This window comes from Pongo abelii, chromosome 21 (assembly GCF_028885655.2).
Source record: "Pongo abelii isolate AG06213 chromosome 21, NHGRI_mPonAbe1-v2.0_pri, whole genome shotgun sequence".
NCBI classification, from domain to species: Eukaryota; Metazoa; Chordata; class Mammalia; order Primates; family Hominidae; genus Pongo; species Pongo abelii.
This window is the reverse complement of record NC_072006.2, coordinates 30,199,891-30,342,624: the sequence shown is the minus strand read 5'-3', so window position 1 is coordinate 30,342,624 and position 142,734 is coordinate 30,199,891. Positions and strand designations below refer to the sequence as shown.

Sequence of the window (142,734 nt, the reverse complement as noted above, 5' to 3'; positions counted from 1 at the left end):
GTATTTGCATCCAATTGAGTCTTGTGCTAACTGTAGCACGAACCAATATCTAACAACAATCACCTGAGAGATCCCACATGAAAACTGCTGAGCTGAGCCCAGTGAACTCGCAGAACCATAAGACACAAAAATCGATTGTCCAGTGATGAAGTGTTGGGGCCATTTGTAATGCAGAAATAGACACCCGGAAGAGTGACTAAGCCAGGAAGAGAACCCGGAAGAAGTTGTCTTGATCACCAAGGAGTCTTACTGGTGAGAAAGCACTGCCCAGCTTACCTACTCTGCCATATTGCTGATCCAGATGAGCTAAGGGCTGTGGCAGGTGACAGGTGGCCTCCTTTCACCACAATGTTTCCACTAATTCAAGTGTAAGTGAAAGCAGTATTTAATTATTGAGAGGGTGAAGACCTAACAAATATTTGCATAAAAGAATTTTTGTTTACCCTTTGCAAATAACCTGGCAGATTTTGTTTGTTGGTTGGTTCTTTATTTTCCTTTTGAGACAAGATCTCACTGTTGCTCAGGCTGGAGTACAGTGTGCGATTAAGGCTCACTATAGCCTCAACCTGCTGGGCTCAAGCGATCCTCTCACCTCAGCCTCCCAAATAGCACAGCACCACTCCTGACTAACTTTTTTTTTTTTTTGGTTGCTCTGAAACAAATGTGGCAGAATAAAAGAAATAGGCTTCCCAGAAGATATATAGAATCTTCTGTTTATTTGTTCGTTTCTCCTTATTTTCTAGGAGCAAACAATGACCCATTTCCAGGTGAATGGCAATGGAGTAGTTGTCCGAGGGTACTCAACACTCAAGAGTCAGCTGATCATGTCCTTAGATGCACCAGAAATGATGGTAAAGCTTGGGAGTGGGGATACCTTTGATTCTAGTTATTAGCGAATGCCTCAGCTCAGCATCACTGGGCTATATGGGGCCTAAAGCAGGGCAGAGCCAATCAAGAGCACACAAAGACAGACAGATGCAGAACTGGGCATGGACGTGTAGGGACGGGAAGCCGGAGAAAGATGAGAGCATGAATATGCATGTAAGTGTACATAGATTTGGCCGGGCACGGTGGCTCACACCTGTAATCCCAGCACTTTGGGAGGCCGAGGCAGGCGGAGCACCACAGGTCAGGATTTGAGACCAGCCTGACCAACATGGAGAAACCCCATCTCTACTAAAAATACAAAATTAATCAGGCGTGGTGGCGCATACCTGTAATCCCAGCTACTTGAGAGGCTGAGGCAGGAGAATCACTTGAACCCGGGAGGCGGAGGTTGCAGTGAGCCAAGATCGCGCCATTGCACTCCAGCCTGGGCAACAAGAGCGAAACTCCGTCTCAAAAAAAAAAACAAAAACAAAAAAGGGAACACAGATTTATAGTTATAGTGATACATATATAGCAAGGTGAATACAGACATTAATATGTGCATTTAGAGAAAGATATACAGGAAGTAGAAAAATGTCTTTTTTTATTTTTTGAGACAGAGTCTCACTCTGTCACCCAGGCTGCAGTGTAGTGGCGTGATCTCAGCTCACTGCAACCTCTGCCTCCTGGGTTCAAGTGATTCTCAAGCCTCAGCTTCCAAGTAGCTGTGACTACAGGTGTGTGCCACCACGCTGCCACCACACCCGGCTAATTTTTGTATTTTTAGTAGAGATGGGGTTTCACCATGTTGGTCAAGCTGGTCTTGAATGCCTGGCCTCAAGTGATCCACCTGCCTCAGCCTCCCAAAGTGCTGAGATTACAGGTGTGAGCCACTGCACCCAGCCTTTTTTGAGTTTTTGTTGGAGATAGGGTCTCACTCTGTCGCCCAGGCTGGAGTGCAGTGGCACCATCATGGCTCACTGTAGCCTTGACCTCCTGGGTTCAAGTGATCCTCCCACCTCAGCCAGCTGAGTAGCCAGGACTATAGGCATGCACCACCATGCCTGGCTAATTTTTGTATTTTTTTGTAGAAATGGGGCCTCACTGTGTGGTCCAGGCTAGTGTTGAACTCCTGGCCTCAAGCGATCTTCCCACCTCAGCCTCCACATTAGCTGGGATTACAAACAAACATGAGCCTCCATACTCAGCCCCTTTCGAATCATATAGTTCTTGGCGAGTTTGCAGGACCATAGTTCCCTGTCCGTGGCGATGGTTCCAGGGAAGGATAGCCACCCATGTTGGCCAAGAAGAACTCTCCCCAGCATTTTTCTACCTGGAGCTGGTAGGAAAGAGTGTTTTTTTTCCTTTTTGGCCGTGAGACTATAAGAACATGAACTTGAAGTTTCCTGATGATCTAGTTCCAGCTGGGCGTGGTGGCTCACGCCTGTAATCCCAGCACTTTGGGAGGCTGAGGCGGGCGGATCACCTGAGGTCGGGAGTTCGAGACCAGCCTGACCAATATGGTGAAACCCCGTCTCTACTAAAAATACAAAAATTAGCCTTGCGTGGTGGCCGGCACGTGTAGTCCCAGCTACATGGGAGGCTGAGGCAGGAGAATTGCTTGAACCTGGGAGGCGGAGGTTGCAGTGAGCCGAGATCGTGCCACTGCACTTCAGCCTGGAAGACAGAGCGAGACTCCATCTCAAAAAAAAAAAAACAAAAAAACACAAAAGATCAGTTCCAACTTCTTTGTGGAGACTGATGACTTGAGAAACAGAAGCCAAACAGCACAGTAACTTAGTCTGGATTCCCCAGGAATAGACTCTGAAGTGAGGATTCATGTGCAAGAGATTATGAAGGAGGTGCTTCCAGGGGAAACAGTAAGGGAATGAAGGAAGCAGGTCAGGGAAAAGGAGAAAACTGAGCTAGGGTGGCATTTCATGTGAAGTTCCAGTCTCAGCCTTGTCCCTTGGGAAGCTGTGGGGTGTCAATTACACCTCAGGGTTATCCTTCTTCAAGGCAAGAGATCTGGACTTTCTTCCTCCCACACTATCACCCTGGTAAATATAAAATCCCAGTGCTTACACAGCAGCTCAAAAAACTCCAGAAAGACTCTACTGAATGTCACAGGTGTGGGAAAGAACCAGGAAGGTTCTGAAGGTGGGGCGCCAAAGACAATGAGAGAGAATGTGGACACAGGGAGCCCTAGTTGAAGTGGCCTGGAGGTTCTGCATTTTTCCTGCCCTGGGGCTTGGCTTTGGTGGCTCACACGGAGGGAACTTCACTGTGTATCCTGGCTTGGTGCCACTGGCTGGGACTCCAGGGTGTGGTCAGAGCTGTTGGAGGGCAGGACCGGAGCCAGGGCCTGGCTGAGGCCTGGCACCAGGGACTGTACTGGTGAGGCTGCTTGGGCCCTGGATAAAGAGCAGTGATGTGAGGTGCCAGCTCAGAGGCCAGAGATAGGAAAGCCCAAGGGCTAGCCTAAGGCTTGGGTAGTGGGAGTTGATGCAACAAAGTGGGGGAGACTGAAACAGCTTCCTCTCTCTTCCTTTCACTCTTAGACTGTCCTCCTTGAAGGGAATCAGAATATGCCACCCCAACATATGCCACATTGGCACAAGAATTATTTTGAGCTGAAGCCAATTAAGAAATAGCAGACACCGGAAGAACTCTCTGCCTGTGTTACTGTGTTTGCGGGAATACCTGAAGCTGGGAATTTATAAAGAATAGAGGTGTATTTGGCTCACAGTTCTGCAGGATGTACAGGAAGCATGGCACCAGCCAGGGCTCAGCTTCTGGTGAGGACTCAGGGAGCTGCCACTCATGGTGGAAGGTGAAGCAGGAGCAGGCATGTCACATGGTGGGAACAAGCAAGGCAGGGGAGGGGCCACACATTTGCACCACCAGATCTTGCCTGAACTCAGAGCAAGAGCTCACTCATTACCATGAGATGGCACCAAGCCATTCATGGGGGATCTGCCCCCATGACCTGAACACCTCCCACCAAGCCCCTCCTCCAACACTGGGGATCACACTTCAACATGAGATTTGAAGGGGGCACACATCCAAACCATATCACTGCCCCTCCCATTTCTGCCTAAAAGCAGAACATAAATTTTCATTTGTAAGGTTGTCTTTCTCTCCCTACCAGGAAGAGTAGAATAACTCTTAATCACCATTATCACTGGAGATGGTACCAAGATGAATCTGCGTAAACAAACCTTACTAGATAACCCTTATCTAACCTATTTATAGTTTCCCCCTTATATTTACTTTCCCACAGTTTACAACCCCTAGAAGCCCAAACCCATTTTTCTTTGTCTAGTTACCTCTCCACAATTTGTCACCCTTTGTTAAAACGATATAAAGTTTCAGGCCTAAACACTGCTTTAGGTTTTCACTTCTTTTCTGTGAAGTCCCTGTGTAAACACAAAATAAAACTTTCCTCCTGTTAATCTGTCTTTTGACAGTTTAACTCTCAGGCCCAGCTATAGAATATAAGAGTAGAGGAGACCAGGCATGGTGGTACATGCTTGTAATCCCTGCACTTTGGGAGGCCAAGGCAGGCGAATCACTTGAGCTAAGGAGTTTGAGACCAGCCTGGGCAACATAGTGAGATCCTGTCTCTATAGAAAAATAAAAATAATGAAAACATTTTATTGCCTTTTTAAAAAAATTTTATTTTTATTATTTTTTAAAATAAAGACAGGCCTTGCTGTGCTGCCCAGGTTTGTCTTGAACTCCTGGCCTCAAGCGATTCTTTCGCCTTGGCCTCCCAAAGTGCTGGGATTATAGGCATGAGCCACCACACCTAGACATAAATTTAATGTTATATGTTTTTTACCACAATAAAAAAGGCATACAGAATGTAGGTATATACATTTATCTAAGTGCATCGACCTGTATAGTTAAAATGGTACTTTTTTTTTTTTTTGAGACAAAATTTTACTCTTGTTGCCCAGGCTGGAGTGCAATGGCACGATCTCGGCTCACTGCAACCTCTACCTCCCGGGTTCAAGTGATTCTCCTGCCTCAGCCTCCTAAGTAGCTGGAATTACAGGCATGCGCCACCACACCTGGCTAATTTTGTATTTTTAGTAGAGATGGGGTTTCTCCATGTTGATCAGGCTGGTCTCGAACTCCCGACCTTAGGTGATCCACCCGCCTCGGCCTCCCAAAGTGCTGGGATTACAGGCGTAAGCCACCGCGCCTGGCCTAAAATGGTACATTTTATGGAACACAGATAGTACTGCAGTAAAGCTGATTTAAAAGAATAAAATAAAACTAAAAAGAGGCCAGGCACGGTGGCTCATGCCTATAATCCCAGCACTTTGGGAGGCTGAGGGTGGATGGATCACCTGAAGTCAGGAGTTCGAGACCAGCCTGGCCAACATGGTTAAACCCCATCTCTACTAAAATACAAAAATTAGCTTGGTGGCACATGCCTATAATCCCAGCTACTTGGGAGGATGAGGCAGGAGAATCTCTTGAACCCATGAGGCAGAAGCTGCAGTGAGCTGAGATCACGCCACTTCACTCTAGCCTGGGCGAAAGAGAGGAACTTCGCCTCAAAAATAATAATAATAATAAATAAATAAAAAGAAATAAAAAGAATCTTTTTCCTATAGGGGCCCAACCTCATAACATCCTATGAAATCATGTTTTGCAATTGCTGTCAAGGTTTCTAACAATGAGACCAGGTTTAGTGGCTTACACCTGGAGGCCGAGGCAGGCAGATCACTTGAGTCCAGGAGTTTGAGACCAGCCTGGGCCACATAGCAAAACACTGTCTCTACAAAAATATATATACAAAAATTAGCTGGGCGTGGTGGTGCACACCTGTGGTACTAGCTACTTGTGGGGCTGAGGTGGGAGGGTCGCTTGAGCTTGGGAGGCAGAGGTTGCAGTGAATTGAGATAGTATCACTGCACTCCAACCTGGGCAACAGAGCAAGACCCTGTCTAAAAAAAAAAAAAATTGTAGCAATAGCTTAAGCACCCAAGTCCTTCACTGGACAGGAAGTGTCCTAAGGGTACTTTCTATGGTCTGGTGGTTATTGTGCCCCAGAGGATGACATGATGCAGTGACTTGAGAGGCAACCGTTAAATATTGTTGGCCAGGCACGGTAGCTCACGCCTGTAATCCAGCACTTTGGGAGGCCAAGGCGGGCGGATCACCTGAGTTCAGGAGTTTGAGACCATCCTGGCCAACATGGCGAAACCCCGTCTCTACTAAAAATACAAAAAATTACCCAGGCATGGTGGCGGGCGCCTGTAATCCCAGCTACTCGGGAGGCTGAGGCAGGACAATCACTTTCACCCATGAGATGGACGTTGCAGTGAGCTGAGAGCACGCCACTGCACTCCAGCCTGGCTGAAAGTGAGACTCCATCTCAAAAAAATAAATAAAATAAAATAAATAAATATCGTTGAATGGATGGACTCACCAATTCGTGTTTGTCTGTTATGTAACAGGCACCTATGTATATTCTCTGTGTATACTTTGCCTGTTTATATTCTTGGATTGATATTCTTTTTTTTTTGAGACAGAGTCTTGCTCTGTTGCCCAGGCTGGAGTGCAGTGGTACGGTCTCGGCTCACTGCAACCTCTGCTTCCTGGGTTCAAGCGATTCTCCTGCCTCAGCCTCCAGAGTAGTTGGGATTACAGGCAAGCGCCACTACACCTGGCTAATTTTTGTATTTTTAGTACAGACGGGGTTTTGCCATGTTGGCCAGGCTAGACTCGGTGATCCACCCACCTTGGCCTCCCAAAGTGCTGGGATTACAGGCGTGAGCCACCATGCCCAGTCAATTGATATTCTTTAAATTCATTCATACATTCTTTCAACAAATATTGGCAGAGCGCCGTGGCTCACACCTGTAATCCCAGCACTTTGAGAGGCCAAGGCGGGAGGATTGCTTGAGCCCAGGAGTTTGAGATCAGCCTGGGCAACATGGTGAGACCCCATCTCTACAAAAAACAAACAAAATTAGCTGAACATGGTGGCATGTGCCTGTAGTCCCAGCTACTCGGGAAATTGAGGTGGGAGGGTCGTTTGAGCTCAGGAAAGTAGAGGCTGCAGTGAGCTCAGATCATGCCACTGCACTCCAGCCTAGGCAACAGAGCAAGACCCTGTCTCAAAAACAAAACAAAACAAAACAAAAAACAAACATTTACTGAGTCCCAGCTATCTGACAGGCTATCCTAAATGTTGAGGTTACACAGTGACCGAAACAGAAAAACTTTGGTACTTGGCCTGGTGTGGTGGCTGATGCCTGTAATCCCAACATTTTGGGAGGTGGGTGGATCTCCTGAGGTCAGGAGTTTGAGACCAGCCTGGTCAACATGGCAAAATCCCGTCTCTACTAAAAATACAAAAATTAGCTGGGCATGGTGGTGCACACCTGTAATCCCAGCACTTTGGGGGGCTGAGGTGGGTGGATCACTTGAGGTCAGGAGTTCAAGACCAGCTTGACCAATATGGTGAAACTCCATCTCTACTGAAAATACAAAAATTAGCAGGGCGTGGTGGCAGGTGCCTGTAGTCCCAGCTACTTGGGTAGCTGAGGCAGGAGAATCACTTAAACCCGGGAGGCGGAGGTTGCAGTGAGCCGAGATTGTACCAGCGCACTCCAACCTGGGCAAGAAAGCGAGACTCAATTAAAAAAAAAAAAAATCTGTGCCCTTGTGGATTCCATCTTACTAGGGGAAATACTTGTAAGTAAGATAAATTTGTGAAATATATACTATGATGGTAGTGAGTATTAAGGAGAAAAATGAATCAGAATCAGAGATAAGTAGCATGGGGCTTGGGGGCTTAGCTTCACTGAGGTGATATTTGTATCAAGACTTCATGAATGACACACAGACATCAACCTCACTGCCCCGTGGAAGTATAATCTGAGGCAGAGCAGTAGAAACTGGCTCAGGAGAAAAGGGAGGATGCAGACATGTCAATTAGACACAGCCAAGGATGCTTCATGATTTCCTGGGTGTGTGACCTGTGTAGACGCACAGGGACCCATGCTTAGAGGGACTCTGTGCTTGATTTAATGCTCTGCTGTCACCCTCTTGAAGTTTTTAATCAGTTTTTAAACAAGGGACTGTGCATTTTCATTTTGCACTGGGCCCTACAAGTTATGTAGCCGGTCCTTCATTCTGTTGAATAAACAATGGCTTCTCCCTATCACCCTCTTTGGAAGCACAGATACTCCCAGCAAATGCTAATCATTCATGTTTCTAATTTACTGGGGTGACTTGTTTTTCCTCTAACAGGTGTGAAGTATGAGATAGAGACTGTATCATCCAGGGTAGGCTGGAGTATGCTGCATGACAGAAACACCCAAATCCAGTGGCTTAACACAACAAAGGTGTACTTCACTCTCGCACTTTGTGTTCATTATGGGTCAATGCGGGGCTCTGTTGTGCATCATGATCACTCTAGGACCGTGGCAGAGGGAAAGTGAAACAAGGGAAATTACGCACTGGCGGTTAGAGCCGCTACTCAGAAATGACACATATTGCTTGAATTCACATTTCCTCGGCAAGGCAAGTCACGTGGCAACACCCTCCTTTAAGAGATGAGGAAGTTCAATCCAAACATGAGCCCAGAGAACTGGGCCACTTGTCTTTTTTGTGTGTTTGTTTGAGACACGGACTCTTGCTCCGTTGTCCAGGCTGGACTGCAGTGGTGTGATCATAGTTCCCTGCAGCTTCAACCTCCTGGGCTCGAGCAATCCTCCTGCCTTAGCCTTCCAAGTAGCTGGGACTACAGGCATGCACCAATGGGCCCAGCCTACATTTGTTAATTAGTTATTCCAACACTATTTATTAAACAAGCTATCCTTTCTCTGGTGATTTTAATTGCCCATTTATCATATACAAAATTTTGCTGATATTTGTGACTCTTTTTGCATAGTGTTTCTGTTCCATTGATTTTTCTTTCAATGCCTATGCAGAATCACCCTGTTTTAATTTCTGTAGGTTTATAATGCCATTTTATTTTATTGTTTTAGAGAGAGGGTCTTGCCATGTTGCCCAGGCTGGCCTTGATCTCCTGGGTTCAAGGAATCCTCCTGCCTCAGCCTCCTGAGTAGCGGGACTACAGGCACAAGACACCATGCCTGATTTGTAATGTCATTTAATATCAAAGAGGTTAAGTATTCTCAAGATTCCCCTTTGACTTTTTCTTGGCTATTATATTAATCTTTTATTTCTAGATAGATTTCAGAATCACTTTGTTGAATCCCCCCACTCCTTCTATGTGATTTTGATTGGAATGGAATTGCATTTGTAGATGAATTTGCATTTCTTTATAATATTGAGACGTTAGGTTTTTGTTTTGTTTTTAGAGACAGCTTGCTCTGTCACCGAGGCTGGAGTGCAATGGCACAATCATAGATCACTACAGCCTCCAGCTCCTGAGCTCAAGTGATCTTCCCACCTCAGCTGGGACTACAGGTGCATGCCACTGCTTTTACTAGTGTAATGAAATAATCTTTCCATCCCCTGGGAGAATGGTCACTTATGACTGAAATTCACTGAAATTTTTAAAAAAGAAGAAAAAAAAATTGGAAAGCCTTATTTTCTCTCTCTCTTTTCTTTTTTGAGACAGGGTCTTGCTCTGTTGCCCAGGCTGGAGTGCAGCGGTGCGATCCCGGCTCACTGCAACCTCTGCCTCCCAGGCTGAGGTGATCCTCCTGCCTCAGCTTCCCAAGTAGCTGGGACTACAGGTATGCACCCCCATACCTGGCTAACTTTTGTATTTTTAGTTTAAAAAACTAACTGCATAGTTTTTGTTTGTTTGAAAAAAATCATTACATCTTACTGAGATACTTAAGAAGATTATTTTATAAAACTAGTAAAAGCCAGGTTACTATATTCAGTAACTTTCTATTAATTTGATCTTCAAGTATTTTGTTTTATAGTTCTTGTGAATGAGACAATGTTCCTAAATGTTATTCTAGTAGAGTAGAAGTTCTCTCAATTTTGATATTATTTGTAATCATCTATCCTGCTGCTGAACTCTCTTATTAGTGCAAACAGCTTTTTGAAAAAATCTCTGTGTTCTTAAAATGTAGAGGCCGGAAAATAAAGAAGAAAAATCCTCTTGGTTTTTGTAAGTTGCAATTAATGTGTTCACAAATTATGATTAGTCGCTCATTCTTTCTTTCTTTCCTTTTTCTTTTTGTACCAGTTTCATACTTCTCATTTCTACAGCAAGACTGAAAGTTGCTATGTTAACTGATACATTTTAATTTCTGCTGTCTTCTGTGACCCCATGACTGCTTCTCTCCAGCCTGGCAGCAGCTAGCGTGTTCAGTGCCTACTGGCTTAGGGAAGGAATGACACAGCAGAACGTAGAAAAAGGAAGTCAAGTTCTTGAAATTTTTAGTTTCTAAAGTCTTTCTCTCTTTTTTTTTTTGAAATGGAGTCTCAGTCTATTGCCCAAGCTGGAATGCAGTGGCACAATCTCGGCTCACCACAACCTCTGCCTCCCGGATTCAAGTGATTCTCCTGCCTCAGCCTCCTTAATAGCTGGGTCTACAGGCATGCGCCACCACACCAGGCTAATTTTCACCATGTTGCCCAGGCTGGTCTCGAACTCCTGGCCTCAGGTGATCCACTCACATTGGCCTCCCAAAGCTGGGATTATAGGCATGAGCCACTGCACCCAGCCATCTTTCTCGGACTTAAAATAGCAGATGAGGCGAGTGACACTCTATACCAGGTTACACACTGTGGCCCCTGGACCCCTGCTGATCCATGAACTGTCTGTTACTGTCCATGATGAGTTAAGTACAGATATTGAGAACAAACATTTAGCAGCTGTTATAGCAATATGATGTCACAATATCCAAGTGCATGACTGGCAGACTCATTTCATTCAATAGTGTACAGGCCAAAAAGATTAATTCATGACAATTAGAAGTAAAACAAAACTGGTCTTCCATCATAGATTGTTTGATAAGTGCTTCTTTAACTAGAAGTCTCTAGATGCAGAGAAAGAGGAGAATTAGAGAGAAGCATGTGGGTTTGAATCTGAGATGTGTCCCTGCATCTTGTCCCCTCCCCTAGAAGCCCAAAAAATTGCTGTAAGTGGGTGGTGGGGTATGGAAGGGGCGACCTGCCAGCAGGAGAACAAGAGATATCCTTGACGAACCAGAAAGCTGGAATCTGAAGGGACCCATGCCCTTTTTCTAAGTAGAGTCTGGGAAGTGGCAAGACAGTGAAAAGGCTATGGGCACAGCAGGGGAGCTGGGTCTGGCAGCCCACATGGTTCTCACGCACCCTGGCGGAGCAGCAGAACAATTTGATGTGTGTCCAGAAGGAGCCCAAAGGCAGCAAAGAACCTTGAACACTCCCACGAAGTCGGCACACATGCCACCTAAAGCTCCCACATGCCCAAATGGGGTGCAGAAGGAGCTAAGAGACACAGATCAGAAGAATGTTCATGGCTGAGAACAGGGAACAAAACCACAGCTACCTGTATCACCAGTACCCAAGGTTTAGACAAAACAAAATACATCTCAGCCAGTGTGGACACTCAAGAGTCAGATGCTCCTCCTTTCTGGAGGCCTTGACACTAAGTGACAGCCCTCCCTGCTTGCCGTCAGAAAGGGCAACACTCTCATTATGATGAGGAGTAAATTTCCATCACCTAGGAGAATGGTCACTCATGTTTGAAATTCACTGATTTTTTTTTTTTTTTTTTTTTTTAGACAGAGTCTTGCTGTGTCACCCAGGCTGGAGTGCAGTGGTGCAATCTCGGCTCACTACAACCTCTGCCTCTCGGGTTCAAGCAATTCTCCTGCCTCAGCCTCCCGGGTAGATGGGATTACAGGCACCCACCACCACCCACCACGCCCAGCTAATTTTTGTGTCTTTTTTTTTTAGCAGAGATGCGGTTTCACCAGGTTGGCCAGGCTGGTCTCAAATAGCTGACCTCAGGTGATCTACCTGCCTCGGCCTCCCAAAGTGCTGGGAGCCACCACGCCCAGCCATTCACTGAAATTTTTAAAAAAGAAGAAGAAAATGGGAAAGCCTTGTTTTTTTTTTTCTCTCTCTCTCTCTCTCTCTCTCTTTCGAGATAGGGTCTTGCTCTGTTGCCCAGGCTGGAGTGCAGAGGCATAATCCCGGCTCACTGCAACCTCTGCCTCCCAGGCTCAGGTGATCCTCCTGCCTCAGCCTCCCAAGTAGCTGGAAGTGCAGGTGCATGCCACCATGCCTGGCTAATTTTTGTATTTTTAGTTTTTTAAAAAATAACTACATAGTTTTTTTTTTGTTTTGAGACAGAGTCTTGCTCTGTTGCTCAGGCTGGAATGCAGTGGCGCGATCTAGGCTCACTGCAACCTCAACCTCAACCTCCTAGGCTCAAGCAATCCTCCCCACCTCAGCCTCCTGAGTAGCTGGGATTACAGGTGCCCAACACCACACCCGGCTAATTTTTGTACCATTAGTAGAGACAGGGTTTTACCATGTTGGCCAGAATGGTCTCGAACTCCTGACTCTCAAGTGATCCGCTCACCTTGGCTTCCCAAGGATTACTGGGATTTCAGTGCTGGGATTACAGACTTGAGCCACCATGCTCAGCCTTAAGGAAACCCTTATTTCTTGCAAGGCTGTCTGTATATTGACATTCATACGTCCTTTGGCTTTGTTCAATCAAAATGATAGATGTTAGTGGGCATTTTTACCTTGTTTCTGATTTTAATGGGAATGTATTTGGTATTTTATTATTAGTTATGGCATTTGTGATTAATTCTTCATATTCTGTTTTTTTTTTCTTTTTGAGATGGAGTTTTACTCTTGTCGCCCAGGCTGTAGTGCAATGGTGCGATCTCGGCTCATTGCAACCTCCACCTCCCGGGTTCAAGCGATTCTCCTGCCTCAGCCTCAAGAGTAGCTGGGATTACAGGCGTGCACCACCACACCTGGCTAATTTTTGTATTTTTAGTAGAGATGTGGTTTCACCACGTTGACCAGGCTGGTCTCGAACTGCTGACTTCATATGATCCGCCTGCCTCAGCTTCCCAAAGTGCTGGGATTACAGGCGTGAACTACCGCACCCGGCCTAATTCTTCATATACTTGATGATGTTAGGGCCCATCTTTTGGAAGTTGGTTAGGGAGTTTTTTTTTTTTTTAGAAGCGGAGGTTTAATAGAAGAAAGAGAAAGAAAAACAGCTCTCTCTCTCTATTGAGAGAGCGGGGACCTCTGAGAGGAAAGACCCAGCTAGGGAGTTTTAATATGCCTTTTTATTAAATCAGGAATAGATGTAGAATTTTATCTGATGGCTTTTTGGCTTCTATCAAGAAGAGAGTCATATGATTTTTTTCCTTCAACCTATTAGGGCAATCAAGTACACACAGATTTCCTTAATATACCTTTGACTTTGCCCATTCGTTTTAACCCATAGCTTGGTTTTATCTTACTATAATTTATTTACAATCTTAAAATCAATATTTATAAATGAAGTTGGCATGTACATTTCTTAACACATTCGTTTGGATGGGCTTTGATATAAGCGTTCTACTAGGCTTGTTAAATGGACAGTGATGCTTCTAAACTTTTCTCTTGCTTTGGATTCTAGAATGCAAAATTACCTACAGTCTTTCTTCAATGTTTAGTAGAAAATTTCCATAATATTGTTCAACTAGGTCTGAAAATTTGGAGGCATAAGATCTTTTTCTCTCTCTTTTATTTTAGGTTCAGGGAATACATGTGCAAATTTGTTACGTGGGTAAATTATGTATCGTGGGGGTTTGGTATACAGACTATTTTGTCACCCAGGTAATGAGCATAGTACCCGAAAGGTAGCTTTTTGATCCTCACCCTCCTCCCACTCTCCACCATCAAGTAAGCCTCTGTGTCAACTGTTCCCTTCTTTGTACCCAAGTGTGCTGAAGGTTTAGCTCCTGCTTATAATAAGTGAGAATGTGTGGTATTTGGTTTTCTGTTCCTGGGTTAATTCATTTAGGATAACGGCCTTCAGCTCCATCTGTGTTGTTGCAAAGAACACGATCTTATTCTTTTTATGGCTGCATAATATTCTATTTTAATTTTTTTTTTTTTTTTTTTTTTGAGACGGAGTCTCGCTCTGTCACCCAGGCTGGAGCATAGTGGCGCAATCTCGGCTCACTGCAACCTCCGCCTCTTGGGTTCAAGAGATTCTCCTGCCTCAGCCCCCTGAGTAACTGGGACTACAGGCGTGCGCGCCACCACGCCTGGCTAATTTTTGTATTTTTAGTAGAGACGGGGTTTCACCATATTGGTCAGGCTGGTCTTGAACTCCTGACCTCGTGATCCACCCACCTCAGCCTCCCAAAGTGCTGGGATTACAGGCATGAGCCACTGAGCCCGGCTTCTATTTTAATTTTTATTATTATTGTTTTTTGAGATGGAGTCTTGCTCTGTTGCCCAGGCTGGAGTGCAGTGGTGCAATCTCTGCTCACTGCAACCTCCACTTCCTGGGTTCAAGCGATTCTCTCCCTCAGCCTCCTGAGTAGCTGGAACTACAGGCGTGTGCTACCACAGCCAGCTAATTTTTGTATTTTTAGTAGAGATGGGGGTTCACCATGTTGGCCAGGCCGGTCTCAAACTCCTGACCTCAGGTAATCTGCCTGCCTCAGCCTCCCAAAGTGTTGGGATTACAGGCGTGAGCCACTGCGTCTGGCCCCATAATATTCCACGTTGTATATGTACCACGTTTTCTTTATCCAGTCCACTGTTGATGCAACATAAGATCTCTGGTGACTCTTTTCCTATCCTCCAGAGTTATTGGTTTATTCCAATTTTCTATTTCTTCCTGAGTCAATTTTAGTAATTTATATTTTATTTTTAAAATAGTCCATTTCATTTATTTTTTAAAAGTCCATTTCATTTCCATTTTTTAACTCACACACAAGGTTGTACCTAATATCCTGTTACCTGAATGTTTATCCCTGAATCCAGAATTTCATCTGAAAGCTGTATTCTTGGACTCCAGATTGCCACCTACAACAGCCTCTCTGATCTCACTGTAGGTACGAACCTTCTTTTTGTACAAGTTTCTCCTGTTGCTAGTAGCAACTCTCCTCTAATTCTCCTGTTCCATTTTTTTTTCATGCTCCTGAATCTTTTTTTCTTTTTCTTTTTTTCTTCCTTTTTTTTTTTTTGAGACAGAGCCTCACTCTGTCACCCAGGCTGGAGTGCAGTGGCACAATCTCAGCTCACTGCAACCTCTGCCTCCTGGATTCAAATAATTCTCATGCCTCAGCCTTCTGAGTAGCTGGAATTACAGGCATGAGCCACCATGCCATGCTAATTTTTCTATGTTTAGTAGAGACAGGGTTTCACCATGGTGGCCAGGCTGGTCTCAAACTTCTCATCTCAAGTGACCTGCTCGCCTCGGCCTCCCAAAGTGCTGAGATTACAGTGTGCCACTGCGCCTGGCTTCCTGAATCTTTTCATGAGCCAAGTTCCTCTTTACATCTTTACCCAAAGGAGCCTGTTTTTCTCTGGTGTCAGGAGTTGTGATATGGGTTTCCTGTTCTAATCTTGTAGTCCCAGACAAAAAAAAGCCATACTTTATTTGGGCTTATTTACCAGATTTAGATGATGAGCTGAGAGTGAAGAGAAGGGCTGGACCCCCAGCTAGGGTAGGGGACGGGAGGCCAGGCTCTTTTCCATGACATAAAGGACTCTCCAACATCTCACCTGCCTGCATCCTCTTCCAAGGCCCCTCATGTTACAACCCCTTAGCCATAAGAAAGCAGGTGGTTGTCAGGCCATACCTGCCGTGTCACCTCTCACAGGTGCTCCTCTCACAGGCTGCTCCATCAGTCCAGATGCCCACGTCATGCTTCTTGACTTGGGTAGTACATCCTTGAACTTCCACTTTTATAATTTAAGCTATACATTTAGGTTCATGTACTTTTCCATGTATGTATTATATTTCACAATGAAAAGGGTTAATATGCAGCTGGGTGTGGTGGCTCACGCCTGTAATCCCAGCACTTTGGGGGGCCAAGGTGGGAGGATCACTTGAGCTCAGGAGTTTGAGACCAGCCTGGGCAACATAGTGAGACCTCATTTCTATTTAAAAAAAAAAAAAGTATTGGACAGCACGGTGGCTCACGCCTGTAATCCCAGCACTTTGGGAGGCTGAGGCGGGTGGATCACTTGAGGTCAGGAGTTCAAAACCAGCCTGGCCAACATGGTGAAGCCCCGTCTCTACTAAAAACACAAAAATTAGTCAGGCGTGGTGGCAGGCACCTGTAGTCCCAGCTACTCGGAAGGCTGAGGCAGGAGAATTGCTTGAACTCAGGAGGTGGAGGTTGCAGTGATCAGAGATTGTACCACTGCACTCCAGCCTGGGGGGCAGACTGAGACTGCCTCAAAAAAAGAAAAAAAAGTGGCGGTGCGAGGTGGCTCACGCCTGTAATCCCAGCACTTTGGGAGGCCGAGGTGGGCAGATCACAAGGTGAGGAAATCGAGACCATCCTGGCTAACACAGTGAAACCCTGTCTCTACTAAAAATACAAAAAATTAGCCAGGTGTGGTGGCGTGCACCTGTAGTCCCAGCTGCTCGGGAGGCTGAAGCTGGAGGATGGCGTGAACCCGGGAGGCAGAGCTTGCAGTGAGCTGAGATTGCACCACTGCACTCCAGCCTGGGCAACAGAGCGAGACTCTGTCTCAAAAAAAAAAAAAAGAAGAAAAAGAAAAAAAAGTATCTGTATATATTTTTATATATGCTTTTTTTTCTGGAAGAATACAATGACAGATTGTTAATATGTAGGCTTTAATATTTTGCTTACTATAATTCCATACTTACATAAACAATTCTTTATATTTTTATCTTTTTTTTTGAGGTAGGGTCTTGCTCTGTTGCTCAAAGTGGAGTACAGTGGCACAATCACAGCTCACTGTAGCCTCAACCTTCTAGCCTCAAGCAATCCTCCCACCTCAGCCTCCCAAGTAGCTGGGACTACGGATGCACACCGCCACGCCTGGTTAATTTCTTATTTATTTGTTTAGTTATTTTTTTGACACAGAGTCTCACTCTGTCCCCCAGGCTGAGTGCAGTGGTGTGACCATGGCTCATTGCAGCCTCGACCTCCCAGGCTCAAGCAATCATCCTGCCTCAGCCTTCCAAGTAGCTGGGACTTCAGGCATGCACCATCATGCTCAGCTAATTTTTGATTTTTTTGTAGAGATGAGGTCTTGCTGTTTTGCCCAGGCTGGTCTCGAACTCACAGATGCAAGCAATCCTCCTGCCTCAGCCTCACAAAGTGCTGGGATTATAGGCATGAGCCGCCATGGCCGGCCAACAATTATTTTTCAAAGTCTGGAAGATGACATAGGAAAACCCAAGACTGACCCTAGAAGACAGAGACACCATCACAGTCTCAGCTGTGTCCAGATTTCAACACGTAGCTGTCTCCCTCCTAGACAATAGACAACCTTGCCTTCCAGCCTTCACTCCAGAGTATCAATTACTCACAGGGTTTTAAACTTTGGGACCTGATCATTGCTAGGTCTTTGCCAGGCTTTGTACACTCCAGGTGCTTTCCAGATTTAGATGATGAGCTGAGAGTGAAGAGAAGGGCTGGTCCCCCAGCTAAGGTAGAGGATGGGAGTAAGGAAGGAGTAAGAGGACATATTTTTTTTTTTGAGACAAAGTCTCATTCTGTCTCACAGGCTGGAATGCAGTGGTACAATCTACAACCTCTACCTCCTCTCCCCTGGCCTGGGTAGAGCCTGGCTTCCTGTCCCCTACCCTAGCTGGGGGTCCAGCCCTTCTCTTCACTCTCAGCTTATCACCTAAATCTGGTAAATAGGCCCAAAGAAAGTATGGCTTTTTTTTTTTTGTCTGAGACTAGAAGATTAGAATAGGAAATCCATATCACAACTCCTGACACCAGAGAAAAACAAGCTCCTTTGGGTAAAGATGAGAAGAAGTATTCGATGGAGTAGCTGGGATTACAGGCATGTACCACCACACCCGGCTAATTTTTATATTTGTAGTAGAGATGGGGTTTCACCATGTTGGCCAGGTGAGTCTCAAACTCCTGGCCTCAAGTGATCTGCCCGCAGTGGCCTCCCAAAGTGCTAGGATTACGGGCATGAGCCACCACACCCAGCCAGGATATACTTAAAAAAAAAAAAAAGAGTTTCAAGGCCAGGCACGGTGGCTTACGCCTGTAATCCCAGCACTTTGGGAGACCAAGGCAGGCGGATTGCCTGAGGTCAGGAGTTCGAAACCAGCCTGGCCAACATGGTGAAACCCCATCTCTACTAAAAATACAAAAACTAGCCTGGCGTGGTGGCGCATGCCTATAATCCCAGCTACTCTGGAGGCTGACACAGGAGAATTGCTTGAACCCGGGAGGCAGAGCTTGCAGTGAGCCGAGGTCGTGCCACTGCACTCCAGCCTGGGCAACAGAGGGAGACTCCGTCTCAAAAAAAAAAAAAAAAAAGGTTTCAAACACAATTAATTCAAACCAACCTCCCTTAAAAAGAAGGAAAAAAAGCCAGCATTTTCCACGGGAGACAGAGATTTGAAAAATGAAGCTGTGTTCGTGTCTCCTAACTCGGCTAGTTCAGCAGAAGGGTGGGCAATAGGGAAGCAATCAGGTGTTTTTTTTAATCCTCCTGCCTCAGCCTCACAAAGTGCTGGGATTATAGGCATGAGCCTACTGCACTCACCTGGCTAGAGGGCGGTAGCATGATCACAGCTGACTGCAGTCTCCACCTCCTGGGCTCAAGGATCCTCCCACCTTAGCTCCCTGAGTATCTGGGACCACTGGCACATGCCACCACGCCTGGCTTAATTACAATTTTTTTTTTGTAGATGGGGTCTCACTATGTTGCCCAGGCTGGTTTCAAACTCCCGGGCTCAAGAGATCTTCCCACCTCAGCCTCCCAAAGTGCTGATATTACAGGCGTGAGCCACCATGCCCAACCCAGAACCAGGTTTAATAACTGTAGAGGAGGCAACGGTGATAGGCGGTCTAAGCAGCAGGTGGAATGATACTGTTAAATGACATCAAGTTCATCTGAGTGTGGGTGGGAACTTAGTATAATAGATTTTAAAGGGATCACTCTGACTGCTGTGCTGATAAGTGACTATTTTATGTTGATAATATACTGAGATAAAAATGTTATGGTCACGAAATAAAAATTGATTGCTGTAAAATGTGAACAAGAGTCCTTGGACATTAAAACCATGATAGCAAGTAACAGAGCTGGGTGTGGTGGCTCACGCCTGTAATCCCAGCACTTTGCTGGGCCGAGGCAGGCAGATCACGAGGTCAGAAGATCAAGACCATCCTGGCTAACACGGTGAAACCCCATCTCTACTAAAAATACAAAAAATTAGCCGGGCGTGGTGGCACACACCTATAGTCCCAGCTACTCGGGAGGCTGAGGCAGGAGAATTGCTTGAACCTGGGAGGCGGGGGTTGCAGTGAGCCAAGATCACCCCACTGCATTCCAGCCTGGGCAACAGAGCGAGAATCTGTTCCAAAAAAAAAAGAAAAGAAAAAAATAGTAACAGAAGAGTTAGAAGGCTGGGTATAGTGGCTCATGCCTGTAATCCCAGCACTTTGGGAGGCCATAGTGGGCAGATCACTTTGAGGCCAGTAGTTTGAGACCAGCCTGATCAACATGGCGAAACCCCGTCTCCACTAAAAATACAAAAATTATCTGGGTGTGGTGGCACAGGCTTGTAATCCCAGCTACTTGGGAGGCTTAGGCAGGAGAATTGCTTGAGCCTGTGAGGCAAAGGCTGCAATGAGCTGAGATCGCCCCACTGCACTCCAGCCTGGGCAACAGAGTGAGACTCTGTCTCAAAAAAGGAAAAACAAAAACAAAAACAAAAACAAAAACAAAAAACAGTAGTAGAAAGTATAACAGAGGGCTGCATGGTGGCTCATGCCTGTAATCCAGCACTTTGGGAGGCCGAGACCTGTGGTCAGGAGTTCGAGACCAGCCTGGCCAACAGGGCAAAACCCCATCTCTAGTAAACAATACAAAAATTAGCCAGGCATGGTGGCATGTGCCTGTAATCCCAGCTACTTGGGAGGCTGAGGCAGAAGAATCGCTTGAACCTGGGGGGCGGAGGTTGCAGTGGGCTGAGATCATGCCACTGCACTCCACCCTGGGTGGCAGAAGACTCCATCTCAAAAAAAGAAAAGAAAAGAAAAGAAAATATGACAGAGGAGTTGAAGGAAAAAAACTGAGGAAATCTTCCACAAAGGAGACCAAAAAAACAAAATATGGAAAAGAGACAAAAACATGAAAAATAGAAAAGGACTGACATCTAATGAAAAAATTCCAGAAACAGGAAACCAAGGTATGAGTGAAATAAATTATCAAGTAAATTAATTTCAGAAAATTCCCTAGCATTAAAGGACATGAGTTTCCAGACTGAAAGAGCCAAGAGCACCTGGCACAATGGGTAATGGGTGCTGAATAGAAATAGGCCAACAGCAGGACATGCATTGTGAAATTTCAGAACACTGAAGACAATTCTACAAGCATCGAGAAAGAAAAATGACGACAAAGGAGGAACCAAGAATCAGAAGTCACGCGGGAAGCCAGAAGGCACTACAGTCACTTCCTCCCCTCAGAGGGACAATGGGCAGGAAGAGGACAGGGCAGCAGCCTCCTTAATGGAGAGAGTTCTTTCAGATGAAACGGATGGGAGACTAGGGGATATATACAAATGGGGTCAATTTGGGCTTAACTAGGGACAGATACATAGAAAATCATGCAAATAAACATGATTATTAACTCCAATGAGAAACTAAAAGTTGTGTCAGAAGGAAAAGAAGTCATACTAAGTGTTCTGGCTCAGCTATGAATAGCGTTTGTGTATCCTTAGCAATATCAACATTAATATTGATCCAACCAAAATGACACAATTATATGGACAAATGGAGGGACTGAAAGCACGTGTCTGTGATGAAGGATGACCAAAGAGCAGCCCAATCTGCACCACTAGATATAGTCAGTTGATAAGGCCTAATACTGAACAATTGTGAAATGGTAATAAAAATATTTCACATGGAGATGAAAGTTAATACTAAAATATTCATCTGGAAGAACTGAAGGTGGTTGTCTCTTGCAGAGAAATGAAAGAGGGGTTGCCAAGAACTACTGATTTTCATGATAAGCCTTGTTGAATTTTTTTTTTTAGGCAGGGTCTCGCTGTCACCCAGGCTGAAGTGCAGTGGCGAGATCATGGCTCACTGCCGCCTTGAACTGGTGGACTCAAGCAAACCTCCCACCTCAGCCTCCCGAGTAGCTGGGACTACAGGTATGGGTCACAGAGCCCAGCTAATTTTTTTATTCTTTGTAAGGATTTTTGTTGTTGTTGTTGTTTTTTCTGTTTTACTTTTTTTTTTGTTTGAGATGGAGCTTCGCTTTTGTTGCCCAGGCTGGAGGGCAATGGGCTCACGGCAACCTCTAACCTCCACCTCCCAGGTTCAAGCAATTCTTCTGCCTCGGCCTCCCAAGTAGCTGGGATTACAGGTATGCATCACTACACCTGGCTAATTTTTGTATTTTTAGTAGAGATGGGGTTTCACCACGTTGGTCAGACTCGTCTTGAACTCCTGACCTCAGGTGATCCACCCGCCTCGGCCTCCCAAAGTGCTGGGATTACAGGTGTGAGCCACCGCACCCAGCTGGTATTGCTATTTTTGTTGTTTTTTTCTCCCAAATATCTTTGATCTGCAGTTGGTTGAATCTACAGATGTGGAACCCAAGGATATGAAGGGCTGACTGCACTCATTTATTAATATTACTTATTATATTTGTTCAGTTATTTCAAATATGGATCTATTTCTACATAAGTATATTGCAAACTTCTGGAGGATGAGCATGGTGGATGATTCCCTTTTGATACCTACCAAAGCTATGTCCATAGTAGATGCCCCCAAAATAATTCATGGATAAACATAAAGGTCGAATTCAAGGTGACTTGATATGCAAAGTTAAGTCAAAGTCTGGAGATAAAAACCAAGGTTAGATTAAAGCTGACACTGTAAATAGTTAAGATATTTGGAGAACCTAAGTACATCAAGATAGAGCTGCATTCAAAGTTCTGTGGTCTACTTTTTTGGTTAATGTTTATTTGTTCTAATGAAGAGATACTTTTGTTCCCAAAGTACTCTCAAGTTTCAAGTTTTGGTGACCTGGGACTTGGTATATACACATGGGTTTACTCTGCCAACACCCTATGTGACTTTCCAGACTTTGTGCCTACCTCCTTTGTTTTCCTAGATTGCAGTCATAATCTCCACACACTGAGATACTGAACTTCTTTTATTGCTGGTCTGATACGATTCGCAGAGAGAGATTAGTTTCTTGCCCCTTGCTGGAGGTGGGGAGATGAAAACACCAGGGAGAAAAATACAGTGGAAGATCATCTTGAGTTGATGTTCAGAACGAGGAGTCCTCGATCCTGGGCCAGCATCAGTCCATGGCGCTTTTGGTCTCACTGTGGTTTCACTCCCCATTAAATGGGGAAAATACGTGACATTTTCTGACATTCCGGGTTCTACATATGCATATCAGCAAATGTAATACACACGGTAAGAGAATGAAAGGCAGGCCAGGCACGGTGGCTCACGCCTGTAATCCCAGCACTTTGGGAGGCCGACGCAGGCAGATCACCTGAGGTCAGGAGTTCATGACCAGCCTGCCCAACATGGAGAAACCCCGTCTCTACTAAAAATACAAAATTAGCCCGGGTGGTGGCGCATGCCTGTAATCCCAGCTACTTGGGAGGCTGAGGCAGGAGAATCGCTTGAACCCGGAGGCAGAGGTTGCAGTGAGCCGAGATTGCACCATTGTACTCCAGCCTGGGCAACAAGAGCAAAACTCTGTCTCAAACAACAACAACAACAAAAAAAAGACAATGAAAGGCAAAAATCATGATCATCTCAATAGATGCAGAAAAGCATTTGAGAAAATCTGACATCCTTTCATGGTAAAAACTCTCAACAAGTTAGGTATAGAAGGAATGTACTTTGATGTACCTTGGAATTTACCTTGTATGACAAATTCACAGTGAACATACTGAAAGCTCTTCCACTAACATCAGGAACAAGACAAGGATCCCCACTCTCACCACTTATATTCGACATAGTAATGGAAATCCTAGCCAGAGCATTAGGTGAGAAAAAGAAATGACAGGCCTCCAAACTGGAAATGAAGAAGTAAAACTGTCTCTATTTACAGATGGCATGATCTCCTATATAGAAAACCCTAAAGACACCACCAAAAACCTGTTAGAACTAAATAAAATTGTAGGATACAAAAGCAACATATAAAAATCAGTAGTGTTTCTATACATTAACAAAGAACTATTCAAAGAAAAAAAGAATAAGAAAAAATCCATTTTATTTCATATTTTATTTTATTTTAATTTTGTTATTTTGTAGAGAGAGGATCTATGTCACCCAGGCCAGAGTGCAGTGGTGCAGTTTTGGCTCACTGCAACCTCCACCTCCCGGGCCCAAGCTATCCTCCCATCTCAGCCTCCTGAGTAGCTGGGACTACAGGCACATGCCACCATACCTGGCTAATTTTTTTGTAGAGATGGGGTTTTGCCATGTTGCCCAGGCTGGTCTTGAACTCCTGGGCTCGCGCGATCTGCCTGCCTCAGCCTCCCAACGCGCTAGGGTTACAGGCATGAGCCACTGCGCCTGATTTATTTATTTATTTATTTAGAGATGAAGTCTTGCTCTGTCGCCCAGGCTGGAGTGCAGTGGCACCATCTTGGCTCACTGCAACCTCCACCTCCTGGGTTCAAGCGATTCTCATGCCTCAGCCACCCGACTAGCTGGGATTACAGGAGTACACCACCATGCCTGGCTGATTTTTGTATTTTTAGTAGAGACACAGGGTTTGCCATGTTGGCCAGGCTGGTCTTGAACTCCTAGCTTCAAGCGATGTGCCTGCCTTAGCCTCCCAAAGTGCTGGGATTACAGGCATGAGACACTGCACCCAGCCTAAAAGGTCCCATTTATCAAAGCTATATAAAATGTAAAATACTTAGAAATAACTCTGATATCCCAAAACACGAGAAACTTGGAGCTATCAACAAATCCGATCAAGTGAGCTTTTTTTCCTCCTTTTTCCTTTGTGAGATGGAGTCTCGCTCTGTCACCCAGGCTGGAGTGCAGTGGCACAATCTTGGCTTGGCTCACTGCAACCTCTGCCTCCCGGGTTCAAGCGATTCTCCTGCCTCAGCCTCCTGAGTAGCTGGGATTACAGGCGCGTGCCACCATACCTGGCTAATTTTTGTATTTTTAGTTGAGATGGGGTTTCACCATGGTGGTCAGGCTGGTCTCGAACTTTTGACCTCATGATCCGCCTGCCTCAGCCTCCCAAAGTGCTGGGATTACAGGCGTGAGCCACCACACCCGGCCTTTTTAAGTGACAAGGTCTCACTCTGTTGCTCAGGCTGGAGTCCAGTGGACCATCATAGGTCACTGCAGCTTCAAAGCCTGGGCTCAACTGATCTTACCTCAGCTTCCTGAGTAGCTAGGATTACAGACACACACCACCACACCTGGGTAATTTTTAAAAAAAAATTTTTGGCCAGCATGGTGGCTCACGCCTGTAATCCCAGCACTTTGGGAGGCTGAGGCAGGAGGATCACGAGGTCAGCAGTTTGAGACCAGCCTGGACAACATGGTGAAACCCCATCTCTACTAAAAATACAAAAATTAGTCAGGCATGGTGGCACGTGCCTGTAATCCCAACTACTCGGGAGGCTGAGGTAGGAGAATAGCTTGAACATGGGAGGCAGAGGTTGCAGTGAGCCGAGATCCCACCATGGCACTCCAGCCTGGGACGGATCTAGACTCCATCTCAAAAAAAAAAAAAAAAAAAAAAAAAAAAAAATTTTGTAGATCTGCTGCTCAGGCTGGTCTCGAACTCTTGGCCTCAAGGGATCCTCCTACCTTGGCCTCCTAAGTAGCTAGGACTTAGTAATGCCATCAGTAAGCTAAGTCTTACACTTTTCTGATCACAGCTACAGGGACAGCTGGTCTTACTGCCCAGGTTCCTCATGGTCACCTCCTATTTCCCAATGCAAATCATCTCCTCGCAACTACGGGCAAAGGGGCACTGCTTTTCTTCAACTCTACCAGGCCACAGACCCTCCCAGGATGTGCTGGCGATTTTGCTGCTGCCATTATTTCAGCTGTGGGGCAAAAGCAGCCCGGTGGATGGTGGTCTCAGGGCAAACTCTGTAGACATTAATTCTAGAGAAAACCCTCTCGAAGGATTGGCATCTTAGCCAAGAAACTTTAACCCTCAGGTTGGAGCATTTTCTAGTTGGCTCTTCTTGTGTTAGTGAGAGGAATGAAAGAATGGAGGCATTAGAGACCCACGGATGGAGGCAAGCCAGCACCTCCAGTGTTCGGAGTAAACTCCTGAGCCACCAGGCCTGCCTCCCACAGAAATGGAAAGAAAACCTATCCTGCCTCTCACTGGGTCATAAATTACACATCGTCCCCTTCCCTGAGCCTTCAGGGAACCGAAGCATGTTCCACTCCTGCCACCGACCTTCCTCATCTTTGGGACTCCTGTCTTGATTTCTCACTGATCACAAAAAATGATCTTCACAAAGTCTTCCTGCATTGTTTCTCTGCCATTTCTATGAAGCTTCTGCAGACTTTGGGAGTTACTGTCTTAGCTAGAGAATAATAGTGGATCAAAGAGGAGAGACTATACCTTCTAAGTGCCCCCACACCCAGGGCCACCCATTGGCACTGCCTGAGGAGGTCCAGTCTCAAGGTGAGGAGATGGACTAGGAGGGAAACTGGGCCCCCATCAGTCAGCGCTTCTCAGACACTGACATGGCAACTAACAGGTAGAGTTCTTGACATACAGGGCTCTTGCTACAATGCGGATACCGATTTAGGAGAGGAGCCCAAGATTCTGCATTTCAAATTTCCCAAGTGATGCTGATGCTGCCGGTCCACAGACCAGACTGCATTTGCGTAGCAAGGAGCAAGACTGAGGGGAGGTGAAAAAATAGAGGAAAAACAAGCTCCATGAGAGGCGATCTGGTGACGCTCCAGATCTAAAACCTCTTGTCTTCAAGGACTTCCCTGCAGGGCCTTTCACCTTTTCCAGAGGATTGGAGCACACAGCCTTCCAGGCCCAGCCGCATGCTGGTAAAGGGCCAGGGGCCTGAGACCTCCTCACACCCTCCGTCAGCAGCTGTCAGGGAGAGGAGCCCCGCCTGGGCTGGGCAATCAACCCTCGCCCCTGCCGCTGGCTCTGGGGTGGTTCTGCCATGGAACAGCAGGTTCAAGACGGCAACAGGGTAACAGATGGTCTCTCTTCCCTCCACCTCTGCCTCATCCCAGGCTCTGCTCCCTGAAGCCAAAGCAGTGATCCTCTTTACTTTCTCAAACAGCAGCTTACTTTGTGCCAGGCTGTGTGAACCACCATCTGGAACTGTTTTTATTTAATCCTCACAATCACCTTGTGAGGTAGGAATTGTTCTATCCCCACTTTAGAAGGAAACTGAGGCCCCATCACTGAACTACATACCTGTGAGGCCAGGAGCCTATGGGACTGAATCTAGGAGAGAAGCCTCAGGATAGGAATTTAATGAAAAATCAAGGCAACTAAGGTGCTTTGATTGGTATAGGACCCTTCAAAGGTAAGCAGAAAGCCAGTGCTGTTACTGTCCTTCTACCAGGTTCCCTTACCATACACCAGTGGCAGGAGGTTCTCCTGTGCCAGCTGGTACAGGTAGGTCATGAACTGGGCTCCTTGGCCTGGGCAGAGGGTGCCAGGCAGAGGCATGACTGACCAGGCAGCACCAACTGTGTGAAGAGTAGCTGGCCTGCTAGGCAGCTGGTGGAAGGCCATTTAGGAAAGTCTGAAGTAAATGTAGGTAGGTACTCGCCTACCTAACCATACCTCAAAGGAACAGTGTCCTGGGATGGAAATGCACACGATTCCAGCTCTTCATTTGATAAACCTGTGCCTACAAGCACTGTGCTAGGCTTTGTGGGAGGGTTTAAGACACAGTCTTTGCCCTTAGTGAGGAAAATTAGCATGCTGGATATAAAAGTAAGAGTGGTGGAAACTTTGGTGAACTGGAGAATGCTGCTCAGCTAAAACTTGTACTACCTTACTTTAGTTGGCTGGAGCCTCTCTGCAATGAAGGACTACCTGATTTTTCAAGTCCAAAATCAAGACCATGTGAACACTTCCCTTTTTAGAAACGAAAAGAACTTGGGGATAGGTGGTCAGAAAATAAAATGGAACAATTCAAAAAATCAATCCTCAAATGCAGGCCAACATGTGGCTGCTAGTTTGCAACCTGTGCTCCTCACTACCCAAGCCCTATATTTTCCTGTTGTACCTCCAGCACCTCACAATTCCTGGCAGAACAGAAGTGCCTCTGGTATGACCACATGAAGCTCAACCAAGAGACCCATCAGAGTGGCAACGGATCTGAAATTTCCATCATATGCAGAATAGCTGAAGCAACTGGAGAGGGTTTTTAGCCTTGGAAATGACTAACAGGAGGCCTAAGAGTTGTTGCAAATAAGAACACCCTTTAAAAAAGTTAGGATATATAGTCTGGCCAACACTTTGGAGTTGGGAGGAGGCTACTTTCAGGTAAAATATACATCTGACAACTGACCACGGTTCCCCAACTACTTCTACTGTCCATACACACCTCCCCCATTTCTTCACTGGCCCAGTACCTAAAAGCATTTGGCTGTCATATCTGGTAAAGGGAATTCAGGCTTTGCCATATTATTTTTTTTAGTTTTATTATTTTTTTGAGATGGAGTCTCACTCTGTCACCATCTGGAGTGCAGTGGTGTGATCTAGGCTCATTGCAACCTCCACCTCCCAGGTTCAAGTGATTCTCCCACCTCAGCCTCCTAAGCAGCTGGGATATAGGTGCCCGCCACCACACCCAGCTAATTTTTGTATTTTTAGGCCAGGCTGATCTCGAACTCCTGACCTCAAGTGATCCACCCACCTCGGCCTCCCAAAGTGCTGGGATTACAGGCGTGAACCACCATGCCAGGCCCAGGCTTTAATCTCAAATATCTCACCTACTTCCTACCTAAGAATCTTCTCTAACTCAGGATTTTTTTTTTTTTTTTGAGACAGAGTCTGGCTTTGTTGCCCAGGCTGGAGTGCAGCGGTGCGATCTTGGCTCACCGCAACCTTAGCATGCTGGGTTCAAGCGATTCTCCTGCCTTAGCCTCCCAAGTAGCTGGGATTACAGGCATGTGTCACCACACACAGCTAATTTTGTATTTTTAGTAGAGATGGGGTTTCTCCATGTTGGTCAGAATGGTTGAACTCCCAAACTCAGGTGATCCGCCCGCCTCGGGCTCCCAAAGTGCGGGGATTACAGGCATGAGCCACCGTGCCCAGCTAACTCAGGATTTTTCTAAGGATTAAAATGAGATATGTAACAAAAGTATTTGGCAGAATATCTGGCAAAGGGGTCAAGAAATGTTCAACATTATTATGGAGGTTTACATCTTTTCTCCCATCCGGGTGTTAACCAGGCCTGACCCGGCTTAGCTTCCAAGATCAGATGAGGTCGGGAGCATTCAGGGCAGTATGGCCGTACAGGTTTAGGTCTTTTCTATAAAACACCAAATAATACAACTATGGTCAAAACACAGAAGTTGCAGGGAGTCTGATTTTGGCTTCATAAATGATACTTCTGTAACAATGCCAGCTGGAATGAGATTACAAGTGTGAATGTTCAAACAGAGCAGCAAAGGTCATTCCTCAGGGAACTCTGGAGAGGAGATTCCTACCCCAGGTAGGAAGTTGGTTGGTTTCTGCTCTGATCCTATGACTACTAAATGCATAGTATGAAAAACTACACTTATAATGTGCATTAACAAGAATATGACTGATCTCCATGGATATGGAAAGATATACAAAATAGAACTGGGGGGGGGGGAATTATAGAACCATACAATGGGAGCCCAAGTTTTAAAAACCAAATATATATTTATGTGCTTAGAGCATTTCAGGAAGGGTATATTAAGAAATTTATTTGGAAAACCTTGAGAGGTAAGCTGGAGTGAATGTACACTCTCCACTCCATGCCAAAATGTTTACTTTTCACTTTATACCCTTCTGTTTATTTTTTTTGACCAGCAGCATCAACTTTTTAAAAAAGGACCGAATAGGCCAGGCTCAGTAGCTCATGCTTATAATCCCAACGCTTTGGGAGGCAAAGGTGGGAAGATCACTTGAGCCCAGGAATTCAAGGCTGCAGTGAGAAATGACTGTGCCACTGCACTCGAGCCTGGGCAGTAGAGCAAGACTCTATCTCAAAATAAATAAATAAATAAATAATAAATAAATAAACCAAATCATTTGGTTGGCCAAAACCTTCTGATCTGAGCTTTGCTTGGCAACCACTCTCCAAGATAAAGCTTTATGTGTCACCTCACATATTCACTGTCAAGGCTCAGGAACTCTAGACTACTGGACTCCCCAGTCAACATTCCCATTACCAAAAGTGCCTAATCTTGGAGGCTGCTTCAGGTCACCCTTCTCTTTGTCCCTCACTTCCTGAGTTTTTTTTTTCCCTCCAACTGCACTTACTCTACTGGTGATCTCAAACAGCCCTCTGGCTTTTAAGATACTGACTCCCAAATTTTTATTTCCATCCAAGACCCAGTCTTAAACTCTAGACACACACATGCATCGCAACTGCCTCCTCAACAGCTCCACTTGGATATTGAGTAGACATCTAAAACTTGCTCTTCCCACAGCCTTCCAACTCAGCTGATGGCATGTCCAGGCTTCCAGTTGCCCAAGTCCATAACTTCAGAGTTAGGGAAAGTCGAGTGTGACCCACAATGCCAGCTACCTAGAAACTAAGGTAGATCTGGGTACTGGGATTAAAGATATCATAAAATCATTAAAATGTTTCCTGATATGTTTGAAGTTAACTCATTTTATTTCTAGGATTTGGATTTCAACATTTTAATTTCTTTGGAATATAAGTCACTTTTTGCAAGCTAAAAAACAGAATCAAACTAAGGTGATCTAGTCCTCTAGGTATCCAGGCTGATCCTTGGAATCGAGCAGAATGATGCCATACTACAAGGTGCTAGCAAGAGGGCTATAAACTCTAAATAATAACCACTAATCTACATGTTTCATTAGGAAATAGCCAAAAGTCCAGCCATTAAAGGAATAATCTGCAGAACATCTTGATTTACAAGGGACAAAATGATGCAAATTATATGCTGTCCAACCTACTGGTGAACCGGATCAGAATGGGCCAAGGACTGTTAAACAGAGAAAGTATTTACATTTTGAAAACTTGCTCTGCAGGATAAAAAAATTCCTGGTTGCTGTCAATAAGAAAGCAAGTAAAAAAATATTACAGATGAACTCACTGATCTTTGATTTTACTAAGGTCTTCCACCGGAACATGAAGGTAGGGATAAGTGTAGAGGATAATATACTCAGATATTTTTAAAATAAATTACTTAATAATAAGAAATTAGCCATACTACATTCTTCCATTTGCTACAAGAACAAATTGGCAATGAAGACTATTTAAAAGAAATGCTCAGGTCTACAGAGGGTGGTGGCAGGCAACACTTTTCCATTACAGAATAACGTCTATTCTTCCATGATACATATTCCTGTGGAAAAACTTGTCAGGGCCAAGGGATGAAAAACAGAGCATGTCCTAATTAGCTAACTGTAGGTTCACTTAACATCTTTGGGAAGGACCCATAAAATCTGGCCATTATTTTCTTAAACATCTGCAAGCTGCAGAATTCCTTAGTCCTTAGCTATAGTTTCTGCTAGGTATCTTAAAGCTGGGACAGTTCCACTGTGACTCTTCTCCTCAGCTATGGGGTGGGTGCTAGTCATCAAAGTCTGGAATGTCATCATAGGAGTAACCACGGTAGCCTTTGGATGCGTAGTAAGCGATGCGCAGGTGGTAAAATCCGGGTAGGAACACCAGAATGCCAATGATCAGGACTGGAATGGCCCGGTCTGCCCCCTGGTGGCAGAAGGAGGCAAACACATTAGTACCATAAGAGTTACACATTTTAAAATAAAACGTCACAGACCTAATCCTTAGATTAGTATTTTATACTCTTCAAGTACATTTTCTTTGAGTTGTATACCACCGAGGGAAAAGGTTTCCTCCTGATTATAAATTGAATAAAAAATACAAAGTACTAACAATTATAAAGAAAAAAATGACCCATTCTCATCCAGATATTTTGGCTTCTTTTCCTTTTTTTAAAGCTCTTAGTTGTGAACACACCATACTCTGTGTCCTGTGGCCAATATTATTAAAACCTTTTCATACATTTAAATTGTAAGGATGTGTAACATTCCACCGAAACGGACATACCACAGTTTTACTTAATTGCCCCACATACAGCTGCTGGACACTTCGGTTGTTTTTCACCTTTTGTAATTGTACAGATACCACTACAATAAACTCTTGTGTTTTTCTCAGCCTTTCAGGTTTTCTTTTCTTTCTCTTTTTTCTTTTTTTTTTTGAGGTAAGAGTCTTGCTCTGTTGCTCGGGCTGGAGTACAGCGGTGTGATTACAGCTCACTGCAACCTCGACTTCCCGGGCTCAAGTGATCCTCCCACCTCAGCCTCCAAGTAGCTGGGGTTACAGGTGTGAGTCACCATACCCTGCTCATTTTGTACATTTGTTTGTTTGGTAGAGATGAGGTCTCGCTATGTTGCCCAGGCTGGTCTCGAACTCTGGGGCTCAAGCAATCCTCCTGCCTCAGCCTCCCAAAATGCTAGAATTATAAGCTTGAGCCACTGCACCTGGCTGGCTGTGTTCCCTGTTGTGTGTTAGTTATAGTCAGAATTGGTTCAGGACAACTTAGATACTGTGTATGTGGGGACAGCCCATGAGAAAGAACCACCAACTACTTCAGGTTTCTAAGGTTTCATACTGAAGCTCAACAGGAACTCCAACCAAACCTAATGTAAGAAGGAACTGACTTATGAGGCACAGTGACCCCACACATATAACAGAATTGCTATTTCTCTCCAAATACTGACAGTATGTCCATGGCACTGCACAGCTACAATGACAGCATGCTGCTCCAGCTACAGCCCTTTACCAATCAGGACTCCTGTATGCCAGGCTCAGCCATATTGTTCCAAACTATGACAGGGCAAACTGTCTAATATCTCAGGGGCCAAGTTTGCCTACCTGCCCACCACCTCCCTTATAGGAACTATGGAAGTTTACTGTTGCTCAAAGGAAGAAAAACATGTTTTTCCAACAGAGAACAAAATGTACAAGAAAATCTTTTTGTTTTTTCTTGTACCAGACATGAATATAAATCTGCTGTACCAGACATGAATATAAAAACAAAGATTGAACCATGAAAAAAAATCTAAAACATGAATAGACAAACAAAGAGTAATGAGATTGAGGCCATAATAAAAAGTCTCTTAGCAAAGAGAAGCCTGGGACTTGATGGTTTCGCTGCTGAATTATACCAGTTAAAGAATTAATACTTGGCTGGGCATGGTGGTTCACTCCTGTAATCCCAGCACTTTGGGAGGCCAAGGCAGGCAGATCGCTTGAGCTCAGGATTTCAAGACCAGCCTGGTCAATATGGTAAAACCCTGTCTTGACAAAAAATACAAAAATTAGACAGGCATGGTGGTATACGCCTGTGGTCCCAGTTGCTAGCGAGGCTGAGGTGGCAGGATCACGTAAGTCTGGGAGGCAAAGGTTGCAGTGAGCGGAGATCGCACCACTGCACTACGCCTGGGTGACAGAATGAGACCCTGTCTCAAAAAAAAAAAAAAAAGAATACTAATCCTACTGAAACTATTCTGAAACAGACATGGAGAGAATACTTCCAAACTCATTCTACTAGGCCAGTTTTACCCTGATACCAAAACTAGGCAAAGACACATCGAAAAAAGAAAAATAGGCCAATATCCCTGATGAACATTGATGCAAAAATCCTCAATAAGGAGGATAATACTAGCAAACCGAATTCAACAATACATTAAAAAGATCATTCATCAGGACCAAGTGGGATTTATCCCAGAGAGGCAGGGATGGTTCAACTTATACAAACCAATCAATGTGATAAAATCCTATCAGCAGAATGAAGGACAAAAACCATATGATTATTTCAAACAATGCTAGAAAAGCATTTGATAAAATTCTACATCCACCTGGTGCAGTGGCTCACGCCTATAATCCCAGTACTTTGGGAGGCTAGGGTGGGCCTCACACTGACCATAATTAACACACAACAGGGAACATAGTAAGAGGGGTGCAGTGGCTAAAGCCTGTAATCCCAGCACTTTGGGAGGCTGAGGCAGGAGGACTGCTTGAGCCTAGGAGTTTAAGACCAGCCTGGGCAACATAATGAGATCTCATCTCTACCAACAAAAAAATTAGTTGGGTATGGTGACTCACACCTGTAACTCCAGCTACTTGGGAAGCTGAGGTGGGAGGATCGACTGAGCCCTGAAGATCGAGGTTGCAGAGAGCTGTGATCACACCACTGTACTCCTGGACTGCTTGAGTCTAGGAGTTCGAGATCAGCCTGGGCAACACGGCAAAACCTCTTCTATACAAAAAATGAAAAAAAAATGAACCAAGTGTGGTGGCACATGCCTGTGGTCCCAGTTATTTGGGAGGCTGAGGTTGCAGTGAGCCGAGATGGTGCCACTGCACTCCAGCCTGGATGACACAGTGAGATTCTGTCTCAAAAAAACAAAACGAAACAAAACAAAACAAAACAAAAAACCATACACTGGGGAAAGAACCAGTCTTTCCAATAAATGGTATTAGGAAAACTGGATATCCATATGCCGAAGAATGAAACTAGACCTCTCAAATCTCTTGACATATACAAAAATCAAATGAGAATGGATTAAACACTTAAATGTAAGACCTAAAACTATGAAACTACTATAAGAAAACATGGTGGAAACTCTCCAGGATGCTGGACTGGGCAAAGATTTCTTGAGTAATGCCCCCAAAAGCACAAACAACCAAAGCAAAAACAGATAAATGAGATCACATCAGGTTAAAAAGCTTCTGTACAGCAAAGGAAACAATCAACAAAGTGAAGAGGCAACCCACAGAATGGGAAAAAATATATGCAAAGTATCCATCTGACAAGGAATTAATAACCAGAATATATAAGGAGCTCAAACTCTGTAGGAAAAAATCTAATAATCCAATAAAAAATGGGCATTTCTCAAAAGAAGACATACAAATGGCAAATAGGTATATGAAAAGGTGCTTAACATCATTGATCAAATAAATGCAAATCAAGACTACAATGAGATATCATCTCATCCTAGTTAAAATAGCTTTTTAAAAAATATAGACATGAGGTCTCACTATGTTGCCCAGGCTGGTCTCGGACTCCTGGGCTCAAGTGATCCTCCTGCCTCAGCCTCCAAAAGTGCTGGGACTACAGGCGTGAGTAACTGCACCCAGCCAAAATGGCTTTTATCCAAAAAAACGGCAATAACAAATGCTAGCGAGGATGTGGAGAAAAGGGAACCCTCGTACAATGTTGATGGGAATGTAAATTAGTATAGCCACTACGGAGAACAGTATGAAATAGAACTACCATATGATCCAGCAATCACAGCTAGGTATATACCCAAAAGAAAGGAAATCAGTCTGTCAAAGAGATATCTGCACTTCCATATTTATGACAGCACTATTCACAACAGCCAAGATCTGGAAGCAACCAAAGTATTCTTCAACAGACAAGTGAATAAAGAAAATACGGTACATATATGCAATGGAGTACTATTCAGCCACAAAAAAGAATAAGATCCTGTCACTTGCAACAACATGGATGAAACTGGAGGACGTTATGTTAAGTGAAATAAGCCAGGCACAAAAAAAAAACACTTTCCATGTTCTCACTCATTTGTGGGAACTAAAAATTAAAACAATTGAACTCATGGATATTGTAGAATGATGGTTACCAAAGGCTGGGAAAGGTGGGGGGAAATGGGGATGGTTAACGGGTACAAAATATAGTTACATAGAATGAATAAGCTCTAGTATTTGATAGCACAAAGTGACTAGAGAATAATTTATTGTACATTTAAAAATATAATAACTAAGGCTGGACGTGGTGGCTCACGCCTGTAATCCCAGCACTTTAGGAGGCCCAGGCGGGCAGACTGCTTGAGGTCAGGAGTTCATGACCAGCCTGGCCAACATGGCAAAAACCCATCTCTACTAAAAATACAAAAATAAGCCAGGCATGCTGGCTTGCCACTGTAGTCCCAGCTAACTCAGGAGGCTGAGGCAGGAGAATCACTTGAACCCAGGAGCCGGAGGATGCAGTGAGCTGAGATCGTGCCACTGCACTCCAGCCTGGGTGACAGAACAAGATATATATATATATATATATATATATGTATATATATATATATATATATATATATGTATATATATATATATATATATATGTATATATATATATATATATGTATGTATGTATGTATGTATGTGTGTATGTATATATATAACTAAAAGTAGGCCAGGCACAGTGGTTCATGCCTGTAATCCCAACACTTCGGGAGGCCAGCCTGGTCAACATGGCGAAACCCCATCTCTACTAAAAATACCAACATTAGCCGGGTGCGGTGGCGCACGTCTGTAATTCCAGCTACTCAGGAGGCTGAGGCACAAGAATAGCATGAACCTGGGAGACGGAGGTTGCAGTTAGCTGATATTATGCCACTGCACTCCAGCCTGACTCTGTCTCAAAATAAATAAATAAATAAAAGTATAATTGGAATGTAACACAAATGATGAATGCTTGAGGGGATGGATACCCCGTTTAGCCTGATGTGATTATTATGAATGCATGGCTGTATCAAAATATCTCATGTATCCCCTAAGTATATACACCTACTATGTATCCGTAAAAATTGGAAAAAAAATTGAAAAAAAAAAAAAAATTGGCCAGGGGCAATGATTCACACCTGCAATCCCAGCACTTTGGAAGGCTGAGGCAGGCAGATTGCTTGACCTCAGGAGTTAGAGATCAGCCTGGGCAACATAGTGAAACCCTGTCTCTACACAAAATAAAACAAACAAAAATAAATAAATAAAAAATAAAATTAGCTGGGTGTGGTGGCACACACGTGTAGTGGCACACACGTGTAGTCCCAGCTACTCAGGAGGGTGAGGTGGGAGGATCACTTGAGCCCAGGGAGGTAAAGGTTGTGCCACTGCACTCTAGCTTGGATGACAGAGCAAGACCTTGTCTCAAAAAAAATAGACCACTGGGAAACACACACACACACACACACACACACACACACGCGCGCGCGCGCGCACACACACACGCACACTAGAGCCCTGGCTGACATTTTAAAAATCTCACAGCTTATTCCCACATGCCCGTCAGCTTACCCCTTTGCTGATGTAGCCTGACAGCAGGAGGGAGCCTATAATAATGAGAAAGGCGCCAATCAAAAACAGCACAGTGGCAAGTGCGATGGCCTTATAAGGGATCTTAGGAGGGGTTTTCTTAAACTGGAAGAGAAACAGAGATGAAAAAGACAACGAAGAACATTATGCAAATACCTGGGTTCAAACATTTAATTAATTATTTGTAATTTTTATGTTTTTGTTTGTTTGTTTTGAGATGGAGTTTCATTCTTGTTGCCCAGGCTGGAGAGCAATGGCGCGATCTTGGCTCACTGCAACCTCTGCCTCCTGGATTCAAGTGATTCTCCTGTCTCAGCCTCCTGAGTAGCTGGGGTTACAGGTGCCCGCCACCACACCCGGCTAATTTTTTTGGTATTTTTAGTAGAGACAGGGTTTCACCTTGTTGACCTGGCTGGGCTCGAACTTCTGACCTCAGGTGATCTGCCTGCCTTGGCCTCCCAAAGTGCTGGGATTACAGGTATGAGCCACCGTGCCTGGCCTAATTTTTATGATTTTAGAGACTGAGTCTTGCTCTGTCACCCAGGCTGGAGTGCAGTGGTGCAATTACAGCTCATTGCAGCCTCGAATTCCTGGGCTCAAGCAATTCTCTTGCCTCATCCTCTCAAGTAGCTGGGACTACAAGTATACGCCACCATGCCCAGCTAATTTTTAAATTTTTTTTTGTAGAGACGAGGTCTTACTATGTTGCCCAGGGTGGTCTCCAACTCCTGGACTCAAGGGAATCCTTCCTCCTCTGCCTCCCAAAGTGCTGGGATTACAGGTATGAGCCATCAAGCCCAGTCTCAAACACTTTAAAACAGGGAGGAGAGCTCACACCTGTAATCCCAGCAATGTGGGAGGCTGAGGCAGGCGGATCACTTGAGCTCAGGAGTTTGAGACCAGCCTGAGCAATATGGTGAAACCTCGTCTCTACAAAAAATATAAAAATTAGCCGGGCGTGGTGGCATGCGCCTGCAGTCCCAGCTTCTTGGGAGGCTGAGATGGGAGGATGGCTTGAGCCCAGGAGATGAAGACGCAGCGAGCTGAGATTGCACCACTGCACTCCAGCCTGGGTGACAGAGCCAGAGCCTGTTTCAAATACAACAACAACAAAAACAGGAGGGTAATTAAGAACCAAACTAGATGCTTTATGTGTCTTAAGTATGTCCTACCACCCAGTGCAGCTCTGAGAAATAAAAGGGACTGGCAAGAGATGAAGCTCTAGTTATTGCTCTCACAGTTACTCAAAGGATTCTCAGAGGAATGTCATTCACTCTAGTTCGAATCTCATTCCATAAATCATTCATTGTATCATAAGAAACTTTTTTTTTTAAAACAAAAACAGAAATAACTTTACTGTCATTCATTTGTTATACATATATTTATTAACTGCCTGGCACATAGATGGCTGTACTAACTTATGGGGATTTAAGAGATCCTGTCTCTACAAAAAATTTTAAAATTAGCTGGGTGTGGTGGCACATGCCTGTGGTCCCAGCTATTCAGGAGGCTGAGGTGAGAAGACTGCTTGAGCCCAGAAGGTCAAGGTTACAGTGAGCCTTGATTGTGCCACTGTACCCAAGCCTGGGCAAAAGAGCAAAAGAGCAAGACCCTGTCTCAAAAAAAAAAAAAAAAAAAAAGAAAAAAAAAAAAAGGCTGGGTGAGGTGACTCACGCCTGTAATCCCAGCGCTTTGGGAGGCCGAAGTGGGTGAATCACTGGAGGTTAAGAGTTCGAGACCAGCCTGGCCAACATGGCGAAACCCCATCTATACTAAAAATATGAAAATTGGCCAGGCATGGTGGTGCACGCCTGTAATCCCCCAGCTACTAGGGCAGCTGAGGTACAAGAATCGCTTGAACCGGGAAGGGGAGGTTGCAGTGAGCCAGGATCGCACCACTGCACTCCAGCCTGGGCAACAGAGCAAGACTACATCTTAAAAACAAAACAAAACAAGAGGCTGGGCGAGGTGGCTCACGCCTATAATCCCAGCACTTTGGGGGGCCGAGGTAAGATGATCACCTGAGGTCAGGAGTTCAAGACCAGCCTGACCAACATGGAGAAACACTGTCTCTACTAAAAAATACAAAATTAGCTGGGCATGGTGGCGCATGCCTGTAATCCCAGCTACTTGGGAGGCTGAGGCAGGAGAATCACTTGAACCTGGGAGGCAGAGGTTGCAGTGAGCCAAGGTTGTACCATTGCACTTCAGCCTGGGCAACAAGATTAAAACTCCGTCTCCAAAAAAAAAAAAAGGAAAAGAAGGCAATTTCAGCTTATTCCAAATGATTAGTTGTTTGTTCCACATAGCAAGTAAACCTGCCTTATGAACAAATTCAATTCAAGGTTAAGATTCAGAGACAAATTTTCCAAGGTTTGGCTCATGGTTGTGTCTGACCTAAGTGGCTGGAAGCTTCCCAGATCTTTCCAGATCTATTTTTATCTCTCCTTCAAATGTGGGTCCAAAGAGTAATTTATTTATTTATAAAGGATGGGTTCCTGCTACTTCCTCGTTGGCCCTAGTTCCACCTAGAACATTCTATTGTAAGGGGAAGTGCGCAAAAGGAGATGCTGTAGTATTGACTAGTTTATAAATGGTTAGGGTAGGATACAAACTTAATAAATACTGTGTTTTACTTACTATTTATCACAAAGAATACCTTTAATAAATTGGATCTCATGACATCAGGAAAGAAGGAAGATTCCCACAATCTGCTGGCTTTAGTAGTAAGTTTCTCCCTTAAAAGGTGAACTGGCTTTGACTAAAGTGTAAATAAACAGTGATAAAAAAAATTCCACCTAACAAAAATTTTAAAGTTCCTTAAAAAAAAAATAACAAAAAACTCCACTTAACAAAACACAATCTGATTAGTTTCTGAATAAAGTAAATAAAACCTGTAACTACAAGGCTCTGGCATTACAACTAAAAATTTTTAGAAATGGACAATACTGGAATTGGTTTGAAACTACCCTGCCACCACCCTCTTCTGCGATTATGGCTGAAAGGGTCTCAGAGCTGAGTTTTCTTCTTGTTGCTCCCTCTAATCCCCAAGGATAGTTAGCAAAATCTCCATCTGGAAGGTCTTCCTGCTAACTCAACAGAAACACAGCCAGCCAGTCTTGTCAGTTCTCTTCCGCATTTACCTGAAGGTCAATGTAGCCATCATCTGTGCTGGAGAGCCTTGAATATTTCACTTTACTACTGGGGATTCCAGTAGCCAGGTTGGTACGGGACGGCATCATAACACGCTGACACAGCTACAGTTTAAAAACAAAAAACCCATTATTGTCTATAGGTGACAACGGTGCATTATAGCCAATGAGTTCAGGATTATTAGATGCTGTGCATTGGAGTTCTGGGTTGCCATGTCAGACTAGCAATGGGCAATTTACACTTCACTGCTAAATTTTCATTGTGTCAGAGGCATATGCATACGGAAAACCAGATATGCCTCTGACACAGTGAAAAGATTCTCACTATGTATTAAATATCTAGTCTGGTCTGTCCTTGTAGAATAACAGTGAAGACACTCACCAAGAATCACATTCCAGTTTATTTTGCCACCAAGATTCCCTGACTTTTAATTTTTCCAAAGTCACATAGAGACTAGGTAGAATAATGGGGACTTAAATCTAGGTCCACCTGACAGCACAACATTGCCTGTGCCCTGCTCCCGCTTTTAAGAAAAAGCAAGAGGAGCATATACTCAAATGATTCTCTTGTTTGACAGGGAGGGAGAAGAGGGCAGGGAATGGAATACACTCACATCAGCATTTTGCCTATTTCCCCTCCATAGAGATCAACCTTTTAATGCAAAAGATCTGTAAAGTTTCTTGCCGTAAATTTGTGTTTTTTTGTTGTTGTTTGTTTGTTTTGGAGACGGTGTTTTGCTTTGTCACCCAGGCTGGAGTGCAGTGGGTTGATCTCAGCTCACCACAACCACCGCCTCCCGGATTCAAGCGATTCTCCTGCCTCAGCCTCCCGAGTAGTTGGGATTATAGGCATGCACCACCACGCCTAGTTAATTTTTGTATTTTTTAAGTAACGACTGGTTTTCACCATGGTGGCCGGGCTGGTCTCGAACTCCATTTTTTTTTTTTTTTTTTTTTTAAGGATACTTTTTCTCTTTAATGTGCATGCCCATCTCTGAGGAGCTGCCCCCAACAGGTTTGGTCCGGATTTAGCCCACATGGGGGCTTCTTTCTCACTTTTGTTTTGGCTGTTCTGCTTCTTTTTTTTTTTTTTTTTTTTAAATGAAGTATTTATTGATCATTCTTGGGTGTTTCTTGGAGAGGGGGATATGGCAGGGTCATAGGAAAATAGTGGAGAGAAGGTCAGGAGATAAACACATGAACAAAGGTCTCTGGTTTTCCTAGGCAGAGGTCCCTGCGGCCTTCTGCAGTGTTTGTGCCCCTGGGTACTTGAGATTAGGGAGTGGTGATGACTCTTAAAAGAGCATGCTGCCTTCAAGCATCTGTTTAACAAAGCACATCTTGCACCGCGCTTAATCCATTTAACCCTGAGTTGACACAGCACATGTTTCAGAGAGCACGGGGCTGGGGGCAAGGCCATAGATCAACAGCATCCCAAGGCAGAAGAATTTCTCCTAGTCAGAACAAAATGGAGTCTCCTATGCCCACCTCTTTCTACACAGACACAGCGATAGTCTCACTTTGTTGTCCAGGCTGGAGCACAGGGCTGGGGGAAAGGCCATAGATCAACAGCATCCCAAGGCAGAAGAATTTCTCCTAGTCAGAACAAAATGGAGTCTCCTATGCCCACCTCTTTCTACACAGACACAGTGATAGTCTCACTTTGTTGTCCAGGCTGGAGTGCAGTGGCGCAATCTCTGTTCACTGCTGCCTCCGCCTCCTGGGTTCAAGCAATCCTCCTGCCTCAGCCTCCTGAGTAGCTGGGATTACAGGCGTGCGCCACCATGCCTGGCTAATTTTTGTATTTTTAGTAGAGATGGGGTTTTACCATGTTGGCCAGGCTGGTCTCGAACTTCTGACCTCAAGTGATCTGCCCAATTCAGCCTTCCAAAGTGCTAGGATTACAGGCCACTGCGCCGGGCCCCTTGTAAATTTGGATACAGGCCTGGCTATACTAGTGCCTCCAGAAGCGCCCACCTCTCTGTCCCATCCCAAGCACCGAAAGTAGTGATTTCATTTTCCTAATTACTTCTGTACCAACCTTAAGAAACGGAATATGGTACAATATCTTACAAAAAATTTTAAATAAAGAAAGAAAAAAAATGGAATAACAACCTGGTTTCTTGTTTAAAATATTCAAAGCAGACAGCGGTAATGAAATCATGGCTATTATGTCACTAGTTTAAGAGACAGTGGGTAAGTTTGAAAAATCATAACATTTAAATTAAGACAATTTGTATTAATAGGCTGGGCGTGGTAGCTCATGCCTGTAATCCCAGAACTTTGGGAGGCTGAGGTGGGTGGGTTACCTGAGGTCAGGAATTCCAGACCAGCTTGGCCAACATGGTGAAACCCCATTTCTACTAAAACTACAAAAATTAGCCGGGTGCAGTGGCACACACCTGTAATCCCAGCTATTCAGAAGGCTGAGGCACGAGAATCGCTTGAGCCTGAGAGACGGAGGTTACAGTGAGCCGGGACTGCACCACTGCACTCCAGCCTGGGCGACAGAATGAGACTGAGTCAAAAAAAAAAAAAAAAAAAAATTTTTTTTTTAATTTGTCCACTTATCCTCCATAAAGTAACAAAGCTACGTGATCAAAATGGGTAAATATATTTTAGTCAGGGTTTTTAAATTCTAAATTCAAAAACACATCTTTAAAAAAGAGAAAACTGGCCAGGCGCAGTGGCTCACACCTGTAATCCTAGCACTTTGGGAGGCCAAGGCAGATGGATCACGAGGTCAGGAGTTCCAGACCAGCCTGGCCAATATGGGGAAACCCTGTCTCTACTAAAAATACAAAAATTAGCTGGGCATGGTGGTGGGTGCCTGTAGTCCCAGCTACTTGGGAGGCTGAAGCAGAAGAATCGCTTGAAGCCGGGAGGCGGAGATTGCAGTAAGCTGAGATCGCACCACTGGGCTCCAGCCTGGGCGACAGAACTAGACTCCGTCAAAAAAAAAAAAAAAAAAAAAGAAAATTAAGTATTTCAATAAGGGCATAAGGGCAATATAAAAAAAGGACTAGTTTTTCTCTGGGATGGCATTTTGAAAATTCATCATTATTATCATCACAATAATGGTGGTTAGTACTTACCTAGTCTTTGTTAGATGCCAGCTGTTCTAAGTACTTTGTACATACCTAATTCCAAAAAATAACAAACTGTTTTTCTTTTTTTCTTGGTGTTTTCTTTTTTTTTGAGACGGAGTCTCGGAGTCTCGCTCTGTCACCCAGGCTAGAGTTTACTGACCCGATCTCGGCTCACTGCAACCTCCGCCTCCAGGGTTCAAACGATTCTCCTGCATCAGCCTCCCAAGTGGCTGGGACTACAGGCGCCTGCTACCACGCCGGGCTAATTTTTCTATTTTTAGTAGAGACGGGCTTTTTATTTTTAGTTGAGACCACCATATTGGCCAGGCTGGTCTCAAACTCCTGACCTTTTGATCCGTCCGCCTTGGCCTCCCAGAGTGCTGGGATTACAGGAGTGAGCCAGCGCGCCCGGCCTAACAAACTGTTTTACGTGGCTTGCAGTCAATGTAAAATAACTAACATAATTAAATAATTGGTGCTAAATATTAATGTCCCTTTTTATTGACTACATCCTGGTCTAGAAATCAAGTATTTAAAAATTAGCATAATGTTAATCTCTATACTTTTCAAAAAAGATTGGATCAAACTGCTTCAAATACTAGGTTTTTAGTGTTGTGATCCCGGCTGCATTTAATTCTATAAAACAAAGTTCAAACTACCAGTATGTGTGGTTTTTGAGGCAATTTAACCACATCTAACTTGCAGTTAGACTTTTTTTTAAAGTACGTCCCCTGACATTAACTGTTCATACATCCGCATCATAACAATACATCGCAAGGGCGTGAGGGAGAGGGGAGACGAATGTTTACTCTTGGCAAAGAGGATTCTAAAAGAGGGGAAAAATAAAAATGAGCATTTTCAAAGTATCAGTCTTCGTTCCCAACAGGCTTTTTACCAGCTCACCGCTACCCCCAAACTCCCTCAGCACCTGAATGTTACGAGACTTCTAAAAGCATTATAAAACGTTTGGCACAGTGCCTAGCATTACGCGCCTCTACATACGTTATTCTCCTGCCCGTCTTCAGACCTTACCAGGGAAAGAAATAAGAACCGACGCGAATTTAGACCTAAAACAAACAAAACGGGATTCTGGAAAGAGGCCAACTGTGGCAGGGAGGACGAATGCCCCACACGGATGACTCGGAGCTTGATTTCGGCGGGGAGCGCGGTCTCGGACACGCCCAGAGCCCGAGAGGACGGTTCTGTCCCCGCCCCGCCCCGCCGCACACACGCCTTACCGGAGCGCCGCGCCAGGCCGCCCGCACACCCAGAGCTCGCCCACGGTTGGCAGCGCCCGAGGTTGCATGGCATGGCCCGCTTAAGTGCCACTCAGCCCGCCCCAGCCGGGATCAGTGCGCCGGAAGTGGCGTCCCGGAAACAGGCGCGTCGGAAGTTGCGTCTCCGGCAGCGTTTGTCTCCTCACCCAGCTTCCCGGGCTAGACCTTACTGAGTGTCACCTGCAGGAGGCACCGGGACTCCGGGGCTGCACGGGCCTAATGCTTCTTCGTGGGTTTTGTTTAAGCAGCCGCGACCTGTGCCTGCCGCCGGCTACCTCCGCTGTGGCGGGCAAGCACCTAGGGTCCTCGCCTACCTGGGTCACAGGCCCAGGGCAAGCCGGCTACGTGGTTTCTTCCCTCCTCAGTACAGGGGCCAGGCTAGAGACCGCCGTGGCTTCCCAGGGAGGCAGAAGCCGAGTCCGTCGCAGCCTCAGGACCAGCAGTCAGAGCGGCCAGATATCCGCTGCAAGGCGCCAGCCTTCCATGGGCGCGCGCCGTCAACACCCCACTACCACACTTCCCTTGAATAGCACATTTGTCTGTGCTGTCAACACCCCACTATACTTCCCTTGAATAGCCCCACAAACTTGGGCTAATCTTTAGGCCTTGTCCAGGTAAAAGGCCTGCCCACAAGGGACATTTTGCGGCAAATGAAGCTTTTTAAAAAGTTAGGTTTATTAAGGTATTATTTACACACAAGTACAAATAGATGAGCTCTGAAAATACATAGGTCCTAGAACCATCACCAATCTAGATGGAAATATATCCATCACCCCAAAGTTCCATCGGGCTCTTTTGCAGCCTATTTCCTTCACTCACAGGCACACTGTAGGAAAATTAACTTACTACTGGATATGGTTAATTCTCATGTCCAGTAACTAGAACTCAGTCCAAGTAATTTAAGAAAGAAATCAGTCATTTAATCTACCAAACACAAAAATGCACTGGAAAAAAGGATTATGATAAAGCAATTTTTAAAAATGTTTTTTCTAAAGCCAAATTGAGCAACAGGGGTTGTATACCTACTTTAGTGATACTAATGTTAGTAAGTTCTGATAACCTACTACTATTAAACCAGCCAATAATTTTTTTTGAGATGGAGTCTCACTCTGTTGACCAGGTTGGAGTGCAGTGGCATGATTTCGGCTCACTGCAACCTCCACCTCCTGGGTTTAAGCGATTTTTCTGCCTCAGCCTCCCAAGTAGCTGGGACTACAGGCATGCACCACCATGCCTGGCTAATTTTTTTTTTGCATTTTTAGTAGAAATGGGGTTTCACCATGTTGACCAGGCTGGTCTCGAACTCCTGACTTTAGTTGATCCACCTACCTCCCAAAGTGCTGGGATTACAGGTGTGAGGCACCGTGCCTGGCAAAAAATTCTTAATACACAGCACACAGTGAACTTGTAGCTATTAATGGGAATGTTTTTAAGTCTTTCTTCACAACTTCAGGGCTTTTTCACTTTCTTGGTTGGATCCAACATCCATGGAATTTAAGACATCTTCATCCTTTGAGTGAAGTTGCAACGTGTACTTATACTAGAGAAATTTTGTACAACCATACTCCTTGGGCCCCATTACAGATCTACTGAAACATCCAAGACTCTTGTAAGATTCCCCAGGCTAAAAAGAAACACTCCATTAACATCTTATAAAGCCCACACGACTTTGGGTACATTAAGCTTCTGAAGAGTAGTAATTTTTGCCAAGTAAAATGAAATACACAGGATTTGTACTTCTCGCTTGTTCCTTGAGCTCAAATTGGAATAACAAGTTTGACAAGTGAATCCCCTAAAATATCTAGTAAACTACTGTATTTGAAATCCTTTTGATCTCCATCAGGCTGCTCTAAACTGAAAAACCATTTACACGAAAGGGTAGTTGTAGCTGGGAATTCAGTAGGATACTTCCAACAGTCCTGGTCAAAATGAAGACACTGCCCTGTGATGTTTGAAATTCAAGTAACTTTATTTAAATTCAAAAACAATTCTTAAAACTGCATTTAGAGTCAAGACCCTTTTGTATTATAAAAATCACAAGTATTTCTAAGAGACAAAAATACTGCTAGGTTAACTAGACCAGATCTGACTTTGGACTTTATTCTTTAAACAAATTGCAGAGAATAGAGAAAAAAATAGGTATTTACAGAAAACAATATCTACATATGTACTTAGAGGTACAAATTTGGTGACAGAAAAGACTTCAGTATATGCTGGCATCTTAGAAGCAGTTCTCAAAGAGCTTAGTTTTATTTTCTTGAATTTTAAGAATGCCTAAGATCCTTCTTCATCCTCGATCTTGGGAGCCAAGTAGTATTTTAAGTGTCCCATATCAGCAATTTTATACTCTACAACTGAAAGACAGGAGATGGTTAATTACTGAGGAGTATCACATATGACTACTTACAAAACAAGGTTCAAATTTATTATCTTACCAAGGGGTACATCTGCAGACATACTGAGTGTCACCGTTGAAGAGAGTGGAGTGGCTTTTGTAAAGAAGTTCAGGTACCTCAGTGCAAAAGTTAGTTGAACTGGTTCATTCATCTCTATGGTAACCTACAAAAGATTCATCATTGAAAAACATCAAAAAGTTGCAATCTATTAGCTCATTATATATTTATAAAAACCCACAAACACTTTTATTGGTCACTTTGGAGGGAGCTATGAAAATTTTGAAGACTGATACATAAAGCAAAAGATTCGATTATCTAGCTTGTCTTTCCTATAGCTATAATTTAGATAACCAAATTATATAATATGGGAAAGCTTTTCTTTATGGAAGTTTTTCTAATAAGCAGCCAATAAGTGAATAAAACGTATTAATTTCAGCTCTGCAAACTCTAATTAATGACTTAATGGATCTAGACAATGACTATTATAGCTGCTAACGTTGCAAAGACATCCAGACACCCTGTGCCTCCTACTAGAGGCACACACCACTACCTATAAAGTATTCTTGCTCTCACCCCCGAAACAAAACACCCTGAATATCAAGGCTCCAGGGCTATAGCTACCAGTCTGTAGGACACACAGGGTAGAGGAATTTATGTATACACAGGAATGCAATCAGCAAAATCCAAACTCTGGAAAACTTAACAAATGATCTAATTTCTTCAACAAATAGATTGTAATGGAAGGGGGAAAATGAAATTAGAGGAAACCAGGCTAGGTGTGTTGGCACACACCTGTAGTCCCAGCTACTTGGGAAACTGAGGCAGGAGGATCACTTAAGCCCTGGAGTTTGAGGCTGTAGTGAACCCTGATTGCACCACTGCACTCCAGCCTGGGTGGACAGAGCAAGACCCTGTCTCAAAAACAAAGAAAAACAGAAAAAGAAAAAAACGAGGTTGGCAGGAATGGAAATGTGATTCAGGAAACAGATAAAGAATCAGCTTTATTAATTTAAAAAAAACCTTTCAACTGAATTTTACCTTTATTTAAACTAAATGTTGACTACCCATTCAAGGAACAAGAGAGCAATATATAGTATTTATTGTAAGCTTATAATATGCCAGACACAGCATATGCTAAACTCTTTAATGCCACCATATTTAATCCTAACAAGCTTATGAGGTTAGGACCTTTGTCCTTGATTTACAAAGTTTTAATTTATGCCCAGGTTAGCGAGTTTTTTTTGTTTGTTTAAGATGGAATTTTGCTCTGTCACCCAGGCTGGAGGGGAGTGGCATGATCTGGGCTCACTCCAACCTCCACCTCCTCGGTTGAAGTCATTCTCCCGTCTCAGCATTCCAAGTAGCTGGGATTACAGGTGTGCGCCACCACGCCCGGCTAATTTTTTTATTTTTAGTAGAGATGGGGTTTTGCCATGTTCTTTCTATTTTGGTTAAACAAGGGCTCTCTAGGTACTCTCAAAGTTGCATGAAGTCTGCTTTCTAGCCTTAGTGAGAAGTCTCCTTCCTGTTTAACCTTTGATTCCTACAGCCTGTGACTTTGGCTAAATTGTCACTTAAGGTTGCTCAGCCTGCTTCTCCACCTTTAAAATGGGCTACCAATTGGACCCACAACATGTAAGCTAATATTAGGATTATATAAGCGCTCCTAACAGGTAGACTTTTACTCCTAACCATATCCTTCTATTGAGTTGCTGTCCTATGCTCAATTATTTGGTAATAGAGTAAATATCTCCAGAAAGCTAAAGGTTATACGCCTAACTTCCCAACCCTATCCTTAAGAGCTGGTGTGGGCTTGATCCATAAACCATTGTTCTGTGGTATGTACTTGTGCTGAATTTGTATTCCCTTCTTGTAAATATAATTCTAAATTGGATGACACTTATAAATCAGTTGCAGATTTCAACAGTATCTCAATTTTCAGAAATTACTTGGGATCCAATTCTGTCTACTTTTAATTTTAGCAATTAACCTAATAAGCAGTATTACAATTCTCTTCAAACTATTTTCTTTTTACTTAAAAACTACTTACAGCTTCCTCCTCTTTATCGACATTACTTGTCTGTGACAATTTAATGTTTCCATTTCCAAGTTCTCCACTTGCAGAAAATTTCACTCCGTCTTTTGCACAGGATATTACAACAGCATCTCCAATATGGCTGAGATCTCGGCATATACGTGCAAATTCACCAGAAGGCATCTTTACTACACAGCTGTACTCTTGTTCCTATTAAGAACAAAAATTTTCCAAAAGTTAATTGTTAGAAGTTTAATGATTTGGCACCCTCACTTTCTTAAAAGGCAACATCTAAACAACTCAGAATCAATATTTTCTGATTACTTTAAAATATGACTTGTGTAATTTAACAAACTCCACTCAAAAAAAAAATGGCTATTAAATGCACTATCCAGGGAACAAGAGCCTCCTCCTCCTCATCCTCCAGGGATAAAGTAAGAGAACATTAGAGTATGGCACAGAAATGATGATGGTGCAAGCAGGCCTAACTACTTTCTAAAAGAAAACAAGAGAATATGATATTAGGCATTTTCAACATTCAAACATTTCTTCTCTCCTTTGGTGTTTATAAACCTAACCTGGATAAATTTCTTCCAAGACAGCTTTAAAATCCACTTAATAAAAACCAAGCATTCTAGAAGGAAACAAATTTTAAAAGAGGTTCATGGACGTTAATGCAAATAGGCAACTGGCAGTTGTCTATTTAATAAATAGACAAATTTAACCTGTGAGTTTTAGACTTGTGGTAAACAACAACTATCCAAATACTAAAATCTCTCTTTGAAACATGCACCAGTAGATATATTTCTAGAAAAAGTTGTTATGAAGTAGGCTTAAATTATATTAACATATCTTGACGGAGGAGGATCACTTGAGGCCAGGAGTTCCCGACCAGCCTGGGCAAGACTGCCCCCACACCCACACACAAAAATGAAAAAATTAGCCAGGTGTGATGGGACAGGCCTGTAGTCCTTCCTAGCCACTTAGGAGACTAAGGCAGGAGGACTGCTTGAGCCCAGGAATCCCAGGTTAGAGAGAGCTATATGGCACTACTGCACTCCAGTCTGGGCAACAGAGCCAAGACCCTGTCTGTAAAAATAAACAAACATTCTATGACATAACTATCGTGCCTGTGTACAGCACTCTCTACAATGAGAAACTGATACTCACTGGAATTCCAAGTTGTTCAACATCTAAATCCATCAACTTCATTTCATAGTCTGAAACTTTTTCCTGGTCTACCAAAAGAAAGCAGATGTTGTTGAGAAATACTGACACAGAGTTTTGATTTTCTGTAGCTTCGTAACTCAGTAAAAAGGTACGACTTACTTGGTGCTTCAAATACTAGCGCCAAGGTATCCGCATTATCTTCGGCCCTTAGTGTAATGATATCTTCATTGCCGGCGCATTTTAGTATTTTGGACATACTAGAAGACAGGAGACACGTGGTTTAAAATCAACACCATCTGCTGAAGGTCTGTATTTCTAATGCAGTTAGAAGGGGTTATCACTCTCACCCATCAGGCCGTCTCAGAACTGGTGGAGGGTAAACGTACTGCTGGAGGATGCGAATATTAATGCAGACGTTTTGGGATGCATCTGGCAGTATTTATACTAAAATACCACCAGCAGTCTCCCTTCTGGATAGAAACAATCTCCTGCCACTAAGTAGGATGACAGGCTGACACACTTCTCGCAAGGGCATTATAAAGCATTTAAAGTCAACCGCGACTGAGCTGGGAGGATCGCTTGAGCCCAGAAGTTGGAGACCAGCCCGGGCAACACACCGAGACCGTCTCAGAAACAAGAAAGCCACAACTAAAGCGTCCATTCAAGGCCAACAGGATTTAGTGAACAAAGAGCCCTGGAGCAGTGTTCCTGGCATTGCGGAAAAACCCTTGATTTTCCCGCCACCACCCGCTTTGTGACTTTGGCGCGAAAAAGTAGGTTCGCGCAGCAGCCAGCGCGGGCTTTTCGGAACCGCGCGCTCAGCTGGCCCCCACCCCGCTGCGTGGCAGGCCAATGAGAAGGCGCGGATGGCCCACGCCAGCCAATGAGGGCTAGGCTCGAAATCGCTCCCGCCAAGTACCGGAGGTGCGGGTGGGCAGGAGCCGGCTTCCCGGCGCCGCGAGGCTCACCTGGTGAGGTTCACGCCCATGGCCAGGTTGCGGTCGCAGCGGTAGGTATCGAAGCCCTCAGACCGCAGGGTGAGCTGCACCAAAGAGACGTGGGACGAGTCCATGCTCTGCAGGTTTACGCCGCTGGAGCTAATGTCCCAGCAGGCCTCGTTGATGAGGTCCTTGAGTGCCTCCAACACCTTCTTCAGGATGGAGCCCTGGACCAGGCGCGCCTCGAACATGGTGGCGGAGTGGCAACAACGCAGCAACAGGCAGGCGGGAAGGAGGAAAGTCTAGCTGGTTTCGGCTTCAGGAGCCTCAGAGCCAGCGGGCGAACGTCGCGACGACAGACTGAGACCTAGAAAGACGACGACCACTCTGCTACGCCTGCAACCGTTTAATGCCGCCGCGTCCACAAGCGCGCGCTCTCACCCGGCGCCGCGTTGCGACGTCACCACGCTGTCCGGCCCACGGCCTGGGCGGGGAAGACTTTAGGGCCAATCGTGTCCATGCTCCCCGCGAGGCCCGCCCCCTAGAGCATACATTGGAGGAAGCGGGCGCAGGGCGCGGCAGTGTCCCGCAGGTCTCCCAGCCTCTTTGACTCCTGAACCCGGCCGCTGAACAAGTCCGGGCATATGTGGGGATCAGGCCCTGGCCCCGGTTCGTCAAGCCCCAGCTTTATGGTGCCTCCTCAGCCTCCCACTACGTGGGTAGAAAGTTTCCAGCCACGAAAGTGAAAGTGAAATGCAAATCAAGCCTACCGGGAAGAAAAGCCTCCTTGCAGCCTGAAGAGTACAGCTGCTGCAAATATGCACTTTATTTTTCAATTACAGAATTGATGCGCTCCTAAGTGTCACACGATAAAGAGGTGAATTGTTATGTTAAACTTAGCTCCCTATCATCCTCTTAACATTCCCCCGCCAGCTCTTATAATCACTCAATCGTTCATTGTATAAAGCTTTTAAAGCTTTTTTAAAAGTTCGAATACACCTTTTCAAAAATGCACTCATTCCGTAAACACTTGGAAAAGTACTTAATAAAGTACATTTAATTTTATGCCACGTACATCTTTTTTATATCAGTACTTCTTTAAAAGATAGCATCACATGTATATAACATAATTTATCAATCTCCTGTTGTTTAACTACAAACACCTTTGAGCACTTAGGCAATTTTGGTGCTATCAACTCCTTGAAGTAATACGGCTGAGTCAAAGAGCGTACACATTTAATATTTTTTTCTTTTCTTTTCTTTTTTTTTCTTTTTGAGATGGAGTCCTGCTCTGTCATCCAGGCTGCAGTGCAGTGACGTGATCTCGGCTCACTGGAAACTCCGCCTCCCAGGTTCAAGTGATTCTCCTGCCTCAGCCTCCCGAGTATCTGGGATTACAGGTGCCCACCACCACGCCTAGCTAATTTTTGTATTATTATTATTATTATTTTTTTTAGTAGAGACGGGGTTTCACCATGTTGGCCAGGCTGGTCTTGAACACCTGACCTGAGGTGATCCACCTGCCTCGGCCTCTTAAAGTGCTGGGATTACAGGCGTGAGCCACCACGCCCAACCAGAAATTTTCAATTGTTACAGGATGGACAGGATTTGTTGTTTCTCTCTTGCTTTCTTTACACCACTTCTCTTTAGTTACTTTTAATATCTTGGTCAGCAGAATTCTTTAGTTTTTCTACCATGTGTCTAGGTATGGATTTAGTTTTATTTGTCTTGTTGAGGGAACTGAAGATTCATTTCAAGTCTGACATATTCTCAATCATTATGGCTTCAAATATCTCCTCTCCTTAGTCTATTCTTTATCTATGGAATGCCTTTCTTTCCTTTTTTTTTTTTTTCTAGTTCAGCTGTGACTCCATACAAGGTTCTAAGATGAGTTTCACAGTCTCTTCCCTGGATTTTGTGGAGACTTAACTTTACCCTTCTGTATCAGCCTCTTAAAGCACTGGGTCAGCCTTAAAAGGGAACAGGAAAGGACATTTCTATTATAAGATGCCTTCAGTTGTAATATGTACTATTATTTTATGTAGCACAAGCAAGAACACTGTCAAACTATTTTTTTAATTATTTTTTAGAGAGGGGGTCTCCCTCTGACACCCAGGCTGGAGTGCAGTGGCAAGATGACTGCTCACAGCCACCTCCAACTTCTAGGCTCCAGGGATCCTCTTGCCACCTCCCAAATAGCTGGGACTACAGGGGTGCACCACTGTACCTGGCTAATTTTTAAATGTTTTTGTAGAGAGAAGGTCCCACTATGTCGCTCTGGCTGGTCTCCAACTCCTGGGCTCAAGCAATCTTCCCAATCGGCCTCCCAAAGTGTGAGATTACAGGCATGAGCCACTGTGCCCAGCCTCAAACTGTTACACAATGCTTTATCACTTAGAATTTCTTTTTTTTCTTTTTCTTTTTTTTTTTTTTTTTTTGAGACAGAGTCTCACTCTATCGCCCAGGCTGGAGTGCAGTGGTGCGATCTTGGCTAACTGCAATCTCCGCCTTCTGGGTTCAAGCAATTCTCATGCCTCAGCCTCCTGAATAGCTAGGATTACAGGCATGCGCCATCGCACCTAGCTAATTTTTGTATTTTTAGTAGAGACGGGGTTTCGCCATGTTGGCCAGGTTGGTCTTGAACCCCTGACCTCATGTGATCTGCCTGCCTTGGCCTCCCAAAGTGCTGGGATTACAGGCGTGAGCCACCGCACCCGGGTCTATTTTGTTTTAAAAGAACTTTTAGACTTTAAAAACATTCTTATTATATATTACTCTTGTGCAAACATGAAAAAATTTAAGCTACATTGGTTAAGGCATTCCTACTGTTTCTCCACTCAGTTAGTTGCTGATACTGCTGTTTTTCTGTATAATATCCTACTCTGTGTTGTCAAGGGTATTGATGATGCAGTATTTTTCAATAGTGCTATTCTATTGTCTCTCGAATTTCTTGCAAGCCTCTGCTACTCATTTGTAAGTTTTGATGTTGGCACTTTCTTGCTTTATGTGTGATGGACTACCCATTTGCATACATCTCAATATCAAAGCATAATACAGCATCATCTGTTTGTGGTTATTTTCCTTTCTTGGGTCCGTTAAAATCTCAGTTCCTTTGCAAAATGCGGAATGTGTTCATTCCTCCAGTAAGGAACATTTGCTTCACTAAAAACAAATGCATATGCTCCACTACTCTGTTTCAGTTCTGTCTGCTTACATAATAACATTTTGGTTTAATGCCAAATTACATGTAATAGATTTGAAGACATTTTAAATGTCAATTAAACTCTATCCATGTGGGACCCACCATGTACATGAATCTGTTTATTTCTGCTATTACAGAAGTGATGTGCTCCTAAAAGTGTCAAATGATAAAGAGGTGTACAGTTATGTAAATTTTATGTTAAACTGAAATGAGGACGTAAACATGCCTATGACTGTGGTCAGAGAAGGCCTCTCTGAGGAGGTAGCATCTTATCAGAGAAGACAGCTGTTTGGAGAGTTGGAAAAAAGCATTCTAGGCTGAGAGAATAGCATGATTATAAAAGTCAGCATACTTGGAATATATTCAGACAAGTTTGATGTAGAACTCAGACTGATGTGTCTGAAGCAAGAGTGGTGCAAGGTGAGGTTGCAGACAGGCTGGGGTGAGCTCTTGCAGGACTTTGTAGGCTCTCTAAAAGTGCAAGGGAATGTGGTCAACAGCAGATCTTTGATGTGATCCAATTTACATTTTAAGTGGCTACTCTAACATCTAGTAAAGGTACTATTGGATCAGTAGAAGAAAGAATGAAATAAATTTTGATCAGATAATTGGTTAAACTATTAGAAAAGAATAAAAGCTGTAGACTTTTCTGGATGGGCGCAGTGGCTCATGCCTGTAATCCCAGAACTTTGGGAGGCTGAGGTAGGTGGATCATCTGAGGTCAGGAGTTCGAGACCAGCCAGGCCAACATGGCGAAACCCCGTCTCTACTAAAAATACAAAAATTAGCTGGGCGTGTAATTCCAGATACTAGGGAGGCTGATGCAGGAGAATTGCTTGAACCCGGGAGGCAGAGGTTGCAGTGAACCAAGATTGTGCCACTGTACTCCAGCCTGGGTGACACAGCAAACCTCCATCGCAAAAAAAAAAGACTTTTCCTAATAATTATTCACTAAATTCTAGATAAATAATTCAAATTCAAATCTTGACCCAATAAGAAATGGAAAAATATTTTGGTAAATATTTATGAGATCTTCCTATGGGCTTCTAAACTAAGAAAAAAACCCATAAAACATAATGAATGACCATATAAGTTTTAAGACTTCAGTATGCCTCAAAGGATTATATTGGTTAGTATAGATTAGGTTTCAGTGACAGAGAACTCAACTTGAATGGATTAAGAGAAATAGAAAATTTATTCATCTAAACAAAAAGCCAGAGGTATCTGGCCTCCACTGTCCAGTCCTAGTCTTAGTAAATATGTGAAGTTTGTCAGCCACATTAATAAGCAAAGAAATGTAAATTCAATGGAGACAGAATTTTAACCTACCAAATTAATAAAAATCATGTTAACACCTGGCGTGTTAGGAAGGATTCAAGGAAGTAGGCACTTAAATACATTGCAAGTGGGAGTATACATTGGTATAATTTTTCTGGTGGAAACTTGGAAATGTGTATCAAAAGCCTTAGAATTTTACTTATTCTTTGACACAGAAATTCGATCTCTAGAGTTTTTTCCTACAGAATAAATCAGGGGAATTTACCAAGATCAAGCATGCTTAAGAATGTTTTCTTGAGCCAGGTGCGGTGGCTGACGTCTGTAATCCCAGCACTTTGGGAGGCCCAGGTGGGCGGATCACCTGAGGTCAAGAGTTCAAAACCAGCCTGACCTAAAACCCCTGTCTCTACTAAAAATACAAAAATTAGCCGGCTGTGGTGGCGGGTCCTGTAGTCCCAGCTACTCGGGAGGCTGAGACAGGAGAATTGCTTGAACCTGGGAGGCGGAGGTTGCAGTGAGCCGAGATCACACCATTGTACTCCAGCCTGACCAACAAGAGGGAAACTCTGTCTAAAAAAAAAAAAAAAAAACAAACCAAAAAACCAAAAAACGAGAGAGAGAGAAAGGCCCTAAAGCTGGCCTAAAGCCCTATTAGCATGACTTCCACGAGACCCCTGTTCGTCATACAGTACTGACTTCAGGAATATACTTGATCTGAGTTCCATTAACCTGAGAGGGCTGAGTGTAATGGATGAGAAGTTTGGTCAGACCACATTTTAGGATGTTATCCATCCTAGTAATCATACTGTGCATTCTATAATTCTGACTTATGTGTATTGGTTCTCCAAGCCTCCTTTTATTAGGCTGGATTTGAAAAGGAACAGCTGAGTTTCTAGAAGGACTGACATGACACTCACTTAGATATGACCTTTCATAACTATGTGCCCCTAAAAGTGAAGTTCTAGACACTAACATCTCCACCTGTCTTAGAAGATCATCTTGCTTGAGTGCTGTGGCTCATGCCTGTAATCCCAGAACTCTAGGAGGCCTATGTGGGAGGACTGCTTGCGCCCAGGAGTTTAAGACCAGCCTGAGCAATAAAGTGAGACTTCATCGCTACACAAAAATTTAAAACTTAGCTGGGTGTGGTGCTGCACACTTGTAGTCCAAGCTACTCGGGAATATACTTATATAGAAATGAGGAATATATAATGTTGTTTTCAGAATTCTCACTACCTGCCCCAAAACTCACAGCTCAGGTCAAAATTACCAATAGGAAATTTTAGCCCGGCATGGTAGCTCATGCCTGTAATCCTAGCACTTTGGGAGACCTAGGCGGGAGGATCTCTTGAACCCAGGAGTTCAAGACCAGTCTGGGCAACATAGTGAGACCCTGTCTCTAAAAAAAGGAGAAATAAATTAATTAAAATTTAAAAATTGAAAAGAAGAAAAATGTAAAATTATATATTTTTAAAAAACGAAATTGCAATTCTTTTGTGTGCAAGTGTCTCATTGTGAGATTACAATATGCTTAAGTTGGGGACCCAGTGTTATATGTGTTTTACATCACTTACAGGGCAGTGAATAGAAAGAACAGGAAACACCAAAGGAAATGCTGGAGCAACACAAGTATTAATAAATTCAGGCAGGCAGTATAGTATGGTGGTTAGAGTGTGGGCTGGTAACAAACCTGTTTGTGTTCTAATTCTTACTAGGCACTTTCTAGCTGGGAGACCTTGGCTAAGGTCCTTTTAAAAGTTTTAAATCCATCCAACAAGTACTTAAAATTGATGTGTCAAAGGCATAGAGGATGCACAGTAAACAAAGTAGACAGCACTTCTGTCCCAAAAGAGGTCTTTCCGTAGTCCAGAAGACAAATTTGAAAAACTGAGGAAGGGCTGGTCGCGGTGGCTCACGCCTGTAATCCCAGCACTTTGGAAGGCCGAGGCGGACGGATCACCTGAGGTCAGGAGTTCGAGACCAGCCTGACCAATATGGTGAAACCCCGTCTCTACTAAAAATACAAAAGTTAGCCAGGCGTGGTGGCGCGCGCCTTGGAATTGTTTGAGCCCGGGAGGCAGAGGTTGCAGTGAGTCGAGATCATGCCACTTGCACTCCAGCCTGGGCGACAGAGCGAGACTCTGTCACAAAAAAAAAAAAACCAAACCAACAAACAAAAAACAAACAAACAAACAAAAAAAAACCACTGAGGAAGATCTTAACTGTAAAATTCAAATCATACCCACTTCCAAGCCATGTGTGGATTAAACGAGATAAGCCAACTAAAGCGATTACTCAGCTCAGTGCCTAGTATACAATTAGTGCTCAACAAGTACTAGCGACCGCTTGGCAAAGCAACGCAGACTGAAGTGTGGGTTTCATTTCTCATCATGTGATAAGTGATAAAATGCTCTTAACCAGGTCGGCTCACCTGGCCTTTCCATTAGACCTAAGTAACGTCTACTTACTTGCGTAAGGGAAGAGCTCTGGCCCAGGTCAGCAAGCATTTGTCAGGCTAGAGCCTCCGGGTGGCGCTTCTCGCCCTCAGTAACCGGTTACCTCCAGAACCAGGGCGCCAGCTCCGGCCATCCGCGGTTAAGCGGGAGCTCTCATTGGCTAATCGCACCCTGAAACGCACGCCTTTTCCCGCCCCTGACGCTGCCGTCCAATGCGCGCCTCTCGACTCTGCTCCGCCCCGCCCCGCCCCCGTCGCCCTGCCTCCCTGGCGTATTTGCGCCATTGGTGGATCTTCCGGACCGTGATGGAGGCGCTGCGCGTGCGCACTCGCTCTGAGCCCTGCTCCCGAGAGAGGGAGCTCTCGGGTTGGGGCTAGGGAAGGCTGACCCCGCTCGGTCCGGGTGAAAGGGCGGCGACAGCACTGGGTGGGGCCGAGCTCCAGGGCTGGCTGCTGGGCTGCTAAGGGAATTGTGAGCCGCTCGGAGCCGCGCGCCTCCCGGGCGGGGCGGGGCCGGCCGAAGGAGTCCGCGCGTGCCCGCGCCGAGCCGCCTGCTCAGGCGGCTTCGCTGCTAGCTCGCGGGGACGTCGGGCCGGTTTTTCCAGGATGACCGAGCTGAGGCAGAGGGTGGCCCATGAGCCGGATGCGCCACCCGAGGACAAGGTAGCGGCAGCGTCGGGGTGGGCGCGGCCGGGACAGCGGCGCATCCGGGAGGCCTGCGGGGGACGCGCGCAGAGGGGTCGTCTTGTTCTGTGACCCTTTGTCGCAGCCGACGGCGGCCCCGGGCCCGGGTAGCGCGAAGGGCCCTCGGGTGCCCGGCCTTCGCGGCGCGCGCGTCAGGGGTCGGCGGGTCGGGGCCCCGGCTCAAGGTCTGACTGAAGTGGCTCCCCCGGGGCGCAGGAAGGAGCTCCCCGGAGTGGCGCACGGCCTCCTGCCTCGCTGGGCTGGCTGCGGGGACTCCCCTCTCCCCCAACTCCGTGAGGCCTTCCTGGAGGTGAAGATGTGCAGAGCCTTCTTAGGGAGGCGGCTCCTCTGAGCGCAACTTAGGCTCTCCGTTCCCTTTTACAATGTTATTATTTTGGGGGGTGGGGGAATCAGGACAAGGCCATAGCATTTGCCTCCTGGGAGATGTAAATCCCTTCTTGGGCATGAAATCATCGGCTTTGAGCAGAGAGGTGTTACTCAGTGAGCCAGTCCGTCATCAGCAGGTGTTGGAGGGCGTCCTCCCGGTTAATGGGTTGTTTCCTGCACCGTGTGGGCTCTGGTGGGTAGGGGAGGAGAGTAGGAAGGAGGCCATCTTGGCGGGGACAGTGGCGGGGGGTGGTGGGGGTGGGGGTGGGGGGGGGTGGGGGTGACGGGTTGGGGAGTGGATTCCTTTGGGTGAAGTGAAAGATCTGTGTAGGGGAGTTAAGGAAGGTAGGGATTGGTTTTATTACTGTGGAGGTTGAATGGCAGTATAGGACTTTGGAGCAGTAGTTGTGCTTTCCGAGATAGCAGTGATCAGGAGCCCTGTGTTTGGAAAACTGATCTGACAGTGATGTGTAGAATGGACTGAGGGAGCCTGGACCAGACTGAAGGAGCCTGGACCAGAATGAGGGAGACTGGTTCACTAGGGGATTGCCCATGAGTGACCTGTAGATGTTTTCTTTGGCCCACATGTTGCCTTAAAAATCAGAAAATTTCTCCTAACAATCTTAAATTTCTTGCCTGTCTTAGATAATTGGAGGGTCCACCATCACTTTGTCACCTGATCAATGGTTGGCTGGAGCTGAGGATCATCTGTTCCCACCAATCCCTGTTGCCTTACACCAGGCTCACGGCTTCCCCTAATGCAGCCTGTAACTTTTTGATGACTGGACGCAACGGACATTAGGGAGACACCAAGAAGGAAGAAAGCACAAGATTTGGTGACAGGATGTCAACAGAGCAGTTACACTAGGAGGAATGTTTTTAGTGAAAGATAATGAGATCATGGGTTTTTTAAAACAACTTTCGTGTTATTGCAGTTGTCAGTGGACTATCCAAAGAGAACTGTTCCTACTGATTTTTAGAACATATATTTTGGCCAGGCACAGTGCTGCTTGCCTGTAATCCTAGCTTCTAGGGAGGCTGAGGCAGGAGGATCACTTGAGCCCAGGAGTTTGAGACCCTGTCTCAAAAAACAAAAACAAAAACATATTTTGAAGAAAATTTAGGGCTGGGGCTGAGGATTTAGCAGTCACTTGCAGAGACAAGATACTTTGAAGTCTCTAATTTTTCATTTGGCTATCCTGGTTCAGCCTGAAAGAATTCTGACTTACCTTGTACTACTAGCTGGTGAGCGTGCAGATGTTTGGAGGCTCTGTAGCTCTGTTTAAGGGTGAGATCATGCTTGATGTCAGTGGGACTTTGTGGACCTAGAAGGTGTGAGGAGAGAGAGAAGAAAGAAGGCATGATAGCTGGTGGGCCATGTTTTTGAAAAGCTAACTATGTACAATAATTAGAATGTCAAAAAACAACCTTGGGGTTATGAGATGCAACATAAAGATTCTACCCTCCTTCCCGTACTCATTGGATCCATCCCCCAGAGATAAAGTGCGAGTTGAACCGTCTTACTTTCACATCCTGTACTTTAGACAGGGAGGACCTGAGGAGCTGTCCAACTAGAGGTGCACTTATATCACTTACACAGTGACAGAATGCCTGGGGTCATGAGGTCCACTTGTGGCATGTTGTTTCCTAAAGTACAGCTGCTATGCACTCTGTTAAAAGCCTGATGTTCATTACCGAGAACAAGACAATCAGTTCCTCACCCCATCATTCAGAACTTCTCAATTGTCACTGAATTGTCATGTATGGGATTTTATTATTATTTTTTTAGACGGAGTCTCTCTCTGTCGCCTAGGCCGGAGTGCAGTGGCGTGATCTTAGCTCACTGCAACCTCTGCCTCCCAGGTTCAAGCTAGTCTCCTGCCTCAGCCTCCTGAGTAGCTGGGACTATAGGCATCCGCCACCACGCTCGGCTAAGTTTTTTTTTTTGAGAGGGAGTTGCGCTCTTTTGCCCAGGCTGGAGGGCAATGGCATGATCTTGGCTCATCGCAACCTCTACCTCCCAGGTTCAAGCAATTCTCCTGCCTCAGCTGCCCGAGTAGCTGGAGCTGCAGGCGTGTGCTACCATGCCCGGCTAATTTTGTATTTTTAGTAGAGGCAGGGTTTCTCAATGTTGGTCAGGCTGGCCTCAAACTCCCAACCTCAGGTGATCCTCCCGCCTCAGCCTCCCAGAGTGCTGGGATTATAGGCGTGAGCCACTGTACCCGGCCTTTTTTTTTTTTTTTTTTGTATTTTTAGTAGAGATGGGGTTTCACTGTATTGGCCAGGCTGGTCTTGAACTCCTGACATTGTGATCTGCCCGCCTCAGCCTCCCAAAGTGCTGGGATTACAGACGTGAGCCACCACACCCGGCCGTGTTTGGGATTTTTAATAAGGGAACATTTTAAACACTGTGAAATCTATTATTTGTCTTTGAAGGTATATAGTAAACTTTTGTTTGTTGGTTTGTTTTTTTGTTTTTTTTGAGACAGAGTTTCGCTCTTGTTGCCCAGGCTGGAGTGCATGGCACAATCTCGACTCACTGCAACCTCCGCCTCCCGTGTTCAAGCAATTCTCCTGCCTTAGCTTCCCCAGTACCTGGGATTGCAGGTGCCTGCCATCACGCCTGGTTAATTTTTTTGTGTTTTTAGTAGAGACGAGGTTTCACCATGTTGGCCAGGTTGGTCTTGAACTCCTGACCTCAGGTGATTTACCCACTTTGGCCTCCCAAAGTGCTGGTATTACAGGTGTGAGCCACGGTGCCCGGCCCATAGTAAACTTTTAAAAAATCCTGATTTATTCTGTTTCATAGTTTTGGAAACACCTACTTCCATGACTTTGGCTTTGCCAATATTCTTGTGTTAGAACCCAAGGAAATTAGAAATAATAAATTTTAAGGAAATGCGTTATGAAACAAGAACTTTTTAATTTCATAGTAGAAGAATCCAGTGAACAATTTTCAAGTCAGTGCTTTAAAAGCTCTAGAATAGGCTGGGCGCGGTGGCTCACGCCTGTAACCCCAGCACTTTGGGAGGCTGAGGTGGGCAGATCACCTGAGGTCAGGAGTTCGAGACCAGCCTGACCAACGGGGTTTTAGTAGAAACCCCGTCTCTACTAAAAATACAAAATTAGCCAGACGTGGTGGTGCATGCCTGTAATCCCAGCTACTCAGGAGGCTGAGGCAGGAGAATCGCTTGAACCTGGGAGGCAGAGGTTGCGGTGAGCTGAGATTGCGCCATTGCACTCCATGCAGCCTGGGCAACAAGAGCCAAACAGTGTCTTAAAAGAAAAGAAAAGCTCTGGAGGCTGGGCTTGGTAGCTCACGCCTGTAATCCCAGCACTTTGGGAGGCTGAGGCGGGTGGCTCATGAGGTCAGGAGATCGAGACCATCCTGGCTAACACGGTGAAACCCCATCTCTACTAAAAATACAAAAAATTAGCCGGGCGTGGTGGCGGGTGCCTGTGGTCCCAGCTACTCGGAAGGCTGAGGCAGGAGAATGGCGTGAACCTGGGAGGCGGAGCTTGCAGTGAGCCGAGATGGCGCCACTGCACTGCAGCCTGGGCGACAGAACAAGAGACTCTGTCTTAAAAAAAAAAAAAAGCTCTGGAGTAAACTTGAAAGATTCCTCAAAATGTTACAGTTGCTTAACTGCTGTGGCAAAACTGTCTTGTAAATAGAAAATCATTAGTATCAAAATAATCTGGAGAATGTTTATTTATAAAAGTCAGAAGGTATTTTGTTATATTTAGCATCTGAGAATGGAATTTTCAAAGCCAATTGCTAATAAAGGAAATGTTCTCCTCTGGGAACTGTGCTTATAATTTTAAAGTCCCAAAGCACAGTATAGTTGCCAAACTAAGAAGCTTGGAGTTTAGGCTTTGGGAATGATCCTCTTCCTACCCAACCATATTTTTCTGATGGAGCTTAGGAAAGCAAAGGATGAGATGTGGTCTGAAAGATTGGCATCTTAAAATTTATGATTGAGTTGGCATTTCAGGAGATTTTGTTTCGGAAGTTAGCGTATAGGTTCTGGGGTTTTCTGCTTTACTTAATTGCTGAAGTGCTATTTAAATTAGAGCTTTACTTATTTCAAGGCTTCCTTTCTAGATAGATGAAACCCATGTGGAGAGGAAATAGTGACATCATTTAGAAAGGGGAGTTTACATTTTAACTGAAGATAGCGTGTAAGAGCAGGGGCTTGGGTGGGTTACATCTACCTTGAGCCTGGGCTCCGCCACATAGAGGCTGTGTAACTTTGAGTAGATCACGGAAGTTGTGGCAGCCTCAGTTTGTCCATCATTAAAATGGGGATCATAAAATTGTATGTGCTTTACAGGATATTCATGTGGATTAAATGTATGTATGGGCTGACAGCAGAGCTTGTCACATAATATGTTAGCTATGTTGCTACTGATTAAAATAGATTTTTATAGAAAAAACTTTAATATTCATCTTACACTCTTGAAAGGTGATTAAATCTTCAAGTTATATATATTTGTAGAACCTATTCATATTCATTAGCTTTTAAGGAAAGTTTTATAGAAAGGACTTAGCCTTCTATGACCTATCTTCGGTTTATTTTCAATTTTAATTTTTTTTTTTTTTGAGATGGAGTCTCGCTCTGCCGCCCAGGCTAGAGTGCAACGACATGATCTTGGCTCACTGCAGCCTCTGCTTCCTGGGTTCAAGCGATTCTCCCATCTCAGCCTCCCGAGTAGCTGAGATTATAGACACATACCTCCACGCCCAACTAATTTTTTTATTTTTAGTAGAGACAAAGTTTCACCATGTTGGTCAGGCTGGTCTCAAACTGCTGACCTCAGGTGATCCACCCGCCTTGGCCTCCCAAAGTTCTGGGATTACAGGCGTGAGCCACCGCGCCCGGCCTCTTTTTGGTTTATTTTCTTGCGGAATTTTTCAGTACTCCGGATCACAGGCTTTAACTGTAGAAGGACCACTGAACATTGTTGTATGCAATTACCTTCTTTTATAGTTAAAAGTGGTTTTCAATAGACTTTGAGATTGAACTACTCAAATAAAATATTAAAGAACTATGACTACTTCAGGTATAAGAGAAATGCTTAATTTTTTTCAAGAAAATTTTTTTATGTTGAGAAATAATTTGGGAATTAAAAAAATCAGTAAACCTTAACTATGATTCCCAGGTTTAACAGGGAGAGGAGGTGAAAGATTGTTTTCTCATATAACCCATTATTTTATCTTTCTTATTTTTGTTGCTCAAACAGTATGATTTTATTTAAAAAACTCAATTACTGCATGATTTTTGACTATTTAAAATTAGTTTTTCCAAAATCTATTTTTAAAAAATGTTTTGTGTTTGCCCAGGTTAACGTGGTATTTCATTAGAAGAATTTTTATCGGCTGGGCGCGGTGGCTCACGCCTGTAATCCCAGCACTTTGGGAGGCTGAGGCGGGCGGATCACAAGGTCAGGAGATCGAGACCATCCTGGCTAACACGGCAAAACCCCTTCTCTACTAAAAATACAAAAAAAAAATTAGCTGGGTGTGGTGGCGCCCCTGTAGTCCCAGCTACTCAGGAGCCTGAGGCAGGAGAATGGCCTGATGGCGTGAACCCGGGAGGCGGAGCTTGCAGTGAGCCGAGATCACACCACTGCACTCCAGCCTGGAGGACAGAGCGAGACTTCATCTCAAAAAAAAAAAAAAAAAAGAATTTTTATCATCTTTTAAAAATGTTAAATTGCTCTCCTTGGATGTTAGGACTAGAAGGGACTTTAAAGGTGTTTTTTATTTTTAGGAACAGGGTCTCACCTTGTTGCCCAGGCTGGAGTGTAGTGGCACAGTCGTAGCTCACTACAGCTTTAAACTCCTGAGCTCAAGCCATCCTCCTACCTCAGTCTCTTGAGTAGCTCAGGACTACAGGCCTGAGCCATGGCACCTGGCTTGAGGTAGTTATTTTATAGAAGAGGATGCCACAGCTCAGAGAGTTTAAGTTATTAGCTCAAAATGACATAGTTGGTTAGATACAGAATGGTTCGTATTATGAAGGTCTTCTATTTATTTATTTTTTGAGACGAAATTTCGCTCTTGTTGGCCCAGGCTGGAGTGTAATGGTATAATCTCAGCTCACCACAACCTCTGCCTCCTGGGTTCAAGCAATTCTCCTGCCTCAGCCTCCTGAGTAACTGGGATTATGGGCATGCCACCATGCCCAGCTAATTTTGTATTTTTAGTAGAGATGGGGTTTCTCTATGTTGGTCAGGCTGGTCTCGAACTCCTGACCTCAGGTGATACTCCCGCCTCGGCCTACCAAACTGCTGGGATTACAGGCGTGAGCCACTGCGCCTGGCCTATGAAGGTCTTCTAATTCCCGGTTGTTGTTTTTTATTTTTTTCTCATAGAATTAATTTACAGACTTTAAAAGCTTCTATATTGATTAACATTGATAGATATGATACCCAAATATTACCTATTTTTCTTATTTGGCTACAAAATCAAAAAAATACTATATAAATCTTTCAAAATGTTAAATGTTAAAAAGGTCTCAGAGTAAATGTGGAGACTGTGCAGAAAAAAATGTATGTTTTTTATAGAGAAAGTTGATTAGTTTCAGTTTTCCTGGTTATCGGATGACTGATTTAGACATTTGTGAGCACTTTCCTGGGAGTGGCCACTCTGGTATCCTTGAAAGGCACTCCCAGCGCGGTGCTTGAAGACCACAAGGCACCTCACCCAGGCAGTGGGTGAGGCTGCTTGGAAGAAATGCTTTCCAGTTAATGACTGTTAGCATGAGAACCATTTGTTCTAGTAATAAGCAGTCATTCAGTATTCAACGCTTCTCTTTAGAACATTCACTGACTCTAGGGTCTGCTATGGACAGTGTCTGTATTTCTGAGAGGGGCTGGTATTATCAGTGTTCATAAGGATATTATTCAGAATTTTATGCCTGTTTTGACTCCACATAATCAATTTTTTCCCTACCGATTTAAATAAATAATACGATCTTTTTTAAATCAACAATATTTAAGAGTTTTATTTTTATTTATTTATTTATTTTTTGAGATGGAGTTTCTCTCTTGTTGTCCAGGCTGGAGTCCAATGGCGTGATCTCAGCTCACTGCAACCTCTCCCTCTCGAGTTCAAGTGATTCTCCTGCCTCAGCCTCCCGAGTAGCTGGGATTACAGGCGCCCACCATCACACCCAGCTAATTTTTATATTTTTAGTAGAGACGGGATTTCACCATGTTGGCCAGGCTGGTCTCAAATTCCTGACTTCAGGTGATCTGCCTGCCTTGGCCTTCTAAAGTGCTGGGATTACAGGCGTGAGCCACCGTACCCAGCCGACTGCATATTTAAATTGGTAAGGTAGAAAATGATCATGAGAGTCTAACAGCTGATGGATATGGGAACACAATACTTGATAAAATCATTCGGAATATGTTTGATAAACAAGAAGATTGTATAAAACCTGCACTGTCCTAATGTAAAGCATTTCCCCTCCCTCACTTTATTCTCAACCTTACAACTGCCAGAAATTATATAATCTTGAATATATTTGAGAAACTCTTTTTAAAATGAATCTTGTAACTAATTTCGTTTTTGAATTTATGTATATAAATATATGTATTTATTTTATAATAGAGACAGGGTCTTAAAATGTTGACCATTGGACTCCTGGGTTCAAGCGATCTTCTCGGCTCGGCCTCTCAAAGGACTGGTACAGCGTAAGCCACTGTGCCCAGCCATTGTAACTAATTTCACAGGGCAGATAATCATCCTTTAAACTGTTTGAAAAGATTTGAGTGTTACTATTTCTGGTTTTCACACTTTTCTGTCTTTTCTAGGATCCACGTAGGTGGAGGACATTCCTCTCCACAGTTTGTTAACCTACAGTCTATGTTGTTAAGGTCTCCCAGGCCTTCTGGACTGGCACTAGAGGCTGTTGGGGGTGAAAAAGTACAGCTGTTTGTGTATCATACTGCCTCTGGTTCAGAAAAGAGACGGACACTGACTCTTCACTATTAATTTTGCCAAAGTCTCCTTGAAAGAATGTTAATTTGTTCCTGGCATTGGGCAGGGTTCCTGCCTTCCAAGTCTTGTCACGTGGTGGTTACTTGGCTGGGGTAATAGTGAGGCACCCCCTCCCCACCCCTATGTATGGTCCACACCGGGCAGCTTCCTATGCCAGTCACTGATATTTGTTCTCATGTTGTTTGCCCCAACAGTAGGGATGGCATTGAGCCCGCTAAGTTGACTGACCTTTTGAAGAAAGTTAAACTTTATGGTGTTATTTTGAGTAGGCAGTGTGTGGTTCAGAATTTGTAGGGAGCAAAGGGTACTCTGTGAAGTTTCCTTTCTCCCACCTGCCTCTCCCCAGGGACAGCCTCATGCCACACTGTGGTTCTCATGAGCACTGCTGTCTGTGTGGAAGGACCTGACCTGTCCTACCAAAGTCAGACATCTTTTTGATTTGTTGTCTTTGGCAGAAGCTCCTTTGTATTAAGGTCACCATAGGGCCAGCTTGGGGCTTCTCTGTAAAGACTTTGCTGAGGTTTTGAGAGTTCCTGGGACTTGGGATTTACGGGCAACACTCTCTGCCCGTGGGTCTCTGATGTGGAGAGGATGTCTGCCATTGACACCGAACCCCTGAGTGGGCAACTCTTAGAGCCGTATTTCCACAGTCCATGCCCGGCTAGTCCTGTGGTTTCAGTGGTCTACGGGACATTCCTAGGTGCATGCCCTTCAGTCCACACAAACTGACTTTGTCTCAAATCTGAATTCTCTCATTCTACTCTTACCACCCTCCTTCAGTTTCTTCTGCGATAAAATCACAGATGACTCGGTTACTCAGGCTTGAAATCTCCTGTTCCTTTGTTCCCGTGCCCAGGGCAGGATGCAGATTCTAACCAGGTGTGACTTGGAATCCTTATCTGTTTGTTGTTTGTTTGTTGTTTGTTGTCTGTTTGTTGCTCTTGGAGATTTCAACATTTCCGGACTGTAGTATTGTAAATGCCTGCAATATCCTAAATCCGAATTCCTTATCTCTCCTGGAATCCTTATCTGTCTTTTACTCTTTCAGATTTCCCAGATTTCAGGATTTATTGCTTGCCTTATTGTAAACCCTATGAATTGAGCTCCCTCCTGTTAGGATTTGCTCTAGGTCCCTCCGAATCCATCTTGTCCTTTGTATCTTTCAGGAGTTCTGAAACTACCCTAATAATTATTGTTGGGGTGGGGTGGAATGATAGAATTCTGGCTCTTTTTCATAATGCTTAAACTTTAAGATCCTTTGTAGTCTTCTGTCTCTCATGTCCTTCCAATTCTTATTTTAGGTTCAGGGGGTACGTGTGCAGGTTTGGTACGTGGACAAATTGCACGTTGCTGAGGTTTGGTGTACAAATGATTTTGTCACCTAGGTAATGAGCATAGTACTAGATGGGTAGTTTTTCAATCCTCACCAGCCTCCCACACTCCACCCTCAAGCCCTGGTGTCTGTTGTTCCCCTCTTTGTGTCCATGTGTAGTTCCCAGCTCACTCTGCAAGTGAGAACATGTAGTATTTGGTTTTCTCTGCTTGCATTAATTTGCTTAGAATAATGACCCCTAGCTGCATCCATGTTGCCACAAAGGATATGATTTTATTCTTTTTTATATAGCCTTCTCTCTTAACTGGCCTTTCTCCCTGCTTGGTGCCTCTGTGTCATGGATCTTGATTCTTGCTCTTTCCTATCTCTGAAATGTGTTCTTTCTGTCACCCTCCCTCATTTGTACCTTTTTTTTTTTTTTTTTGAGATGGAGTCTTGCTCTGTCACCCAGGCTGGAGTGCAGTGGCGTGATCTTGGCTGACTGCAGCCTCCACCTCCCGGGTTCAAGCAATTCTCCTGCCTCAGCCTCCCTAGTAGCTGGGACTACAGGTGCTTGCTACCATGCTCGGCTAATTTTTGTATTTTTAGTAGAGTTGGGTTTCACCATGTTGGCCAGGCTGGTGTCGAAGGCCTGACCTCAAGTGATCTGCCCGCCTTGGCCTCCCAAAGTGTTGGGATTACAGACGTGAGCCACCGCGCCTGACTTTTCTACCTATTTAAGTCTTATTTTTTCAAAAATTATCTCAGAGCATCTCTGGCTAGAAGAGACATAAGCATGTATTATTAAAAATTACAGAAGTAGGTCTCTACAAAAATATTTTTTAAAATTTGCTGGGTGTGGTGATGCATAGCTGTAGTCCCAGCTACATGGGAGGCTGGGGCAGGAGGATCACTTGAGCCCAGGAGTTTGAGGCTGCAGTGTAGCCCACTGCACTATAGCTTGGGCAACAGAGCAAGACAATGTCTCAAAAAATATACATGCGCTCCAAATGTTGCTCAAGTTTTTAAACATTTTGACCTAGCATTAAAAAAATTTTTAGTTGATGTATATTTATATTTATGGGATACAGAGTGATCGTTCCATACATGTGTTCAGTGTATAATAATTAAATCAGGGTAATTAGCATATCCATAACCTCAAACATTTATCATTTCTTTTTTTTTTTTTTTTTTTTTTTTTTGAGACGGAGTCTCGCTCTGTCGCCCAGGCTGGAGTGCAGTGGCATGATCTCGGCTCACTGCAAGCTCCGACTCTCAGGTTCACGCCATTCTCCTGCCTCAGCCTCCCGAGTAGCTGGGACTACAGGCACCCGCCACCACGCCCAGCTAATTTTCGTATTTTTAGTAGAGACGGGTTTCACTATGTTAGCCAGGATGGTCTTGATCTCCTGACCTCGTGATGCGCCTGTCTCAGCCTCCCAAAGTGCTGGGATTACAGGCGTGAGCCACCGCGCCCGGCCACATTTATCATTTCTTTAAAAATTTTTTTTTTTGTAGAAACAGGATCATGCTGTGTTGCTCAGGCTGGTCTTGAGCTCCTGGCCTCAAGTGATCCTCTTTCCTCAGCCTCCTAAAGTTCTGGGATTACACGTGAGCCACCATACCCAGCCTGGAGTTGATTTTTGTATATGGGGAGAGATAGGATAGGGTTCTAGTTTCACTCTTTGGCATATAGATATCCAGTTTTCACAGCACCATTTATTGAAGAGGCTGTCCTTTTCCCAGTGTGTGTTCTTGGTTCCTTTGTGGAAAATCAGTTGACTGTAAATGCATAGATTTATTTCTGAGTTCTCAATTCTGTTCTATTGGTCTGTGTGTCTGTTTCAATTTAATTTAATGTGTTAATTAATTTTATTTATTTTTGAGATGGAGTTTTGCTCTTGTCACCCAGGCTGGAGTGCAATGGCACCATTTTGGCTCACTGCAAGTCTGCCCTCCAGATTCAAGCCATTCTCCTGCCTCAGCCTCCCGAGTAACTGGGATTACAGGCATGCACCACCATGCCCAGCAAATTTTTGTATTTTTAATAGAGACGGAGTTTCACCACGTTGGCCAGGCTGGTGTCGAATTCCTGACCTCAGGTGATCCACCTGCCTTAGCCTCCCAAAATTCTGGGATTACCCGGGAGGCTGAGGCAGGAGAATCGCTTGAATCTGGGAGGTGGAGGTTGCAGTGAGCCAAGAGTGCACCACTGCACTGCAGTATGGTTAAAATGACCGTACTACCTAAAACAATGTACAGATTCGCAGATATTTTTTAAATCCTGAAATCTGCATGGGATCACAAAAGATCCCAAATAGCCAAAGTGATCCCAAGCAAAAAGAACAAAGCTGGAGACATCACACTACCTGATTTCAAAATGTACTGTGAAGCTATCGCAACCAAAACAACATGGTATTGGTATAAAAACAGACACACAGGCTGGGTGTGGTGGCTCATGCCTGTAATCCCAGCACTTTGGGAGGCCAAGGTGGGTGGATCACTTGAGGCCAGGAGTTCGAAACCAGCCTGGCCAAAATGGTGAAACCTCATCTCTGCTAAAAGTATAAAAATTAGCCGGGTGTGGTGGCCTGCACCTGTAATCCTAGCTACTTGGGTGGCTGAGGCAGAATTGCTAGAACTTGGGAGGTGGAGGCTGCAGTGAGCCGAGATCATGCTATAGCACACCAGCCTAGGCAACAGAGCCAAGACTCTGTATCAAAAACAAACAAAAAAAGACATGCTGCTGATTTTTGTATGTTGTTTTTGTGTCCTACAACTTTAGTGAATTAGTTTATCAGTTCCAAGAGTTTTTTGGTGTTTTTCAGTTTTTCGATATGTAAGACCATGCCATCTGCAAAGAGGGATAGTCTGACTTCTTCCTTTCTAATTTGGATGCTCTTTATTTCTTTCTCTTGCCTAATTTCCCTGGCTATGATTTCCAGTACTATGTTGAATAAGATTGGTGAAAGTGAACATCCTTGTCTTCTAGTGCTTAGAGGAAGGCTTTCAGCTTTTGCCTATTCAGTATGATGTTAGCTGGGGGTTTGTCATATATGGCCTTTATTATGTTGAGGTAGGTTCCTTCTGTGCTTAATTTATTGAGAGTTTTTATTGTGAACCGATGTTAAATTTTACAAGTGCTTTTTCAGCATCTTTTTTTTTTTTTTTTTTGAGATGGAGTCTCACTCTGTCACCCACGCTGGAGTGCAGTGGCGCGATCTCAGCTCGCTGCAACCTCCACCTCCCGAGTTCAAGCAATTCTCCCTGCCTTAGCCTCCCGAGTAGCTGGGATTACAGGCGCCTGTCACCACGCCCAGCTAATTTTTGGTATTTTTTAGTAGAGACGGGGTTTTGCCATGTTGGCGAGGCTGGTCTTGAACTCCTGACCTCAGGCGATCTGCCCACCTTGGGCTCCCAACGTGCTGGGATTACAGGCGTGAACCGCTGTACCCGGCCAGCATCAATTGAAATGATCATATGGTTTTTGTCCTTCATTCTGTTGATATAGCATCATTTTTATTGATGTGCCATTTTCATTTTGTGGCTGTATCTCAACTTATTGAACCAATCAGGCATTTAAGTTGTTTTAAGGTTTTTTGCTATTGTAAGTAATGCTGCAGTATGGTATTCTTAGATAAGTGCCTTTGTTTGGAACTGCTGACTCAAAGGGATGTACTTTGTTTAGGTTTTGATACAATTAATATATTCCCTTCTGCAGTAAATTTGTAGCCACTCTGTGAATGTCTGTCTTTGTGATCTCTCCTCCCTGCAGAGTAATACTGAGTATTCACTTGTTTCTTGATTTTAGCAGAGGCATTTTAGTCTACTGATTACAATCATAAACTCAGGAGTTGGACTCCTTGGTTTATAGCCTAGTTCCATCATTAACTTGTGTCTGTTTTCTCACCTGAACAATAGGGCTGAGAATAGTATCAACCTTATAGGGTTGTTCCAAGGCATTATCATTTCTTTCCTTTACAAATTGTGTCTTAGAGCTCAAGTAGTTGATTAGGGAAAGTTTCTCTTCATAGAATAAATGATGAAGTGATATAATTAAAATACTTAAAATTTCCAATCCCCAATGAATTGATAGAATGAGGCAGTAATCATCAATGCTGCTACCATCACAGAAACAACCAAATACTGTGTACCTCCGGATGGAGACATCTTGTCATAAAATCATATTTGAGCTTGATCAAGACTCTAGTTCTAAGTGCTGGTTTATAGGAAATTCAAGAGACCGAAGAACACATGGACCTGGTTGCTTTAGTAAATAAGTGTGTGTGTAAATTTCTTTTTCCATGTCTGTGATTTCCTGGCTTATAATTCTGAAAGCCCTTATTAAAGTCTCTTGTTATAACTTTGGGGCACTTGGAAACTCAGAAGCAGGCCTCCGAAAATAAAGTCTCCCTCTCTGACCATCTCCTCCTCCCCTTTTACCTGCTCCTTTCTCTCCCCAAGGCAGGAATCTTCTCCTGCCTTTCTGTCTTGGAGCTGGCCATAAAAAATTATCTGGCTTTCCTTGTTTGATTGCTATAAGACCCTCATTTCAAAACCCTATAGCCTGGAGGAAAGACTGCTGCACAGGGAGGCTAAGAAGGATCTGAACAGACAGGCCTTGCTGGGTTTCCCCACTTAGTCTATTAGTATTAGATAGTATCCTTTTTGTTTAGTCACATTTCTGCATGGTTGTCCATGCAATGTGTGCATCTAATGAAGTCTCTATAAAAGGCTTTAGAGGACAGGGTTCAGGGAACTCCTGAGTAGCTGAACATGTGGAGGCTTACAGGAAGGTGAACACATGCTAGGAGGGTGGTGCACCCCAGCTCCACTGGGACAGAAGCTCTTGCACTGGAGACTCCGAAGCTCTTGCAGTGGGGACTCTTCCAGACCTCTCCCTATATATCTCTTCATCTGGCTGTATATTTGTATCCAATATGCAAATATTGTATATTTGTATCCAATATGCAAATATTGTATATTTGTATCCAATATACAATATTGTATTGGGGGGGTGATGGGGACTCCAGCTTGAAACTGGTAGATCAGAAATTCTTGAGCCTCAGATCTACAACTGGTGGGAAAGAGGGGGTGGTCTTGTGGGACTGAGCTCTCAACCTGTGGTTTCTGAAGCTGTCTCTAGGCAAATAGTGGCTGAAGTGAATTGAATTGGACGGTACCCAGCTAGTGTCCACTGCAGAATTGATTGCTTGTTGAGTGTGTGGGGAGACATCCAAAACATTTGGTCACAGAAGTCTTCTGTGATTGTTGTTACAGTGTGAGAACAGAGGGAAAAAAAACCAGTTTGAGTTTTACCACTTTCACACACTACTCTGATTTCAAAAAACATGGAAGAGTGGGGAGAGATAGAGATAGATATGAAAGGTAAAACCTATAGATTAAAAGACTTCAGGTGCTGGTTCACTTGTGCCTGTAATTCCAGCACTCTAAAGGCTGAGGTGGGAGGATGACTTGAGGCCAGGAGTTCTAGACTAGCCTGAGCAATAGAGTGAGACCCTATCTCCCAAATAAAATATTTAAGGCCAAGTGCGGTGGCTCACATCTATAATCCCAGCACTTTGGGAGGCTGAGGCAGGCGAATCAATTGAGGTCAGGAGTTTGAGACCACCTGGGCAGCATTGGTAAAACCCCATCTCTACTAAAAGTAGAAAAATTAGCCTGGCATGGTGGTGCATGCCTGTAATCCCAGCTACTCGGGAGGTTGAGGCAGGATAATCGCTTGAACCCAGGAGGTGGAGGTTGCAGTGAGCCAAGATCACGCCACTGCACTCCGACCTGGGTAACAGAGCAAGACTCCGTCTAAAAAAAAAACTTAAGGCATATTAATGATTTCTGGATCTAATTTGGATCCTGATCCAATCAAACTGCAATAAAGAGAAAGAATTGAAGTTATTGGGTAAATTTGAATATTGGATATTTAAAATAAAGGAACTGTTAATTTTTTAGGTGTGATATTGGCATGGTGATGTACATTCCTCCTGTATGAAAAGTACTAACCATAAAAGAAACTGTTGGTAAATTGAGCAACATTAAAATTAAGAACTTATGTTTATTGAACCACAGTATTAAGAGTGAAAAGGAAGGCCACAGGCAATGAGAAGATATTTATAACAAATGTATCTGATGCGGGGCTAATTTCTAGAATCTATAAATAATTACTTCAAAATAAATATATATAAAAAGACAACTCAGTAGAAAAATGGGCACTTTGTTTTTTTATTTTTTTTTGAGACAGGTTCTCACTCTGTTGCCCGGTTGGAGTGCAGTGGCTCACCAAAGCCTCAAACTGCTGGGCTCAAGGGATCCTCCTGCTTTTGCCTCCCTGATAGCTGGAAATACAGGCAAACACCACCACGTCTGGCTAATTTTTGTATTTTTTTGTAGAAACAGGGTCTCACTATGTTGACCAGGCTGGTTTTGAACTCCTGGGCTCAAGCATTCCTCCTGCCTCAGCCTCCCACAGTGCTGGTATTATTGGTGTGAGCTACCATGCCCGGCCAAAAATGGGCACTTCAGATGATCAGTAAACATGAAAAGATGCCTAGTATCATTAGTCATCTGAGAGATGCAAAATTAAAACCCTCGATAAGATACAACTGCACACCCACTAGATTGGCTAAAATTAAAAAGAATGAAAATTTTGGCGGTTGGCAAGTATATGGAGCAAGTGGACCTTTTTTCATAGACTGCTTTAGGGAGTATAGATTGGCACAATCATTCTGGAAAACTGTTTGACGATATTTACTAAAGTTAAATATACACAGACTTTGTGATCAAGCAGTTCCACTCTTAGGTGATTGCCCAGTAGAAATCTGTACATGTATTCACCAAAAGTCAAGTTCCAGAACATTCAAAGCAGTGTTCTTTGTAGTAGCCCCAAACTTCAAACAATCCAAATTGTGAATAATGCTGCTAGGAACATGAGTGTGCAAATATCTGTTTGAGTCTCTGCTTTCTGTTCTTTTTCTTTTTCTTCTTCTTCTTCTTCTTTTTTTTTTTTTTTTTGAGACAGAGTCTTGCTCTGTCATCCAGGCTGGAGTGCAGTGGCATGATCTTGGCTTACTGCAACCTCTGCCTCCTGGGTTCAAGCGATTTTTGTGCCTTAGCCTCCCAAGTAGCTAGGACTTCAGGACCGTGCCACCATGCTCTGCTAATTTTTGTATTTTTTGTAGAGATGGGGTTTTCCTGTGTTGGCCAGGCTGGTCTTGAACTCCTGGCCTCAAGTGATCCACCTACCTTGACTTCTCAAACTGCTGGGATTATAGGCATGAACCACCATGCCCCCGCCTTCTTTCAGTTCTTTTGGGTATATACCCAGAAGAACTGGATTGCTGGATCATATGGTAATTCTGTTTAATTTTTGGGGAACTGCCACACTTGGGTATTCTTGTATTTTAGAAACTTCTTGGTTTTAATTTCTTCTGTAGATATAATCTACATAAACAACTATTGGGATCCTCAGTAATTCAAGAACTACTTTAATGAACTGTATTATCAAGGAGAGGGTTGAAGCAGCAATTGTCAGTGAGTGTAGAAAGTGATAACATGGGTGAGTTGGGTGACATACTCTTTTGCTCTCAAGTGACCCAGTTTGGATGATACATTATATGGCCCACCTAGTAATGGAGTTCATATTAGGCAGATGGTCACACTTGGTAATGAAGTCGCCTTAGTGTTGGTGTTCCTGTGGAGCTCCCTGAACTCGCAAACTTTAATCTTCCTATGATGGCCAACCTTGGTGGACCAAGGTTTAGAATGAAAGAAACTGCTTTGGAGACTACATATCTCTTTTGAGATTCGACATACTTACCAAAATGAGTAATGATTCTGACGTTCTTCCAGTGTTATTTGAAATTCAACATGAAACTTTTCTTACATGTTTCTTTGTTAAAAATGTTGAGTAAATTTTGAGACAAAATGTGCATTTTTTTCATATAAACATTGAAACCATCATGTTGAGGATTACATGCATTCTGTGAAGTTTGTGGATTAACAATCCATGTATGTCTTCCCAGGAAAATGTTAACTGCGGAGGGTTTGCAAGCTGTGTTGGCTTGATCCAGTCCTTTCCCCTCTGGCTTGCAGAACATATCGCTTCCTCCCTAAGTGAGGCAGCATGAAGCCCCATCCAGTTACTACTACTGTGAGTGGCTCAGAGTTCAGCATCACAGTTTAATGCCCAGTAGTCTCCTTCTTGGGTCTAGTGACTGTGCACCAAAGGGTTATCTGTCCTCCCTTTCCCCTCCAACTGCAGTTGTGGAAGAGGAACAGGATGGAGTGGGGCAGAATAACCAAAATAAGCTTTCCTATTCTGACAAGGAAAGAATGGGGAGACAAGACACAGTAGTGTCTTGGCTCACCTCTCTCCTGAGTGGAAATTGGACTAAGATCTCTGGGCACGTAGATGGAGTCTTTTGCCCGGTAGGCCTCATTTTAGGGAGAATGGGTAGAAAGGAAAGACCCCACCCCCACCACCCCCCCACCAAATCCAAGAATTAGGAGAGTTCCATTCTAGGGCTCAGTATTCACACTGGAGGCTTAAATTAACCCAGATGGTCTGTTTGGTTTATTTAAAGATAAACCTAGTTTTGAGCCTGGAGGAATAGCCACGTTCTCTGCAGGTGAGTCTGGGAATAGAGCTTGTAATTTGCATAGTTGTTTCAGTGTACAGACCTTCAATTTCTGTTACAATCCCTAGTTCTTGCTCTCATCCACTATCCCATTTGCCAGATATTGGTCTGGAGCTTCTCCAGGGTTTCAGAGGGCAGAGGCTCCTTCTTCCTCCAGAGCCTTCCTGAAGTACACTCTTGGCTGCATTTTCTGTTTTGTTTCATCCATCTTAGCTCTTCAGACTATTTTGTCATCCAGAAATTTTCTGAAATCTCACATCCACTGGTGATGCCTGTCCCCTGCTGTTTCTAAGGCCATAGTGTCCTTCCTTACTGTACTTACTGACATTCATTTCATTGGGATATTGGGGCCCAAAGCATGGGCTTCATCTCCTATCTTCTGCAGGAAGTTCCAAGTTGTGTGTTTTGCTTTTTGTGTTTTTTTTTGTTTTTGTTTTTGTTTTTGAGACAAAGTCTCACTCTGTTGCTCAGGCTAGAGTGCAGTGGTGTAATTATGGCTTACTACAGCCTCGACCTCCCACACTCAGTCAACCCTCCTACCTCAGCCTATGGAGGATCTGGAGCCACAGGCATGTGCCACCATGCCCAGCTATTTTTAAAATTTTTGTAGAGATGGGGTCTCACTATGTTGCCTAGGCTGGTCTCAAACTCCTGGGCTCAAGTGATCCTCCCACCTTGGCCTCTCAAAATGTTGGGATTACAGACATGAACCACTGTGCCCATCCAATTTTGAGAAACTGAGCTGGCATTATAACATAGAAGCAGGCAGTTGCAACACTTTTGTTGACATTTTTTAGTTTTGTTTTGTGTATGTGGTGAAGGATAAAAATGGTTCCTCTTGATTGATGACACTTGTGAATTCTGGGTTTCTGCTCTTGGCATTAAGATAGGCAGGTGCTGACAATGACCCTGGGAATTGCTTGTGTTTGGTTGGAGGTGGGTGATGAAGCAGAAGAGTCAGGGAAGGAAACCAATGAAAGAGTCAGGAGAGTTTGGGGTGCTACCAAAGCCTGAATGTTTTTGAGAGAGAGGAAAAGGTCAGTGTCAAGTGCAATGGGAGGGTGTCGGGTAGCATAAGGAGACGTGGTTTATCTCACCCTTGTGTGCTTCCCACAGTGGCCCAGATGACAGATGAAGATGCTGTCATCTCAGGTAATAGGACCTAAGTGTTTTTCAGCAGTAAACCTTTATAAAATACATTTGCTATATTCTGGATGTTGCTGTTATTTATGATTTTTTTAGCCTCTATTCTCTTATGAAATAACTACCACTTTGCGTTTATAACCTGTTTCTTTAAACCATTACAACAAAATTTCAGGCTTTTATACCAAAAAATAGTCCATGTCTTTTTAACTGCAAATGACCGAAAACTAAATATAATAAACAAGCTAGAAGTTTATTTTTCCTCACTTAAAATAAGTCTGGAGGTCAGAATTCTAGCAGCTTCACAGTGTGTAGGATTCAGGTTTCTACTCTCTTGCCCTTCTACCTTCCTGAGTGTGTGGCTTCTATCTCTAGTATAGGATGGCTGCTAGAATTCCAGCCATCACTTCATACTTCAGTAAGCAGGAAGGAGAGAGAGGTCTGCTCCTTTCCTGTAAGGATACTTTCTGAAAAACGTATGATTTCTGCCCACATCTCATTGGCCAGAACTAATTTGCATGTTCTTACCTAACTGCAAGGGAAGCTGGGAAATGTCCTTCCTGAGGTGTCGTGTGCTTGGCTAAGCATTGAGGTTTCTATTACAGTGGAAGAAAAGGAGAATGGATGTTGGGAGACAACCAGCAGTCTCTGAGAACTCTTAAAGGCCTGAAGATGCCTGTTAAAAATGGACAGATCTAAGATGCCATACAGAGGAGATGCTTGGAGATTATAAGGATGGAGAGTAGATGAGACCAGTTGTGGTTGCTGGGAGTCTTAGTAATGGTAAGAGCTGATTCAATGACAGCGAGGCAGAAAGGGAAGGGGAACTGTTTTGTAGGTCTGGGGATAGGAAAGAGGGGGGTCAAGTGTAGTCACAAGCAGCTGCCTGCACATCAGTAGTGGAGCCCAGGAGAGCACAGGCCTTGCAGGTCTTTTGGTGTCTGGTACATAAATGTTTGGTAAATAAAGGGATTAATCTGCAGAAAACTCCCTGCATCTCAGTAGCTCTCAAGTATGTCCAGGCCCACTTCTTTCTTTTTATTTTTGTAGAGACAGGGTCTCCCTATGTTGCCCAGGCTGGTCTCGAACTCCTGGTCTCAAGTGATCTACCCTCCATAACCTACCAAAGTGCTAGGATTACAGCTGTGAGCCACCCTGCCTGGCCACATTTTTTTTTCTTTTTTCTTTCTTTTTTTGTTTCTTCGGTGACAGAGTCTTGCCATGTTGCCTAGGTTGGTCTTGAACTCCTTGCCTCAGCCTCCTGAGTGGCTGGGACTATAGTGGCACACCATTGCACCCGGCAGGGCACACTTTTCTAAAAGTAGAGGAAAAACCAGTCTTTCAGCTCTATGTCCCTCATTGTCTGATTTGTGTCTTTTGATCTCTAAGAGCAGTAATTGTTTTTTTTGTTGTTGTTGCTGTTGTTTTTTCTTTTGAGACAAAGTCTCACTGTGTCGGCCAGGCTGGAGTGCAGTGGCATGATCTCGGCTCACTGCAACCTCTAAGAGCAGTAACTGTTATCTAACATGATCTTGAGCTCTTACAAAATTGTGTGGAAATGACCTGTTGAAGAGAGCTAGTAATGGGGCTGCTTTAACAAGATGACTTTGGATTCAAGTTATTGCAGCTGCATCCCCTTCCTGCCATTGCAACAGAAATATCTCCTTAGATGTTGCAAAATGACTTGCTGGAGGTGGCACAGGTACCAGTGTGGCTGAGATTGAAACCCAGGTGTCCTACTGTCTAAAGGGCCTTTTGAGGATGCCATGGTTAGGCTCTTATCAGCTTTATGGGGGCACTTCTCTCTGGTGAAATGAATGGGTCACTAATGCAGTTTAGTAGACAGTCTTCAAAATAAGAGGTCTTTGGTGCAAAAATACGAAAGGATAAGGTTAAGAAATAGGTCTAGGCCATCTGTTTTGTTACATGTGGAAACTGAGGCTCATGGAGACTGGTAGGCTGGCCAGATGTCTGATTGCTTCTGGCCAGTTTTTTTCCATGGGCTTAACTCTGACGGCATAAAAAATGAGTCTTTAGTCCCTTCAACTGTAGATTTATGGTGTCCCATAAATCTGCTTCCAGTGTGAGGGTGGCATGTAGATGCCCTGCAATCCCTCCTCATTGCTGATCTTTTGGCACTTTGAGTAGAATCTCCCCCTACAATGCGGTTTGCACTGTGGTTAGGTCAATATCTGTCCCCTCTTGTGATTTTGGGAGTGTAAAAGCTGCCTGAGCTTTGTTTTCTCACAGGGATGTCAGCCAAACACCCAGTTTTCTCTTGAACAGTTGCTATTTCTATCTCCTGTCTGTTCCACAGAATTCTCTGTACAGAGATTTTTTTTTCAGTACGTACGCAGTGGTCTCTCTGTTGAAAACATAACCACTAAGGAGTAACTTTTGAAAACTTACCAAGGACTGTTTGTTCAGAGATACTAGTCTCTTTTAGGGACTTTTCTTTTTTTTTCTTTTTCTTTTTTTTTCTGGAGACAGGGTCTTGCTGTGGTCACCCAAGCTGGAGTGCAGTGGCACGATCATGACTAACTACAGCCCTGACCTCCTGGGCTCAAGCGATCCTATGAAATGGTGCCAATTTCCATTTCCATAGGTACTATTTGAGTATAGTATACTAGTTTTCTCCAAACCTGGCCCATCAACCTGATGTGAGAAAAATTGTTTCTCATGGCCATTTTATTTTTTATATCATAGATTATTAGTGAGGTTGAGTATTTAAATATATATGCTATTTGTATTTGGTAAATGGCTTTTCTTTTTTGCTAATTTTCCTATTGGCATGTTCACATTTTTCTTATTGACTTGTAAGTTTTTTAAATAGTTAAAGAAGTTGGATCCTTTGTTACATGCTGCAGATTTTTCTCAATTTGTCATTTTTAGTGTTGTTCCATTTGAAGTGTTATTTTGGCTAAACCTATCAGTCTTCCTTTGTTTCTGCCTGTGATGACATGCTTAGAAGGGCCTTAGTCCTCCTCTCCTTGCTTCCCCCACCATATAGGTACTTAATTTATATGTTCTTTTAGTTTATTTTTAGAAATGGGGTCTCACTATGTTGCTCAGGCTGGTCTCAAACTCCTGGGTTCGAGTGATCCTCCTACCTCGACCTCGCGAAGTGCTGGGATTACAGGTGTGAGCCATCATGCACAGCCTTCTCCTAGTGTTTTTTGTTTTTTGTTTTTTTGAGACGGAGTGTCTCTCTTTCGCCGAGGCTGGAGTGAAGTGGCGCAATCTTGACTCACTGCAACCTCCACCCCCCGGGTTCAAGTGATTCTCCTGCCTTAGCCTCCCGAGTAGCTGGGATTACAGGTGCCTGCCACCACGCCTGGCTAATTTTTATATTTTTAGTAGAGATGGGGTTTCTCATGTTGGTCAGGCTGTTCTCGAACTCCTGACCTTAGTTGATCCACGCACTTCGGCCTCCCAAAGTGCTAGTATTACAGGTGTGAGCCACTGTGCCTGGCCCTCCTAGTATTTTTATAGTTTGCTTTTGACATTGAAATCTTTCATCCATCTGGAATATCTTTTAATGGGGTGTGAAGTAGAGATCTAAAATGTGGTATTTTCTTAAAGGATTTTAAAAAACGATCCATTTTTCAAAGTGCTGCCACTGTGATAACTGAGGAGGGCTTGGGGCAGGGTGTGGCTTTGTGTTGGCTGGCTGCTCAGCAGGGCTGACCATGCAATGACCAGCTGTCTGCCTGTGTCCATTTCTAGAAACGGGCTCACTGGATTATCAGAAGCATTGGCCCTTATTTTACCGGGATGAGCAAACAGACCTGCAGTTCAGTAACTTGACATGTTGGAGTTTGAACCCAGGCGTGCTGAATCTCAGTTCCATGTTCTTTGTGTTACGATTCTGCCTTCCCAGCTTCCTGGTCTCCACCAGTCATTTTTCTCCCATGGGTTGGCCAAAGAGCCCCTAACACAGGGAAGACTTGCAAGTTTCTCAGCGTCAGCCAGCCAGGGCCATGAGGAGTGGGGCAGCCCTTGCCTTACTTTGTACCCAGTCTCGGAGAGAAGGGGAGGTGACAGGGGCCACTGGGTTCCATGGGGCCTGCAGGCCAAAAGCAAGGGCACCCTGGAGCAGTGCAGGCCTGTGTGGCACAGTGCCCTCATCCCGAGGCCCAACTCAGCCCCAGCCCCAGCCTCTGCTGTGGAGCATTCCTGACGCTCCCACTCCATTTCCTCATCTCTGTCTCCTCTCTAGGCTTCTTGGAAATTGACTGTCCAAACCCTCATTAGGTGCTGTCTCCTCAGCAGATGGTCTCTGGAGTCAGGTTCTTTGTCTTAGATTTCTGTAGCTCCCACATGATTCAGTAAAGGCATGTTGATTCATCATAGGGTTCCTGGCAGAAGGACAAAACTATCAGGGGAACAAAGTAGCCAGAGATCACATGCTGAGCCACCTTCTGACTTGGTCAAGTACTCCTTGCTGGTCAGACCTGGCTGTTCCTAGCACGTATGGTTGTCAGGAGGTTGAGTTGGTACTAAATCAGCTGTGAAGATCAGCAACTGCCTGGGCAGTGAGAACCAGGCCTCTGGTTTCGGGAGGAATTTGTTGTGCAGCAAAATAAAATATTGCCATGTTAGTGTTTATTTTTAGTGTTGAAGTGCCACCTTAAGTTGACAGTGTTAATGCTACATTAACATATGATATACTTAGTATCAGTCCCAATATTTCATTAAAAAGTACTTAGAATTTATAAAACTAAAAAAGTAAAACTGATGCAAGTGCACCAAGTTTGGACACATTAGAGAATATCAAGTAAAAATCAAATTTGATACAAATTAAATGCACAACATAAATTACCATTCCTGTGTAGGTTAGTAGATAAAATTTAATGTTTACTAAGATGTACTAAATTACATTTACTTCATTTACTACATTTAATTGAAAGTTAAAACTAAGATTTAAAATGTAGTGATCAGTGGACAAGGTGGTATGTACCTATAGTCTCAGCTACTTGGGAGGCTGAAGTGGGAGGATTGCTTGAGCCCAGGAGTTCGAGTCCAGCTTGGTAAGATAGCAGGATCCCATCTCTTAAAAAAAAAATTAATAAAATAAAATTTTGTAGAGGTGGGATCTTGCTTTGTTGCTCAGGTTGGTCTTGAACTCCTGGCCTCAAGCCGTCCTTCTGTCTGCACCTCCCAAAGTGCTGGGATTTCAGGCATGAGCCACCATGCTTGGCCTAGACTCCATGTCTTTTTTTTTTTTTGAGACGGAGTTTCGCTCTTGTTGCTCAGGCTGGAGTGCAATGGCGTGATCTTGGCTCACCACAACCACTGCCTCCCAGTTTCAAGCAGTTCTCCTGCCTCAGCCTCCCGAGTAGCTGGGATTACAGGTATGCGCCACCATGCCCAGCTAATTTTGTATTTTTAATAGAGACAGGGTTTCTCCATGTTGGTCAGGCCAGTCTTGAACTCCCGACCTCAGGTGATCCGCCTGCCTCGGCCTCCCAAAGTGCTGGGATTACAGGCGTGAGCCACTGCGCCCGGGCTGACTCCATGGCTTTTTTAAAAAAACAAACAAACAAACAAAAAACGACAAAAACGGACAATGATCTTTTAAAATATGCATCGTTGGTGACATTGATACAAGTATATTTTGGTTCAAGTTTTTTTTCTTTTTTTCCTGGTGCTGATAAACTAACTAGGAGTAGGGGAGTGATGAGAGCAATGAACTGCAACTCTTTCCTCTTAAGCTTTCATCTCTAAAGAATCCCACCTTTTGTTTGATAACTTTAAGGATTTCTTTTTTTGGCCAAGATTGCAGCCTTTTAATTGCTAGTGTCCTATGGTTTTTGTTTCAAAGACAGCATTTCCTGTTTATCTTGGTGTACTTTCGTTTCATCTTTAGTTTGGATACTCTTTGAACTGGCATTAAGAATTAGTCTCCAGGCAGGCCAGGTACGGTGGCTCACGCCTGTAATTCCAGCACTTTGCGGGGCCAAGGCGGGTGGATCACTTGAGATCAGGAGTTCGAGACCAGCCTGGCCAACATGGTGAAACCCTGTCTCTACTAAAAATACAAAAAACTAGCCAGGCATGGTGTCACACACCTGTAATCCCAGCTACTTGGGAGGCTGAGGCAGGAGAATTTCATGAACTCGGGAGGCGGAGGTTGCAGTGAGCCGAGATCGCGCCATTGCACTCCAGCCTGGGTGACAAAGTGAGACTCTGTCTCACACACACACACACAGACACACACACACACACACGAATTAGTCTCTAGGTAAAAACATTGCTTTATTGATTGGTTTTCTTCCTCCTGTTGAGGATTATGGAGGAAAAGAAGAAGCCTTTTAAATGAGGACACCTTGGTGTGGGTAAGTCTCAAAATATAAGTGGAATAACTGGAAAAGCATGCCATTTAGAATGCATTTGTACCACACGGGCATTATGGCTTTGTGTTTTAGGTTCTCATCTGTAAAAGGTCAGCAATACTATGTCTCCTGTCCTTCCTGTTTTGTCCCACAATAATAGCCGGCTTTTGTGTAGTTTAGTTTACAATATTTTGTCTGGATTGTCTTGGGGCCTTTGGGGCTAGTTTTGAACTTTGATCCACAGGAGTAAATACAACTTTACAGTGTGTCCCAATACCACCTTGCATGCATAGATCACTTGGAAACAAAAGTTTCAGGAAGCAGTACTTACTATTTGTGATATATTCAGAAGTTTTCTTTTCTGTTTGAGTCTATCTTAAACTTTTTATGTACACTTTTTATTAAAGTATAACATATGTATAGAGTGCGTACATATCATATTTTTACAATGACTTTTCATAAAGTAAGCACATCCTTGCAATCAAGATAAAACAAAATGGCACCAGTCCCTGGGAAGCGTCTCTCCTGATGTCTCCTAATCACTGCCCCCACTCAGGGGCGCCACTAGCCTGACTTCTGGCTCCATATCTTGTTTTATATTTTGCTAGTTGTGACCCACTGAATTGATTTCAAGACCCAGTAGGTCTCAACCTATAGTTTAAAAAACACAACCTTGTTTTATTTTCCCAATAACTCTTAGGAATTCCTTTTTATGGATGAAAAAGCTAAGGCCCGGTGGTCAGATTTCTCCCAAGATCGTACAGCTTGTACTGTTTCCTTTTTCCCATGCATTTGAACTGCTCTTCTTCCTGAGATGAGGAGTGACTTGCTTTGGAAAGACAGTTGCAGCCCTTTTTGTTTTATATCTTGTTTATCACTCTCCCTTAATGTGTTTACAAGATTGATATTCATTATTAATGTAGCTTTAGTGAGTTCCTGATCTTACCATTCTTAAGTACTGAGAATGTTTTTGGTTTGTGTTTTTGTGACTGAGTCAGAGACATTTGCTTTTGCTTTGGAGGTTTGTGGCTTGGAAACTTTCATGATATTTGTCTTTGGCCTCCCCCTAATAGGATGAAGCTCTTCAGGTGGCATGCAAGTATGACAAATGATGACTGTGCACAGCTTCCCACCGTCACTGTGCTGACCTGCAGTTCCTTCCTTGCCTGTAGGCTTTTCCTATAGAGAGATTTCCTTCCACCCCGTTCCCACCTCATGTCTCCCTTAGGCTCCAGAATACCTATGTGGAGAGCCTGAGTGCTAAGCTGTCCTGTCATCTGCAAGCTTGTCTGATTGTGAGATTGTTGTTCCCAGCCAGCACCTCTGGGAGTAGAAGTCCCGTAGCCCATACCTGGAAACTTTTTCCCCAGCTGCCGAGCCTGGAGGCTCTCTTGGGCTGTGAAGTGTTCACTGGCTGTGGTAGTTCACAGCTGAGGCTTTCATTCTAAGAGCCTTGACCTTCTGGGTTCACCACCCTTGGTAGTTCTCTGCCTCTCTGGGAGAGAGGCAGCTTGAAAACACTGTTAGGGCAAATATGTCCCAGGCTATGTTGTAGGCCATGGGGATATAGCAGTGAATAAACAAAGTCTCTTCCACTCTGAGCATTCGTCCGAGTGGAGGAGACAGACAGATGTGCAGTCATTTCAGGTGGTAGTGATGTTAGAAGAATAAAACTGGTTTTTCTTAATAGGATGTAGCCTTTTGAAGTGCCAGTGTCTGAAGGAGCATTCCAGTGTGCTGTCCAGTTGGCACAAAGGACAGATGTCTTTTTTTTTTTTTTAATGAGACAAGGTCTTAGCCTGTCACCCTGGTTGGACTGCAGTAGTGCGATCTTGGCTAACTGCAGCTTCCACCTCCCGGGCTCAAGAGATCCTCCCACCTCAACCTCCCGAGTAGCTGGGACTACAGGTGCGTGCCACTACACTCATTTAATTTTTGTATTTTTAGTAGAGATGTGGTTTCACCATGTTGCCCAGGCTGGTCTCAAACTTCTGAGCTCAAGCGATCCGCCTGCCTTGGCCTCCCAAAGTGCTGGGATTACAGGCATGAGCTGTTGCGCTCAGCTGATTTGTTCCGACTCTGCTTAGAGCATTTCCTGTTATTCAAGGGAAACGAATGGAAACATCTATAGACCTATACATTCCACAGGGCAAGATTGAACCGTTTAGGACTCTAAAAATTTTTACTCTGCCTGCTTAGTCATTATCCCGGGCAGCACCTTTGCTGCTGTGGGAAACGCAACTCATTTATTACCACCCTCCATTTTATGGTGGTTCCCTGGAGGCACTGCCCCACCCCAAGTCATTTTAACCTTTGGGAAGGGCTGAAATGCTGTGCTTTTAGTCATTAGTTGCATTTATGTAACTGTAACTCTAAGGTTATCTTTCCCGCACAAATGCTGGCAAGCCAATATTGCAGGCCTTGTAGATAAAGGTTGACGGATTTCATTCATTTTAAAAAATTACTCCTTGAGCTTTTAACAGGTTCAAGGCAAGGAGCTCTCAAGGTAAACAAAGATGAATAAGGCAGTCCCTACTTTTTATCGTCTCAAAGTCTAAAATTATGGAAGGTGCCCTCTTACTGTAAATATAACTCATAAAAAATCATATGGGGGCTTTAGGGAGGATGTGGCTGTCTCCCTTCTGGCTTCTGTTGGCATTCCTTGGCTGTAGCCATGTCGCTCTCTGCTCTGTCTTCACATTGCTCTCTCCTCTGTGTCTAATCTCCTGCCTCTCTCATAAGGATATACATGATTATATTTAGGGCCCACATGGATAATCCAGGATAAATCCCTTCTCTCATAGCTTAGTCATATCTTTTGCCATGTAAGGTAATAGTTACTCTTCTTGCCATGTAAGATAATATTCACAGTTTCCAGGGATTAGGAAGTGAATTAAATTTATTGGGGGGAGTTTTCTGCCTACCCATAGACAGCAATCAGAGGAGGTTTTTCTTAGTAGCTTCTAAGGATGAACAGGGAGGAGAAAAGACTGAGAGTAAAGGGGGAGATGAGGGAAGGGTGAGATGTAATCAGGAACAGGGAGCAGCAGTTTTGCTTGGCTGGAGCAGGTGGTGTGGGGGATGGACTGGGATGGATTGTGGAGGACCTCGAATGGGAACAGTTTGTCTAATTCATTAGGCAAAAATGAATGGAGGAGGGATGTAATCAGAGCTGTGCTTTTTGAAGATTAATATGGTAGTGTATGGAGAATAAATGAGAGAAGGGAGGAATTTGTGGAGATGCCAATTAGGAGGTCAGCTTAGTAGTGAAGGGTTGATCTGCAGGCTTCAGCAAGGGTGCTAGCTGTGAGAATGGGAAAGACCCTAAATGAAAGGGTCTGCATAATGTGAGAACTGAGGAGGTGTGTAGAGTAGGGGATTTGGCAACAGTGATGCAGACAGTGTTTTCCATGGGGCACATTTCAGGGAGATGAGGGTCTTGAAGGAAAGCAGAAGGATGAACTAGTGCGGGTGGGAAAGATGGTGGTTGTTTTTGAACTCACTGAGTTGGAGGTATCTTGTTGGCAGGTTGAAAGGTTGCACTGGAGCTTGGAGGAGAGGACATAACTCGTGTTATGGGAGCTGGTCCACAGAAGAGAGGCTGAATGGCAGGGTCAGCTCACTAAGGGGCAGTGTGGAGATACAGCCTGGGGGAGTTACTGGCATTTAGGAAGTGTGAGGAGGAAGAACTGAGAAGATGTCATTGGAGAGGATTCAGATATGATTAATTGTAAATGCAGGCAGCCAGTCACATTGACTAAAAAGAAAAAAAGGAATCCATTGGCTCATGTAACTTAGAAGACTAAGGTAATTCTAGCTTCAGGCCTGGTTTAATCAAGGGGCTCAAATGTCACCAAGCTTTGGTCTCCCTGCATCTCTTGGCTCCCCCTCGTGTTGGCTTCATTTTTGGGTTTTAAATGGTAGTAGCTAGATGAGCAAGATGTTGGCCAGCAGGTGAAAGTCCCATGGGAAAGGTCATGCCTTCCTCCTGGTGGCTCCAGAAGCACAGGAAATCGCTGTTATGTGTTCTTGTCATCTCTGACCTGGTCACTGTGCTCAAGGGAGCACAGTGCTCTGATGAATCAGGTCTAAATTATGTGCCTACACTTGGAGTAGGGGGTGGGAGGAGTACTCCAAAGCAAAATAAAGGAACCGTTACTGCACAGAGTGGAACGAAGCTGGGTAGTAAGACACTAAATGTTCAGGGCACCAGGGATCTGGGTGGGAGGGGGAATGGTGGTACGCAAAGCAAGGATTGGTTGGATGCTACTGAGATGCCTGTGAGGATGCTGGAGAACAGTGTGTGGGGCTTGACAGTCAGGAGTTAATCTTTCAGGAAACGGTTTTCTGACACAGTGTAGGTTGAAGCCAGACTCAGGAAGTTTGGGAACATATGGTAGGTGCAGACTTTGTAAAATAGTTTAGAAGTAAAGAGGGGGAGAAGTGGATTGGTGGCTCCAGGCCAAATGGAGTTGAAAGAAAAATGGTTTTAGGACAAACATCTGAAGAGTGGAAAAAAATCTGAGAGAAAAGATCATGATGGTAGAGCCAGAGAGAGGAGGAGTTGATTGGCATAGGAGAGCACTGGAAGATGTGGGACCTGGGGCCTGGGCAGGGAAAGAGAGGCCACGTCTCAGTCTGTTTGGGCTACTATAATGAAACACCATGAGCTGGGTGGCTTATAAACAACAGAAGTTTATTTCTCATTGTTTTGGGGTCTGGGAAGTCCAAGATTATGGCACCAGCAGATTGAGTGTCTGGTAAGGAGCTGCTTTCTGGTTCATCCAGGGCTTCTCACTGAGTCCTGATGTGGTGGAAGAAGGATTGCTCTGGGACCTCTTTTATAAGGGTGCTAATCCCATTAATGAGGGGTTCAGCCTCATGACCTAATCACCTTCCAGTAGCTCCATCTTCTAATACCATTGAGATGGGGGTTAGGATTTCATCGTATGAATTTTGGGGAGACATAAATATGCAGACCACAGTAGGCCAAGACTTCAGATTGGGGTAGGTGGCAGGCACTTATTTCACTTCTTTCTGAAGGAGCTTGTTACTGACAGATTATCATTTTAGGTCCTTTAGTTCAAGCTTGTCTGACCCACGAGCCAACACAAATTCGTAAACTTTCTTAAAACGTTATGAGTTTTTTGTTTTTTGTTTGCTTGTTTTAGCTTATGAGCTATCGTTAGTGTCAGTGTATTTTATATGTGGCCCAAGACAGTTATTCTTCTTCCAGTGTGGGCCAGGGAGGCCAAAAGATTGGCTCTTGCTTTAGGTCATCTTTTTTTTTTTTTTTAGACAGAGTTTTGCTCTTGGTTGCCCAGGCTGGAGTGCAATGGCACAGTCTCGGCTCACTGCAACCTCTGCCTCTCGAGATCAAGTGATTCTCTTGCCTCAGCCTCTCGAGTAGCTGGTATTACAGGCACCTGCCACCACGCCCAGCTAATTTTTTTGTATTTTTAGTACAGACGGGGTTTCACTATGTTGCCCAGGTTGATTTTGAGCGCCTGACCTCAAGTGATCTACCTGCCTCGGCCTCCCAAAGTGCTGGGATTACATGTAGGTGTAAGCCACTGGGGCTGGCCTAGGTCATCATTTTTTAAACAACCCTGTAAAATCTCACCAAGATTTTTCAGTTGTTTCCAGATTATAATGGAGTCTGTTTGATTCTGGTCTCCAGGTTGTCAAATGACATATTTTCAGGATATAAGACTATAAGTAGACTTTTCTATTAACAGTAAAGCTTGTGAATCTTGGTTTGATATGTACAAACAGAGCCACCACTATGTACCCCAATTTCTGGTTGGAGTGACAGAATGAGAACACAGCCAGTTTCTGAGCAGCTGGCGGTTTGGGAACACAGTAGGAATTTAGTACTGGGTGATCGTTGTATCTTACAAGGTGCATCCTCAAGTAGTAATAACTCATTTGTCAGAGATATATGGTGGTGTTTTGCAGTGATTTGCAAACTGTGTTCTCTGCTGATAAGTTAGGGGTTCTCCAAACAAAATTTAAATCTGACAGTGAAGATGAACTGAGACTCCTTCACGCTGTTATCTCAGCACAGGTGAGGGTGAGGCACTTGATGTCAGGAAAACCTTGCTTTAACCCATGTGTCTTTGTGATGGAACAGAAGGATAAGCAAGCCGCTTTGAAAATCAGATTGATTTTTTTTTTTTTGTAGTAGTTAAGTTTTATCAAACATTTAAAACCTTTACAAACTTGACTAAATTTTGTTATTCATTTCAAATTAATATCAGAAATCTAATGTGTTACATTTTCTTTTTTTTAATATATATATTTTTAATTATACTTTAAGTTCTAGGGTACATGTGCACAGCGTGCAGGTTTGTTACATATGTATACATGTGCCATCTTGGTGTGCTGCACCCATTAACTCGTCATTTACATTAGGTATTTCTCCTAATGCTTTTCCTCCCCCCTCCCCCCACCCCACAACAGGCCCTGGTGTGTGACATAAATTTTATGTCAGATAATGTAGAACAGAGAAGCATCAAAAAATGACCCAATGGTCTTGATAAATTCATTTGAAGATGAAATTACGTTAAAATTTTATAGTTCAGTAATTTAAAAGTATATTATAGTTTTTTTCTTTTTGTTTTGGATGATGTGCATGTAAACAAGTGTAAGGAATCTTTGTAAAGCATCAGAAGAAAATTTTAGGTGTTTTGATCTTTGTTAACAGACTATTAGCAAGATGTCAAAGGAATCATAATGCCTGTGCAGATGGTAACCGCTTTGTTCTGTTCCTCTTTTCCCCAAAACAGATTTGTAAAAATTGTATTTGTTACGTTATTCACAAACCTTTTCTACAAAATATATACCAAACTATGTTCTTTTGAAAGATGTTTCTAGTAATTTTTAGGTCATTTCCATATATATTATGTGCAGTTTAAAAAGCAAACCAACCCTAGTTTGTTAAATAATTCGCCTGTTTTTACTTAAAAAATAATGGGGTTGTGCACCTGTGTAAAGTTTGTACATCTTAGCAGTATAAATTACTGACACATTTTTAAAAATGAAGTAAAAACTCAGAATCCTTGTGATTCAGTGCCCTTATGTTTTTAAAAAAGAGGGAAAAATAATGCAAGATTCAGAATATTGGAGTGGTTGGCATGCCTGTCTTCATTTTACTTTTTGACTGGCTGCCCATATGCCGATGATGATGAAGCTGAGCTGTTTGTGCCACTGCCATTTGACGCTGTGAGAATCACAACTGTTTTATCTGTTGCTGCTGCTGTTAAAAGGCAGAGTAGTAACTGGCCACTGAATTAAATTTAAAAGAAAGGCAGGGGAGAGCTGGAATCTCTGCTGAGGATGGCTTTGCTCAGGTCTTTTCTTAGCCCTGCAACTACTTAACAGTTCATATGCTTGCTGAAGGGATAGGTCTGTCCTTGACTGGTTGAACCTTGTTCAGAATCCTGTTCACCTGGCTGTTGAGGACTAGAAGTTGTAGGATGCTGAGGTGGTGTTGGGGGTTCTAGCCCCCTCCTCACAGTAGTAGGGGAACCAGAGCTTTGGGGAGCCTTAGCAGTTTTCTTCCTGGTTGCAGGTTGGGGTGGATACAGCTGTTAGACTGTCTGCATTGTCCAGTATAGTAGCCACTAGCCACATGTGGCCAATTAAACCTTTTCTTATTGTGGCTAAATATTATATATATCATAAAATTGATAATTTTAACCATTTTCAAGCATATGGTTCTATGGCATTGAGTACATTCACATTGTTTTGCAACTGTCACCAGAACAAACATTCCAGAATATTTTCATCTTCCCCAAATGAAACTCTGTACTCATTAAACAACTCTCCCCTCTCACTCCCCCAGCCCCTGGAAACTCTGTACCCATTAAACAACTCTCCCCTCTCACTCCCCTAGCCCCTGACAACCACCATTCTATTTTCTGTCTCTACGAATTTGACTACTCTAGGTACCTCATGTAAGTGGAATCATATATTTGTCTTTTTGTGTCTGGCTTATTTCACTTAGCACAGTGTCCTCAAGGTTCATCCATGTGGTAGCATGTGTGAGAATTTCCTTCCTTTTTAAGGCTGAATAATATGCCACTGTATATGTATACTACATTTTGTTCATTCCTTTGTTGATGGATACTTGGATTGCTTCTACTTTTTTGTTTATTGTGAATAAGGCTGCTATGAACATGGGTGTACAAATATCTCTTTGAGTCCCTGCCCTCAGTTCTTTTGGGTATATACCCAGAAATGGAATTGCTGAGTCATGTGGTAATTCTATGTTTGATTTTTTGAGGAACTGCCAGACTGTTTACTATAGCAGCTGCATTATTTTACATTCTGAACAACAGTGCACAAGGGTTTCAGTTTTTTCACATCTTCTCCAGTACTTGTTATTTTGGTTTTTCTTTTTTCTTTTTTGAAAATAGCCACTCTAGTGGATGTGAAGTGTGTGGCAGTTTAAATTTAATTAAAAATAAATACATAAATTCACTTCCTTAGTCTCGCTAGCCACATTTTAATTGTTCAATAAGCCACACGCAGCTGTGGCTGTCATATTGGACAGTATAGAGAGAACATTTCCATTATTGCAGAAAGTTCTATACTGACAAAACCTGGAGGTAGCAGTGGACCTGAAAGGGATTGATCCAAGCCCAGCAGAGTCCCAAGGATTCAATCAATTGATAACTGACACATACATTGAGAGGCAATCCATTGATAACTGACGCATACTTTGTGTATGTAGTATAACCCAGCATAGACATAGTTTTATATTCTGCCTTTTTCATGTTGCTGCACAGTGTTTATAGTTGTCTTGTTAATAGCTGCACAGAAAATTGATTTAGCGTAATTTACCTAATAATTTTTCCTTGTTAGGGACATAAAACCAGTTTCTCCTTTTCAGTACTGCAGTAGAGTATGCTCATTTCCCAGTTGTCTCCAGGCTTAGCCCTTCTGGTTTCTTCATCTATTCATTTTATCGTCTTGCTCTTTTTTGTCTCCTTACTGTTTTAACCACTCTATTGGACATACTTGGCCTCTAGGTAAAGTCTGACTAACGCTAACTAGAACCAGACCATGACTATGTTAATATAGCCTAAAATGCCATTAGCTGTTTTTGCTGTTTGAACTGATTGTACCATCTTGGGTGAAGTGCCTACTCCAAAACAGTCAAGGTGCACATTGCCTTAGGCTGGGGTAAATGCCTGTTCGTGAACCTGTCACTGTGACAGAGGGGCAGAATTAAAAATAAGTAGACTGTACAAGCTACTGTATACCATGAAATAGTTTATGGATTTTTAGGAGGGAACCAACTGCAGTGTCCAGTACCTGGGGGAAGATGGGGAGATAAGAATTAAGGGTCGAACATCCCAAAATCAAAAATTTGAAATTTTTAAAATCTGAAACTTTTTGAGTGCCAGTGTGACGCTCAAAGGAAATGCTCATTGGAGCATTTTGGATTTAGGATTTTCTGATTAGGGATGCTCAACCAGTAAGTATAATGCAAATATTCCAAATTCTGAAAAGAACTCTGAAATGCAAAACACTTCCGGTCTCAAGCATTTTGGTTAAGGGATATTCAGTCTCTACCTGTCAGGTTTCTGGCTTATGCAGGGTATATAGACTCGCGTGCTGTCAACTGATTGACTAGGCAAGACTTCAGGATCAATAGTTTTACGGAAAATGTCAAAAGTGCTCTGTTTAGATGTGTTATTTTTGAAATGCCTGTAAGAACTTTCTCTTGGAGATGTCAGTAAGTGGTTGGAAATATGAGTCTGAAGCTTGGGGGAGAAGTCGGGGTTGGAGATACAAATGTTGGGGTCATTGGCATGGAATTGGTAATTAAAGCCAAGGGGCTGGATGATGATACCTAGGGAGAGAGTGTGGTAGGTCCAGAACTGAGCCCAGGGCCCATTCAACATTTTGAAGTCAGGTAGACTTCAAAGTCACAGGAGACTCAGAAAGAGCAGCCAGTCAGGTAGAGTGAGAACCTGTTAAGTATGGTATGGAGGTAGCTGAGAGGAGACTGTTTCAAGGAGGAAATGGTCAACTAGATCTGACATTGCCAAGATATATGATAAGATGAAGGCAGGAGAATCTGTCTGATTTGGCAGCATGGAGGTTGTTTTATTTACTTATGTTTGAAGATGCACTTTAGTCTCCAGAGCCTGGGGAGATCATACTGAGGCCACATTGACTTTTCTTTGCTGGGGTAATGGATATTTGAAAGTAATTTGATGGCCAGGTACTGTGGCTCATGCTTATTCTCCCAGCACTTTGGGAGGCCAAAGCATGAGGATCACTTGAGGCCAGAAGTTTGAGACCAGCCTGGGCAATGTAGGGAGGCTCTTTCCTTTTAATTACTGGTTTTCAAAAAAAGATTTGGTGTTTCAGCACCCTTCAAAGGTGGCCGAAGTAGTTTTTTTGTTTCGTTTTTATTTGTATTTATTTATTTTTTGAGACAGACTTTTGCTCTTGTTGCCTAGGCTGAAGTGCAATGGCTCAATCTCGGCTCACCGTAACCTCCGCCTCCGGGATTCAATCGATTCTCCTGCCTCAGCCTCCTGAGTATCTGGGATTACAGGCATGGGCCACCACGCCCTGCTAATTTTGTATTTTTAGTAGAGACAGGGTTTCTCCCTGTTGGTCAGGCTGGTCTCGAACTCCCAACTCAGGTGATCCACCCGCCTCGGCCTCCCAAAGTGCTGGGATTATAGGTGTGAGCCACTGCACCTGGCCAGTAGTTTCTTACAATTATCATTATGAACTCATAAATTTTCATATACTTGTGTTTAAATCACTTTTTGTTTATTATTTTAATGCTCAAATTGTCCTATCGTTGGCCATTAGGAATCTTTCTTCAAAGACTTTCTCATTTTCAATTTAATTTTTTCCCAAGGCATCCTTAGTGATTTATCAAAAAGAGAAACTATTTAGCATTGTGGCTTTCATAATTTCTTTTTTTTTTTTTTTTTTTTTTTTGAAGCAGAGTCTAGCTCTGTCGCCCAGGCTGGAAAGCAGTGGTGCAAACTCGGCTCACTGCAGCCTCCACCTCCCAGGTTCAGGCAGTTCTCTTGCCTCAGCCTCCCAAGTAGCTGGGATTACAGGTGCCCACCACCATGCCTGGATAATTTTTGTGTTTTTAGTAGAGACGGAGTTTCACCATGTCGGCCAGGCTGGTCTTGAACTCTTGACCTCAGGTGATTGCCCACCTTGGTCTCCTGAAGTGCTGGGATTATAGGCACGAGCCACTGCACCTACCCCATAATTTCTTCTATAACTAATATGACAAATTTGGGATTGAGAACACTGTTAATTCCATGTTCTTCAAGGGAGAAACATACTAGTTTCTCCCTTGAATAGTTAGAGTCTATTTGATTGGTACTTGATTCCATGATTGTTGGTTATAAACCAGGAATACTACAAAAGTGACAATATAATGTTCCAATATGGTAAACAGCCCCAGAGTGCTTGTCTGCCCACAGGAGTAGGGGAAGTTGGGGCATGAGACACTGGGGACATTTGCTCTCATGTCTACTTATTTTGTCTAGGAATCTTTGTAGAAAGCACTATTGTGAGGTGAGTGACAGTGAAGCAGGTACCAGATGGCGATTTATGATTTAGGGGCTCTTTGCATGTGGAACCCAGCAGCTGTCCTGGTTCTGCTTCCTGGCAGAGGTCTGGGGAGCACACTTGAGCCCAGTTTTGAGATTGCGAATATATTTTTCTTCTCCATCTTACTAGATCTTTTGGCAGTATTCGACATACTCCCTCCTTGGGAGAGCTTTATCTTAATAAACTGAAAAAAAAAAAAATTCCTTCCTTCCCCAGTAAGGCTGAAAACTCATTTTCCCTTAAATACTAAATAGAGATGCCCGACTAAGGAACTGATAATAGAAGGACCTGTTGGACTCCAGTGGGGCTTCTGATTTTTGGTGTCTTTCCCCTAACCCTGGAAGACAATAGGAAAACAAGTGATGTCATCAGAACAGAGCCATTGGCAGAGCCTCCTGGGGACCTGAGTGGTTTTCTTGTCTCTGATAGTCTCTGTTCTGAATTAAGTAATGGCTTGTGATGGAGGTTGGTACTTCCTGCAGCTGTTTCATATTTATAGTTATATGCTTGCTATTAGTAAACAGATGCATCTACTCCAGAAGGAGGCTTTAATGGGCAAGGTGGGAGAGAGTGTTGGGAGAAAGAAGGATTCCTGATCATTCCTTGTCACAAAAATTATGGGTTTAATGTATGAGACTGGCAGTCATGCAGAGGTTGGGACTCAGTACAACTGCACGTATTTGAATTAGAAAGCCTTGCATTCCTAGAAGCTGGATTTCAGACAGGCTTTCCTCATCCTTTCTGAGACATACAGATCCTGTACTTTTTTTGGAAACCCCCGTATCACTTAGGATACATTTGGCCACCAGTGTCTAAGAAGAAGGGGAGATAAACAGTGGGACAGCTGGCTGCAGCCCTAAAATGCCTCCTCTAGTGCTACTGAGTGCAAAAATGAATTGTTGGCCTACGCTATATGTAGCCCAGCTATACCTGCCACTTTAGCAAACCCTGGATTCTCTCAGCATAATTGGCTATGGCTGCCTATGCAGATGTGGTTCTAGGTGCCAGGCCAGGTGCTGGGGGTACAGTGGTGAGGAAGTCAGCATGGCTACCCCACAGAGATGATGGTCTCGAGGCAGAGACTATGCGGTGTGGGAAGCCGTCTTCTTTTGTTTTTTTGAGACAGGGTCTTGCTCTGTCATCTAGGCTGGAATGCAGTGGCATGATCAGGTCTCACTGCAGCCTCAACCTCCTAGGCTTAGGCGATCCTCCCACTTTGGCCTCCCAAAGTTTTGGGATTACAGGCATGAACCACGGTGGGGAGCACTCCTAAGGAAGGACAGGGGCCGCTGGGACACACAGGCAGTTGGGGAAGATTTGGAGAGAAAGGGAACTCTTAAAAGATCAATGAAAATTTGCTGGAAGAGAAGTGGGTTTCAGTAGAGGGTGGTTTGCAGACTGTTTTAGGTAGGAACACAGGAGCAAAAGTCCTAAAGGTAAGAAAGTACAACCTGTTCTAGAAACTGACTCTAGTTCAGAATGGCTGTAAGAGATAAGGCTGGATGAGTAGATAAGACCCTGATCCCAAGGGGCTTGTACGCCATTTTAAAGACCTGTCATCTAGGTTCTGGGGAGCTGTGGAAGGGGTTCAGGATGGAGAGTGACACAATCAGAATTTCTGGGAAGGTCCTCGTGCTGCAGTGGCGTGAGTGTAGGTGGGAGTGGACTCTAGGCTGAAGGTGAGGTAGCCAGTTAGGCTGTTGCAGTTACTCAGAGGAGGGATGATGTTGGCTTGAATTAAGGGAATGACAGGTGGCGTAAGGAGTGGATGCAGCTGAAAGCTGTTTTGGAGGTAGCATGAACAAGCTTGGTGACAGATCTACAAGCTGAGAAAGGAGCCACTAAGGGTGATGGCCACCTTGTTCTCTTGAAAATTCGGGGAAAGGGTACCATTTGCTAAGATAGGTCACATAGTCGAAGGAAGAGGTTTGTGGGAAGAGATGATGAGCTTGGTTTTGGACACATGGTGAGTTTTAGGTGTCTGTGGAGACATCTAGTAGGTATTTGGATTTAGGGTCTGTAGCTCAAGAAGAGACAGCAGGGAGCATGAGAATGAATGGGAAAACTCAGGGAGAGTGGGAGGCAGCAGAAGAATAAGAGAGCTTAGGACCAACCCCAAGGAACCCTCAAATGAAGGGACAGGCTGATGAAGAGGCAGTTCCTAAGGAGAAGGCCAGCTAAAGATGCCTGGCCAGAGAGGCAGGCAGCAACCCAGGGGGAGGTGCTGCTTGGAAGCCAGAGGAAGAGTGTTTTTCAATAATAGCATAAAAAGCTGCTGAGGGATTGAATGAGGTGAGGACTGAGTCCCCGGTGGGTTTCGTGACAAGGTCCTTGTTAACCTGGGAGAGCTGCTTCAGTGGAACAGGTGGGGTTGAAGTTGGGTTGTTGTGGTTTGAGGAATGATGCACAGCCAGGGAGGGGACATGAAATGTCGACAGCTCTTCCCAGAGGTTTACCCATGAAGTGGGGAAGAAAGTGCATTGGTTGGATGAGCTGTCAGAGGTTGTTTGTTGAGCCTGCCTAGATGGTTGTAAGTAGGGCTGTGGTGAGGGAGAGAGGTGAGAAGATGGAGAGGGCAATGGAGTGAGTCTCTGAGGAGGTGGGAGGAGAAGGCATGGCGAGCACATGGCTGACTCCGAGTGTGGCTGTCCTGGGGACAGTTGTCCTTTGCCATCAGTGTTGTGTCCTCTACCAAGTCCCCTGTGGTCCTTTGTAAATAGCTTTATCTGGAGACAAAATGGCTCACAGCCAGTTAGGTTTTAAGAAGCTGAATCTGCCACATTCATGTATTTTCTTGTCCTTTCTCTGAGTGCAGTTAACCTGTTAGAGATGCCAGAAGTGAAGCTGTCCATCTGGGTAGCTGAACACATTTTCTTTGAATCCCATTATTGCTATGAGGCTTTTGAAGGACAGGGTATGGCCATACTGGGGATGACTGTGAACTCATTCAGAGTGGGGTCCTCCTTCTGTTTGGTGTTTTGTTCTGACAATTGAACTTGTCAAATGGAGTTAGTATTAGGGCTAAAAGTATTTCTTTGTTATTCCCAACAATACACACACACAAATGCATGCTGTCACACCCTGGCCAGATATATGTATATATATGTATATACGTATTTTTTTTCAGTAGGAACTCAGATGAAAGCCTACTTGGCTTTTTCATTGAGAGGGCCACCTAAGTCCCTGACACTTATTAAGGATGCTTATTAAGGATAAACCCATCTCTGGTAATTTCTCTCCTAGGATCCTGTGTGAGTGGGGAGTTGCCCTCCCTGGCAGCTGGTCACAGGGCTTGATCTAGAAGATGGAGGCCATGGTATTCAGCAGAAAAGTTAGGCTTAGACTAATGACTTTCCTCCAGGAGAAAGTTGATAATTTGCATATAAAGCAGTGCAAAAAATTGTGTAGGTTATGAAGTTAGTCAGTGAAACTTGTGAATTTGAATGCAGTGTCAGTGGGAAAGGCAGAGTTGTTGGAGGCATAACCCACCAGTGCCTTGAAGTCTGCCTTTTAATGAAATTTACTTGAAGAAGAAAGAAAAAGAGAAGAAAAGCTGAATGATGGTACTGCTTATTTTCTTTCCCTAGTTTTTAGTTCCTCTTAGGCAAATATGAACAGAATATTAATATGTTTTCTTTAATGGAGTCCAGAGCTGAGCCATTATCTGGTAAAGAAATGGAGTATGGAGCTGGGTACGGTAGCTCACGCCTGTAATCCCAGCACTTTGGGAGGCCGAGGCAGGTGGATCACCTGAGGTCAGGAGTTCAGGACCAGCCTGGCCAACGTGGCAAAACCCCGTCTCTATTAAAAATATAAAAATTATCCAGGCATGTTGGCGGGTGCTTGTAATCCTAGCTACTTGGGAGGCCGAGGCAGGAGAATCGCTTGAACCCGGGAGGTGGAGGCTGCAGTGAGCCAAGATTGCGCCACTGCACTCCAGCCTGGATGACAGAGCAAGACTCTGTCTCAAAAAAAAAAAAAAAAAGAAATGGGGTATAGGGTAGGGTAGGTTCCACTAGTGTGGAGCCTGACACAGTACCCAAGGGATTCTCTCTAGCCATAGGCACAGCCACACTTTTTTGGGTCAAACACTGACCATGTCACTACTTTGGGTGTCAGAGTCTTGAGAAATATCCAGGTAGGAGGGTGGGCCCCTGACACCAAGTGAAGACCGAAAGGGAGCCTCAGAAGGATGCTGTCCAGGAAGCCTCCCACCAGGCTGGCAGGAAACCCAAACAGCAGGGTTTTCTTCCCGAATAGTTGATAGTGAAAATGAGTTCCACAAATGCTGTTCTGGACTGAGCTAGGTCCCTGCCCAGGAAAAGCCAGACCTTAACCACAAGGAACATCTCCTCCTGCCCGCTGCTCCCTCTGGCCCTCCCTCACTGCCTTCTCTTGCTTCTGTTATGTTCTGATCTTTGGGTCAGTGCTGGGTGTGGGGAAGCTTCTGGGCAGTTGGTGGAGAAGCTTTCTGAGCATGAGTTTCTCCAAAAATGCTAATGGCTCTTAACTGAGCCCCTGGTACACAGGACACTCCATGTGTCCCTCATCCTAAGTGCTTCTGCCTTTCCCTAGAGGGTCTATGTAAACCAAAAGGGTGGGCCCTCAGAGGAGCTTTCCCCCTTCCTTTAAAGCAGCACTCTTGTTTCCTGTTTATACCAGCACTACAACCCCGTTGGGAAATGGCTGAAGAACTGTGGGAGGCGGTGGTTGAGAGAGAACCTGAGAGGGTCTGCCCCACCTGGCCCTCGGGATTGAAAGGGAAGGAAGGAGGAGGGTTGCCTGGGAGCTGAGTGGATATGAGTCGGAAGAGGCAGGGCAGCCTCTCCCTGCTGTGCTGGTCTCAGCACCCACCAGAAGTGAGGCAGGAGTGGACGCTGGTTTGGTCCTGCTGCCAGGGCTGCTGCAGGGGTACCAGTCAGGCACACAAGCAGGAAAGTGGGTGCTATCATATCTCAGTGTAGTCTGGACACTTTGGTCCATCATAGGTCAAGTAGAATTAATTAGCTCATTAGTTCAACAAATCTTGGGGCACCTGCTATGTTCCAGGCACTGCTCAGCGCAGTGGTGAACAGGTAACTCCTGGCCTCTGACACAGTGCCGTGTCTCACATGTATATGGTGTTTTTACCATGTTCCCAGTTTACTCTCATGAACATATGCATATGTCTTGATAATGCCCATTACAAAGCATACATGGGAAAGAAAAGAAGAATGAGGTAAGTAGAGATAAGTTCTAAGATTTCCTCCCACACTTTGGCAGATGGTTCAGCTTCAGAGTCTTACTAGCATGGACTGTTGCTTTAATGGGTAGCTTTTGTGTTTCGGACACCACCTTACACAGTTTTGAGTCGGGGCTACCAGTGTGGAAGAGCTTGAAGCAAGATAGGCAAATGCTGTGCCCAGATCATTTATTAGCACTTGGCCCAAGCAAGGCCTGATGCTCTCCTTGGGAAGGGTGCCCAGCTTTTCTGGGGTGGGTGTTTTAGGGTCTCCTGCTTCTGTCCTGTGTGCTGTGGTCAGGCTACTGAGGGGAGTGCGGCAGGCACTTGCTGCTATTCAGTACTTTATAGTTTTCATAGCCTTTCATCGAGGTCGCATTGGTCATCCCAACAACCTTCCGAGATAGGGATTCCTTCCCCACTGAAGACCAGAGGATGGAGGCCTGTGCTGTGTGTCATGAATATCAGAGCCAGCCCTGGGCCTTGCTTTCCTGGACTGGCCACTGCCTCATTCTGCAGAAAGTTTTTCTTGATATCTCCCCACCTCACTGTGCCCCAGAGGAGCAAACTGATGAACGTGTTCAGCATGTACCACCTTTCTTGTGGGAAGGAGCATGGGTTCCAGGTCCCTGCCTGCTTCCAGACCCTCTGTGGAAGCTGCCGCTGGCACTCAGCTTCCTTTTCCTGGGTATGAGCAGCTGTTTCCCCAAGCAGAATGCCTTTGTCCACGGGGTGGGGAGGAGCCAGAAGACTGCAGGCCTCCAGGTTCTCTCAGGTTTCTGTTTCCTTTGGCATCCACAGGACATCAGGAGCCAGGTGGCTGGGTGACCTGTCCCCCTCCTCCTCTGTGTCTTCCCCAGGCTGTGCAGTTTCCCCGCTCACAGGGATTTGCCCTTGGCACCTGTTCGGCCCTGTCTCAGCATGTGGGAGAGAGTGGTCTGTAGGTTGGTGTTGGTTTCCTGCTCAAAGGATGCTTCCTCAGTAGGCCCGGGTGAGGCCCAGGGAACCTGGAGTTACTCACTTAAAGGCAGCAAAAACCTAGAAAGTTAATCTATTTCAGGCTTGTTTGTTCAGTGGTTTTTTGAAAAGATCAACAAAATTGATAGACCGCTAGCAAGACTAATAAAGAAGAAAAGAGAGAAGAATCAAATAGACGCAGTAAAAAATGACAAAGGGGATATCACCACCGATCCCACAGAAATACAAACTACCATCAGAGAATACTATAAACACCTCTACGCAAATAAACTAGAAAATCTGGAAGAAATGGATAAATTCCTCGACACATAATTCATTTCTTAGTTGTTCAGCTCAGTCCTCCTGAGGTCTTGGTAACAAGAGTTGCGATATCTTTGTAACCGTTCTCTGTCTCCTTTTACTACTCTCTGCCTCTGGATACCCCTCTTCACTTCACCCCTTCCTACAAGGAAGGAGTCAGGTCTGACAGTGTTGCAGGATGCAGTGCTGGGCTAACGGAAGGTCCAGAGAGGCTCCTAGCACGGAACTGGAGCTGCCTGCTCCTCCCTCGCAGGACGCTGCCTGGGTTCCGTTCCTGTCCTTCTCTGCCTGGGGAACTAGCAGCCTTTGTGAGTCTCCTTGACAACAGGATGGATAAGTTAAAAATAACCTTGTGCCGGGCTTTCTGTGTGTGAGTGCCCTCTCGCCTGCTGCTCTGGAGCGCAGTCCCTACAGCTTCTAGAGGCTCCTGAGTGCATCTGTGGAAGTCTCAGTGGGGTCCACTTGCTAGCATTTTGAAGCCCCGAGGTTTTAGAGGTCAAAGACAGATGATCAGGCAGCATCATTACCTTGTAACTCGTAATGATTACCGTAATATTACTGGCAACTGGTGGTTGCCGATGGTGTGTGGGTGTCAATGTTGAAATAAAGATTGGACAGCTGTTCTGAATGCTTTGTCTTCATTTAGTCTCCCTGGAGAGGGACGACTCTGGAGACCTTACTGTGTTTCAGAACCTCTGGAGTGGTGTACTGGGCCACAGCCCTGGGTGAGAGTTTGGTTATATCGCTTCAAGGAATCCCCATGGGAAGGAGGGTCCTTACCTTACTGGGCCCCTTTTATAAGGTGAAGACGCCAAAGTACAGAGGCACTTGGGTGACTTATCCAGAGCCACCTGGCGCGACTGTGGCAGAGTAGGGAGCAGTCTCTGTCTTCAGAAGCTGTGGCTCTTTCCCTTGGATCCTAATGATGAGGCCGTCTTTATCAGGCCTTTAACCAAAGCCAGTTGTCTCTTTTTTATCAGCAGTCTGCACTAGGCGAGGCCCTCTGTTTTGCTAATCTGTTTTGTTTTTCTGTTTTGCTCATCTGCACTAGTTAAGGCCCTCTGTCTTGTCACAGTTGTAAATTAATTTAGAAAGAGCTGTCTCCCTGAGGGCAGGGGCTGGGTTTTTCTTTACACACCTGGACCTAATTCTTCTCTTCTCCTTCCATCCATTAGTAAGTGTTTTGCTGTGTGCCATGCATGGGGATAATGAGAACAAGAAGTTATATTCTTGTCTTTAAGGAGTTTGTCGTCAGCCAAGGAGACATTTACAAAAATTCCTGTTGTGGTCAGCGCTGAGAGGGAGAAGGATCAAGTGTTAAGAGAGCAAATAACTGGGGTGTCTAACCTTGCCTGAGGTGAAGGTGGGGGTTAGAGCAGTCTGAGAGAACATATTAGTAACACAAAGTACTCAAATCTGGAGCACATAAACCACTACAAATCAATAAAAAAAGGAAGGCAGAAAACTCCGTAGAAAAACTAGCCAATGATTTGACAGACACTTGACAAAAGAAGATATCCAAATGGCCAATGAACATGTGAAACAGTCACAATTCCATGTATTTATCAGTCATCAGGGAAGTCAGAGGACCTGGGTTAATATGAGACATTGGGCCACACATTGAACTTCCCGATCCCGTTTCTTATTTGTAAATGGGGCTTCTCCTGTCCCTTCCCTTCCTCCCAGTACTGCTCTGAAGCTTGCAGGCATGGGAAAGGCTCTTCAGACCTTGCGGGGCTATACAGATACTAAGTAGTGTTGTTACTCTAAGTGATTTAATTTCTCCTCCACCTCTGCTCATAGCAACTATTCTGAATTCCCCTATGAAAGAAAAGACTTGAGTAGTAGGATGGTTCCTAGGATTCAGAATAGCCTGTCCCTTGATACTTTGGGTAAAAGAGCTTGCTGCTGGCATGGCTCTGGTTCCCTCACCCAGGCTGGGAGCAGGGTGAGTTCCTGTGGGTCTTTTGTCACCCGGGGCCTGGTGGCAGGGAAAGGACTGAGATGCACCAGTCCTGGCTCAAGCATTGTCTGGAGTAGGCTGTCTGGTTCGTCGTCCACACTGACCGTGATTGACCTCCTCACAGAGTGCTCTAGTGAAGTCCAGAAATAACACTCTGGACTTGGGACATGTTGACATTAACGGGTCTACAGGGGCAACAGCCCACACCACCTGGCTTCCCCTGAGACAGCCTGGTCAGTGCCATTGGCTGCCCTAGCAGGCTCAGGGATAACCTCCTGGTAAAACCGGTCCCAGCCTCCCTTTTGCATTCTTTGGATACAAAGGAGCCATGTTCTCTCTCTTCTGGATCTGTCCTCTGCAGTTAAGCAGATGGTACACGGTGCAGATGCACACCACTCTTCCAGCAGAGTGTGGCTGGCCACCTCGGCACATGTCACAACAGTGTCAGGATTGCTGCCAATCCTGTCAGTCCCATCACCTGACTGTGCCAGTTTCTTAGGCCCTGTTTGGAGTCTTTTCCCACAGATCTCTCATGACAGGCATAGACTTCTCAATGGTCTACTCGGCACTTTTGACCTTTTTCTCTTCTGTATTTCTGCCGCTTAGGAGTCAGAGTCAGAAGCAAAGGTAGATGGAGAGACTGCATCGGACAGTGAAAGCCGGGCAGAATCCGCACCCCTGCCAGTCTCTGCAGATGATACCCCGGAGGTCCTCAATAGGGCCCTTTCCAACTTGTCTTCAAGGTAACCTGGCTTAATGATGCAGGTGCTTGTTGGGGGCTTTGCACCATGTCCAAGTGCCCTGGAAGAGCCTGCAGAGAGCCTGTGGTCTTGCAGAGCAGGCCCGCTGTCTTGCCTCAGCCTCCCATGCCGCTGCTCCAGGCTCCATTGAGTGTAATCTAGTGCTTAGCAGTGGCAGTGAGCAGAGTGACCAGGAGGGGAGGGCAACCAAGGCTGGAAGGATCTGGCCCCGGAAGGGTGCTTCAGACTGGACTAGGAAGTGCAGTCCAAAGAGGAAGAGGGGACAGGAGGGATGGAGGTGGGTAAGGTCAGCTGACACTGCATAGCACAGGAAACTGGCCTTGGGTTTGTGATTAATGGGCAGGCTGCTTTTCACTGAGGAGTCCACGTTTCCAGTTCAGAGTTTAGTTTCTCTCACATCCATTGTGAACAGTTCCTTAAATTCTCCAGGAAGAACTGGGAAACATCTTAACCTAGGTGAATCTAGTGTTAAAACTTTTGGCCCTTGAGAACTTGGTTCTTTTCACACAGCTATGTGAGTAGATCAAAAACACATTATAAGACCCCAAAGCGTTATCTCAGTGTTCCTATGTGTGCCTCCAGCTGTCCCCTTGGGAGTCTGAATTGTGCAGTGATTAAGCGTGTGGACTTTGCAGCCAGACCCCTGGATTCAGAACCCAGCTTTACTGTTTGCCAGCTGTTCGACCTGTGCCTCCATTTCCTCATCTGTAAAAGCGAAGTGTGTTGAGGATTGAAGGAGTTAACATATGTAAAGTCCTCATAAAATTACCTTATGCAGGCCGGGTACGGTGGCTCACGCCTGTAATTCCAGCACTTTGGGAGGCCGAGGTGGGTGGATCAGGAGGTCAGGAGATACTAAAAATACAAAAAAATTAGCCGGGCGTGCTGGCGGGCGCCTGTAGTCCCAGCTAATTGGGAGGCTGAAGCAAGAGAATGGCATGAACCCGGGAAGCGGAGCTTGCAGTGAGCTGAGATTGCGCCACTGCACTCCAGCCTGGGCTACAGAGGAAACTCGGTCTCAAAAAAAAAAAAAAATTATGCATATTTGTGGTAGCTGTTATTATCATTGCATAATGTTACTATTATTCCCATAATTATTCAGGGCAGTGCAGTGTAGGATCCTGCTGCCAGAAAAAAATATTTTTTTCTTCAGATGGTCAGCTGTAGAAACCATCCAAGTGGATACAGAAGCAGAGGGCACTACATTTCCCTTGGTTTTTTTGTTTGTTTGTGTTTTGCCTGATACCTTCTTTAAGATATAAGCTAGGTGTATTTTTTGCCAAGTTTGGTTGTGACTTAGGCATTGGTACTAGTGGTCCTGCTCCTGCCAGCATGTGGCTGGTGCTTCCGTCATGGTGAATCTGGAAAGGACTGAGCTCAGGGCCCTCATCTCAGGAAGATCCATGTCCCTTGAATTTGTGCATTGGTTTTTTTCTGGGCTCCTAACTGGTGTTTTCTGCTTCCCCTACTCTCTGACCTAGATGGAAGAACTGGTGGGTGAGAGGCATCCTGACTTTGGCCATGATTGCATTTTTCTTCATCATCATTTACCTGGGACCAATGGTTTTAATGATAATCGTAAGTGCCATTTCACACTATTTTAGTTTTCCCTTCAGTTTTTGCTGCGGGCCCGGTTGTCTTAAGTGTGAGGTGTTGGGTTGGTTGTGGGAATTGATGGGGGTCCAGGCTTCTCAGAAAACCTCTTCCATAGAACATCTGTGACTTCCCACTTCTCGGTAGCCACCTGGAGGGTCATTGGTGTAGGCTGGTTGTTTATGGTTGAAGATGTCTCAATGTCTTTTCTTTTAAAAAACTGACTTTATTGCCTGTGATCCCAGCACTTTGTGAGGCTGAGGCGGGCGGATCACGAGGTCAGGAGTTCGAGACCAGCCTGACCAACATGGTAAAACCCTGTCTCTACTAAAAATACAAAAATTAGCCATGTGTGGTGGCACACGCCTGTAATCCCAGCTACTCAGGGGGCTGAGGCAGGAGAATCGCTTGAACCTGGGAGGCGGAGGTTGCAGTGAGCCGAGATCATGCCACTGCACTTCAGCCTGGGCAACAGAGTGAGACTCCATCTCAAAACAAACAAACAAAAAAAACTGACTTTATTATTCCAACTCTGTAAACTTTTACCCTGGGCATGTCTCTATATGACTCCTGGTTTTGTTTCCTGTTTTCCTGGGGCCTCCCTCCTGGGCTTAGAGCTTTTATTAAGGAAATCCCAATCCACAGAGCTGGTCTCTCTGTCTTCCTACTGTCCTGGACAGGGTCAGGTGACCATCAGCTGCATGTGAGCAAAGCATTTGACTTTGAATACTTGAGACTTTTGAATACTTGAGTCAAAAGGAGAATGGATTGGTTGAATCCCGGGAGGTTCTAGAATAAAAAGTTAAAAAGGAGGTTTTAGAATAAAGTTAATTGAGGGCCAGGCATGGCGGCTCACACCTATAATCTCAGCACTTTGAGAGGCCAAGGCGGGAGGATCGCTTGAGCCCAGGAGTTTGAGACCAGGTGAAACCTCGTCTCTGCTTAAAAAAAAAAAATCCTTTTGGCTGGGTGTGGTGGCTTACACCTGTAATCCTAGCACTTTGGGAGGCTGAAGGAGGTGGATTGCTTGAGCCCAGGAGTTCAAGACCAGCTGGGCAACACGGTGAAACCCTGTCTTAAAAAAAAAAAAAAGTTAATTGAAACATCAGGGTGTGTATTTTATTGTGAGTGGAAAATTGGATCTACTCCCTATGACATAGAGGGCTGCATTGCTCTGTGGGATGGTATGAGAGAGGAAGAAGGAGGGAAGCAGAACCACTGGAGGTCCGATATTTTTCTTAAGTATAATGGGTTTTCTGGAAGACTCATGACCTGTTGGTTTCCATTTCCAAAAATCATAAGAATTGGGGTGTCAGTGAATGTTTTGTGTCCCGCAGGTGATGTGCGTTCAGATTAAGTGTTTCCATGAGATAATCACTATTGGCTACAACGTCTACCACTCCTATGATCTGCCCTGGTTCAGGACCCTCAGCTGGTAAGCTCTCCGGCCCCACAGAGGCTTTTAGAATTTGGATGATGTGCTTTGTGGCAGGTACTTACAGTGATGGTGGGTATTTCTATCACTTGCTATAGAAATAAATGCTGGGGAGGCAGTTATCATGTTAGGTCATACAAAGTTTCATGAAGAAAATGTCATTTGAGCAATAAGTGAAGAAATGGGTAAGAGAATGTTAGGAGTAGGAAAAAGGCAGGAGAAAAGAGGTGATCGCCACAGACTCGCACAGTGCCTTTGAGACCTGAGTATTTCATAGGCCAGACTGTGTGGTTGGCCTTGCAGGAGTCTTATAGTTACTTGAAGTCTGGAATCTTCCTGAGAAGAAACCAGATGGGCTGCATTCTGTGACTGTGTTTGCCTCGGTATTTGGATTCCTTAAACTCTGTATGATGATCCCGTTTTTCTAGATCAGTATATTTTTCATGCTGTCATATCTCAGCATCCCACTAGAGTTGTCTGGAAGTTGTTAGGTTCTGCTGCCGGCTTTGTTATCCTTGGAACTTGGTTTCCTTGTCTCTAAGACAGATGGTTGAGACTTACTGGTTTCCAGACTGTGGTGTTTGAGCCCTACTTCATCAGAGGTGTTTTGAGTGCCAGAGTGGGCAGGAGTGAGACTGAATGCATGGGATCTGGGCTCCGCTGGGAAAGTTGGCTTTCTCCGTTTCCTAGGAAAGGACTCAGCTTTCTTAAAGCAAAAAGAAAAACCTGTAGCACATGTCTGAGACCCCTTTCTGATCTGAAACTCTGCTTTATTGGCTGTAGTATTCTCAGGTGGTGACTTTTGAGCAGAGCACTGGACAATGCTGAGAGGACCTGGGGCAAATGCGGACCTTCTCACCCCACTGTGCAGGGATACAGGGGTTGAAGCCATGACTTAGCCGGCTGGAGAGCAGTGGTTTTTGCCCCAGCAACCTGGTCACCGTCAAGGAAGCCAGTGTGCTCAGATGTAGGCTGGGCACCCCCTTCCTGAGGTGTTTCCTGTCACCCAACAGCACAGGCTGCCTCCCAGCCTCCAGATGGAATTGTGATTGTCACCTGGCTTAAGATGCATGTCCCTTTTGTGGCTGTTCTTTAGCTGGAAAGCAGTGTTTTGCATTTTGTTAACATACTCAGGAGGCCTGACTCCTGGCTGTGGTCACTTTACAAAGAAAGTTTTTTCCATGTAACAGAAAAGAAACCCAATGTGGGAGTTTTTGTACTTAGTAATTAAAAAAAAAAAAAGAATGGGAAAGAAAAGCTCTCCACTTTCTTCTGTATCTCAGGATCCTTGCTGGGGGTTTTCAGTGATGGCTGCATGGTCCCATACTCAGCAGTACTGTGGAGGCTGCAAGGGATGGCTTCTCTTCTCATGAATGCCAGTTGAGGAGAGAGAATACACAAGTGAAGAGTTAACGCTAATGGAAGGTCTGTGTGTCAGAGCCAGGCTTCAGAGAGGGAGATGCATCATTAATTGCTTAGTCAGATAATCACATATTACTTGCTATAGAAATAAATGCAGGGGAGGCAGATGTCATGTTAGGTCATGCAAAGTTTTATGAATAAAATGGCATTTGAGCAAGGAGTGAAAAAATGGAGAAGCAAAGAGAATGTCAGGAGCAGGAAAAAGGCAGGAGAACAGCAGACAGGTGTGGCAAAGCCGGAAGAAACCATTTTAATGGGAGTGAAGGAGTTCCTGTTGGGAAGAGTGGAAACGAAACAGGGGAAGCAGGATGAGGCGTGTTTTTGAAGGTCGTATGGTTCAAGGATCCCTCAGTTAGGTATGGGAATGCTACAAAAGGGGCAAAAATGGAGTCTCAAGTTTGGGAGAAATGGAGAGTGAATGAAAGCTGCTGTTTCTAGATAAATTTATCACCTATGGTGTCACCAGAGAGCAGGAAACCGTGGTCTGCTTGTTGCTCTGTGAGCTGTCCTGGGGGACTCAAGGGTGGGGGGTACTCTGCTGCCCTCTGTCCCTTCCTCTGGGATGTCTGACTGCCTTGCTGTGAAGGCAAGGGTGCTCCCTGCGGCAATGACCTGCCTTCATTTACAGGTACTTTCTCCTGTGTGTAAACTATTTCTTCTATGGTGAGACAGTGACGGATTACTTCTTCACCCTGGTCCAGAGAGAAGAGCCTTTGCGGATTCTCAGTAAATACCACCGGTTCATTTCCTTTACTCTCTATCTAATAGGTATGCATTAAGCAGTTCTCCATTTCTTGTGTCTGTATTGTTTTTGTATGTCTGTCAGGTAGGAATTGGGGGAATTTCTTGGTTAGGGTACAGTTTTGTGACATTAACTCTGACCATGCAGGGGAGCAGAGCTGATGCTCTATGTTAAGCTGTAGCAGCTCTTGCCTTTTTTTTTTTTTTTGAGGCAGGGTCTCACTCTGTCACCCAGGCTGGAGCGCAGTGGCACGATCTCGGCTCACTGCAACCTCCACCTCCCAAGTTCAAGCGATCCTCCCACCTCAGGTCCCGAAGTAGCTGGGACTACAAGTGCCTGCTACCAAGCCCAGCTAATTTTTGTATTTTTAGTAGAGACTGAGTTTCGCCATGTTGGCCAGGCTGGTTCCGAACTCCTGAGCTTAACTTATCCGCCTGCCTTGGCCTCCCAAAGTGCTGGGATTACAGGTGTGAGCCACCACGCCCGGCCTTGTAGGAGCTCTTTTAAGAGAAGCAGAGTGTAGGGGCAGGACTGTGGCCTGTGCCACCTGCCCCTGTGTTTCAGCCACCATTGAGGAACAGCACAGCATGGTCCTGTCCTGACTCTCCTGTTGGCAAAGATTCTGCAGTGGGACCAAAACAAAAATCATCTAGGAACTTACCATCTTTAGTGGAGTCATTTTAGGAGAATGCCTTGGGTGACATTGTAGCATGGTGGAAATTTTACTGGATTTGGGCTTAAAAAGACTCTGCAACCTCAGGGGGAGCTAGGAACATAGTATTTCTGAGTCTCAGCTCTTTTGTAATCTAGAGCTAAAACTGCAGGGTTACTGTGAGGATTAAATCAAATACATTAAAACTTCACAAGCATTAAAGCGTTATATTAATATAAATTCAGCTAAGGCCACGTACTAATTCTAATAATGCTGATAGTTTTTCATAGCTACCTTCAAAGCTAGTTTGAGGTGCATGAAAAATTTGTTCTGACCTCAATGTCAATCTGACCTGTTTTTGATCAGCTTGATAGCAATACTTCTGTGAATGACACCTGACTATTAAAATATAAAATCTGCGAAGGGGTCTGCTGCCATTGAGGATATTCAAAGAGTATGCTGCAGACCCCGAAAGCAGCCTTCCACAGTGGGAGGTCAGGGGTCTGGAAAAGCGACATGCTTATTTCTGGGCAGAACTGCTTTTGAGGATCTCTGCATATTTATGGGTAAAGGTTCCTTTCCTTCCTGGAGAAGGGATCTGCAGACATGTTTTGCCACCATCTAGGTCACTGTGAGAGAGATAAAAAGGTGGTCTTGACCCTATACCATGTGGATCCCTCTTCTCCCAGCCCTATGAATACTAGGACAGGTGTTGGCAAACTTTTTTTTTTTTTTTAAGGGGAAGCAAGTTTATTAAGAAAGTAAAGGAATAAAAGAATGGCTACCCCTTAGGCAGAGCAGGCCCGAGGGCTGCTGGTTGCCCATTTTTATGGTTATTTCTTGATTATATGCTAAACAAAGGGTGGATTATTCATGTTTCCCTTTTTTAGATCATATAGGGTAACTTCCTGACGTTGCCATGGCATTTGTAAACTGCCATGGCACTGATTGGAGTGTAGCAATGAGGACAAGCAGAGGTCATTCTCATTGCTATCTTGATTTTGGAGGGGGTTGGCTGGCTTCTTTACTTCAAACTGTTTTCTCAGCAAGGTCTTTATGACCTGTATCTTGCGTATCTTGTGTGACCTCCTATCTCATCCTGTGACTTAGAATGCCTAACCGTCTGGGAATGCAGACCCTGTAGATCTCAGCCTCATTTTACCCAGCTCCTATTCAAGATGGAGTTGCTCTAGTTCAAATGCCTCTGACATTTCCCCCATCACTTTTATAAGAGAACCCTTAATCCTAAGGGTTGCAGAGGGACGAAGATCCATACTCTGTAACTTCTTCAGGCTGATTAGGGGCAATGATATTCCTGCCTACCTATGGAGGTCTCTTGTATTCAGGGTAGAGAGGAGCTCAGTCAGAAAGTGTCAGTATGGTTAGGGCCATTCACAGCTCGGACACAAAGTGATATCTGGAAGATTTTGTAAGTGTTTAAGAGAACATTGAGTAAGCTTATCCTGCATTCCTACACAAATAGTACAACAGCAATATATTCCATATCAGTAAAGCAAAATAAGCAAAACTATCCCAAGTAAACTAAAGAAGGCTTTCCATGAACTGGGTAATTGTTGGAACCAAGCTGATACGGGGTCGGTAGCTGATTGCAATATGTTCCCAGAATTAGAATACTGATTCAGATTTTTACATCACCAATCCCTCTTGTTTCTTCTGAGCTGCAGCCAGAGATCACTGGTTGGTTCACAGGAACAAGCAGTCTAAATTGCAGAAAAAAACCAAAGTCAGCCAATCAGTGCTGCAGTCTATTTCCTTTGGGTTGGGGGTCTCCTCAGTATTGTCCCTTTGGGGTTCACCAGAAAGATGTTACCAGAAAGGGGTCCAGACCCAGACCCCAAGAGAGTGTTATTGGATCTCATACAAGAAAGAGTTTGGGGCGAGTCTGTGGAGGAAAGTGAAAGCAAGTCTATTAAGAAAGTAAAGGAATAAAAGAATTGCTACTCTGTAGGCACAACAGCCAGCAAACTTTTTATTAAAGTTCCAAACGGTAAATATTTTAGGCTTTGGGGACCATAGGGTCTCTTGCAGTTACAGTCATGCATCGTTTAACGATGGGCTACGTTCTCGGAAATGCATTGTTGTGATTTTGTCATTGTGCGAACATCGTAGAGTGTACTTACACAGACCTAGATGGTATAGCCTCCTACACACCTAGGCTATAATGTGTAGTCTGTTTCTCTTAGAGTACAAACTTGTACAGCATGTTACCTTACTAAATAAATATTGTAGGCAATTATAACACAATGGTAAGTATTTGTGTATCTAAACATAGAAAAGGTACTATATGGTAATTAGTAAATCTTATGGTATTAAAATCTAATGGGTATTATAATCTTAGGGAACTGTTGTATATGTGGTGTGTTGTTGACGAGAACCTCGTTGTTCAGAGCATGACTGTTCTCAGTTCTGCTGAGCTGTAGCTTGAAAGCAGCCATAGACAATATGTAAACAAATGGACATAACTGTGTTTGAATAAAACTTAATTTATAAAAACAAGCAGCTGGCCTGACCACTGTTTGCTGGCCCATGTTCTAGGAATAAAACATTCCTATCTGATGAACCATGTTCTAAGTTTAGTGTGGTCTGCATGATTATAAAATATTGCCTTCCTTTTACTGTTTGGCAGGAGTTATTTTTTCCTTGTGACTGTTTATCTGGATAATGTTTTTCTCCCCTGGGCTTTGACATTGTGCACTGGTTAGCTGCTGGGAATAAATTAGCCAAAGAACCACTTAACATAGCTAAAGGAGGGCAAAGATAAATGCAGAACATAATTCATTTTTCTTTTCTCCTCCCACCTCAAACTAGGATTCTGCATGTTTGTACTGAGTCTGGTCAAGAAGCATTATCGACTGCAGTTCTACATGGTAAAGGAAATGCATGCGTGTATGTCAGAATTCTTGATTTAAATGAAGTTTTTCAGGAACTCAACAGGCCTTTCATGCTTTCTGTGACAAATCAAAACTCAGGAACATGGTCTGATATGTATGCATCTAGAGCATGAAGGAAGAATGCCTATTTAGGTTTAACGGCTCTACATTGACTTAGACCCAGTCACTGTTACTTACACCTTAAGCAGCCTCTCCACTAGGACCCTGAGGTGGGCTCCAGAGAAGGCACAAGCTGAAGCTTCAGACACTGCCCACAGATGTCCTGTCTGGTACATCACTTGCTACCACTTATTCCCTGACTCGCCAGAGAACAGCTCCTCTCTGAGTGCTCCAGGTGCTCAATAACTACTAAGAAAATGAAAAACACCCAGGCTTTCAGAGCATGGGAGAGCTCACTCACTAGTGGGCTGTGGGGGACAAAGTATTACTCTCAGAAGCCTGATCTTACCTGTTCACTTTCAATAAGTCAGATACAAAAGCAGATATTTTTCCTACCTGTTTCTCAGCAGTTTTCTATTTGGTACTGATTGTTCTTTGAAGTTACTTTCAAGGTAAACTGGTAAGTAGTGTTTGTTTTTCTTTTTTTTGCAGTTTGGCTGGACCCATGTGACGTTGCTGATTGTTGTAACACAGTCACATCTTGTTATCCACAACCTATTTGAAGGAATGATCTGGTGAGAATTGGGAGTTGGATTTTCCCTTTTATTTTGTGGGTGTTTCTCATGTACAGATACTCTCTAAGCCAGTGGCTCTCACCTTGAGCCACATCAGAATCCTCTGCAGGGTTCATTATAACACAGATTGCTGGACCCCACCCCTGACTTTTTGATTCATTAGATCTGGGGTAGGCTTGAGAATTTGAATTTCTAGTACATTCCTGGGTGGTGCTGATATTGCTGGACAGGACCTATGCTCTGAGAACCACTGTTCTAGATTAACAGGTACAGGAATATTTAAAGACTCAAATACAATGCAACATGTATGGCAACAGATTTGAAAACCTAGAGGAAATATTCATGATTTCCTGGCAAAATGTATACTAAAAGTCATGAAGAAGAAAACGTGAATAGATCGGTAACTCTAAATGAGCTTTGAAAATTATGTAAGATTCCATATCTGGAAAAAGAAACAGGACCAAATGGGTTAACAGCTGAGTTTTATCTAACCTTTATACCAAAGCCAGTGAGGAGAGAGAAGCAGGAATGATAAACCCATTTCTGCTACGATTATAGATAAATCATTCTAAATAAAATATAAGCAAATAGAATCTGGCAGTGTGTCAAGGGAATAATATGCAAATACTGAGTGGATTTTATTCCAAAAATGCAGTGGTGTCATCTATCAGCATTGGTAGAAATCACTGGCCAACTGAAGCAGCTAGGTGATCTTAGTGAAAAGGTTAAAGGGCGGGCACGGTGGCTCACGCCTGTAATCCAGCACTTTTGGAGGCCAAGGTAGGCGGATCACGAGGTCAGGAGTTGAAGACCAGCCTGGGCAACATAGTGAAACCCCTGTCTCTACTAAAAATACAAAAAAATAGCTGGGTGTGGTGGCAGGTGCCTGTAATCCCAGCTATTCCGGAGGCTGAGGCAGGAGAATCACTTAACCTGGGGGTGGAGGTTACAGTGATCCGAGATTGTATCACTGCACTCCAGCCTGGGCAACAGAGAGAGACTCTGTCTCAAAAAAAAAAAAAAAAAAAACAAAAAACAAACAAAAACCTGTAATCAAAGAACTTTTTAAAAAGTGTCAGTGTCAGAGAGTGGAGAGTGAGGAGAGAGGGAGTACAAGTGTGGAAACCACCTCTTTCATAGTGAGGATGACTGGATCAGCAGGGGAGTGTGCAGAGAGGAAATCTAGCTGTGCGTGTTGGGGTTTCACACTCAATACAGTCCTGGGGAAAGGTAGGGCCAACTAGAGCTAGTAATAAACAGCAAGAAAAGTCAGTAAATAATGAAAGAGACATTAAAGCATACTATTTAGAATTGGGGAGGTAACCACTAGAAAAATAAAAATTAGAAACGATTAGAAGTGGTTATTTTTGGGAATGGAGATAGGGATGGGAGAAAGAAGGAAAACTTTTTGTTCCTTTTACAATTAAATTTCTATCATTGTTTACATATATTTCTTTATCATGAAAAAAGGACAGATGACCTTTTAGTTTGCAACCTCCACTTATTCAGTAGTCATTCAGTAAACACTTGAATGTGTACTCTGTGCTAGGTACTAGGTATGACTATTTTGGTACTTTTTATGTTTTTAACTTACTCCTTAAGGGGTTACCAGAATTTTATGGGTGATTTTGGTGCTGGAATTTAAGAATGGCACTGTTTTGTGTACTTTTGAGGCACTGTCACCTTGCTTGAGTTGATCCTTACTTTGGTTCATTTCTAGGTTCATTGTCCCCATATCTTGTGTGATCTGTAATGACATCATGGCCTATATGTTTGGCTTTTTCTTTGGTCGGACCCCACTCATCAAGGTAAATGGATTATCCTAATGTGAAATACCACTGTGAGGGGAGGGTGGTGCTCTCAATGTGAGTAGATCAGCCTGGCAGACAGAAGAAATCTAGCTGTGTTGTATTGTGGCCATGTCTTCATGTCTTCCTGGAGAAAGGCCAAAGGAAAACACTGACAACTGATTAAAAAAAAAAAAAAAGATAATAAAGGAAATAGGCTGGGCATTGTGGCTTATGCCTGTAATCCTAGCACTTTGGGATGCTGAGGCAGGAGGATTGCCTGAGACCAGGTGTTCAAAACCAGCCTGGGGAACATAGTGAGGCCTTGCCTTTACTAAAATATTTAAAAATTAGCCAGGCATGGTGGTAGCATGCACCTACAGTCCCAGCTCCTTGGGAGGCTGAGATGGGAGGATCTCTTGAGCCCAGGAGGTTGAGGCTTCAGGGGGCTGTGATAGTGCCACTACACTCCAGCCTGGGTGATGGGGCAAGATCGTGTCTTGAAAAAAGAAGAAAGGAAAATATTTTTACAGATTTATAAAATCTTTTTTTGGGACACATTTTTTGGGGCTTTGATCTGGATTTGAGTGTAGTCACTTAATTAGTATATCGTTTTCTAATATAAAACTATTCGAATGACTGATTGAAACAGAAAGGGAACCAAAGGGGGGGTATAAGATAGGGAACAAGGAAACCATATTTGGGGGAGCTTTAGAAGGTGACATGGTTAAGAGAATGGGGTTTTATGAAAGAAAGGTTCTTAACAAGTAATCATTGTTCCCAAAGCTGTAGTTATCAAAACACCCTTTGCTGAGAACTTGCTCTCTGTCCACAGCTGTCCCCGAAGAAGACCTGGGAAGGCTTCATTGGGGGCTTCTTTGCTACTGTGGTGTTTGGCCTTCTGGTAGGTGGTGGCTTTCAGCTGTGTGAGGGATTGGGTGGACAGAGTCCTCACACCACCTTCCAAGGCCTGTCCAGAGCTGGAGAGTGTTTTTGGAGGCCAGGACTGTCCTGCTGAATGGCAACCTTGCCCTGAAGAGGGCCACTGGCCATGCCAGCCATCCACTAGCTTTCAGGCAGGGTGCTAGCAGTTGGAGAGCACCTTCTATGACCTCTCGCGCCCAGGCACGGTGACATCAGCAGGTAGTCTTCTTGTCAGGCATTTGATGTTCCAAGGTCAGGGTGAGGGCACCCAAGGGAAGATGAGATACACAGCTTTTCTCCTATGTGTGCCTTGCCCAGAGGTGGGTGATTTTCCTGCCCTTTCCAGAGCACCATTCTCTGCTTCTGACCCTTGGACCAGTCCTCCTTCTTCAGCACTGTCTGGCTGCCCTTCAGTGCTCACCGCCCAGCTTTGTTGCTTTCCAGCCTTGTTCCTCCTGAGATCTGCCTCTCACTGTGCCCCTTCCCCATGGCCTCTCTCCAGTTATCACTGAGTTCAGAGATCTTGAGGAAAGTGGTCCTAGCTCCCCAAATGGGGAGAGTCTTCTTGTAGTTCTTTGCCCCAGTCCCTTCAGGTTTTCCCGGATTCTTTCGGGGCCTGGGTGTTTGGGTTCCTGTGTGTAACCTTGGTGGGTTATGAGTCTCTCTTTTTTTTTTAATTGAGGTAAAATATGTATGGTAAAACATGAACCTCTGAACACATAGCTCGCAGTTAGCAGGGTACTAGGCACTCTGAGGAACACGGCCAAACGAGGTGCCTGTGTCTAGGCTGGATGGTTGGAACTTACCTCCTTGCCGGTCTCTCTGTTATTCCTCCTCAGCTGTCCTATGTGATGTCCGGGTACAGATGCTTTGTCTGCCCTGTGGAGTACAACAACGACACCAACAGCTTCACTGTGGACTGTGAGCCCTCGGACCTGTTTCGCCTGCAGGAGTACAATATTCCTGGGGTGATCCAGTCAGTCATTGGCTGGGTATGTGCCACTCACAGGGGGTGAGCGGCCTCCATGGACAGTGGCTACAAAGAGAGATCCCCCTACATCACCTGCCCTCTGAAAAAAGCTAGCTTCCTCCTTCCCAAAGCTGTAAGCCCCAGGATGAAGGAGAATTGCTCACTCCAGGTCAGGGTGTGGGCAGGAGACCTTTCCCCTAACATCAGATTGTTTAGACCAGTGGTTTTCAAAGTGTGTTCTGTGGATCCCTGGAGGGCCCTGGGATCCTTTTAGTTACGGGGGTAGGGTGGGGGGTCTGTGAGGTCACAACTGTTTCATAATTAGACTATCACATTTCCCTTTTTCAATGTGTTGACATTAGCTGTGATAGGACACAAAAGCAGCAGTGGTTAAAACTGCGTTAAGGCAGTGGGTTCGTCATGCCACACACTCACAGTACAAACAGGCCAGTTCTTCTAATGAATGTCTATGAAATAGTAAAGTTACTAATTTTGTTAAATCTTGACCTTTGTACACACACCTTTTTAATACTCTCTACTGAAATGGAAAGTATGTGTAAAACATTTCTGCTAAGTACTGTAGTACAGTGCTTGCCTAAAGGGAAAGCATGTGTGCAGTTGTTTGAGTTGTGAGCTGAATTAGCTGCTTTTTTCTAGAAAAGAAAGTAAATTTTACTTGGAAAGAACCAACAAATTATAATTTTTCAGACTTGGGTATTTGGCAGACATTTTTCTTGAAAAGGATGAAGTGAGCCTATCACTTTAAAGAAAACAACTGAGGCTAGGCACAGTGGCTCAACACCTGAAATCCCAGCACTTTGGAAGGCCGAGGCAGGCGGATCTCTTGAGGTCAGGAGTTCCAGACCAGCCTGGGTAACATGGCGAAACCCTGTCTCTACTAAAAATACAAAAAAATTAGGGGGGTGGTGGCGTGTGCCTGTAATCCCAGCTACCAGCTACTCAGGAGGTTGAGTTGCTTGAACGGAGGCGGAGGATGCAGTGAGCCAAGATCGCACCACTGCACTCCAGCCTGGGCGACAGAGTGAGATTGTCTCAAAAAAAAAAAAAAAAAAGAAGAAGAAAAAAAGAAAAATGACTGACAGTAATTGTTACCAAGGATAAAATTTGGCTTTCAAATGAAAATTAGAATTTTGGAAAGCTTAATCTGCCAGTGTGAACTTGACAGTTTCCTAATACTTAAAAGCCTTTTCTGATGAGGTCTGTGATGATTCTTAACGACGTGTGTGTGTGTGTGTGTTGATCACATGAGAAAAAACACATATTTGACACCGTATAATGTGTCTACATTTGGAAGATTTACATAATTCAGTGAACCATTATTTTCTAAATGGCTGATGCATGGTGTTATATAGTCATGCATGGGTAAAAGATCCATTCAAGTATAAGATGGACCATCGGATTTTAATGTAAGACAGAACAAAGTCCATTGATAGAATACTAGATTCCATATGACACCTAATATTCAAGAAATGACTACTTGTCAAGCTCTGGTGTAGTGTCAGAGAATACCCAAAACCATCTGAGGCTACGACTAAAATACTGTTTTCAACTATGTGTCTGTGTAAGGCTGGATTTTCTTTATATACTTCCACCAAAACAGCATGTTGCAACAGATTGAATGCAGAATATTTTAATGTTTTCCATTAACTTAGATATTAGAAATTTACAAAATGGGAAAAATTCACTCCTTTTATTGATTTAAAAACCTACATATATATAATTAGTTTCATAAAGAGTTACGAGGTTGGATGTCTTGGTTCTGTCTAGTGTTGATGTAACAGAACACTTGGGGCTGGGTAATTTACAAAGAAAAGAGGTTTACTTAGCTTGTTTCTGCAGGCTGGGAAGTGTGAGAAGTGTGGCATTGGCTGCTGCCTGGCTTCTGGTGAGGGCTTTTTATGCTGCATTGTAACATGGCGGAGAATGTCAAAGGTGGAAGCGGACACATGCAAAGAGGCAAAACCAGGGGCTTCATCACTTCATAACAACCCATTCCCTCGGGATGCCAGTGCTAATCTAGTCTCTTGACAGAACTCACTACCTGGAGAAAGGCACCAAGCCGTTCATGAGGGATTTGGCCCTGTGACCCAAACACCTCCCACTAGGCATCACCTCCCAGTGAGGCCACAATGAGGATCAAATTTCAACATGAGTTGACAACTCAAACCGTAACACTGGGCATGTATGCACCTAAACTTTTACTTCATTTACTCTTCTCAGAAAACGGTCCGGATGTACCCCTTCCAGATTCACAGCATCGCCCTCTCCACCTTTGCCTCGCTCATTGGCCCCTTTGGAGGATTCTTCGCAAGTGGATTCAAACGAGCCTTTAAAATCAAAGTAGGAAAACTGTCTTACGTTCCTCTCATCTCACTCCCTCCTCACCCATCTTCTGCCTTTCTCCCCCTTCCCTGCCCCTTCCAAAATACTAGGCTGTACACCCTGGCATTTAATGTGTGGGCTTGACCCATGCACTGAATTTAGGTGAGTTAATTAATAACAATATTTTCAGGAAAATGCAGTCGTTGTTTTTCAGTTTATTGGTTAATATATCTTTCTTCGAAAGAACATTTTGGGCCAGGCAGTGGCTCATGTCTGTAACCCCAGCACTTTAAGAGGCCAAGGCGGGAGGATCACTTGAGGCTAGGTGTTAGAAACTAGCCTGAGCAACATAGCAAGACTCCTGTCTTTATTAAATAATGAAATAAGAACATTTTGTAATGCAATAAAATTGTGTCCTAATATAGCCTCACTATTAGATTTAATACTTCTCACCTTCTATTGCCCTCAGCTACTCAGGACAGAAGCCTGACATTGGGGTGGGACCATTAGGCTGGGATTGGTCAGTGGCTGAGCCCAAGTTCACCCATCCTTCCCCTGACTCTAACAGGACTTTGCCAATACCATTCCTGGCCATGGAGGCATCATGGATCGCTTTGACTGCCAGTATCTGATGGCCACCTTTGTCAATGTATACATCGCCAGTTTTATCAGGTATAGTACCTTTCCATCTGAACCAAGTTGGTGGATTTTTAAGTACAGTGCAATTCTAGAATTTTAGCAGCATCTAAGTTCCAGTGAAAAGCATCCCAAATAATGCAGTTTTCAGTTGTTGCTGCTTACGGATTTTCTGAGGCCTCCTGCCATCTGTTAATAGATAACTCTCTGATCCAGAGATCAGAGCAGCCACTCAGATAATCAGGCCCTGGAAGCTTCCAGGCCCTAGCTCAGTGCTGTTTCTTCACATTCTGTTCCAGAGGCCCTAACCCAAGCAAACTGATTCAGCAGTTCCTGACTTTACGGCCAGATCAGCAGCTCCACATCTTCAACACGCTGCGGTCTCATCTGATCGACAAGGGGATGCTGACATCCACCACAGAGGACGAGTAGGGGCCACCCAGGGCCGGGAGAACAGGAACAGAACTGAGCAGGGGCAGGTCTCCAAGGCAAGCCCAGCTGGTGTGACTTAGACAATGACGAGGCTTCAGCTCACTGTCTTTTTTTTTTTTTTGGAGGGTATTTTTTATTTGTGGGTTCAAAAAATCTGTATATACAGTCTATGTGTTTAGAATTTGTGTTGTAAGTAAACTACAGCTTTGAGTTGGAAAGAAGTCACGGGTTGTAAAACCATTTGGATTTTTTTAAAACAAAAGTATTAATAATCTGGAAGACAGTGTTGCCCAGGTCAGGAGTGTTTTCTTGGTGGTTCCAGCCCCCATCAATTGAACTGTTACTGGGCTCAGTCAGGCACAGACATTCATCTGTGTCTGACCAAATCAGGGGACTTCCTTACCTGTGGTGGGAGGCACAGCTTAGATGTTTTGTACACCTGGTCTTTTCTAGAAATCCCTGCTTGGAGCTGCAGAAGGGTTGCCTTCTGTAGGTTGGAGGAATGGAGGCTTACTAACCAGATAAGCCTTCTATGCATCCACACCAAAATCCTGCAGAATGTAAGTAAGCTCTGCTTTATAAGATGGGTTCACCTTCATCACAGACTGAAAGAAAGTTTCAGTTTTTATTTTTTTCAGAAAGCACGAAAAATTATTTATAATAGTCTGGAGAAAAAACACACTGTAATATTTCCAGTGTATGCAGTAGAATGTACTGTAACTGAGCCCTTTCCCATATGTCTAGGCTCTGGTGTCTCCTGTGGGTCCACCTAACTGTGTGTTTTCAGGGACAATGCCATCTATGTTTGTGCTGTAGACTTGCTGCTGCTGAATCCTTTCTGGGGACTTTCTCATCGGGCAGGGAGCAGAGGGCTTCTCGTTCATGCACCCTTTGCCTGAACACCCATGTAGCTGCTGTGTTGTGTATATATTACTCTTAAGAGGAGTGTGTGTGTCTGTGTTTATTTTAAAAGTCACTTATTTCTTACAGTGATTTCAATTGCACCATGACTTCTTCACTAAAACCACAAAGTCCTGCTTAAAACTATGGAAAACCTAACCTGATTAGAGCCTTGACTATTTTGAAGATTAAATGCACACTTTTTATATAATGTGACCAGTTTAAATGTAGGTTGTATTGTACTGGGGGACATTTTGTTGTTGTTTGCTTAAACTGTGATTTTTTTCCCCTCCCTAATTTCAAGGGTGAGATTGACTGTGGGAAGACAGATTAGTTCTTTGTCAGGCCAACAACAATGGAGTGCGGGAGAGAGAACTTGGTGCCCAAATATATTAAACTATTCCGTGCCATGGATGTTTTCATTGCCAACGAGGGTGTAATGATTTGCTTCAGCACCTTGGTCTAGTGCTGGTTTGTGGTGTTTTTGTTTGTAAATTAGCCTCACTGCCTCCCTGAAAGTGCACAGTCAGCCCAGGTCTCTAGAGTGTCCAGCAGAGGATGGAGCCCTGGGGATGTTTCAGCTCACACATCCTTGAGTGACTTCCCATATGTGTGCAGGGCTGAAGCGGCTTCTTTCCGCTGAACTTTTATTTCCATTTCAGCCTCGTGGCTTTTCTTATTCAGGTCCAAGGCCCCTTAAAAACAAAACATATTATTGCAAGGGGTTTCATTTCAGTATTGGCTGTGTCACTGGCAGGATGCATCACTCTCAAGGGCCTCTTTTTTGGAGCTACTCCCAATTCCACTCTTATGTGATTCTGGCTGAGCAAGTTCATGCCGGCAGAGGCTCATTGAGTGAGGTCCTGGGCACCCCCCAAACAGGAAGTGTTTTCAGGCCCTTACATACTTATCCTTAAGATGAGTAGGTATCTCAGCAGCACACCCAAACAGTAAAGGTGATCAATAATGAAACTGTAGTTTTCAGATTGAAGAATGAACCTGGATCACCAAACTAGATACCGAAAGGGCTCCTCATTTGTCTCTTTTGTCCCATTGTGGGCATACGGTGGGCTCCTTGAGAGGAGGGAGTCTCAGCTGGGGCCCGGCTGCAGAGACCTGCTCTTGAATAGGGCTGCCTTTGGGATCAGGGAGCCCAGCATACTGGGCAAGGCTCATGTTCCTTTGTGGAAGTGGTCACTTGGTGGGGGGTGGGGTGGGGAAGGGGGGGTCCTAGGAAGCCGAAGCTGAGTGCTCACTAGAGCTGCTAGCAGGCAGGCCAGAGGGTCAGCTTGTGTTTTATTTTCTGATTTCCCCTGCATGCTTTCTGGAGATGAGGAATTTTTGTCAGGTAGCTAGGAGAGCACTGCCACCTTGTGTCCATATAGCACAATGTTTCTCTTTCTCCTGGTCACAGACAAGAGTCAAGAAACCATTTTTACGTATATACATTCAGATCTTAATGAATGGCATCACTTGCTTTAGACCCATTTTTTTTTTTTTTATTGGTCAGAAATAAAATGTTACTGCAACTGTGTGCCCTCCCTTGTTGTGAATTCCCTGTTTATCACTTCCATGCATGGTTTTATGCTTCTCATTTGTTTATGTATTCATGAATACTGCATAGTCCTGATTCAGAGACTTTTGCTTTGCTTTCCAACTTGTATCCCTACATTCTCACAACAGACTTCTTACCTCGGGTGAGAGTCATGAGCATCTTACCAGGCAGGGAGCTTCCCCAGGATAGCGTGGTGGAGTCAGGTCTCACTCCATCCTGCACTTTACCCACAGGACACCTGGAGGGTCCCCCAGCCCTGCTTGCTTTTGTGAACATCGTGTGAGTACACCGAGGTGTTGCATCTTTCCTTCCCTCTAGCTTAGGAGGCCTGGCCTGAGCCAGGTTGGAGCTTAAATTGCTGTTGGCTCCTGCCTAGTGGAACAAGGGGGTCATAGAAACCAGGGCTGATGGGCACCCCCCAGCCCCCGGGAGCTCTGCTCATGACCGCTCACAGGGTACCGAGTCTTTGCCTTTTGTGTGTGTGCATGCTGCCCTCTTAACTGCTTTTAGTATTCAAAAAGGTTCCATTTATGTTTTACTCCTGAAAGTGAAACCCTCTTAGGCAACTTGTTTCATATTCTGGGCATTTTAGTAGCTACAGTATTTTACATTTAAAATGTAATTACTCTTAGTATTGTACAGCCCTATAATGTATGAGAACTAGTTTCACATCCTTTGAAACTAATCTCTTTCATTGGGGAGGATATAACTTTTGACTTTACACAGGTGGACTTTGAATCCATTTTTATAGAATTTTTTTCCACTGTAACTTGACCTATATTATGCAAGAAAATCCCAAAAATATGTTTTAAGGGAGGCTACACAGACCTTGTGATTTGGTCTGAGCTAGTTGCTGAGTTGACTGGAGCCTTATTTGAATGGATCTTTGAGTTGAGATCTTCACACTGTCAGTGAGCCCTTGGCTCAGCCCTTGTCACCTGTTTGTATGGGGACCATGTTTCCCAAAGCTCAGGTTCATCTCCACTGTTGACAGAGTCGGGTAGTGGGAGAGTATAAATGACTTGGGACAGAGCGTCCTTGCTCAGAAAACTGTGAAGCAGGGGCCTTGTTAGTTACAAAGCCAGCCCTAGATGCATGTCCAAGGGGGTAGATTTTCATCACCCTACTAAATGTGGTATGTCACTGCTGAAGCCTTTCCCTGTTTTAGTAATATCTTAGGCACTATTGTCTTTTGTCTTCCCGAGTAACATATCTGGGCCCACCTTTCTTGCACACCGTGATTATGTGCTAAGAAAAGGGTGGAGTCGGGAGGACAATTTCACTTGAACAGGTTTCTGTTCTTCTGAGGTCAGGGTGGGGAGGATGTCCAGGTGACTTTTATGGACACATTAAGACAGTAAGCCGCGGATGGACTCTCACTTGTGCTTTGGAACACTGGGCTCCAAAGAGCAGGTGGAACAAACTCTGGCCTCCTGAAGATGATGGCTAATACTTGGGCAGAGCCTCATATTCTTCCCTGACTTGGTCAAAACAAACTTCCTTTTCCCTTGATCACCCTCCACGCAGTTGCCCAGCTTCCAGTTTTTAAAGAGATGAACAGCTCTCACTTCCTGACTCAGTTTCTCTTGTTGGGTGGGGGCCTTGTGCCACAACCTGCATGGGGTGCTAGGGTTTAAACCAAGTGGTCACGAAGGATTCTTATCTCAGGGCTCTGCCTGGCCCACCTTCTCTTGGGCCTGGACTGTCCTTATCCACATCCCTGCAGAAGGTGGGCCCTATTCTCAGAAGAGTCCTGGCTGCTGTTGCCATCTGAATGTGCCCTTACCTTTCAGGTTGACCAGCAGTGGCCTTACCTGGCCTCTCAGGTGGATGGAGGCTGTTCTCACCTGGGGCTGTCTCTTGATTAAGGCTGTCACCTGTTTGTATTGGGAACCATGTTTCCCAACGCACTTAGAGTGCAGTTTAGGAGGTATCCTTTGGATGCTGAAGTGTTGAGATTTTGAGGACATGTGGATGATTTATGAGAATAGAGGGGCAGAATTTGTGAAGTCTAGGGTTTTTTGTCCAGTGGGTTTCAAATTCGTTGGCTGTTTAAAGACCCTGTCTCCTCCCCAACCCTCCCCTTCATTTTCCCATCAAATGCCTACCTACTGAGGCACCTTCTCTTTTTATTCTTGAGCCAATGAGATATCAGTGTGTTTATTAATAAGGATTGCAATAGTATAGTGCTTAATATGTGCCAGGCATAGTGCTAAGGGTTTACATACGTTATCCCTTTTAATCCAGAAAAGAACCTTTGATTAGGTATTGCTATCTCCATTTTATAGATGAGGAAACTGAGGCAGTATGACTGAGGCTGAGAGCAGTGGTTAAGACAGACTTTGGGATCAAATCACCCTAGGTGCGGGCAGGTTTCTAGGCTGCTCTAAGCTTCCACCTTGAAGGCAGTTGGGTCTGATAATAGTACCTTCTTCCCGAGGTGGTTGTGAGGATGTAACGAGGTAATGCATGTAAGCATTTAGTACCATGCCTGGCACATAGTAAGCACTCAATAAATGGTAGTTACTTTTGTTTAGCTCAGCTGGTAGTTTGACCTCCGTTGGTGCAATGCCAGAGATGGGATTGTCAGCCACCACACTGCCACCACCCTGCACACAGTATGGGTCCCTCCGAGAGAAGCACGCCAACCTTAACATCCCCTACAGCATCTTGGTGCTTCACACACCATTTAGGAGGCCAGCCTAACGAGGCAAGAGGACATGAGGGTGTGCAGAAGTTCTGTTCTTAGTGAGAATGGCTGGCCTGAGAATCCAGCTCACCTCCTCTGCCCACAGTCTGGACTGCTTGTGGGAAGGCCATCTCCTCCTGTCTGGTGGTACCTCCACTCTGGGCAGGGAGGGCCTGTCTGTGACTCGCTCTGGACCCCACTTCCTGCTCTGGCCAAGGGCTGTCTTCTGTGCACATAGCTCAGGAGCCTGCAGCAGTTCCCTGTATGGGTGGATGTCATCGGGGCCAAGAAGAGAAGAATAGGGGCAACGGAAACCTGCTTTGTAGGGGATTATGTAGACTAAAAGCCTAGAAGTTCTGCCCACATCCTTATGACGCAGCCAATCTGGAGCTTCGTGTTTCCTTCTAAAAGTAGTAACCGGGTAGAAGTGGGTGACCCATTGAGGACACATGATGTGAGGTATTTCTGCCAGATTCTAGGTTAGCAAAGACTCAAATGGGTGACTCATGAATGAAGGGAGAACAGGCACAGGACTTAATGAAAAGAGTTTCTCGAACTTAGTTTTCTGAATGGGGGTGGGGAGTTGGGGCACGTGTGTGTAAGGGGAGGCCGCCTCACTTCGAAGGAATGGTGTTGGCTAACAGGATCCATGAAATTCTTAGGTCAGTTGAATAATAACTTTGGACTACTGGTTTGACTGTGGATTATTTCCTGGGTATTAATGGGACCCAACAGCACATTGCTATTAATAGTATGGAAATTATGGTCCCTCTGTTTCATTGAATTGCTGAAGTAATGATAATGCCATGAACCAGGAGAAGATGGTTGTGGGGGTTTCTAGGAAGCAGCTGCTGTGACAGGCCAATCCCAGGCTTGCCCCCGAGCCCTCCTGTCCTTCTGGGTTTGTGTTTGCCTCGCCTGGTGCTTCCTCCCTCATTGTGTTGTTGAATAGACCTAGGCAGCCTTGTATCCATACAAAGCCTCCACTGCGGGGTGGGGTGGCGGCGGGGGGTGGGGTGGGGGGGTGGGTGGGCGTGGTAAGGGCCCTCTGGAAATCAAGCAGAGAATGCCCTTACAGTGGTCTCCCAGGCATTGGGCAGGGCCTAGCCTTTTGCAGCCCCCAGAGGACCTTGCCTGCATAAAGCACTCAGAAGGGTTAGCCACCTGGTGATTCTGTCTCTAGTGAAACTGTGTTTGCCGATAATCATCCACATAGCCACCTCTGTCCTCGCAGTTTGGATGCCTTTTTTTTCCACCTGCGCTAGGTTCTTGTACTGCTTATGCTGGCTTTTCTTAAAGGAACAGCAGAGTAGAAAAGAGGTTGAGAATGTTTTCTAGCAGGCAGAATGTGCATACATGTTTTCATGAGTGTCCTTTGGGTGCTGTTTCTTTTAAATCCTCTGTGCACTGGGCTCTGGCCTTTAGTAAACCGTTTTTCTGTCTTACGTCATGCTGACTGGGTGCTAGGGGCTGATTACAAAGGGGAAGAGTTGAACAGACATCAGGGGCCGATGAAACCAAAGGACTCGGAGTCAGGAGAACAAGTCAGGGATTAGGAGACAGCGGTTTGGTTTATTGTTATCCAGCTGGAGGACTCCTAGGGGCAGCAGCAGGAGGAATACCAAGGCCAGGGAGGGGCCAGGAGTCTCACAGTGGAGGGCAGACTCTAACAGATGTCAGCTGAATGCTCGCTGGCCCTGGATGTCATATGAGTTGGGGACCAGAAATCTGGACTCAGAGAACCCGTCCAGGGAGATTTGAAGCCATGGGTTATCTTCTAGGGTTGATACTGATAACATATTTTAATTTTTATTGATGTTTAATACCTTCTAAAACAGGAGGGTAAGATCAGATTGGAAGCCCCTCTGTTGAAGGATCTTGGGAACCTTGGTGTTTTCTTTTTTTTTTTTTGATCGAGCTGTGGACATCCTTCTTAATTCCATTCTGAGGATTTGTTTAACTAAAAAGTTCCCAAACACAGAAAGGGCCTCCCCACCTGCTTTGGGGAGCTGTCTGTGTTGGGAGTGCCAGGTATCCCATGGGACCCATCACTGCCAGTGTCTGTGCCTCCCAGAGGTCAGCCCTGTGTCTGCCCTGACCCTGTCTCCCCTGTGACAGGGCAGAGCATTTCTGGTCAGTTTCTCCGTGGTGCCCCCGCCCCTTTGTAAAGTGGATGGACACAATGGAATTCAGTTGTCTCACCCTGATAGCCTGGGTGTTGATATTCACTTTTCCCGCACTCAGACACAGGTGACCTTGAAGCACCTCTCGGTGTGTAGAGTCCACGTGACAGTCCCCACAGCCTCCCCAGATAGCTGTGTGCCTGTGCGCTACTGCTGTGCCGTTTTCCCAACTTGGCGTTTCACTAAATGCAGCTGATCTCTCTCTCTGTGCATTCTGCACTCGTGATCCGTGTTGAACAATACATGTAGGTTTTTTTTCCACGCAATGTAAGAACATGATATACTGTACATTGGAAAGCATTTACCTTATTTATATACCCGAATGTTCCTACTACACAAGTAAACATATATTAAATTCTAGATCATGTGTGGTTTTTGATGGTGGGGGTGGCGGAAGGCCAAGGATGTGGACGTTTGGTTGCTTATGTGGAGCCAGCATTACTTCCCAGGATGCTAGTGACCACCCCTTGCTTCTAGAGACTCCCTCTGTCCTTGGCCTTTGCAACCTGCTCCCCTGGCTTTCCTCCTGCCCTTGGTTGCTCCTCCTCGGTCTTCTTTCTGGGTGTCTCTTTCTGGGCCATCCCTTGGGTGGTGGTATTCTGCCTGAGGCTCTCTTTCGCCCACTGAATTCTCCCCTCTGGGTGTTCCCACCCCCTCCCAGGGTCCTGATCACCACACTCATTTCAACACTTCCCAAGTCCGTGTCTCTAGCCCAAGTGGGCCCGCATTTCCAGCTGCCTGTGAGGCCTGTCACACAGACTTTGCATGGTAAAACCCAAACCTATGACCCATGTCCTGAGTCCTGTGTTCTCTAACTACCCATGTGTTCTGTCACACAAGCCAGTAACTGGAGTGATCTCATCAGTCACCCAAGCCTGCCTGTTCTGCCTTCCAAACATCCTCGGAATCATCCTTACTGCCAGCCTTCTGAGCCAGGCCCCATCTCCTGCCAGGATTTCTAAGGCAGCCTCTAGCCCTCTCCCTACATCCTGGCCACCTCTGCTAATCCATTTCTTGCACGATAGCTGGGATGAGCTCTCTGCTTGGAACCTTTGGGGCCTGAGGTTAAAGTTCAGACTTGGTAAAGAGGCTTCTGGGGCCATCTGTGAGCTGGCCAGTGCCTGACCCACGCATTTGGGCCCTGCCTTCACAGCCACAGCTCCCGCTTGTCCTTCCTTGTTCCAGGTGTGCGCCTATCCCAGGCCCTGGTGTGTACTGTTTCCTGTGCCCCGTTTTTTTCCTTTCCCAGCTCTTCGTCAGCCTGCCTAACTCCTCTTTTCCTAGCAGTTCTCACCGTCAACAGCACTTCCTTGGGGAGGCCTTATGTTGTCTCTTCACTGTGTGTCTCCTGCCCTAGGACAGAAGGGTCTGAACTCCTGGGAGCCAGCAGGCCAGCCTTACAGGGCAAATGTCTGAGGCCAGTGGGACCTCTAGATTGATTACCTTTTGGACAGGGGCCTCTGCCATTTTCATCCACAGGAAACCTGCTACCATTGGAATTTCCTCAATGAATTGCTCGCCAACATTGAAGATGCAAAAAAACCCACTGCATTCACTTACTTTCCTAAACCCCACAAAATCTGACTGCAAGCCACCAGTTTCCAAGACTGATGGGAAAACCAACATGAGTCGTTTTCCCTGGCTGCCTTGCTCCCTTTTGTTGCACCAGGAGCCGAGGGCTCACATGTTGCTGAAGTGAGGGTCCCTGGGCTCAACTCCATCTGCTGAAGGCTGTGCTGTCCAGGCCTGTGAAATCCATAGGAGGCCCTAGGCCAGTGGCATCAGAGCACCTGTGCAGTTGCCTGTATCTGGCATCCTTCCATATCCAGAGCGCCCCGCACACTGGCCTTGATGATTTCTTTTTTCTCCTCTCTCTCTCTTTCTTTTTTTTTATTATTATACTTTAAGGTACATGTGCACAACGTGCAGGTTTGTTACATACGTATACGTGTGCCGTGTTGGTGTGCTGCACCCATTAACTCGTCATTTAACATTAGGTATATCTCCTAATGCTTTCCCTCCCCCCTCCCCCCACCCCACAACAGGCCCCGATGTGTGATGTTCCCCTTCCTGTGTCCATGTGTTCTCATTGTTCAATTCCCACCTATGAGTGAGAACATGCGGTGTTTGGTTTTTTGTCCTTGCGATAGTTTGCTGAGAATGATGGTTTCCAGCTTCATCCATGTCCCTACAAAAGACATGACCTCATCATTTTTTATGGCTGCCTAGTATTCCATGGTGTATATGTGCCACATTTTCTTAATCCAGTCTATCATTGTTGGACATTTGGGTTGGTTCCAAGTCTTTGCTATTGTGAATAGTGCCGCGATAAACATACGTGTGCATGTGTCTTTACAGCAGCATGATTTATAATCCTTTGGGTATATACCCAGTAATGGGATGGCTGGGTCAAATGGTATTTCTAGTTCTAGATCCCTGAGGAATTGCCACACTAACTTCCACAATGGTTGAACTAGTTTATAGCCCCACCAACAGTGTAAAAGTGTTCCTATTTCTCCACATCCTCTCCAGCATCTGTTGTTTATTGACTTTTTAATGATTGCCATTCTTACTGGTGTGAGATGGTATCTCGCTGTGGTTTTGATTTGCATTTCTCTGATGGCCAGTGATGATGAGCATTTTTTCATGTGTCTTTTGGCTGCATAAATGTCTTCTTTTGAGAAGTGTCTGTTCATATCCTTTGCCCACTTTTTGATGGGGTTGTTTGTTTTTTTCTTGTAAATTTGTGAGAGTTCATTGTAGATTCTGGATATTAGCCCTTTGTCAGATGAGTAGATTGCAAAAATTTTCTCCTATTCTGTAGGTTGCCTGTTCACTCTGATGGTGGTTTCCTTTGCTGTGCAGAAGCTCTTTAGTTTAATTAGATCCCATTTGTCAATTTTGGCTTTTGTTGCCATTGCTTTTGGTGTTTTAGACATGAAGTACTTGCCCATGCCTGTGTCCTGAATGGTATTGCCTAGGTTAGACACAACAAAAAAAGAGAATTTTAGACCAATATCCCTGATGAACATCGATGCAAAAATCCTCAATAAAATACTGGCAAACTGAATCCAGCAGCACATCAAAAAGCTTATCCACCATGATCAAGTGGGCTTCATCCCTGGGATGCAAGGCTCGTTCAACATACGAAAATCAATAGATGTAATCCAGCATATAAACAGAACCAACGACAAAAACCACATGATTATCTTATTAGATGCAGAAAAGGCCTTTGACAAAATTCAACAACCCTTCATGCTAAAAACGCTCAATAAATTAGGTACTGATGGGACGTACCTCAAAATAATAAGAGCTATTTATGACAAACCCACAGCCAATATCATACTGAATGGGCAAAAACTGGAAGCATTCCCTTTGAAAACTGGCACAAGACAGGGATCCCCTCTCTCACCACTCCTATTCAACATAATGTTGGAAGTTCTGGCCAGGGCAGTCAGGCAGTAGAAAGAAATAAAGGGTATTCAGTTAGGAAAAGAGGAAGTCAAATTGTCCTTCTTTGCAGATGACATAATTGTATATCTAGAAAACCCCATCATCTCAGCCCAAAATCTCCTTAAGCTGATAGGGAACTTCAGCAAAGTCTCAGCATACAAAATCAATGTGCAAAAATCACAAGCATTCTTATACACCAATAACAGACAAACAGCCAAATCATGAGTGAACTCCCATGCACAATTGCTTCAAAGAGAATAAAATACCTAGGAATCCAACTTACAAGGGATGTGAAGGACCTCTTCAAAGACAACTACAAACCACTGCTCAATGAAATAAAAGAGGATACAAACAAATGGAAGAACATTCCATGCTCATGGGTAGGAAGAATCAACATTGTGAAAATGGCCATACTGCCCAAGGTAATTTATAGATTCAATGCCATCCCCATCAAGCTACCAATGACTTTCTTCACAGAATTGGAAAAAACTACTTTAAAGTTCATATGGAACCAAAAAAGAGCCCGCATTGCCAAGTCAATCCTAAGCCAAAAGAACAAAGCTGGAGGCATCACACTACCTGACTTCAAACTATACTACAAGGCTACAGTAACCAAAACAGCATGGTACTGGTACCAAAACAGAGATATAGACCAATGGAACAGAACAGAGCCCTCAGAAATAATGCTGCATGTCTACAACTATCTGATCTTTGACAAACCTGACAAAAACAAGTAATGGGGAAAGGATTCCGTATTTAATAAATGGTGCTGGGAAAACTGGCTAGCCATATGTAGAAAGCTGAAACTGGGTCCCCTCATTACACCTTATACAAAAATTAATTCAAGGTGGATTAAAGATTTAAATGTTAGGCCTAAAACCATAAAAACCCTAGAAGAAAACCTAGGCAATACAATTTTTTTTTTTTTTGAAACAGAGTCTCCCTCTGTTGCCCAGGCTGGAGTGCAGTGGTGGGATCTCAGCTCACTGCAACCTTCGCCTGCCAGGTTCAAGTGATTCTCCTGCCTCAGCCTCCCAAGTAGCTGGGATTACAGGCATGTGCCACCACACCCTGCTAATTTTTTTGTATTTTTAGTAGAGACAGGATTTCGCCATGTTGGCCAGGCTAGTCTCTAACTCCTGACTTCAGGTGATCCACCCGCCTTGGCCTCCCAAAGTGCTGGGATTACAGGTGTGAGCCGCGGCTGGCTGTGTGTTCAGCCAGCACTTGTGGAGTGCCTGCTCTGGGGTAGGCCCTGTCCAGACACTGCAACAAAAACTCCTTGTTTCATGGAGCTCATTTTAGGGAAGAATGACAAACCTGAGAAAGCATGTTAGGTGGAGAAAAATGTAGCCAGAAGGAGGGAAGAGGGAATGCTGGTAGGGAGAGGTTGCCATTTTAAATAGGGTGAACAGGGAAGGCCTCACTGCAGAGGTGGTGTTTGGGTAAATGGCCACACCTCGAGGCTGTAGGGGAGGGAGCTGTTCAGGTATCTGGGGAAGTGCAAAGACACCTGTGCTGTGGGGGAACTGCAGGGTGGATGGAGCAGGGAAGTGGGGAGGAGCACTGGCAGGAAACCCAGGGGAATTACACAGGGCCAAGGCCATTGGCTTTTACTCCAGAGCAAGATGAGAAGCTGTTGGGGAATTCAGAGCCTAGGAGTGTCAAAGTGGTGTTTGTTTGCAAAAGGCTGCTATGTTGAGAACAGACTACAGCGGGCCAAGTGTGAAAGCAGGGTGATCAGAGAGGAGGCAACAGCAGCGATCCAGAAGAGAGAGAGCGAGAGAGACAGACACACACACACACACACACACACACACACACACACACGGCTCAGCAGGGGATATGGGAGTGGGGCGGTGGTGAGAAATGGTCAGATTGTCAGAATCTGCAGAAGGATTAGGTATGGAGGAGAGGGATGAAGAGGAGTCAAGGAGGGCTGTGAAGTTGGCTTGGGCAGCCGGAAGGATGGTGCTGCCATTTCTGAACTGTGGACAGCTGTGGGAGGACAGGTGCAGGTGGGAGGTGGATTAGAGAGGGACAGTCAGTAGTTTGGGTTTGGATACGTTCGGTTTGAGATGCCAGTGAGATACCCACACAGGGATGTCCAGTCCTGGGGAGTAGTCTGAGATGGAAATAGAAATTTGAGAGTGATCAGGGTGTGCGCGTTATTCTACACCAGGAGCCAGAAGACTGGATAAAGTCATTGACGGAGAGGAGCTAAGGTCTGGAGATGAGCCCCTCTGTTGTTTTGGACTTGAGGATCTACTTTTTAGCTAGGGCTACTCCCTTCCCTTCAATAAGACAATCCAGCCTTCAGGCCTGGGGAAAGGCCTGGGTAGAGTTGCCTTCAGGTGGCCCCACTCCCACCTGACAGCAGAAGCAGCTATTAATTTTCCCCTGGGGTCAGAATTGTAGAGGCCTGGGTGCTCTTTCCTTGAGAAGAAAGGGCAGCTTTACCTTTTGGTCTCCTGGGAAAGGTGAGGAAGGGAAACAAAGCAAGAGTAACTTCTCTATTTGATTATTCAGAGGCCAGGCAGTTGGGGTGGGAAGTCCCAGAGATGGACTCATGGCCTGGCCATGGCATACTAACTTACACGCCATCCAATATTTACCAAAGGACATTGCCAGTTCCCAGATCAACTAAAACTTAGGGAGTTCTCAAATGAAATAAACACCATTATGCCATTTCCGTTAATATCACTTCTCAATTTTAACAAACTTCAGCACATTTTTAGGGTAAAAAGCACATCCATCCGACTGAGTCTAGGTTCAGGGTAAATTCCGATCTGGATTTGACCAAGGCAACTGAAGTTATTCCAGCAGCAAAGATTTGACCGATGGTGGATTTGACTGAGGCAACTGAAGTTATTCCTGCAGCTAAGATGGGCTCTCTGATCTTGCCCACATGGTCTCTGTTTCTCGTAGATTCCAAGAGCCTTAGAGGTAGAGCCTTTTAAGCCATTGATTCTCAAACTTGGCTGCACATTAGAATCGCCTGAGGAACCCAGGCAATATCTCAGACCAATTAGATAAGAGTCTCTGGGGGTGGGACGCAGGCATGAGTGTTAGAAACAGTTCCCTGGAGTTATTCCAAAGTGTAGCTGAGGTTGAGAAACAGTGATTGAAACTTCCTCTAGTGAGTCCAGCCCCTCTCAGAAACCCGCCACAACTGGTCAGCACCCTTTGCTGGAGCATCCCCAGGGTGAGCCTCAGGATGTCCCAAGGTGACCCTTCTGGGGTAATATTGCTGTTCTATCCAGTGCTGTTATTCTACATCACAAGCTATGGTGCAGAATGGTGTGTGCCTCTCAGTGCCTCTGCCCAGGACTCCTGTCTTCTGCTTTTTTTTTTTTTTTTTTTTTTTTTTTGAGACAGAGTCTTGCTCTGTTACCCAGGCTGGAGTGCAGTGGCTCAATCTCAGCTCACGGCAACCTCTGCCTCCCAGGTTCAAGCAATTCTCCTGCCTCAGCCTCCTGAGTAGCTGGGATTACAGATGCCCACCATCACACCCAGCTAATTTTTGTATTTTTTAGTAGAGATGAGGTTTCACCATGTTGGCCAGGCTGGTCTTGAACTCCTGACCTCAGGTGATCCGCCTGCCACGGCCTCTCATAGTGCTGGGTTTACGGGCCTGACCCACCACGCCTGGCCTCCTTCTGTCTTCTTACACCTCATAGACTGAATCTGATTTCTCTTTTGCATAACACATGTCTACAATGATTCTTAAGTGCCTCCTGGCCTTCCCCTTGCTGCCCAGCCTTCTCTTCCCAAGTTTTCCATCTTGTTCTTTTCACTCTTCCTCACAAGAAATGCCTCCCACTCCCTTCAGTATGCTGACCAGTTCTGGACACCCACAAGCTTATCCTTTTTGGGGGTCCCCAGTCACTGCCTGTAGTTATGCACCAGTGCATATGTTAGAGGGGCCATGCATGGGATCCTGTGGGCACTGAAGACCCCCGTAGCCACTGCCCAAGAGTGAGCTTCCCCGCCATAGCCTCACGGGCCCCTAAATTCCCTGTCAGCCATGGTGTTCATCAGGAAGTGGGGCCAGGAGGGAGCCCTCTGGTAATCTGTCAGTTACTAGAGAACCTCCTGAATCTGGGGAGCTGGGGTTGGTGGCTTCCTGAAGTTGTAATTATTTAACTTTGTATTTTGAATAGTTTTAGATTTACAGAAAAGTTGTAAGAATAGTATAAAGAATTTCCTACATCCTTCACCCAAATTTTCCAAATGTTAACATTTTGGCACATTTGTTTATATTCTCACTCCACACACACACTTTTTTTTCTGAATTATTTGTAAGTCGTAGACATTATGCCCCTTTACTGTTATATAACCTTATTCAGATTTCACCAATTATCCCAATAGTGTCCATCATAGCAAAGAATATTAATAATATGTTTTTGACTGGTGCAATTTGAGGAGCTCTGCGGGAGCTTTGAGAACAAGAAATATTCTTCCTGGCCACCCCTTCTTTCCTGTGATAGAGATGCCTGGGGCCACTGCTGTAGCATAGTGAGGCAGCACAGTGAGGCAGCATAGTGAGGCAGTGCTGTCACGGGCCCAGCAGAGGGCAGTAGTGGTTCAGGAGTGAGGCACAGGCAGGGCTTAGAAGTGAGACATCCTTATCCGCAGAGGATCCTAGCCCATCATTCACTAGCTTTGTAATCTGGAACAAAACCCTTAACAACTCAGCTTCCCCCTCTATAAAATAAGGGTAATTGAGCAAATTTGCAAAGCACGTGTCTACTCAGCATTTAGTAATCATCAAACAGAAAGTTTTATTTGCGCTATTTTAAACTTTTATTTGTAATATTACCACCTTGGCTGAGAAGTGAATTTCTCAGGGATGCCGGGGAAGAAGCAGAGAAATGTTCCAGCGAAGGCAGAGGCAGGGCAGGACATTGAGGCTGGGGGCGCAGAGAGGGAAGGGAGTTCTTGGGAATGAAGGGGAGGGGAATGAAGTGGTAGCCATGGCTGACCTTGCATTGAACACACCCAGGCCAGCTCGAACTGAAATTCACACTGGAATGCTGGCTATTTCATGGCATTGTCCAGGTTCCCATCAGGTGCTAGAACCTCCTCCACAGCCATCCTTACCAAATCCATGAAGGAGGAATGGCTTGTCTTCTTTTCCATTGGGGCTGGGGAAGTGCCTGGGTTCGATTCCTGACTCCATCCCTTAGTGTGTGTGTGGCCTTGGGCAAGTTATTTAACCTTTCTGTGCTTCAGTCTCCTTGTCTGTAAAACAGGAGATAATACCATTTATACTATGGGGATTATACTCACCCCCGTGATCATTGTGAGGGTTAAATATGTTAATACTTTCAAAGAGCTTAGACTAGCTTCTGGCACACAGTGAGTTTTCATAAATATTATTATTACTGTTATTATTTCAGTGTCTCTTCCCACTGGCACCCCCTTTTCTTCCTGATCTGAGTGCTTGGCCTTATCCTTTTCCTTTTTTTTTGAGATGGAGTTTCACTCTGTTGCCCAGGCTGGAGTGCAGTGGCTCTACCTTGGCTCACTGCAACCTCCGCCTCCTGGATTCAAGCAGTGCCTCAACCTCACAAGTAGTTGGGATTATAGGCACTGCCGCCACACCCAGCTAATTTTTGTATTTTTAGTAGAGACAGGTTTTTGCCATGTTGGCTAGGCCAGTCTTGAACCCCCGACCTCAAGTGATCTGCCCATCTCGGCCTCCCAACATATTAGGATTACAGGCATGAGCCACCATGCCCGGTCGCTTGGCTTTTTCATATCACCCCCGAGGTGGCCCCATTCTGGGTGGGGGAGTTACTCTTGGGTCTGGGTCTCCCTGCCCCTGAACATAGCTGTTGCACAAGTGGCTACTCACACTGAACTCTACAGAGCCATCAGTCAACCTTGAGGGATTGTTATCTGACCAAAGACTTTCTATCTGTCTTTTATTGCTGCAAACATACCAGAAAGCAAGGAAGCCATAAAAAGCAAACAGTAGGGTCATGTCAAAATGAGGCAGAGCCAGCAAGAAGAGGCTCCTAAACATGGGACATTTTGAACATCAATAAGGGTAATAACTGCAGTTGATGGAAACACATTGATTATATTTAAGTACATGAATTCATAATAATACCTAAATTCATGTTATCAGTATTGGAGGATGTGGGCAAACCAACTCTATTTATAAAACTAGTTAATGAAAGGAAAGAATCAAGCACGTTTCCTGCCTTTTCTAAATAAACTGTACCATTGGTGTTAAATATCTGGTTTCTAAAAAATGTTATTTTAATATATAGAGATAGGGTCTTGCTATGTTGGTCAGGCTAGTCTCAGATTCCTGGCCTCAAGCAATCCTCCTGCCTTGGACTCCCAAAATGCTGGGATTACAGGCATGAGCCAGTGCGCCCAACCAGTCCTTTCAATAAATGTGCTGGACCAATTGTATATTCATGTGAAAAATTACCTCACACCATAACAACAACAACAAAAATCCAGATGGATTTTTAAATCCATCTAAATGTGAAAGGTAAAACAATAAAGCTTTTGAAGAAAACATAGGAGACTGCCTTCATGACCTCAGAGTAGGCAAAGATTTCTTAAACACGACACAAAAAGTCTCACTATAAAAGAAAAAAATTGATAAATTAGACTAAAGGGCCACTGTATTAGATACCTTGAGTGATTGCAAAACCTGGTTCTTGTCCTTATGAAGTTCATAATAAAGCCGATTGTTTTCTTTTTCTTTCTCTTTTTGTTAAGAGCAGAGTTTTAAAAGCTGGCTGTCCTCCCTGTTCTGCTCTCCCTAGGTGGTAGACTACCTACCCCTCAGGCACCCTGCTGTTAATTCGCTGAGTTCCCAGAGAGCAGGGCTCCTCAACAAATAGCTGATCTTTCTCCCTTGCCTGGCCTAGATCGGCCTCTATTTAGAGAGGTGGTTTGGTGACTGAAGAATGAGAATGGGGTGGGAGGGGGACAAACAGGCCTCTTCTGTGTCATTGACAGCTGATTTTTGTTTGTCAACGTGCTAAGGTTGTGAAGTTGCCAATCCATGATGATTAAGATTCTGTTGGGGTCCTGTGGAGAGGAGAGAGGTGGTGGCTTCTGAGAACATAACCAGAAGACATTTAGGGAAATGGAAAAGTCATTGTACGGAGCTTTAGGCTAGTCATTCACTGAGCTCAGAAGTGCTCCTCCTCACCCCTCCTCTCCCTTCCTTTTCCTTTCTTTACTAGCTGGGATTGTTCTTTCATTTATTCATAAAAATAATGTACAAAAACAAATAATGCCTTGCCCTTGTTATTAAGAGAGACATTTAAAATGGATCATTGGAATACTATATGGGAAGGCTTATTCATAGTTAATTATTAATGACACTTATCAAAGCTTTTCCTGGACCAAGTATTGTGACTGTCTCTTTATTTGCACCATTTCATTTCATCGTCATAGCATCCTTATGAGCTAAATATTATTCTACCTATTTAATAGGTTATGATATTGAGGCTTATAAAGATTTAGCAACTTGGTCACCTGTATCGTTAAGGGTCTCAAGACAATCCTCTTTACAGGTCCAAGCCCATCAATCAAATGTCATTTGGCAATAACTCTTTCTTATTTTGTTATCAATGTGTCACCCACATTATTTGGAGCCTGAGGCCTTAATTAAAAATCTGGCTGGTGTGATTATAATGTGGCTGAGTGCTGATGCCAAATTTAAAGTCAGAGTGTGATTTTTTTAAAGCTATATATTTCAGAAGGATTGATGGTGGCTACTTGTCTTGTGCTCCAGAGCAGCACCCCCTTGATGGCAAGCCACTCCAGGAAGGTTTAGGGCCATAGATGGCTGGCCCCAAATAAAGAAAACCCAATGGCTGTGTTTCTGGAACGACCCAAGGCACAGGATACAAACCTGTCCATGCTGCAATTATTGCGCCTACTAGGACACACTGATTAAAATTCTGTTTTCCCCTGAGAAGACATTTATTTCTCAATAAATTCAGGAAACCATTTGACAACATCCAGTACTCTTCAATGGTAAGAACACTCAACACGCTGGAAAGAGAAGGGAACTTCTTCAGCCTCATAAAGGATATTTATATAAAAGCCACAGCAAATGTCATACTTAATGGTGACTGACTGCTTTTGCTCTAAGACTAGGAACAAGAGAAGGATGTCTACTTTCACTGCTTCTATTCAACATTGTACTGAAGGTTCTAACTAGAGGAATCGGGAGAAAAAAAATCATAAGTCATCCAGATAAAAGGAAGAAGTAAATCCATTTGTATTTGCAGATGACATGAACTTGTATATAGAAAGCCCTAAGAAATCCACTAAACAGCTATTAGAACTAATAAACAAGTTCAGCAAGGTTGCAGGATGCAAGATCAGTATACAAAGTCAATTGAATTTCTATGTATCAGCAATGAACTATGTGAAAGGTAATCCAGAAAACCATCTCATTTACAGTAGCATCAGGAAGAATAAAATACTTAGGAATAAACTAAACGAAGGGGGTAAAAGACTTGTCCACTGAAAATGGCAAAACATTAATGAAACAAATTAAAGAATACATTCATAAATGAAAAGACATTTTGTGTTCATGGATTAGAACACAATACTGTTGAGATGTCCATACAACCCAAAGCAATCTATAGAGTCAATGCAATTCCTATCAAAATCACAAAGACTTTTTTTTTAAAATACAGATTTTATTTATTTATTTTAAATTTACTGAGACAAGATCTTGCTCTGTTGCCCAGGCTGGAGCACAGTGGTGCCATCCCAGCTCACTGCAGCCCCGAACTCCTGGGCTCAAGCAATCCTCTCACCTCAGCCTCCCCAGTAGCTGGGACTACATGCACATGACACCACACTTGGCTAACACAATAGCATTTTTTTAAAAACAGAAATAGAAAAAACAATCCTCAAATTCATATGGAACCACAGGAGACTCCCAATAGCCAAGCCAATTTTGAGAAAGATGAACAAAGCTGGAGGCATCATACTTCCTGATTTCAAAATATGAATATATTACAAAGCTACAGTAATTAAAGCAGTATGATACTGGAATAACAACAGACATGTAGACAAATGGAACAGAATAGATAGCCTAGAAATAAACCCACACACATATGCCCATATGGTCAACTGATCTTCAAAAACAGTACCCAGAATACACAACGGGGAAAGGATAGTCTCTTCAACAAATGATGTTGGGGAAACTGGCTATCCACATGCAAAATAATAAAACTGGATTTTTTTTTTTTTTTTTGAGATGGAGTCTTGTTCTTTTGCACAAGCTGGAGTGCAATGGCATGATCTCACCTTGCTGCAATCTCCAACCTCCCAGGTTCAAGTGATTCTTGTGCCTCAGCCTCCTGAGTAGCTGGAATTACAGGCGTGCACCACCCCCCTGGCTAATTTTCGTATTTTTAGTAGAGACGGGGTTTTGCCATTTTGGCCAGGAGGGTCTCAAACTCCTGGCCTCAAGTGATCCAGCCACCTTGGCCTCCTAAAGTACTGGGATTACAGGCATGAGCGACCGCGCCTGGCCTGAAATTGGATCTTATACACAAAAATGAACTCAAAATAGATTAAAGATTTAAGTGTAAGACCCAAAACTGTACAACTTCCCTGAGAATACATAGGGGGAAAGCTTCATGACACTGGATTTCACAATGATTTCTTGGACGGGGAATCAGAAGCACAAGCAACAAAAGTGAAAGATGGCCGGGCATGGTGGCTCACGTAGGTAATCCCAGCACTTTGGGAGGCCGAGGAGGACAGATCACTTGAGGTCAGGAGTTTGAGACCAGCCTGGCCAACATGATGAAACCCTGTTCCTACTAAAAACGCAAAAATTAGCCAGGCGTGGTGTTGCACGCCTATAGTCCCAGCTACTAGGGAGGCTGAGGCAGAAGAATCACTTGAACCCGGGAGGTGGAGGTTGCAGTGAGCCGAGATTGCACCATTGCACCCAGCCTGGGCGACAGAGTGAGACTCCATCTCAAAAAAAAAAAGTAAAAGACAAGTTGAATCGCATCAAATTAATTTCAATTAAAATTTAATTGAAGTCCTGCCCCATCTTAAGGAGTCAGGGAGTAGGATGTTAATCTGCCAACTGCAAATCTTCATTGATTGAGGGCTGCTCCTTGGGGCATTTCTTCCTCAGCACTTCCGGTCTGCTGTGTGTTTAGCTGAGAGGAAGCGCCAAGGCAGAGCCACAGGTGATTACAGTAAGAAGCTGCTAGTGCAGTACACGTAAAGGGAATTGACAGCATCTGCCCCTGTTGTCCAGTATGGTAGCCACCAGTTGCATGTTGTTGCTGGGTACTTGAAATTTGGCCAGTTGGAGCTGAGATATGCTATGAGCATAAAATACATCAATAATTTTGAAGACAGTAGACAGAATAAAGGATGTAAAATATCTCACTAATAATTTTTAATATTGATTGCAGTGATAATATTGGTTGCAGTGATATTTCAGATATAATGTGTTAAAATTATTATTTAAGCTAAATTCACCTGTTTCTTTTTACTTTTTATTTTATATAATAATTTCTTCTTTTGAGATGGGGTCTCACTTTCTGCCTAGGCTGGAGTGCAGTGGCGCGATCATGGCTCACTGCAGCCTTGACCTCCTGGGCTCAGGTGATCCTCCCACTCAGCCTCTTGAATAGCTGGGACTACAGGCGTGTGCCACCATGCCTGGCTAATTTTTAAGGCTTGTAGAGACAAGCTTTCGCCATGTTGCTTAGGCTGGTTTTGAACTCCT

General features: G+C 44.5%; 3 protein-coding genes, 1 long non-coding RNA gene and 1 other non-coding gene across 11 annotated transcripts; 1 reads left to right on the top strand and 4 right to left on the bottom strand.

Moving 5' to 3' along the window:
- Nucleotides 1-29,822: 29,822 nt before the first annotated feature.
- TMEM230 (transmembrane protein 230) lies at nt 29,823-43,941 on the bottom strand. 3 transcript variants are annotated; one of them, XM_054541463.2, is made up of 4 exons: nt 43,605-43,941; nt 39,475-39,588; nt 36,314-36,436; nt 29,823-30,910 (listed from the first exon to the last, which is right to left on the bottom strand). In XM_054541463.2, the coding sequence occupies exons 1-4, from the start codon at nt 43,881-43,883 to the stop codon at nt 30,770-30,772; spliced, it is 657 nt and encodes a 218-aa protein (XP_054397438.2). In that variant the 5' UTR covers nt 43,884-43,941; the 3' UTR covers nt 29,823-30,769.
- A 1,858-nt stretch (nt 43,942-45,799) lies between these two features.
- Nucleotides 45,800-51,458, bottom strand: PCNA (proliferating cell nuclear antigen). Its single transcript, XM_003779300.4, has 6 exons — nt 50,419-51,458; nt 49,610-49,707; nt 49,451-49,518; nt 48,296-48,490; nt 46,285-46,408; nt 45,800-46,203 (listed from the first exon to the last, which is right to left on the bottom strand). The coding sequence occupies exons 1-6, from the start codon at nt 50,637-50,639 to the stop codon at nt 46,124-46,126; spliced, it is 786 nt and encodes a 261-aa protein (XP_003779348.1). The 5' UTR covers nt 50,640-51,458; the 3' UTR covers nt 45,800-46,123.
- A 790-nt stretch (nt 51,459-52,248) lies between these two features.
- On the bottom strand, nt 52,249-52,371 carry LOC112130407 (small nucleolar RNA SNORA26). Its single transcript, XR_002912679.1, has one exon. It is a non-coding gene; the product is annotated as a small nucleolar RNA SNORA26 (small nucleolar RNA).
- Nucleotides 52,372-57,636: 5,265 nt separating this feature from the next.
- CDS2 (CDP-diacylglycerol synthase 2) lies at nt 57,637-123,627 on the top strand. 5 transcript variants are annotated; one of them, XM_024238875.3, is made up of 13 exons: nt 57,637-57,986; nt 104,522-104,658; nt 106,158-106,254; nt 107,607-107,704; nt 109,755-109,894; nt 113,350-113,408; nt 114,024-114,106; nt 115,827-115,914; nt 116,729-116,797; nt 117,657-117,809; nt 120,029-120,148; nt 120,699-120,802; nt 121,066-123,627. In XM_024238875.3, exons 1-13 carry the CDS (start codon nt 57,930-57,932, stop codon nt 121,196-121,198), a joined length of 1,338 nt encoding a protein of 445 aa, XP_024094643.1. In that variant the 5' UTR covers nt 57,637-57,929; the 3' UTR covers nt 121,199-123,627. The 5 variants fall into 5 exon arrangements, with proteins under 5 accessions (XP_024094643.1, XP_054397662.1, XP_054397664.1 ...); XM_054541690.2 differs by lacking the exon at nt 57,637-57,986 and adding an exon at nt 58,020-58,317; XM_054541687.2 differs by lacking the exon at nt 116,729-116,797 and having other exon boundaries at nt 57,656-57,986.
- LOC129052098 (uncharacterized) lies at nt 106,526-114,086 on the bottom strand. Its single transcript, XR_008516865.2, has 3 exons — nt 113,928-114,086; nt 112,172-112,241; nt 106,526-107,058 (listed from the first exon to the last, which is right to left on the bottom strand). It is a non-coding gene; the product is annotated as an uncharacterized LOC129052098 (long non-coding RNA).
- Nucleotides 123,628-142,734: the final 19,107 nt, after the last annotated feature.

Coding starts and splice junctions, on each gene's coding strand:
- CDS2 (XM_024238875.3), top strand. CDS start 57,930: ATGACCGAGCTGAGGCAGAGGGTGGCCCATGAGCCGGATGCGCCACCC. Junction 109,895..113,349: donor CTTTACTCTCTATCTAATAG/GTATGCATTAAG, acceptor ACCTCAAACTAG/GATTCTGCATGTTTGTACTG. Junction 120,149..120,698: donor AACGAGCCTTTAAAATCAAA/GTAGGAAAACTG, acceptor TGACTCTAACAG/GACTTTGCCAATACCATTCC.
- TMEM230 (XM_054541463.2), bottom strand. CDS start 43,883: ATGCCATGCAACCTCGGGCGCTGCCAACCGTGGGCGAGCTCTGGGTGT. Junction 36,437..39,474: donor ATGGCTACATTGACCTTCAG/GTAAATGCGGAA, acceptor TTTCTCTTCCAG/TTTAAGAAAACCCCTCCTAA. Junction 30,911..36,313: donor CAGGCTACATCAGCAAAGGG/GTAAGCTGACGG, acceptor TTCTGCCACCAG/GGGGCAGACCGGGCCATTCC.
- PCNA (XM_003779300.4), bottom strand. CDS start 50,639: ATGTTCGAGGCGCGCCTGGTCCAGGGCTCCATCCTGAAGAAGGTGTTG. Junction 48,491..49,450: donor TTGAACAACTTGGAATTCCA/GTGAGTATCAGT, acceptor TGTTCTTAATAG/GAACAAGAGTACAGCTGTGT. Junction 46,409..48,295: donor TCGATAAAGAGGAGGAAGCT/GTAAGTAGTTTT, acceptor AATCTTTTGTAG/GTTACCATAGAGATGAATGA.